Source organism: Pan troglodytes, chromosome 16 (assembly GCF_028858775.2).
Source record: "Pan troglodytes isolate AG18354 chromosome 16, NHGRI_mPanTro3-v2.0_pri, whole genome shotgun sequence".
In the NCBI taxonomy this organism is placed as follows: domain Eukaryota; kingdom Metazoa; phylum Chordata; class Mammalia; order Primates; family Hominidae; genus Pan; species Pan troglodytes.
The window spans coordinates 32,440,859-32,551,531 of record NC_072414.2 but is presented as its reverse complement, the minus strand read 5'-3'; the positions used below and the strand labels follow the sequence as shown (position 1 = coordinate 32,551,531).

Here is a 110,673-nt window from a genome sequence, read left to right as displayed (position 1 = left end):
GTAAACACACCAATCAGCACTCTGTAAAAATGCACCAATCAGCGCTCTGTGTCTAGCTAAAGGATTGTGAATGCACCAATCAGCACTCTGTAAAAATGCACCAATCAGCCCTCTGTGTCTAGCTCAAGGATTGTAAATGCACCAATCAGCACTCTGTAAAATGGACCAATCAGCACTCTGTAAAATGGACCAATCGGCAAGACATGGGCAGGGACAAATAAGGGAATAAAAGCTGGCCACTCCCCACCCCCTCCAAAAGCCAGCAGCGGCAATCCACTGGGGTCCCCTTCCACGCTGTGGAAGCTGTGTTCTTTTGCTCTTCACAATAAGTCTTGCTGCTGCTCACTCTTTGGGTCCGTGCCACCTTTGAGAGCTGTAACACTCACCCGAAGGTCTGTGGCTTCATTCTTGAAGTCAGGGAGACCAAGAACCCACCCGAAGGAACGGACACACTAGCACCTAGCACAGCATTTAATTAACACAGAGAGACCAATTGCTTGATTAGTATGTGCAAGATAGAAGAACACACACGCACACACACACACACACACTCTGCTTTTTAGGCATCTGCAGACTAGTGGAGTAATTGTAGTTAGGAACTCTTGTTTTGCATAGAGATCCTTTGAAGCAATGGCACCCAATAGAACTTTGCTAGGTGATGGAACTATTCTATATCTGTGCTGTCCAATATGGTGGTCACTAGACCAAGTGGATTTGAACACTGGGAATGGGGCAAATACAGCAGAAAAACTGCATTTTGTTTCATTTTTATTTTTATTTATTTTGAGACAGAGTCTCACTCTGTCCCCAGGCTGGAGTGCAGTGGCACGATCTTGGCTCACTGCAACCTCTGTCTCCTGGATTCAAACAATTCTCTGCCACAACCTCCCCAGTAGCTGGGATTACAGGCACCTGCCACCACGCCCGGCTAATTTTTGTATTTTTAGTAGAGACCAGATTTCATCCTCTTGCCCAGGCTGGTCTTGAACTCCTGACCTTGTGATCCACCCGCCTCGGCCTCCCAAAGTGCTGGGATTACAGGCGTGAGGCTCCGCACCTGGCTTATTTCTATTTTTATTTTTTTTTTTGAGACAGAGTCTTGCTCTGTAGCCCAGGCTGGAGTGCAGTGGCATGATCTCAGCTTATGGCAACCTCTGCCTCCCGGGTTCCAGAGATTTGCCTGCCTCAGCCTCCCAAGTAGTTGGGATTACAGGCACCTGCCACCATGCCCGGTGAATTTTTTGTATTTTTAGTAGAGACAGGGTTTCACCATGTTGCCTATGCTGGTTTCGAACTCCTGAGCTGAGGCATTCCACCTGCCTCAGTCTCCCAAAGTGCTGCGATTACAGGCATGTGCCACCATGCCCGGCCTGCATTTTATCTTATTTTATGAGACAGAGTCTCACTCTGTTGCCCAGACTGGAGTGCAGTGGCACGATCTCAGCTCACTGCAACCTCCACCTCCTGGCTTCAAGCGATTCTCCTGCCTCAGCCTCCTGAGTAGCTGGGATTACAAGCACATGCAACCATGGCTGGCTAATTTTTGTATTTTTCGTAGAGACGGGGTTTTACCATATTGGCCAGGCTGGTCTCGAACTCCGAGACTCAAGTGATCCACCCGCCTTGGCTTCCCATGCATTTTAAATTTTATTTAATTTTAATTAAATAGCCATATGTTGCTAGCATTGGACAATGCAGCTTTAAAAGATCTGTTGAGAAATTAATATATAGACTCTCAGAAAAGTATACACATATACCAAATTTTACATAAAATTTCAAGAGATCCAGGGATCCTCTCAAGCCCATCCATGTGTCTCTAGCTCAAGAACCTCTGAAATAATGAGAATAGGATAAACAGCACTAGAGAGGGTAAAATTCAGAACGGAAGAGGTGAGATGGAAAATGGGCAAATGCTAATGCTCCCATTCAGAACCCTGGGATCCTGGAAGGAATCACACTAGGTGTGCCTCCCTCCTTCTCCTGTCACACAGAACATTTACCACATTGTTTACTGTTTACTTTCCCACATTGTGCTGGACATTCAGACTGTATACTTCATAAGAGTGGAGACCTTATCTGTCTTACTCACCATTATATACCCAGAGCCTAGTGTGAATCCAGCACATAGTTGGCTCTCAAATATCTGCCATATGAATTCATTTTATTGGATATCTCATTCTTCCCAGTCCTAGGACCCCACAGCTCCTGAGTTATGGAGGGTCTCAGTGATAAGGAGAGTTGGCTGGCTCATGGAATGGAGATAGGGTTTTCTTGAAGCTGAGCAAATACTCAGATTCATGAGAATCCCCTATCACTGGTGTGATATACAAGCCACTGAAAGGCTTCAATAGGCCAGGTGCGGTGGCCCGCGCCTGTAATCCCAACACTTTGGGAGGCCGAGGTGGTCGGATCACCTGAGGTCGGGAGTTTGAGACCAGCCTGACCAACATGGTGAAACCCTGTCTCTACTAAAAATACAAAAATTAGCTGGGCGTGGTGTGCGCCTGTAGTCCCAGCTACTCGGGAGACTGAGGCAGGAGAATTGCTTGAACTCGGGAGGCGGAGGTTGCGGTGAGCTGAGATTGCGCCACTGCACTCCAGCCTGGTAACAGAGCAAGACTCCGTCTCAAATTAAAAAAAAAAAAAAAGGCTTCAATAGTAAGTGATAGGGAGACATATACTAGAGCCCCAGGGTTAAACGCTCCCCTTGGGTGTCTCCGCCTCTGTCTTTTCGAGTTCTAGAATATGACCACCTTCTCTCAAATTGTCCCTCTATCTGGAATCCTCTTATATCTCTAGTAGGCAAATTCTAACTCACTGTTAAATGCCTCTTTCTCTGGGAAATCTATGCTAATACTTCCAGACAGAATTATATCATATTTCCACCGGTTCCCTTTGTACTTGCACATTTCATCATGTGTGTTCTAACAGGGCAGGGGCCAGCCATTTATCTCTGTATCCCAGCAATAAATAATGTTTGGCATATAGTAGGTGGTTAACGACCAATATGAACCACTAAAAGAATATAAACACAATTGCTTTCCCCGCCTACACTACTTCTGCTCCATATGTTCTGGTCAAAGGCAATGGATTCGGTATGAATAAGCCTTTGTTATTCACCGTGAAGTTACCTGAAAACAAAAATCCATGGTTCTCTTTATGAGTACTCCAACGAAATAGGAAATACATGACAGGTGTACAACAGAAGGAACAGGAAAGAAAAGGTTTCTGCCTGAGCAGAAGTCAAAGGGCTGTCCAGGAAGAAATGCAGGGCAAGAAACAAGCAGAAACGCAGGGCAAGGGCCAGGCGCGGTGGCTCAGGCTTGTAATCCCAGCAATTTGGGAGGCCAAGGTGGGTGGATCAGCTGAGGTCAGGAGTTCAAGACCAGCCTGGCCAACATTGGGAAACCCCGTCTCTACTAAAAAACACAAAAATTAGCTGGATGTGGTGGTGGGCGCCTGTAATCCCAGCTACTCAGGAGGCTGAGGCAGGAGAATTGCTTGAATCCAGGAGACGGAGGTTGTAGTGAGCCGACACAGTGCCACTGCACTCCAGGCTTTGTGACAGAGCGAGACTCTGTCTCAAAAAGAGAAAAAAGGCCGGGCGCAGTGGCTCACGCCTGTAATCCCAGCACTTTGGAGGCCAAGGCAGGCGGATCACGAGGTCAGGAGATCGAGACCATCCTGGCTAACACGGTGAAACCCTGTCTCTACTAAAAATACAAAAAATTAGCTGGGCGCAGTGGCAGGCACCTGTAGTCCCAGCTACTCGGGAGGCTGAGGCAGGAGAATGGCATGAACCCAGGAGGCGGAGCTTGCAGTGAGCCAAGATCACGCCACTGCACTCTGGCCTGGGTGAAAGAGTGAGACTCTATCTCAAAAAAAAAGAAAAAGAAAAAGAAAAAAAAAATGCAGGGCAAGAACGTCCTCAGTATGGTAAAGGGCATTTATGAAAAGCCCAGAGGTAACATCACACACAATGGTGAAAGACTGAAAACTATCCGCCTAAGATAAGGAGCAAGAAAGGAGACCCACTTTCCCTATGCTATTTCTATTCAACATTGTACTGGAAGTTCTATCCATAGCAATTAGACAAGAAAAAGAAACAAAAGGTATCCAAATGGGGAAGGAAGAAGTAACATTATCTCTATTTGCAGATGACATGGATTATATATATATATAAATATAATATATAGTATAATTTATGTATTAGATAATATATATCCCTAAAGAATCCACAAAAAAAGCTAATAAATTCAGCAAAATTGCAGAGTACAAAATCAACATACATAAGTCAGTCATATTTTGTTTTTTTTTTTTTTTGGAGATGGTGTCTCACTCTGTCACCCAGGCTGGAGTGCAGTGGCACCATCTTGGCTCACTGCAACCTCCGCCTCCTGGGTTCAAATGATACTCCTGCCTCAGCCTCCCAAGTAGCTGGGACTACAGGCGCATGCCACCACACCTGGCTAATTTTTGTAGTTTTAGTAAAGGTGAAGTTTCACCATGTTGGCCAGGCTGGTCTCAAACTCCTGACTCAGGTGATCCATCTCCCCACTGGCCTCCCAGAGTGCTGGGATTACAGGCATGAGCCACTGCCCCCAGCCAAAAATCGGTCATATTTCTATAGACTACCAATGAATAAATAATTAAACATGAAATTAAGAAAACAATTCTGGCCGGGCATGGTGGCTCACGCCTGTAATCCCAGCACTTTGGGCGGCCAAGGTGGGTGGATCACTTGAGGTCCGGAGATCAAGACCAGCCTGGCCAACGTGGTGAAACCCCATCTCTATTAAAAATACAAAAATTAGCCAGGCGTGGTGGCATGTGCCTGTAGTCCCAGCTACTTGGGAGGCTGAGGAAGGAGAAATGCTTGAGCCCGGGAGGTGGAGGTTGCAGTGAGCCAAGATTGTGCCACTGCACTCCAGCCTGGGCGACAGAATGAGATTCTGTCTCAAAAAAATAAAATAAAATAAAATAAAATAAAATAAATAAAAACAAAAAACAGGCAAATGGGACTGTATTAAACTTTAAAACTTCTGTGCATCAAAGAACAAATCAAGAAAGTGAAAAGGCAACCTATGGAATAAGAGAAAATATGTGCTAAGCATATATCTGATGAGTTAATACCTAGAATACATAAAGGGCTCCTGCAGCTCAACAACAAAAAAATCAAATATGGTTGGCCCTCCATGTCCATAGATTCTGAATCTGTGGATTCAACAAATCCTAGATTGAAAACATTTGGAAAAAAAATTGGATGGTTGCATCTGTACTGAACATGTAGACTTTTTTTCCTTATTATTCCCTAAACAGCACAGTATAACAGCTATTTATGTAGCATTTACTATGTATAGTAAGTAAACTAGAGATGATTTAAAGTGTACAAGAGGACGTTTATATGCAAATAATATGTCATTTTATATGAGACTTAAGCATCTGTGAATTTTGGTATCTTGGGATGAAGGTGGAGGTATCCTAGAACCAATCATGCATGGATACTGAAAGACAATTGTAAATCAAAAAATGAGCAAAGAACTTGGATAGACATTTCTCCAAAGATGATATAAAAATTGCCAACAAGCATATGAAAAGATGTTCTCAGTAATCATCAGAGAAATGTACATTAAAACCACAATGAGATATAATCTCACATCCATTAGGATGGACACTATCAAAAAATGAAAAAAATGACAAGTGTTAGTGAGGATGTGAAGAAATCGGACCCTTGTGCACTGTTTGTAGGATTGTAAAATGCTGCAACCACTATGAAAAACAGTATGGAGGCCTTCCAAAAATATAAATTAGTATTACCATATACCCAACTATTCCTCTTCTGGAATTTCCTCCCATCCTGTAGGCTGTCTTTTCACTTTTTTGATAGTGTCTTTTGATTTGCAAAAGTTCTAATTTTGATAAAGTGCAATTTATTTATTTTGTATTTCATTGATTATTATTTTGGTGTTGTATCTAAGAACCCATTGCCAAATTTAAGGTCTTGAAGATTTACCCCAATATTTTCTTCTAAGACTTTTCCTGGGCTTAACTAATCCTTTTGCCTCAGCCTTCCGAGTACCTAGGGCTACAGGTGTACACCATCGCACGCAGCTGATTTATTTATTTATTGTAGAGATAAGGTCTTGCTATGTTGCCCAGGGTGTTCTCAAACTTCTGGCCTCAAGGGATCCTCCTGCCTCGGCCTCCCAAAGTGTTGGGATTGTAGGTGTAAGCCACTGTCCTTGGCCTATTTTCAGTTGACTTTTGTATATGAGGTGGGGGTCTAACTTTTTTCTTTTTTATGTGAATACCCAGTTTTCCCAGCACGAACTGTTTAAGAAAAAAGACATTTGTTTAAGACTATTCTCTCCCCACTGAACAGTCTTAGCACTTTTGTCAAAAACCAATTGACCTTAGATGGATGGGTTTATTTATTGACTCTTGATTTTATTCCATCACTCTATGTCTATTCTTATACTAATGCCACAGTTTTGATTTGCATTCCCTGATAAATAATAATGTTCAGCTTTTTTTTTTCATATGTTAGCTGGTCATTTGTATATCTTCTTTGGAAAAATGTCTATTCAAATCCTTTGCCCATTTTTAAGTTGGGCTGTTAGTCTTTTTGCTAAGACTCTCACATCCAGAATGTATAAAGAACACTTACACTCCACAACAAAAAGACTAACAACCCAGAATGAGATGCCACTTCACTCCTACTAGGATGACTATAATCAAAACAAAACAAATGTTGGTGAAGATGTAGAGAAATTGAAACCCTATGCTTGCTGGTGGCAATATAAAATGGTTCAGCTGCTGTGGAAAAGTTTGGTGGACTCTCAAAAATTTAAACAAAGAATTACCATATGACCCAGCAATTCCACTGTGAGGTATATACCCAAAAGAACTGAAAACATATTTAATGTTCACAGCAGCACTATTCACAATAATGAAAAGGTGGAAACAACCCAAATGTCCATCAACTGATGAACAGATAGACAAATCGTGGTATATCCATACAACAGCTTATTCTGCCATAAAAAAAGAATGAAGTACCGATACATGCTACAAGTTGAATAAACCTTGAAAACATTATGCCAAGGGAAACAGAGACATAGGTCACATGTTTTATCATTCCATTTATATAAAATGTCCAGAATAAACAGGCAAATCCAAACAGACAGAAAGTAGATTAGTGGTTGCCAGAGGCTGGTGGAAGGGGAGTGGAAAGTGACCACTTACTTAATGGGTACAGGTTTCCTTTTGGGGTGATGAAAATGTTTTGGAAATATATGAGGTTATGGTTGTACAACACTGTGAATGTACTAAATGTGACTACGCTGTACATCTTAAATTGGTTAATTTTTTTTTTTTTTTTTTTAAGAGACAGGGTCTCACTCTGTCCCCTAGGCTCTGGAGTACAGCAGCACAATCACAGTTCACTTTAACCTTGAACTCTTGGCCTCCAGTGATCCTTTCACTTCTACCTCCCAAAGTACTAGGATTATAGCCATGAGCCACTGTGCCTGGCTAGTTAAAGTGGTTAATTTTGTTATGTGAATTTTACATCAGTAATAAAAAAGAAGCCGGAAGAAAACCAGACACAAAAGATGTTAGAAAAAGGGATATATTTACAAACCAAAAAGTCTCCAAATTCCCACTGGAAGGAGGTAGCAAGTATGAGCAGGTCTCTTTAGAAGCCCGTCCTCATTCCTATACAAACCCCAAGTACTAGCCCATGGGGTCAGCCCTTGCCCTATAGCCCATCCTTGTCACAACCCAAGAAGCAATCCCTCCATTGGCCACACCCTCAGTCCTTTTGCCAGTCATCCTGTGCCCAGGCAGGCATTGGTGAAAAGTACTCAAAGCCTGGCCCTTTATAGCGTAGGGCATGTAGGAACATCACAAGGTCTTGGGGCAAGGGATCCTGTCGCACCAGCCGGCACTCTGCACAGAGTGGGTCTGTCTCTTGATTCATGACATCTGTTTCAACTGCCTTCTCTGATGCCAAGGCTATTGTGTCCAACTCCTGAGGGGCTGCCTCAGCTACTTCCTCCATCTTCTGGGCAGCTGCAGCCAACTCTTCCAGGTCGTCCTTGCCCAACTCTGAGGAGGGGGCCGTAGAGTCTGTGAGTCCTGGGGACAGGTCACCCTCACAGAGATCTAGCACATCCAGGCTCTGTTTGGCCTGGTGCTCTGCTACCAGGTCCCGTAGCAACTCCTCGTTTGTCTTGGGAATGTAGCCGCCCCGGCCTCGAGAAGGACCCCAGGCAACTGAGTTGTAGATGGGGTCGTTGAGAATGGGATGGCCCAAGAACTGAAGGTGGACTCGAATCTGGTGTGTGCGGCCTGTGAGTGGCCGGCACCGTACCACACTGGACTGGCCATTGTAGCTTAGCCTCTGGAACACTGTCTCACAGGGCTTGCCCCGGGGATCTACACGGCACACCCCTACTTTGTAAGACACCACTAAGATGGGTTCTTTACAGGTCACTTCCTCAGTGGGGAACTCCCCTTCCACCCGGCACACGTACTCCTTCTCCAGCTACATAGGAGGGAAGAGGGAGAAAGTCAGTACAAAGCCTAAATTCATGGAGTCCAAACTCTTTGTGGAGTGATAAAGACCAGTGTCAGAAAATTCAAACTCCAGCTCTACCATTTGCCAGTTTTGCGATCTTGGGTACATTACTTAACCTCTAAATCCTACTAACTCATCTAGAAAATGTGAAATTAGAAAAGCATTTACCAGTTGGGTGAGGTGGCTCACGCCTGTAATCCCAGCACTTTGGAAAGCTGAGGTGGGTGGATCACCTGAGGTCGAAAGTTCGAGACCAGCCTGACCAACATGAAGAAACCCCGTCTCTACTAAAAAATACAAGATTAGCCAGGCGTGGTGGTGCATGCCAGTCATCCCAGCTACCTGGGAGGCTGAGGCAGGATAATTGCTTGAACCCAGGAGGCGGAGGTTGCAGTGAGCCAGGATCACACCATTGCACTCCAGACTGGGCAACAAGAGCGAAACTCCATCTCAAAAAAAAAAAAAAAAAAAAAAAGAAAAGAAAAGAAAACCATTTACCTCATTGGGCTGTGATAAGCATTCAGTAAGTTAGGCTCTAATGTGCTTGATACTAAGCCTGGTATACAGCATGCACTCAATAAATGTATTATGATTCAGATCCAGAATTACAAGTCTCAGGACAACAATCATTACCATTAAACTCCTCTACCCAAGACTCTTCCAACTACATCTAGAATTTTTTCACCAAGCAGGCTCTCCCCATAATCTTAAAAGCCTTACTCAGCCTGTCAGCACTTTATTTTCTTATGTTAATTTATTTCTTTGAGACAGAGTCTTGCTCTATAGCTCAGGCTGGAACGCAGTGACATTCTCATGGCTCACTGCAGCCTCAACCTCCCATGGCCAAGTGATCCTCCTACCTCAGCCTCCCAAGTAGCTGGGACCACAGGCATGTGCCACCATGCCAGGGTAAGTTTTTTTTTTTTTTTTGAGAAGGAGTCTCACTCTGTCACCCAGGCTGGATTGCGGTGGCGCGATTCGGCTCACTGCAAGCTCCACCTCTTGGGTTCACACCATTCTCCTGCCTCAGCCTCCCGAGTAGCTGGGACTATAGGTGCCCGCCACCACGCCCAGCTAATTTTTTGTATTTTTTTTTAGTAGAGACGGCATTTCACCGTGTTAGCCAGGATGACCTCTATCTCCTGACCTCGTGATCTGCCCGCCTCGGCCTCCCAAAGTGCTGGGATTACAGGTGTGAGCCTGGCCTTGTCAGCATTTTAAAGCTTCAAAATAGCAAACTACTAAGAGAGGCAGTGTATGCCATCTCTAAAGATTTTTTTGGAAACATATGAGATATCCTGCATTTGGCACTTTAGGTGTTGACCTGCCGTAAGGTAGGAAGGTAGGAAGGATGGCCAGATAAATATGAACGACCACTTCGGAACTCCATGATGCCCTTTTGACACAGAGCATTCGTGAGCCCAAGAAGTGGCCTGTAGGAGACAAAAGCCTGACTCACCTGCCGGTCCCGAACCTGCTCGTGAATTCTCTCAGAGACTGCAGCTGTCTTGGCAAACATAAGCACCCCTGAGGTAAGGCGGTCAAGCCGATGCAAGGGGTGTAGCTCCTTGAGTTGGTGCTCCTTGCCTAGGATGAAGATAACTGTGTTGTGTCGGAAGCGGCCACAGGGGTGAACGGGAATGGAGGAAGGCTTGTCTACAACCACCACATCTTCGTTCTCAGCTAGCAGGCGAATGGGCTCTGCTGTGACTGGTGGCTCATGCCTATGCACTGTGTTCCGCAAGAAATCATTGTCCTGTCAAAGACATAGGTAATAAGTCAGCCTAGGGACCGCAGCCTGTAATCAGTCAACTTCATATCCAGCTTCCCCTGTTCCTCACTGACATGGAAAAATGGTGAAAGCACATCTTGGGCTGAAAAAGCAGTGTGCAGAGTGTGATCTCATTTTGTAAAAATACAGACAGACACAGGCAGATAGCTGGCACTGAAAAAGTACTGGAAGGACATATGCAAAAATGTTAACTGTGTTATCTCTGGGTGGTTAGATTATGAATGTTTTTTGGTTTTGCTAATTGTATTTTCTCTACAATAAAGGTATTTCAAAGGTAAAATTTTTTAGCTGGGAGCAGTGGCTCACGCCTGTAATCCCAGCACTTTGGGAGGCTGAGGTGGGTGGATCGCGAGGTCAAGAGATCAAGACCATCCTGGCTAACACGGTCAAACCCTGTCTCTACTAAAAATACAAAAATTAGCCAGGCCTGGTGGCACGTGCCTGTAATCCCAGCTACTTGGGAGACTAAGGCAGGAGAATCGCTTGAACCTGGGAGGCGGAGGTTGCAGTGAGCCGAGATCCCACCACTACACGCCAGCCTGGGCGACAGAGCAAGACTCTGTCTCAAAAAAATAAATAAATAAATAATCAAGGTAAAATTTTTTTAATGGAGGAAAAAACCTCCATAAATCATCACTTATTACGATCTTGAACAAACAAAACTAAGGCTTAAGTCCAGGGATATGGGCTCTAGACCAGGATTTGCCACAGGCTCGCTACATGCTCTTGGGCAAGTCATTTATCTTTTCTGGGTCTCTGTTTCCTGTGGAATGTGAGGGTTAGACCAGATCTGTGCTTTAGAAATTGGGATAGGAGAGGGAATTCGTCAATGTATGATATATTGACGCAAATCGATTGATCAATGGAACAAGTTACTCCAAAACCATCCATTCCCCAAATGCTGTAATCGCCTTTTCTCCACTCACAACCATGGTAAACTAGTGTTACTGAGAGGTAAACAGTGTTACTTCTGACAGGGGTGTCTGGTACCTCATAGATGTGATGGAATTTTAAAGGAGTCAAAGCACTGGGCTAAACAATTCTAGTCTGTATCCCTGACATCTCACAACTCTATGTTAAATACTTTAAGTAGTAGTTATAGGAACATAGGCTTTGGTAGTGGCACTGTTTATAGCCTTATCCCTGTGAGTTTCCTTAGTTTCCTCAGAGGTAAAATGGAGTGGCAATACCTACTTCACAAGGCTGTCATTAGAATTAGTGGACATACAATGTTTAACTTTGTGCCCAGCACACAGTAAAGAGACATAAATGATAGCCCCTATTATTACTATTTGCACAGAGATCTACAACACAGGGTAAAGTGATCAGTGCCCTTGCCACAAGACGGTGTTTAAAGGAATTATGAAAATTCCAACTTCTGTCCCTTGGAAACAAGGAAGCTGCCTTGAGGAAGAGGATAAACAGGCTGAGTCCTGAAGCACAGACACCCTGGCCACTTGCGGAGGTGGGAAACGGGCTAAAATAGTGTTCCAAATGAAGCGAGAACGCTTTAGAATTGCCATGATTTTAATCCAGTACCTATGCTTTACTAAGCCTAAAAAACAAAACAAAACAAAACAAAACCCGGCCCCTTTTCCTCGCCCGCTTCTGGCCAGCCCCATCAGGACTCCACCTTGAGCACGATGTTGAGGTCCTGCACCGGCTTCTCGTTGAGTTGCAGGCGGCCCGCCCGGACCGCGGCCTCATAGTAGGCCAGGGGCTGAGCTCGGAACTCGGTACTGAAGACGTGCAGCAAGCTGTGGCCCACCCAGCGACCTTTGCAGTAGGTCCGGAAGTCAAAGTAATAGGGCCGCACCTTACGCAGGCCGCCCTCGAAGTAATAACTGGTTTCTGCAAAGTGCTCATCTCCGAAGCTCACCCCGGTCCGCCGCTTCTTCGGGGGCGGCACGACACGCTCCCTGGTTGCGCCCCGCCGCTTCTTATGCTTGCCCGGGCCTGGGGCTGCAGCCGAGGGATGCTCCCCGCCTACTGGGGCCGGCTCCACTTCCCGGCCAGCCGGCTTCGGGGGCCCGGGGGACGGCTCAACCCTCGCGTCGCCACCAGCGTCACCGTTTTGCTGATGCGAAGCCCTCAGCCCGCCCTCTGTCCCAACCTGGGTAGACACTGTTTCTGCCATTGGGCCCTTATAGCCACTCCAAGTCCTGGTAAAGCTAGGGCGCCTAAGGTCGTAGCGCCAATGTCCGAGAACCCTGAGCCATCCGCGGCCGTCCAGCCACATAACCACGCTGCCCCCACCCCACTCCCAGGGTCGCGATCTGAGGACGTCACTCGGCCCCAGCGAATCAGGGAGGCCCAGTCCCGAGGCGGGGTCTGCGATGAGTGAGCGAATGAGTGAGCTGCTCGAATTAAATTAGGTGAATTGAGTGAGCGTAGAGATGAGAGACTGTAAATGTCTCACCAAAAGTGACCTTACTCAGACGTCTTCCTATTAGGGAGATACGACGTTATTTATAAAGGAAACCCTTGGAATTGCTCCGTGTAAAGGCCATGACAGGAGTAGGTCGTGTAAATTCCGAGTAGTCCCTTGGGTCTGAAGAAACGCTTGAAAGGAGCTTTATTTAAGACAAAACAAAAACTAACAACCAGAATAAAGATTGCTAAACTCTGCGAATATACTAAAACCCACTGTATTCTATATTTTAAAAGGGTCAATATTATAGTATGTGACTTGTATCTCAGTAAGATTGTTATATATGTATTTAAAACACACACAAGCACCCCAGAAGCAATGTGTTCACACCTTTGTTTCCCCCTAACAGCATGAGAAGGATTAGTGATCCCCATTCGCCTCCCACATGCTTCCATCCTGAGATTAAAACTGCAAATAGATCAGAGGATATATTGCGAGGGTTCTTAAGTGCAAAATAAACCAACTCTGGCTAATTTCATCAGAGATAGAATTATGGAAAGAATATTAGTGCCTCATAGAATTCACGAGACAACTGGAGACTAGGCTCAGAAAAAGGGCCAAATCAAGGGAAACCAAGCCTTTTGAGAGCCTGGCTTCAGGCATGTCAGGGAAGAAACCCAGTTGGGATGCAGTAGACACAAGACACTATGTTGTGCCAAAGGACTCTTTTTCCTGCAGCCCTGCCACCCCTTGGAGACCCCTAAATCTCCCTGTGTCTCTGTGTCCCTCTTCCAAGGTTGAGAGTCCTGCAGGGGAGGACTTCCATCAGCCAAACCTCATTGCTCTGAGCCCTCACTTCCAGGGTGCCTGGAGATGGAAGAATTTAACCCTCTTTTTTTTTTTTTTTTTTTTTTGAGACGGAGTCTTGCTCTGTCGCCCAGGCTGGAGTGCAGTGGAGCGATTTCACCTCACTGCAACCTCCGCCTCCTGAGTTCAAGCCATTCTTCTGCCTCAGCCTCCTGAGTGGCTGGGACTACAGGCACGCACCACCACGCCTGGCTAATTTTTATATTATGAGTGCTGGGATTACAGGCGTAAGCCACCGCGCCCGGCCAAGAATCTAACCCTCTTTGGTATCCAGAGTGGGATTCTTCCAAATAAGGAGGCATTTCAATGTTAGTTTGCCAAAAAAAAAAAAAAAAAAAAAAAGACAGTCTAATTCTTATCCTAGGCATTTGTATTCTGGAGAGGAGAAAGGGAAATCTTTTTTAGCTAAATTCCTTCTTCAAGTCATTAGTCTCACCAAACTAACTGAGGGACTGCAGCTGAGGTATCCACAGCTGCAGAACTCCATATGCTGAAAAGTCTGATTCCTGACTACCTCCAGAAATAAGAGGTAGAATTCTCCATTGATTGTAGGGTATGTTAGAACCAAACTACTTCACAGGAGGGACATCATCTCTCAAGTGCATCATTTCATTCAGATATTTACAGTGAGAGCAGAACCTTATCCAAAAGAAAAGTATGTATTCTTAGCTAGCCTCTTTGCTCCATAGGATTGGGGTGGGAGAATTAAATTAGTTAATTCAAGTAAAATACTTGGACTAGTGCCTGGCAAAACTGTGGAGACAGAAAACATAGCAGAATCTTGTTCCTCCTCCCCTTCTGACCTACTAAATGAGAATCTGCACTTTAACATGATCCTCAGGTGATTTTTCTGCATATTAAAGCTTGAGAAGCACTGGCATAGACCATGTAGAGTAGACATTTGTCATATTCTGTAAACATCCAGCATCTTCCGAACACCCTTCTTTTGGGTGGGGAATTTCTCACATTTCATTACTGCCCCCAAGAGGTAGAAGCCAGAGCCTTCCCACACTCTCTTGCAGCTTGGACATAGGCATTTGACCTGGGCTCTATCTCTTAGACAGAGGCTTTGGTTCAGAGGCACACAGCCGCGGAAGCAGGCTCAGTGTGAAATCCATGTCTAACAAGGTAGCATTGGAGGCATCTAATCTGGGAGGTCAACAGTCGGGGAGGTTCTTGTGTCAAGTACCCAATCGACGAATAATGCCAGCTATAGATGTTCAGTGGCTGTGGGGTGTTCCCTGAGCAGTCTCTCAGTGAGATTCAGATACTGTTCCTGGCTGTATAGACCTAAAGCCTGACTCTCCGCTCACCTTGAGGTTCTGTGAACTATGTAATATTCTCCAATCCTGTGCTATACAATAGGATCACCATTAGCCATGTGCTGTACAATAGCCACATGTGGCTAATTATATTTAAATTAATTAAAATTTTAACAAGTTTTGAGACAAGATCTCACTCCCATCACCCAGGCTGGAGTGCAGTGGCACGATTTTGGCTCACTGCAGCCTTGACTTCCCAAACTGAAGTGATCCTCCCACCTCAGCCTCCCTAGTAGCTGAGACGACAGACATGTGCCACCATGACTGGCTAATTTTTTGTATTTTTAGTAGAGACGAGGTTTTGCCACATTGCCTAGGGTGGTCTCAAACTGGGCTCAAACAATCCATCCACCTTGGCCTCCCAAAGTGTTAGGATTACAGGCCGGATGTGGTGGCGCAACCTCCGCCTCCTGGGTTCAAGTAGTTCTCCTGCCTCAGCCTCCTAAGTAGCTGGGATTACAGGCATGCGCCTCCACGCCCAGTTAATTTTTGTATTTTTAGTAGAAACAGGGTTTCACCATGTTGGCCAGGCTGGTCTCGAACTGCTGACCTCAGGTGATCCACACCCCCCTCAGCATCCCAAAATTCTGGGATTACAGGCATGAGCCACCAAGCCCGGCCAGGAACTGAATTTTAAATTGTATTTTAGCTGGGCGCAGTGGCTCACATCTGTAATCCTAAAACAAGTTGTTTTTGTTGTTGTTGTTTTCTTTTTCTTTTTTTTTTTTTTTTGAGACGGAGTCTTGCTCTGTCACCCAGGCTGGAGTGAAAACTATTTCCTCAGCCAAGTTACTTGGCTACTGATGGTTGGCTGATGTCTTTCATCACGTGTTTCTTGGGAGAGAGTAACTGGTGTTGATCCTGGAAGCTGGGGATGGGGAGGGGTTGATCTCAATGAACAAGCTGGTATCTATCCCCTGAAGGATATCAAAGGTCATCTCCTTTAACAACTACAACAACAAAGCATTCTGACATACGCTTCTTATGACCACTCTCTCCTTTATGTACTCTGGCCACACTTCCACCATATACTCTATAATCCTCAACCCCCCCCCCCCTTTTTTTTTTGAGACAGTCTTGCTCTGTTGCCCAGGTTGGAATGCAGTGGTGCGATCTTGGCTCACTGCAACCTCTGCCTTCCGGGTTCAAGCGATTCTCCTGCCTTAGCCTCCCGAATAGTTAGGATTCCAGGCATGTGCCACCACGCTCAGCTAATTTTTGTATTTTTAGTAGAGACAGAGTTTCACCATGTTTCACCCAGGCTGGTCTCGAACTCCTGACCTCAGGTGATCCACCTGCCTCGGCCTCCTAGAGTACTGGGATTACAGGCGTGAGTCACCGCGCCCGGCTGTCTATCACTGTTTACTGTTATTTGTAAACTTTTATGCCTCCATGGCGGACCCCCTTCCTACACTACTAAGCTGTAAGGATCTCCAGGACTTATATCAAGTCATATGTGTCTTAACTTCACGCTTAACACAATGCTTAGAACACAGCAGGAGCTTGGTATCTATTGACTAAATGAATGAAGGAAAGCTTCATAATTTGATGAATGAGACATGAGTCTCCTGGGAGAGTAAGGAAAGAAGCCGCGGAAGTGCTCTAATTTGGGTAACGAAGGGGTGAAATTTTTAGAAGACAAACACCGACAGAGAAAATTGTGGAGGAGGTGAACTGGCTCCGGCGACTAGGAAAAGTCAAAAGTCTTGGAAACGACTTCCCTATCCAAGCAGGGACTGGAACCCTGGATCTGCAAGGAATCAACCTGGCCCTCGGGAGGGGAGGGGCAATGCTTAGGGCACGTGACTCCACCGTTTCCCGGCAACCAGAGCCCCGTCCACCGCTCGCCTCTTGCTGCTCCTCACTTCTTCACCACGCTGAGCTCCTCTCGACCAATCGACGCACAGAACATCGTCGGGTGGGAAGGTAGTTGGAGGACTCCTGGGCTCCGTCACTAGGGGACTCCGCCCCTCCCGATTTCCTCCGGGCTACAGGCGACAGAGCTGAGCCAAGCGTTTACTGGGCAGCTGTTACGGTAAGTGAGGAGGGGCTGGGGTGCCCAGCGTTTTGGATCTCCCACTCTGGCCCGGCCCCGGAATACCACATAGAGGCCTTGGGACCTGATTCATCCCGTCCAGACAGCCCTAGAGACCTGAGCGACTGAGGCCTGGGATCTGGACGCCGGAATTTCCTGCGTGGTTCTGGACGCCCTGCCCCGGGGTAAGGGGCCATGCGGGGCTCTGGTGTGAGCAAAGTTTTGGTTTTGGGTGGCTTCAGACGAATTCGGGTTGGGGGTTCACTGTAGCGCTAGACATCAGTTCACCCAGGACCGCCGTGTCATAGCCGTCCCTTTTACTTCCGGCCTTTACGCTGGCTGGGCTCTGTCTCCTGGCATTATTCAGACCTTGCCTCAGGCAGCCTTCCTGATTTCTAAGTCTCCTCTTGAAAGAAGGTGTCAGCCTGTCTCATATGCCTAGATAGTTATAAAAGCCTCCAGGCTCTTTGCGTAGCTTTTCCTACCTGCCCGTGCTTGGGCTGCTTTCGTTATATTTTCCAAACAAGCAGGATGGTATTCGATAAAAACATGGATTCTGGAGCAGCACAGATCTGGTTTTCCTGTCAAGGATTCCCCACATATCAGTAATGTGCCCTAGAGCAAGTTACCCTTCTGAACTTGTTTTTTCATCTGTAAAATGGTGAAAATACCTACCTTTCAGTGATTGTATTAAAATAAGAGCATGAGACATATGGCTGAACTGCATGCGCTGAGCACACAGCCCTTGCATTGTGACAGTACTCTCTGACAGACGCTTTTTACCAAGCAGGATCTTCATGTATATGGAACTGTGGAAGATTTAGTCTGTGTTCTGTTGAAAACAGAATTTAGGGGCCGGGCGCGGTGGCTCACGCCTGTAATCCCAGCACTTTGGGAGGCCAAGGCGGGCGGATCACGAGGTCAGGAGATCGAGACCACCCTGGCTAAACGGTGAAACCCCGTCTTTACTAAAAAATGCAAAAAATTAGCCGGGCGTGGTGGCGAGCGCCTGTAGTCCCAGCTATTTGGGAGGCTGAGGCAGGAGAATGGCGTGAACCCGGGAGGCGGAGGTTGCAGTGAGCCAAGTTAGCGCCACTGCACTCCAGCCTGGGCGACAGAGCGAGACTCCGTCTCAAAAAAAAAAAAAAAAAAAAAAAGAAAGAAAGAAAGAAAGAAAAAAAAAAAAAAAACAGAATTTAATTGACTGGAGATAGAACTGTTGCATTTTGGAGATCTTTGGAGAAAAGTGCAGGCTGGTTGTCCAACCTGGAAATGCCCTACAGATTCGTGTGTGTGTGTGTGTGTGTGTGTGTTAAAATATATGTAGCATAAAATTGACCATTTTAACTATTTTTGTGTGTATGATTCAGTGGTGTTCACATTGTTGTGCAACCATAACTACCATCCACCTCCAGAACTTTTTCATTTTCCCAAACTGAAACTGTGTACCCATTAAACAGTAACTCCCCATTCTTTCTACCTCCCAGCTCCCAGCTCCCAGCATCCTATTTTCTGTATCTATGAATTTGACTACTCAGGTACCTTATATAAGTGGAATCACAGTATCTGCCTTTTGTGTATGGCTTGTAGGAATTCCATTTTTATTTTGATTTTGTTTATTTATTTGTGAGACAGGGCCTCGCAATGTCACCCAGGCTGGAGTGCAGTGGCGTGATCACCACTCACTGCAGCCTCTATCTCCTGGGCTAAGGTGATCCTCCTACCTCAGCCTCCGGAGTAGCTGGGACTACAGGCATGTGCCACCACACCTTTCTAATTTTTGTATTTTTAGTAGAGATGGGATTTTGCCATGTTTCCTAGGCTGGTCTCGAACTGCTGGCCTCAAATGATCTGACTGCCTCGGCTTCCCAAAGTGTTGGGATTACAGTCGTGAGCCACTGTGCCCAACCTTATGCTGTATTCTTAAAGCCAGTTCTTAACTCACTTGAGCTTCTGTTTTATAGCTCAGATTCCAAATGAAAATGTTTGAGAGCGCTGACTCTACAGCCACAAGATCTGGCCAGGATCTCTGGGCTGAAATTTGTTCCTGTCTGCCAAATCCTGAACAAGAAGATGGTGCCAACAATGCGTTCTCAGACTCCTTTGTGGATTCTTGCCCTGAAGGTGAAGGCCAGAGGGAGGTGGCTGACTTTGCTGTCCAGCCAGCTGTAAAGCCTTGGGCTCCCTTGCAGGATTCAGAAGTGTATTTAGCATCTCTAGGTAAGTTTGACGGCTCTAGGGAAGCATATTGAAGTTCTGTTACATCAAACTTGGTTTCCTATTCTTTTGTGTTGTTGTTATTCCTGTCACATGTATCTGTCAGATATAATTCCAAGGGATGTTTCAAGCCGGCTGTTGGGAAGCAGCCCCCTTTTCCTTGAACAGATCTTTTATTATTTTTATTTTTAATTTTTTGAGACTTTCACTCTTGTTGCCCAGGCTGGAGTGCAGTGGCGTGATCTTAGCTCATGGCAAACTCCACCTCCCAGGTTCAAGCGATTTTCCTGCCTCAGCCTACCGAGTAGCTGGGATTACAGGCGCCTGGCACAATGCCCGGCTAATTTTTTGTATTTTTAGTAGAGATGGGGTTTCATTTCACCATGTTGGCTAGGCTGGTCTCGAATGCCTGACCTCAGGTGATCCACCCGCCTCGGCATCCCAAAGTGCTGGGATTACAGGCATGAGCCGCCGTGACTACCTGAACAGCTCTTAAAACAGTTTTTGTCACTTCCTGCCTCTGCCCAGTTCATCTAAATTCTGTGTTTGATTTCTTGGCATTCTGTAGAACCCTCTTGCCTACTGTTGGTTGCCCATATATTCAAATAACTCAAAAGGGTTAAACCTTATGCCATCCTGCAAGAAAATGTGATGGCCCCAGGGCTACATGTGGATTTCTGATGCTGGAGTTTGAAAAACTTACATAAATAGATTGATTGTTGAGAATGGGAGCATATTGACATAAGATTCATTCTGCCTCATTAGCCATTTTATTTTAAAAATATTTCCTGAACACATTTTCAGTACCCTGTCCTGTGGCCATAGTATAAGTATCTAGAGAGATTCCAAACACAGGAAAGAGATTCAAATTGTCCCATGCTAGGGGAAAAAGAAATATCAGTCTAGGGCGATGATGGGCAGTCTTTAGAATTGTAATATCCTTTTATTGTGGAACAACCATGAGATTCATCCATGTTTCACAAAACCAAACCTGGGAATAAGGCTTACCTTGGCCTCCCAAAGTGCTGGGATTACAGGCGTGAGCCACCGTGCTTGGCCCTAATTTTTTTATTTCAATAGCTTTTGGTGTACAAGCGGTTTTTGGCTACATGGATTAATTGTATAGTGGTGAAGTCTGAGATTTTAGTGCACCCATCACCCAAGTAGTGGACATTGTACCCAATGTGTAGTTTTTTATCCCTCACCCCTCTCCAAACCTCCCCACTTCTGAATCCCCAAAGTCCAGTATACCACTTTGTGTTTTTTTTTTTTTTTTGGTTGTTGTTTTTTTTTTTTTTTTTGAGACGGAGTCTCATTCTGTTGCCCAGGCTGGAATGCAGTGGCACGATCTCGACTCACTGCAACCTCCGCCTCACAGGTTCAAGCAATTCTGCTGCCTCAGCCTCCTGAGTAGCTGGGATTACAGTCACCCACCACCACGCCTGGCTAATTTTTGTATTTTTAGTAGAGACAGAGTTTCACCATGTTGGTCAGAGTGGTCTCGAACTCCTGACCTCGTGATCCACCCACCTCGGCCTCCCAGAGTGCTGGGATTACAGGTGTGAGCCACCGTGCCCGGCCAATATACCACTTTGTATACCTTTGTGTACCCATAGCTTAGCTCCCACTTATAAGTGAGAACGTACGGCATTTTGTTTTCCATTCCTGAGTTACTTCACTTAGAGGATAATGGCCTCCAGCTCCATCTAAGTTGCTGCAGAAGACATTATTTTATTCTTTCTTATGGCTGAGTAGTGTTCTATGGTGTATATATTCCATATTTTCTTTATCCACTCATTGCTCGATGGGCACTTAGGTTGGTTCCATATCTTCGCAATTATGAATTATGAAACATGCGTGCAGGTATCTTTTTGATATAACGACTTCTTTTCCTTTGGGTAAACACCTCGTAGTGGGATTGCTGGATCAAATGGTAGATTTACTCTTAGTTCTTTGAGAAATCTCCATATGTTTTCCATAGAGGTTGTACTGATTTACATTCCCATCAGCAGTGTATACGGATTCTCTTTTTACCACATCCATGCCAACATCTATTGTCTTTTGACTGTTTAATAGTGGCCATTCTGGCTGGGGTGAGGTGGTAGCTCACCATTTTGACTTGCATTTCGCTGATGATTAGTGATTTTGAGCATTTTTTCATATGTTTGTTAGCCATTTGTATATCTTCTCAAATCCCATTGAGAAATGTCTATTCATGTCATTTGCCCACTTTTTGATGGGATTTTTTTTTCTTTTTGATTTGTTTGAGCACCTTGTAGATTCTGGATATTAGTCCTTTGTTAGATACATAGTTTGCAAATACTTTCTCCCATTCCATGGGTTGTCTGTTTACTCTGATTATTTCTTTTGCTGTACGGAAGTTTTTAGTTTAATTAGATCCCATTTATTTATTTTTGTTATTGTTGCATTTACTTTTGGGATCTTAGTCATAAATTCTTTGCCTAGGCCGGGCACGGTGGCTCACGCCTGTAATCCCAGCACTTTGGGAGACCGAGGCAGGCAGATCACAAGGTCAAGAGATCGAGACCATCCTGGCCAACATGGTGAAACCCCGTCTCTAATAAAAATACAAAAATTAGCTGGGCATGGTGGCGCACACCTATAGTCCCAGCTACTCGGGAGGCTGAGACAGGAGAATCGCTTGAACCCGGGAGGTGGAGGTTGCAGTGAGCTGAAATCGCACCACTGCACTCTAGCCTGGGCAACAGAGCGAGACTCCATCTCAAAATAAAAATTGCCTAGGCCAATGTCTGGAAGAGTTTTTCCTAGGTTTTCTTTTAGAATTTTGAAGATTTCAAGTCTTATATCCATCTTGAGTTGATTTTTGTATAAGGTGAGAGATAGGGATCTAGTTTTATTCTTCTACAGGTGGCTAGCCAGTTTTCCCAGAACCATTTGTTACATAGGATGTCCTTTCCCCAATTTGTGTTGTTGTATGCTTTGTCGAAGATCAGCTACAAACCTGGGAATAATTTTTTGAGGAAGGAAAGGCAATTCAGGTAGAAGGAGCTTCTGAGGAAAGACAGAAGAGTCAGAAGAGAGCTTGCATAATAGCTAAGAAATATCTTGCAAAAACAAAAGGGATTTTGTTAATGATGTACTGGAGGAAAAAGATATGAGAAAAACATAGGTGGAGTGATAGAAAGATAGGGAGTAATGTGAAATTTGCCAGGAAGCCACCAAAGATAGGATAGCAATGCTTGCAGCCATGGCCTAGGGGATGAAAATTCTGCATGTGGTAGCCAAAGCATCTGTTTAATGATGATAAGGAGAAGAGGCAACAATTGGATAAAGCTATAGAACAAGATCCCTTGGCTTGTTGGTGCTGTATGACAAGGGCTTCTAAGAAACTTTCGTGAAAGTCAGGCATGGTGGCTCACACCTATAATCCCAGCGCTCTGAGAGGCCGATGTGGGAGGGTCACGTGTAGGCCAAGAGTTTGAGACCAGCCTGGGCAACATAGTGAGACTGTCTTTACAAATACATTTTTAAAAATTAGCCTGAAGTGGTAGATGCCTGTAATCTCAGCTACCAGGGGGCTGAGGTGGGAGGATTGCTTGAGCCTAGCAGTTGTTTGAGGTTACAGTGAGCTGTGATCATGCCACTGCACTCCAGCCTGGGTGACAGAGCAAGACCTTGTTGAGAAAGAGAGAGAGGAAGGAAGAGAAAGAGAGAGAGCACTTTGGGAGGCCGAGGCGGGCAGATCACATGAGGTCAGGAGTTCAAGACCATCCTGGCCAACATGACAAAACCCTGTTTCTACTAAAAATACAAAAATTAGCCACATGTGATGGTGTGCGCCTGTAATCTCAGCTACTTGGGAGGCTGAGGCAGGAGAATCGCTTGAACCCAGGAGGCGGAGCTTGCAGTGAGCTGAGTGAGATCGTGCCACTACACCCCAGCCTGGGTGACAGAGCGAGACTCCATCTCAAAAAAAAAAAAAAGAAAGAAAGAAAAAGTGTAATGAAGACAGTGATGATTTTGATTAGTGAAGACTGGCTTGGAAAGTTAATGATCTTTTCTAAAGTCAGTTAAGAAGTTTTCATCTCTGAAGAAAATAAGAGTCATTTCTGTTGCCTATGGCACGGACTGGGAGACAGCGGCAGACAGGGACGTGTTAGTGCCTGTTTCTGCCTGCCCTATTGAAATCACACCTGACCAGGGACTCAGCATACTTAGAGAGAGGAAGACCTTTTCCGGCCCAAAAGAGTACCTTCCACTTTGACAACTGAGGCCAGACAATATGAAGATTGTTTTTATTGCTAAATAACCTATATCAAAGAGAATCCACTGATAACAGCAATAATTAAAAACTTAAATGTATGCTATGGCTAACCGTTTTTATATCCTCAAGGAGAAAACAAACCCTGCAAATATTTAACATTTATCAACTGCAGGTTTTTTTTACATGGGTGAGCTCATGGTGGTAATAACAGGAACAAAAGGTATTTGTTTTGATCAGTGGGTGTTAGCTGATGTGACTTTTTTAGAAATGAAAACAGAACTGCAAATCATAGTTTCTATTGGTTCTAAGCTTGATGTTCACCACCCCACCATGCCATCATTTACCTATGTACTTATAGTTGAAGGCAAACTAAATTAAGGCAGACGGTAAATGGTGATGTCCTTTCTTGTATTCTTCGAAAGGGGAAATCTGTTAAACAATTAGAGTTAAAATGCAAACAAGAGTAATTTAACCTCTATCATCAAGAAGCCATATGGAGCACTGTCACGGGATTAGAAGACGTTTGTTTTTATTAGACTCCAACATCCAGGCCACAAGTTGAGCAACTTTAAAAAATGTTGGGAGATTCTTTTTATTAAGAATTTAATCACACATAGAGATTTTAAAGGTCTCTTATTGAGTTCTCATCAAGTCAATTTTAATATCTAATGAACCGTTGGATCTTTCATCATTTTGTCTAATTCTTTCTCATGAGATTTGGAAACCACTTCATGTTACTGTAACAAAAAGAAAAAACCACTTACTCCTCAGAGAGATTATTTTCAAGGAGTTGAAAAAAGACAGTAGTATACACATGTCAAACCAGGGAAAACAAGCATTCCTTAGAGAGATACCTGCTGGGCTTACGTGATTTCAAAGAAAACATGCCATTGACTTATTTATGAGAACCTATGGCTTTTCCCTTTTCTCGGGTTAAACATTTATTTGATACAATGCAGGGTGAGGACTTTGTGAAGGAAAAAGGAAGAATGTTCAATTCTCTTTTATCTGTCCTTAAAAAATGACCTCTTTGGCAGGGAGTGTAGATGTCCTCATCAGTGAGAGATTTTTTTAAGTTAGTATTTTGAGTTTTAGATTTAGTTAAAATTTCATGTCATGCTCATTTTCCTTGTTAAGCTCTACTTCTCTCTCTAGAGAAGAAGCTAAGAAGAATCAAAGGTTTAAATCAGGAAGTGACTTCCAAGGACATGCTTCGAACTCTGGCCCAAGCCAAGAAGGAATGCTGGGATCGGTTCCTCCAGGAGAAGTTAGCTTCAGAGTTCTTTGTGGATGGACTTGATTCTGATGAGAGGTAATCGATTCCCCGTCTAGTTCCAGCTGAAATCATCCTTTATGTAGTTGTTCTATTTGTTTTTAGCCCAGCAGTAGATTTTTAAGAACAGACTTTTTTGCCAAAAGGCAAATACTGCAGCTACATGTTGGTCACAGATTGAATAGAGTTAAGGATAAACCATTGTGTTCATTTTTAAGTATGCAATGAACTTGAGAAAGTAGTAACTAATCAGTCTCTCTTATGTTCTTGAATTCTTTCTCATGAGGTTTGGAAACCATGTTACTGTAACAAAAGGAAAAACCATTTACTCCTCAGAGAGATTATTTTCTGGAACTATCTCTTCATCTCTTCTTACCTCTGAATTTCCACTGCTTTACAGATTTTTTTTTTTTTTTTTTTGAGATGGAATCTCGCTCTGTTGCCCAGGCTGGAGTGCAGTGGCACGATCTCGGCTCACTGCAATCTCTGCCTCCTGGGTTCAAGCAATTCTTGTGCCTCAGCTTCCTGAGTAGCTGGGACTACAGGCGTGTGCCACAACACCCGGCTAATTTTTGTATTTTTAGTAGAGATGGAGTTTCACCATGTTGGCCAGGCTGGTCTCAAACTTCTGACCTCAGGTGATCTGCCTGCCTCGGCCTCACAAAGTGCTGGGATTACAAGCGGGAGCCACTGCACCTGGCCTGCCTTACAGAATTTTTGTCAGATTGTAGCCACTCAATGAATTTACGTAGACTAAATTAATGAATTTATTAAGCATCCACTGTGTGATAGCACTGTGCTTGGTGTCATGGAGGGAATGGTGTAAGGAAGTTTTAAACCCATTTGTTTTTGTCCTCAAAACTACTTGAGGGCAGATGACAAATATATATAAAGACATACCTAACAATACCAGGCAGTAATAAGAGAAGGGCCAGTTGAGTAGAAGTGACAGAATGTGCTTTGGGAATTGAGAGGCTGCTGAGCTCCCTCCTGGCTTTGGTGTTTTGCCATAGAGGGAGGCAGGACTTGAACAGTACCTGCAAGTAGTTTAGATGCAGAGATAGAGAGGGCATGCTGCCCTGCCACAATGAGCAGGAATGGGGCTCGACACTCAGGAAATCGGCTCTGCCACTTACTGGTTGTATGTTCTTGGGTAAGTAACCTATGTGTGCCTCAGTTTCCTGATCTGTGAAATGGGAGCAATCAGCTCTTACCTCATAAGTTGTTATGAGGGTTAAATGAGTTACTATTTGTAAAGGGTATAGAACAATGCCTAGCACATGGTAAGCACTATAGAAGTGTTGGCTGTTACTAATATTATCCTTCCTACAGAATTTTAGAGTTTGGTAAGATATTATTCAAAGTAAAAATCAATGGGGGGAGTAAAAAATTGAATTTTAACAAAAGATCTTAGGGGAATGTGATTTAACTTGAGTTTCCAACATATGGACATTGGTGTTGAGAATCCCATCATGTCAGAAGAAGTACTGCTGCCGAAATCAGGACAGTATGTGAATAAAACTTCATAGGTACATTTACTTGCAAATGTGTAAAATACTTTCACTTACATTATCTCAAACGCTTAATCAGCATGCCTCTAGATGCTTCAGAAATCAGCGTAGCATCTAAGGTCAGGCCAACTCTCCTCTGAGGGTTCAGGAAATTATATACATTTTGCTCTTTTCTATCTCTAAAGGTCCAACCTAATTAAGTCTTAAATTGCTCCAAACGTAGGAGATTTGAAGATGCAGACTCCTGACCCACTGATAATTTGGTATTTACTTATATTCTGTCCCCCTGAATACCTCTCTTCTCTCCAGCTCTGAGAAGAAAAGACAAAACTTTCTCCTGTGTCATTTTCAAGTAGAAATCCTCTTTCTCTGAAATCAGATCAGCATGTTCCTATGTATTTATCAATATGTAAAATAATGTAGATTTCCCTTCTCTATGGAAATAATTTGAACAATTTGATGAAAAGTGTGGTAAATGAAGATTAAATGCTGTGTCACACCTGATTCCCCTGAGCTGTGAGCCCTAGAGTCAATCAGCTGCTCTCATTGCCCTCTGACATTTAGATTTTTCCCCAGAGCCTACATCTGTGGGAATGTTTCTTTCTATCATTATCCAGAACAAACACCAGGAAACACTAGTTCTTCAAAGTTTATCTTTTAAACAGAGGCCATTTTACAATGGGGTTGTATAGGTCTTCACGTATGTGAGGGCCAGGTAGGTGATCCTCCTTGTGGTATGCTTTTGGCAAGGGAGTAATGGGCTGAGAAATCCAACTATCCAAAACATAAATTCCCCCATATACCAAGAGATGCCTAAAATCTGCTGTTATGGTATTCTTTCTTAGGTTAAGACTTTGTGCTATTGAGGAGCATAGAATAAGGTTTACATTATTTCTAGTCATTTATATTTTACTGTGAACATCTAATAGCTTTAGGGTATAGGGTCCTGTAAGGAAGGCGGGTAGGGGACCTTGAACTTGACAATTACATCTCCCCTCTCCCTACAGATCCAGACAAAAAGACAGCCCTCTGGCATAGTGGTCATTCTCTTGTGGGGAATATTTGCTGCTCAGATGTTTTTATCTTAGGGACTTGCTATAGGATGAAATAAACAAACAAAAACCCCACACAAAAATAAAATCACTTAGTGCAAGTAAGTGCTGTAATTGAGTCCCAGACTGCCTCAGCTATAAGAGGCAAAAGATACTCAGATTTCTGCCTCAATAATAATTTGGTATTTATTTGAGTGCTTCTTCCCCTTGACAATTTCTCTCCTCTCCTGTTTTGAGTGAAAAAAGACCTATCTTTAGGTCTTTAGGACTGAGGCGTAAACTCTTCAGCGGTTCTCATCAAGCCTTCAGAGGCTCTGCATTTGAAGGGGGCCTGCTGCTGCCTGTAGTCAAAGTGCCCACTATGGGGTAAATTATGCGCAGAGCTGCCAGGATGCACAGCTGCCATTAGGAGTATCCTTGTACTCCCCAGTTTAGCAGTGAAAAACAATTGTAGGAAGAAATTGCTGGTGGGCGGGAAGGTAGTGTTTGAGTAACTGAGATAATCATTAAGTAATTAATCAGTGAGGTCTGACACAGCCACCCTTTTATTCTGCCCTTTCATAGCACCTTGGAACATTTCAAGAGGTGGCTCCAGCCAGATAAAGTAGCCGTCAGCACAGAGGAGGTCCAGTATCTGATTCCTCCAGAGTCACAGGTTGAGAAGCCAGTGGCCGAGGACGAGCCAGCAGCCGGGGACAAGCCAGCAGCAGCAGAACAGTAAATTACACACACACACACACACACACACACACACACACACACACACACGCCGAGCAGCTGTCTCGGGTCCAGAGCGAGCAGCGTGGAGCTCAGTGACAGCAGCAGGGAGAAATCCACTGAAGGAAAAAACCCAAATTTCCACTCCACAAAGAAAACAGCTGCAAGCCCCCAGGGACTTACTTGGGGCTGGCATGTGTGACTGACTGTCTCGGATGAAGTGACTGACCCAGTGCACACTGGATCAAAATGCTGCTTTCCTCTGTGTCTCACAGCTTGGCTGAGCTCTGTCACTGCAGGTTAGAAGTCTGCTAAAGATCAAATGTGAAAGTACTTGGAGAAACTGAGGCCTCTTATGTGTAATGTGTAAGTTAAGTGAGCCATATATTTTCTTGCCTCTTCTGGACATTCATGCTTGTGTCCCAAGCATTCCCTTGGTGAATTGTCACGTGAGTGGGGCCAGTAAGAGTGAAGTCTGCTCCTTGAATCCAAGCCCCATCTGGGGCTTCTCTAACAAATCTGTAGTAAGTATACGGACTCCAGGGAGAGAGGCTGGGCTTCTTTCTCTCATTTGTTCCTTGTGGAAAAAATGGGCAAAAGAAGTGTGAAAATGTGGGTGTTTATGTCTGTGTATATGTATTTTTTACTTCATGCATGGCTTCTCCTCCAACTTCCTCCTGCACTTAAAAAGGGCCAGGTTCCAAATTAGACTTGTAAATATGGTGTTAGTGTTTGACACTACTCCTGGATAGTTCCAAACGTCTTCCTTGTGGCAGGTTTCCTGGCTGAGCCCGAGCTTCCCTCCCTGTTTATCGTGTTCATGATCAGTATGTGTTTCCATATAAAACTTTTCTCAACGGAATAGCAGTGTCTGTGGTGCTGTTGACTCGATTGCTCCTGGAAGGATGTTCCCAGGCAGCAGGAGGTAAAGACAAATGCATGCAAAGGCATGGGAGCTGGCCACTTTGCCAGCCTCCTGTTATTAGCATGTGCCCTCAGACAGTCCAGACTTTGGTGTTCTGAGGCCTTAGCTCCATGGGCCTTCTTCCTGGGTAATAGTTTACAAATCCCTAAAGATCAGTAGGGTGGCTGTAAAAAATCTTCCGATCGAGAGAGGAGCTAAAAGAAAAAATAGAATAAATAAATCTTGAGAACATTTGCTCTTTTTTTTTTTTTTTGAGGTCTCACTTTGTTGCCCAGGCTGGAGTGCAATGGTACAATCATATAGTTCACTGTAACCTCAAACTCCTGAGCTCAGGTGATCCTCCCACCTCAGCCTCCTGAGTAGTTGGAATTACAGGTGCAAACCACGACACTCAGCTATTGTTTGCTCATTTCTAAATCAAGTATTTGTCTTGCCCAAAAGGATAGGAACCAATTAGGTGGTTCCATATACTTGCTTAGTGATACAAATATTTTTATTGTAATATTCAAATATACTTTCCTCTTTTTTTTTTTTTTTTGAGATGGAGTTTTGCCCTTGTTGCCCAGGCTCGAGTGCAATGGCGCGATCTTGGCTCCCCGCAACCTCTGCCTCCCGGGTTCAAGCAATTCTCCTGCCTCAGCCTCCTGAGTAGCTGGGATTACAGGCATGCACCATCACGCCTGGCTAATTTTGTATTTTTTTTAGTAGATTTGGGGTTTCTCCATGTTGAGGCTGGTCTCGAACTCCTGACCTCAGGTGATCTGCCCGCCTCAGCCTCCCAAAGGGCTGGGATTACAGGCATGAGCAACCGCGCCTGGCTGCTCCTCTTTTTTCCTTCTTTATTTTTTTTTTGTTTTTTTGAGACAAGGTCTCCTCACTCTATCACCCAAGCTGGAATGTAGTGACAATCATGGCTCATTACAGCCTCAACCTCCCAGGCTCAATCCATCCTTCTGCCTCAGCTTCCCCTGAGTAGCTGGGACTATAGGCATGTGCCACTATGCCTGGCTAATTTTTAAAAAAAATTTTTGTAGAGACAGGGTCGCATTATTTTGCCCAGGTTAGTCTCGAACCTCTGGGCTCAAGCTATCCTTCCACCTTGGCCTCTCAAAGTGCTGGGATTACAGGTGCAAGTCACCATGCCTGGCCCTTTCCTCTCTTTTCATTGACTAATGGTTAAGCTTTTTTTTTTTTTTTTTTTTTGAGACAGGGTCTCACTCTATCACCAGGAGGGCTGGAGGGCAGTGGCACGGTCTCAGCTCACTGCAGTCTTGACCTCCCGGGCTCAGGTGATCCTGCCTCAGGCTCCCGAGTATCTGGGACTACAGGTGCATACCACTATGCCCGGCTTATTTTTTATATTTTTTGTAGAGATGGGATTTCGCCATGTTGTCTGGGCTGGGTTAACACCTTTATTAGTAGATTTAGTCGCTTTATTCCTACTGCATTTTATTGGCAGGATACGTGTGACACAGAGAGTGACTCTCTGTGGCCCCTGGGTACATTGAGGAAGCCAGAATATTGACGGTCATCCAGGCTTGCAGGCTGCCATCTCCACCTGGAGTTCAGATGCCAGGCCTCACTCCTCTCCAGGGCCATCTGATGGCTTTCAGGATGGATTTTTTTGTTTTGAGATGGAGTCTCACTCTCTTGCCCAGGCTGGAGTGCAGTGGTGCCATCTCGGCTCACTGCAAGCTCTGCCTCCCGGGTTCACACCATTCTCCTGCCTCAGCCTCCAGAGTAGCTGGGACTACAGGCGCCCACCACCACGCCCGGCTAATTTTTTGTATTTTTAGTAGAGACGGGGTTTCACCGTGTTAGCCAGGATGGTCTGGATCTCCTGACCTTGTGATCCGCCCGCCTCGGCCTCCCAAAGTGCTGGGATTACAGGTGCGTCAGCCACCATGCCCTGCCAGGATGGATTTTTTAAAGAAAGAAAAACTAAAATTTTTATTCTCCCTGCATGGTAAACAAACAAAAATTATTCTTCCTCAGAAACAACAGTTTAAGAAAAAAAAAGCAATGAGGTCCCAAAACACTCTCCCAAAGTGCAGATCATGGGACGGTAAGAGAATGTTTCTGTACCCAAAAATAGTGTTTCTGTCATTCAGGCAAGATTCTAGCTTTGCCTTTTCCCTACTTCCCATTTTCTACCTCAGAAACAGAAATTGGAATATGAGAGGGTGGAGAATGGCTTTAGAGGAACTGAAACAGAGTTTGTAAGTTGAATGGTTTCTAGCCCATGTGTAAACCTGGGTGCGGTGTGAGAGGAGCTCTGCACGACTCCACGGAAGGGAACCCAGTGAGTTGTAGCTATAGTTTCTTAATTGATTTAGAGGTGACAGCGTAAACAATGGCTCTAAAAAAAGGGGAAACTCCATTTATCAAAACCAAATTTGACACTAGCTCCCAAAGCTAACTTGTTAATATAGATTTATCTTAGGCTAGTGAAGTGGCACTAAATTTGAAACTGAGAGTCTTGGGTGCTGTCTTTTATCTGTCTTGTGGCTTACTGAATGGTCACAAATAAGTCAAGTGACCTCTTCATGTTCCAGTTCCTTTTTAGTAATGGGACTAACCATAGGAAAAAATAGTATTGGCCTAAAATGCTGATCTCTTTCCTTTGACCCTGAAAACTCCAAGGAACTCCAGTTAGGGCTTCCTCAACCTAGTAAGATTTGTAAGTTGGTAGAATCTTACTTATCACCCCTGACTTTCTTCCTTCTTCCTCCTTAGTGAAACAGACAGCAAGTTAGAGCAAATGGAGCAATATTTAGTGCTAAGCCTTAGACCCAGGGGAGGGTAATCACCAACACGGGCCAAGCCGTAATGACTTGGTACACCCAGAGAAGGCTGGGCTGCAGCCAGGCAGATAACCTAAGGGACTGCTGCTGTTCTCTCCCGGCACACACACATGCTCATCACTCAGCGCCTGGCGAGATCAGGGCTGGAGTGACACAGGCATGCATCCAATACCTGATCCAGAAATAGGCCCTGGCTGCAGGCACAGCAAGTAAACAAACGTCCCGCCAGCTGTGGCCGAGGTGCACCCTTCCAAGCAGACCTGCCCACCAGGACCATTGCTGGAAGACGGAAGCCCTGGAGCCTCTCCCTGGCCCTGTTTTGGAAGGAGTCCTCCAAGGCTGAGAACAGCCCCAGCCACATGAAGCAGGCAAGGTTTTCTTGAAAATTGTAAATTATCCCAACCAGCTTTGGCCCTACATCAGTTATAAGACTCAAGATAGGATACTGCCATTGGGATGTTAGGTTTGTGCGAGGGCTGTTTACTTGAGCCCAGAAATAGGTTATTTAAGGCAGAGATTCATTCATCTAACCAATATTTGTTGAGCCCCTGCCATGTTCCAGGCACTGTGCATGGTGTTAAATAAAGCAGAACGGCATCTTCCCACATAGAATGATGGAGGGGGGAATAGAGCCTACCTCATTAATTCTGTGGAAGTTGTAAGCACAAGGTGCTTTGAGAGCACATGGGAAGGAGATATGAGAGCCCTAGACCAGTTGGGGTGGGGTAGGAGAGAGGCCGTGTTAGGGGAGCTGAGTCCATAGAAATGAATAGGAGTGAGAGGAAATAGAAGAGTAAGAGCATGGGGACCAAGAGGAGTCCTGGAAGAGGAAAACAGCATGTGCAAAGGCCTAAAAGCAAAAGGGAACTTGGAGGATGGAAGGTAGTTCAGTGTAGCTGGAGCACAAAGAACAAAGGAGGGATAGACGAGAGGTGAGGGTGGAAATTACTAAACAAGGCCAGGTGTGAAGGGTTTTATAAACCATGTTAAGGAGTTTGGAGTTTATTGTGGGAGAACAGGGAGCTAATGGCTGATTTTAAGAGGGGCAGTGACAAGATGAGATTTACATCTAGAAGGTTATGGCTGCCATGGGTTTGGCATAATTAAAGTGATTGAGGGTGGACAAGTTATTCACACTTGGCAGCGATACATGTCTATGTGAAATGGTTTTTCTTTGTTTTTATTTTCTACTTCAATTTTTCTTATTATTTTTTCACTATTACAGAACAAGTAGAATCATGTATGGCAGATCGTATTTTCCAAAGATGGCCAAATCAGTGTATCCCATCCCACTCATTCATGTTCCAGTGTGATGTGGACACTCCTCCCCTGAGATCTTCGGTCAATATTCCCTCCCTTTGAACCTGGGCAAACCTATGTAACTGCCTCGCTAATAGAGTACAGCATAAATAATGGGACTTCTGAGGCAAGGTCATAAAAGCACTCCACCTGGGGTCTCTCTCTCTCTCTCAGCATGCTCCTTGGTAGTTGTGAGCCGGCATGTAAGAAGTCGGCCACAGAGAGGTAGAGAAGCCCAGGGAGTCCCAGCTGTTTGAGTCTTCCCACCCCAGGCATCAGACATATAAGTAAGTAATTCAAATGATTTCATCCCCCAGTTTTTAAGCTGTCCCAGGTGACACCAAGTGGTACAAAGACAAGCTGTCCCTGCAAAGCCCTGCAGATTCAATAAATGTCATGGTTTAAACCACTAAGTTTTGGGTTGATTTGTTACTCAGCAATAGATAACCAATGCACCATAAGCTAAGCTTCAGGTTTTAAGTAGCTAATTTTTAAGTATTTTATTTTGCAGCCCCCTCTAGTCTGCAACGGTTGCAGAATTTAATACTTATGCTGGCTACAGTAGGGAGAGGGGCAAAATTGGACACAGGAGACCAGCTGTGAGGTGGTTGCAGTTGTCTAAGAAAGAGATGATAGTACTTGAGGACTTTTTCAACTTAGGATGTAGAATACTGCAAGAAAATGTCCCTTCCGTCCTAACAATGTGAAAAAGCAGGTACAAAATCATAACTTTTCTTGAGCCCATCAGAAAGCCAAGGCCACAAGGCAACCAAATAAAGGAGAGATAGTGTTAGGGGAGCTGAGTTCATAGAAATGAATAGGAGTGAGAGGAAATAGAAGGAGAGATAGTGACCCATCAACTGTTTCAACTTTGGCAAAGATGTGGCTGTCTTACAAGTGGGTAAGAAAAAGACAATAAAAATGTTAACAAATTTGTAAAGTCCACATGTGGCCTAGCATATCAGTTTAGAATAGCTGAATAGGATTCTAGACACGAGAGTGCATGCAAAGGCAACCTTTCTTCTACAGGCCTTCCCTGGGGTTCATGGAGAAAAGTGGGAACAGGTCAGGAAAGGGAGGGACTGTTCTTCTTTGGTGATGCATGCATGCAGAGGTTGATCAAGGTGGCTGCTGGTGGAAGGCAAAAAGCCTCAACTTCCACAATCCTCTCCTTTAAGCAAAAGCCTTAAGCCACGGCAGGAGGGGTAACAAACTTTTGCTTCAGTGGGAGGAATAAAAGCAAAACTTATCTGCTTCTGGTGAGGTGTCAAAACCTTCTTGCCCTTCTTGAACAGGCAAAGACCCATTGCTCCTGGGACTAGAAGCAGAAACCCTCTACCCAGGGGCAGAAGCAGGAAACTGTCCTGGGCTGAAGATTCAAGCGAAGGTCCACTCTGTTGTGGGGAGGGCAAGAACTTTGGCTAATCCCAGATGAACCACATATAAGGCAGAGTTTGGCTTCCATAGGGAAGAGGGACAGAAACACTGAGAAAGTCCCACTGCTGAAGCTCGGGTGCCTAGGACCTATTTAAGACTGAAGCTGGGCCAGGGTAACAGAATCAACCCTGCCCTGCCCTGCCTGAGCCTGGCACCAGATCACAAGCAACAGAAGTCTTCTGCCAGCTGAAAAGCTGAGTGTGGGACAGCAGCACTGAGGAAGCCCTGACACCCCAGTCCCCACTCTAAGCAGCCCACCACTAGAGGAATTTGAAACCTGGGGTGCACTGAAGGTAATGAGAGCACAACCAAACCCAAACCCTGTCCAATTCCTAACAAGACTGACTCAACCCCCCAGACCAACAGGCTGACAGAAGAGGCAGCCCCACTCCCAGATAAAGATACTATTTACCTCAGTCTCTGCTGTTTTATACACCATGGGCATTCAGTTAAAAAATTGCAAAACACAGGTCAGGCGCTATGGCTCACACTTGTAATTCTAGCACTTTGGGAGGCCGAGACAGGTGGATCACCTGAGGTCAGGAGTTTCAGACCAGCCTGGTCAACATGGCGAAACCCCATCTCTACTAAAAATACAAAAATTAGCCAGGTGTTGGTGGTGTGTGCCTGTAGTACCAGCTACTCCACAGGCTGAGGCAGGAGAATCACTTGAACCTGGGAGGGTGAGGTTGCAGTGAGCTGAGATGGCCCCACTACACTCCAGCCTTGGCAACAGAGCAAGACTGTCTCAAAAAAAAAAAAAAAAATTGCAAAACACACAAAAAGACAAGAAGAAAACAACCCAGTCCATTATCAGAAGATGAATCAACAGAACCAGACTCACAAATGACAAAGATGTTGGAACTATCACAGAGGGACTTAAAGTAATTATAATTACTATGGGGTCTGGTGGGGAAGGGTGGGCAACTTGCATGAACAGATAGGGAATTTTGGCAGAGACATGGAAACTAAGAGAAAGTGAAATGGGGCTGGACGTGGTGGCTCATGCCTGTAATACCAGCACTTTGGGAGGCCAAGGCAGGAGGAGCACATGAGCACAGGAGTTTGAGACCAGCCTGGGCAACATGAGACCTCATCTCACCAAAAAATACAGAAATTAGCCAGGCATGGTGGCTCGTGCCTGTGGTCCCAGCTACTTGGGAGGCTGAGGTAAGAGAATCACTTGAACCCAGAAGGCGGAGGTTGCAGTGAGCCAAGATCATGCCACTGCCCTCCAGCCTGGGTGACAGGGTGAGACCCTGTCTCAGAAAAAAAAAAAAGGAAAGAAAAAGAAAAAATAAAGTCAAATGGAAATGCTAGAAATAAACATGATATTAGAGATGAATTGCTTCCACAGGCTTTTCAGTAGGTAGGCATAGGTGAAGAACCAGTGAACTTGAACTGGTCAATAAAAATTCTCTGAACTAAAACACAAAGAGAAGCTGGGATGGGGGAAAAGCAAAACAAAGCAAAACCTATAAGAGCTGTGGGACAATAACAGTCTAATATACGTGTGATTCCAGTCTCAGAAGGTGAAGAGAGAGAGAATGAGGCAGAATAAATCTTTGAAGAGATGATAGTTACATGAATGAGGTGTGGCGGCAAGGCTAGAGAGAAGTGGATATGGGAGCATTTGCAAGGAGAACCACTGAGGCTTGGTCACTGAGTGGAGGGAAGTGTGGCACCTGAGTGTCTGTCTTGGGAGCTGCAGGCTCTCAGCAGGTAGTAGTGGGTGGTTAGCAGGTGGTGGTGCCAGGATGGAGAGCCAAGCCTAGCTCTCCAGCGCCTGTGCTCTCTGCTGGTACCCCACACCACCTCCTACAGGCCAAAGTGGAACAGTAGTGGGCCTCTGCTCCTGGATTCCCTAGCCTCCAGCCCCAGCCTTTCCTAAGCCCTCAATGTACTATTCCTATTAGTCAATGTGTGGCAGAGAGATGTTCATCTGCCCCAGTTCTCTCCACCTTCTCTGTCCCAAGCGTTGTGTCACACATTGCTCTAAAGTAAAGGTTTTCTTTTCCCAAACAAACTGACTCTCTCCTCCCTTCATTTTGACGTAATCCACTTTTAAAAATTACTTCTTTAGCAGATAAGTAGAAAGGGAGGAGGCAAAGGTGAGAGGGATTGTGTGTGTGTGTGTGTGTGTGTGTGTGTGTGTGTGTGCAGAAGAAAGCAGATAGGTTACTGAGAGTTTATGAGCATTTTAAAGAATAGATATCTCCAGGACCAGTTTTGGTTCTTTAATCTTACATCCTTTGGGGATGAGACCATCAAATATTGGCTTAGCAGAATGCCAAGGTGCAGTGTGGTCTTCAGCATGGTGCCTGATCAAGGCAGACAGGATGCGGAGTGTACGTTGGGTAAGAGTATGGTAGAGGAGACCCACAGTTGTTAGAACAATCATCCCAAAGGTAAACTCTTGGATTGATAAACAGACATGTTGTTGGTTTCTTTTTCCTCTGTTCAGCTCAACATCTTTATCAGTGATTTGGTTGAGTGAATAGAAGGTAACCTTATCAAAAGTGAGAGGAGTAGGTAATTGAATAAAAGAATAACAATTCTAAAATTTTTCTATAGACTAGAGTGATGGGACAAAGTATGAAACATGATACAGATAAATGTGAAATCTTTCATTTGGGATCAGAAATTAACTACACAACTAGAGGACAGAGAAGAACAGAGTATTTATTAGTTTGTTCTAGTGACAGAAGCCAAGAAGCCAGACTCTGGAAAGTTTTCTAAGGCTGTTGAAAAAAAAAAAATCCAAGCCGGACTCAATTCTAGCCTAAGACATATAGAGCTGGCTTCAGTTAGCTGGACCTCAGGACTCCAGCAGTATCTTTAGCCTCTCTTCCTCCCACTGTTGACTCTCTCTGTGTGTTGGTATAGCACAGGGAACTCTGGGCTGACATCATTCCAGTTTAGGAACTCCAGAGGAAAGATAACACTTTCCAACCCCATGTAATAGATGCCAGGGGGCTCCGCACAGTGGTTTAGGCTTAACAATCCCAGCACTTTGGGAGGCCAAGGTGGGAGGATCACTTGAGCCCAGGAGTTTGAGACCAGCCTGGGCAACAGAAAGAGACCCCGTCTCTACAAAAAAAAATTTAAAAATTAGCCTGGCGTGGTACTGCATGCCTGTGGTCCAGCTACTCGGGATGCTGAGGTGGGAGGATTGCTTGAGCCCAGGAGGTCGAGGCTGCAGTGAGCTATGATTGCCCTATTGCACCCTATCCTGGGCGACAGAGCAAGATCCTGTCTCAAATAAATAAATACATTCCAGGGGAGGGACTCAGATTGGCTTGGCCTGGGTCACATGCTCATCATTGGAGCACTGACTATGACAAGGGCAAGATCTATGGTTAGGGGTACAGGATACTGTGGTAAACAGTCCCACCAGAACCATATGAGAATGGGAGGTGAAAGAGGATTGCTGTTGGCTGAAGAAAGGGGAAAGTAGTATGGAAAACCCCAAACAGGTGTTCAGTGTCTTAACAGTTCAATGGAGTCAGCAGTGTTATGTGCTGCTAAAAAAAAGTTATAATTCTAGGAATCAATAGTGGAAATGTACCTGGGACATAGTAGTGTAAAAATATATTCTGCAGTGGTCATGCCTCTCTGAAAGCATCGTCTGGGCACCACATTGCAAGAGGATGTTCTGCAGTGAGCAGGTCTATGCAAACCTACCCCTAAAGGCCAAGAGAGCTGAGGGGCCAAAGAAACAGGCTGACAAGGCCGGGTGCAGTGGCTCATACCTGTAATCCCAGCCCTTTGGGAGGCTGAGGTGGGTGGATCACGAGGTTAGGAGTTCGAGACCAGCCTGGCCAATATGGTGAAACTCCATTTCTACTAAAAATACAAAAATTAGCTGGGCACGGTGGCGTGCGCCTGTACTCCCAGCTACTTAGGAGGCTGAGGCAGAAGAATCTCTTGAACCCGGGAGGCAGAGGTTGCAGTGAGCCAAGATCATGCCACTGCATTCCAGCCTGGGCGACAGAGTGGGACTCTGTCTCAAAACAACAACAACAACAACAACAACAAAAACAAAACAGAGAGAGAGGCTGACGAATCTAGTTTCTCAGAGAGAAATGCTTAATAGAAACTTATGCACAGAAGCCATACCTTGGATGGTCACGAGATGGTGGTTTCCATGCCTGCCCTCCAGAAAGTATCCTTTGTATAACAAGCTTTTAGGGAAAACGTGCAGCTGGTCACACCTCAGACTTTATTGCAAGTTTCATGACCACTGGGGAGGTTAGATAAGCATCTTTATGAGGGGTTATTTATGCTACAGGCATTCTTTCTTTTCTTTTTTCTCTTTCTTTTCCATTTTGTTTTTTTTTTTAGACAGAGTCTGGCTCTGTCACCCAGGCTAGAGTGTAGTGGCATTATCACAGCTTACTGCAGCCTCAACCTCCTGGGCTCAAGCTGTCCTCCCTCCTCAGCCTCCTGAGTTTGCTGTGACTATACCCCTGGCTAATTTTTTTTTTTTTTTTTTTTTAAGAAAAGTCTCAGTATGTTGCCCAGGCTGGTCTCATACTCCTGGGCTCAAACAATCCTCCTACCTTGGCCTTCCAAAGTGTTGGGATTACAGGCATGAGCCACCCCACCTGGCCAGGCATCTTTTTTTTTTCTTTTGAGACGAAGTCTCGCTCTGTCCCCCAGGCTGGAGTGCAGTGGCAACCTCCGCTCCCGGGTTCACACCATTCTCCTGCCTCAACCTCCCGAGTAGCTGGGACTACAGGTGCCTGCCACCATGCCCGGCTAATTTTTTGTATTTTTTAGTAGAGACGGGGTTTCACCGTGTTAGCCAGGATGGTCTCAATCTCCTGACCTCGTGATCCTCCCGCCTCAGCCTCCCAAAGTGCTGGGATTACAGGCATGAGCCACTGCGCCCGGCCCAGGCATTGTTTCTTGACCTTGCCACAGGAATGCCTTGGTATGCAGGAGTCAAACATCAGTCATTATGGCAGTTTTGCTTCAAGGTGGTGCCATTCTTGCAACAGGGTCTTTTCCTACAGAGGAACATCGACAAACTGCAATGCTCCCTAGAGGAGGGGTCCAGGGTGAGCAGGCTCAGAAGATCGAGTTATTTGAAGACAGGACAAGACAATAAGATTGTTTTCCATAGAAAAGAGATTTAAGAGAGACCCGGTTGGCTTTAAAATATTTGGAGGAGTATTGGGTAGAAAGCTGAGACACACTGAAGGACAAAGGACAAACTAGGACCAATGGCAGGGAGTTTCAGGAAGACCAATTACCATTCAGTGTTAAGAACTTTCTAATAGCTGTTCAACAATAGGGTGGCCTTGTAGAAGATAGTAATTCCCTGTCACTGGAGGTGTGTCAGCAGATGTCAGAGAGGTTGTAAAGGGGATTCCTGCATTGTGTAGAAAGTTGGATCAGGTCACCCCTAAGGTCCTTTCCAATTATGAAAATCTGTGGTTGGCTACTGGAGACCTATGAGGGCTTGCTGCTGGTAAGTCAGCCCTGGTCTCCCCAGCATTTGGGAGGGAGAGCTGGTGAGTTCTTCTTTCTCCTGTCTAGATAATAATGACAAACACCTGATCACTTACCAATCAGTGGTCAGAGGCAGAGCCCTCCAACAGTTCTTATCTTAGCTCAACCCTGAGGGACAGACTCTTGGGTTGGAAGATCACAAAAAGGTCACTCTTGTGCTGTTTTATGTTCTCTGAACGTGTACCATGAGACAAGGACCTGTATGTAGGTGGCTGATTTTAGGGGGTGAGCAGGAGTGAGGGAGGGAGGAGAATGAGACAGCTCCCTGTGTTGAGTAGGTCCACTGTGGGTAGTTAGGGCTGTCGCCCTGGGATCACTCTGAGGAGACATAAAGATTATGGCTTAGGCTGAGCGCGGTGGCCTGTAATCCCAACACTGTGGGAGGCTGAGGCAGGTGGATCACCTGAGGTCAGGAGTTCGAGACCAGCCTGGCCAACATGGCAAAACCATGTCTCTACTAAAAATACAAAAATTAGCCGGGTTGGTGGTGTGTGCCCATAGTCCCAGCTACTTGGGAGGATGAGACAGGAGAATTGCTTGAACCCGGGAGGCGGAGGTTGCAGTGAGCCGAGATGGAGCCACTGCACTCCAGCCTGGGTGACAGAGCGAGACTCCGTCTCAAAAAAAAAAAGAAAAGATTACAGCTCAGAATTTTGCCACTGACTGACGGGGCACATCTGGGCTGCAGTTCCACCAGTGCTCATCCTTCATTGGTTGAGGTTTGCTCTTCGGAGGTATTAAGCCCCTGCCACTTTCAGGCAGCCCTGCAGGGGCTAAGAAAAGCCTCATGCAGAGGAGAGAGGAGGGAAACTGAGCATGTACCAGAAGCATCCGCTGCAGCTGCGGCTGGTCACAGAAATGGGCTGGAGGGATGTGAGGCAGCGCGTGAGCATCTGGCACAGTCTCTTTCCCGCCCAGGCCAGGATCCGCCTTCCAGAGCTGTGCGGGACCCTTGGTTTTGACATTTCGGTCTCTGTGGCCCAGTGTGGGAAGTGGTTCTCCCCAGGGGCGAGTTCAGCCCAGCCTAGTCTGAATGTCCACCCACTGCTCTCTTGGGTTCAAGTCTTCCTTCTTGGCCCAGCTTCTCACTGGGCTCTCTGGACTGAGGGCACCAGGGCAATGGACGCTCCAGGCTGGCACCTGTTCAACACTCATATGTGAGCTTGGAACACGGTGACATTAGGGGCACTGACTCTACTGTCCTTTCACACTGTGGTCAAGGTTAGGATAGGTGAGAGACTGGCCCGGCCCCAGAGTTTCCTGTATTGACAGCCTAATCATTTTCTAAGAAGAAAATGCTGGGCTGGGTGCAGTGGCTCACACCTGTAATCCCAGCACTTTGGGAGGCCAAGGCAGGCAGATCACCTGAGGTCAGGAGTTGGAGACCAGCCTGGCCAGCATGGTGAAACTCTGTCTCTACTAAAAATACAAAAAATTAGCCAGGCATGGTGGCAGGCGCCTGTAATCCCAGCTACTCGGGAGGCTGAAGGAGGAGAATAGCTTGAACCCGGGAGGCGGAGGTTGCAGTGAGCCGATATCACGCCATTGCACTCCAGCCTGCACAACAGAGCGAGACGCCACCTCAAAAAAAAAAAAAAAGAAAAAGAAAAAAATGCTAAGAAGAATGACAAAGAATTCAAAGACCCTGAGAAGCCTCCCTCAAAGCCTTGGAGACACTTCAAAGATGGGAAATCATGGCACTGATGTTGGAGGCAGTGTTCCCTGCCAGGCCCTAAAGGCCAATCCAGTTGGCCCAGCCCTCCTGTTACCACTCCTCTGGATTGCCCTAGTCAGAGCTCTGAGCCTGTCTCTCTCTTCCCTGATCCCTTCTCCCACCCTCTGGGCCCCACACTCTTGTCTGGTACTCACTGTTCAGTCTGTCTTTTCCCTCCTCTTGCCCATTCATTACCTCCAGGGGCTTCATCATCTCTGAGGTTCACACTTATTCCCTAGATTTTGCCGCAACTTGAAAATCAACCCTTCACACTGTTCCAATGCCCATTTCACCACCTGGGCGAAGTGAGGCTGAGTAGGTATTTATGATGAGTTTGGGGTGACATGGAATCAAGGGCAAGGAGCGGGATGTGTGTGTGTGTGTGTGTGTGTGTCAGGGTGGCAACAGTTTGATCACTGTTATTAGGGGAGGGCCCCTCTTAAGGTGGCAAATGTTGTCCAGCCAGAGGAACAGCCTGGCCAGCAAATCAACTCAGACAGACCCTGCCTGACATCTCAGAGAGGAGGAGGCCAAGAGAGACCTATTGGGCAAGGAAATTTCCTGGGATGGGAGCAGGGGCAGCGGAGAGCTGACTGCCTTGGTCTCTGCTTTTCCTCTCTTCCTCTGCCTGGCCTCTTGCTGTGGTGCCACGGGCCCCCATGTCCCCTGTGCCTCCGTTTGTCTCTTGTCTCTGTCTCAGGCTCCGCTTTGCTTTATTTTTCCTGCAGTCCTGCGCGGCTGAGGCTGTGTCGCCACCTCACTTCCTCGCACCTTCGCACTCTCGTTGCTCCTACGTATGCCTGTCTCTCTTTGACCCTGTTAGTGTGTGCCTCTGACTGTATCTGTCTATCTTCCTCATCTCTGTCGGTCTGTCTTATTCCCAAAGGCCCTGTAACTCCAGAACCCCTGGCAGGAGCAGCTTTTCTGAGGATGGAGCGTGGGACAGCCACCAGTGTGCTGAGCAGAGGTGGCGAAGGACATTTCCAGCCCAGCAGTCGTCATGGTAACAGCCAGGGCGGGCCAGGCAGGGATGTGCAGAACCACGTGGGATTGACCTTTCTGTGGATGTCAGGTTTGAGCGAGAGCTGGGGAAAAACAGCAACAACTACTTCCCTCTGGCCCAGCCCTCAGGGCTTCTGGGCTGGGCTGAATGAAGAAAGGGAGAAGCTGAGAAGTGGGACAGTTGGCGAGAGAGCCAAGAGAGAGACAGGGCTTTAGTCAGAGCCAGCTAGAGAACCCATGGGAAGAGGGACAGGCTGGTCACCAGCAGGCTTCTGCGGTGAGCCCACCTGTGGCAAGCACTAGACCTCAGGCCCCCAGTTGGCAGCGCTCATGGGTGGGTATTAAAGGTCAGTTCCCTGTACTCAGAGCTCCCCCAGACTCCTTCAGATCAAATGTCATCTTTTCCATATTGCAAAAGCCTTTATTGCTCTAAGGAAAACATGCTAAATTAAAAAGAACCAAATTATTCTTTTAAAAATAGAAATATTATAAATGGAAAAGTTCAAAGAAAATAAAAGGCTTTCCAATCCTCCCTCTGCTTCTCCCAGCTCTAAAATTCCTCCACAGTTGCTTCCCATGCCTGCCAGGTTGGAGGAAAGGGACAGGCCTGGGCCCAGCGGCCTCTTCTCTGACAAGGGCACAGAAAGGGAAGCCGGATTGGTCGTTGCCTGAATTTGAGGGGGGCTTGGACTGACAGGCTTCCCGCTAATTCGAACCAGTGAAGGAGACTCATTTCCCTCTATGCCCCCTCTTTCTCCTATTGGGGCGGACATACAGGCAACAGAAAGAGGTGCCCACAGGTGCCCTGTGACCCTTTGAGGGAGAGGCGAGGGGTGCAGGGCAGCCTCAGGTGAGCTCCATGGAGAACATAGCTTACCAGTGGATCCCATTTCCAGACTTTCAAATCATGGCCATGCAAGAGATCTCGAGCTTTCTGGGACACACTGCTATGGAAAACAAGACCACAGCCTCAGAATAAAAAATGTGGTCTTCTTATTTACTGAAAATCCACCTTCAGGAAAGACATGAAGGGGGCACTCACCAGCCAATAGGTGGGTAACTAACACAGCAGCACCACAGGCTTTCTTTTATACAGGAGTACAATCCCCAAATCCCCTTGGAGAACTGCCTCTGGGCCACTTGTACAGGGGAAGGGGACACTTGGCAGGAGAGGGGACCGCAGACCTTGTAGTCATAAGTTAGCATGCTGCTAAAAGACTATTTGAAATGAGTGCTGATTACATATATTTAAAAGTGGTCAGCATTACTGAAGCTCCAGCTTTTTTTTTTGAGGCAGAGTCTTACTCTATCACCCAGGCTGGAATGCAGTGGCAGCATCTCGGCTCACTGCAACCTCCACCTCCCAGGTTCAAGCAATTCTCCTGCCTCAGCCTCCCCAGTAGCTGAGATTACAGGTGCCCACCGCCATGCCTGGCTAATTTTTCTATTTTTAGTAGAGACGGGGTTTCACCATGTTGGCCAGGTTGGTCTTGAACTCCTGACCTCAAGTGATCCGCCCACCTCAGCCTCCCAAAGTGCTGGGATTACAGGCATGAGCCACCGCGTCCGGCCAAGATCCAGCATTTTTGAGACTCGAACCTTTCTTTCTCTGACTGACATGTATTGTGGAGCTCAAAATAAACATTCTGTATTTTGGGAGTTGGTCATCACTCTCTAGTTATGCTCCTGTAGAGCTATTACTGAACCTCTGGCCTCTTCCCTGGGTTCTGGAAACCTTCAGGTACCCGTGGCCCCCAGAGCAACAGGTAGGAGACAGGAAGGCTGCTGGTGCCCCGATGGCCCCACACGAGGCTGGGACCTTGGGACACAGGCACTGCATCATTCACTGTTTGCCTGCATGGGCTTCAGGAGTGGATGAGAGCCCAGGGCCAAGCCCCTTCCTCTTTTGTTCTGCCCAAGCCCCTTCCCTCCAGCTGCCTTCCCTCCTTGAGTCCCTTGATTCCTCTGTGATCCCCCCTCCAGCTCAGCACCTGGGGCTGGCACCACTCCCCAGGGATACTGATAAAGTCACAGAGCATCTGCCCAGTGCCTGAGGTGGTATAAGTTGGGGAAGGTGGGTCATCCTGTTAGTTGCTCCTGCCAGGCCTGGAGCCCCTGGTGGTCCTTTAGAATTCTAGATTCTCTTGGTTCCTTTCTCCAGAATCCTTCCCTTCTCGCTCCACTCATGCTCTGGGCCAGGCCCACCACGTCTCCTGGCAGCTGACTATCTCATGCCACCTGCCTTTGTTCTCTATTCCCTTTGCCAAAACCATATTTTCTGGTGAATCCCTCTTCTACTTCAAGGTTCAGTTCAAGTGCCACCATGTAAGTGAAGCTGTCCTCAGTCTACCCTAGGTGACTCTGTGGCCCCATGGAACTTTTTCTCATCACCATCGTAGCAGTCATGACTCTGTTTTGACCTCCACTTCTCCACTGGAGAGTGTGTTCCGTGGAATGAACTGGCTTGTAGTGTGACCTGTGAACCTCCAGAGCTTGGCTCTGTGTTGCTCATTGAGTACTTGTTCTTGCAGTGGGCCCTTGCCAAGAGAGGCCCCTGTTCTGGGATATGAGCCAGAGAAGGTCCGAGACTCATAATTTCATGTGTCATACTCGTCCTCCACCCAGCTCCCCCTGGCCAGATCACAGCCCCCTCCTGCTGCAGGGCCTGTAGTGCCAGGCTGGTTGCAAGACAGGGGTCCTCACCTCTGAGAAAATCATGGCTTGGCCCATTGGCACCCCACCTGGGATGCAGAATGGAGCAGCAACAGCTGGCTGGTGTCTGAACGCTATTTCCCCAGCCCTGGGCAGCCATCTCCTGTAGCTGTTCCCTTATCCCATGGCTTTACCAACCCCTCCTTGCTGCACTGGAGAGCCTGAGAGCAAGTATGTTCAGAGTGGGAAGACAGGGCTAAAGGCATCTTCCCGGTCTTCTCTCCTTCCCCTTCCTCCCAGCAGTTGCAGCTGTGCTGCGTGATGATGTGGAACAGAGCACAGTCTTAATTACTGCTCAGCCCTGCTCATTAGTGCCTCTGGAAGCCCAAGAAGCCAGAGTTAAGAAGCCTCAATCACAGTGGAGACCCAGGCTGCAGGCCTCCTGGGTGATCGCTAGTCCTGTGTCTCCTGGTGACTTGGGACCCCTTTGGGGGACTCCAGCAAAAGACACTCCCTCCAACCCTGAGACTGGGGAAGGGCTGAAGCTGGAGGGAGTCACTGCTGGATTAAGGGAGTCGCTGCTGGATTAACCTTCCTCATGGGCAGCTCTGATCAAATACCTATGTTTCTCTTGCTGACAGCATAGAGCCTGGAGTCCTTGGCTTAGCAGTCAAGCTCCTCCACAATTTGGTCCCACAGGACTTTCCCAACCTGATTTTCTCCTTCAATCCTGGCAGACAAGGAGGGAAGGCAAAGGCTAGGCCCCCTCATGGGCTCTCACTAGTGTGTGCAGAGCATTTCAGGGACAGCATATGGTGGAACATGTGAAACTCCACTGCAATCAGAGAAAGATGAACGAATGATTAAATAAACCACATGTGCTCAAATCCCGCACACTGATGACTTCCCTGCTTTTGGAGGGACTTAGCAAGGAGCCTGGTGTGTTGTTCAGCATGCACTATTTTTTTTTTTTTTTTGGTTGTGAAAAGGAATAAAGAACCATGAAGTGCTTGAAGACTGAACGAAAGGAAGCTGAGTGGAGGAGGAGAGAAGGGGCGGGCCCTGAAAACTATAAATCTATAGGCCCAATTTCAATATCTGGAAAAACTCCTTCAAAATATAAATTTGTAAACACCCTAGATCAAATGAGAGAATGCTCATGAAAGCACTTTTTGAACTGCAAAGGGTTAGAAATATAAAGCATTATTCTGTAATATTTCTGTTCAGTGCAGACTTTAAAACAGATGCTATGGAGAGGCTGGAGATTTATGATAATGGCTCATCACCTACAAGGTGCTCATACAGTTTGGGCTGTTTCATTTAATTAGTCATTGCCTCTCATGTAGACTACTGCAGAAGTCTCCTAAGTGGCCTCCCCACCTCTGCATTCTCCCCCATTCCATTCATCTTATATGCCACCGTCACATTAATCTTCCTGATGCACAGCTCTGATCAAATACCTGTAATGATTCTCCTGCTGACTGCACAGAGCCTGGAGTCACTGGCTTAGCAGTCAAGACCCTCCACAGTCTGGTCCCCCAGGACTTTCCCAAACTGATTTCCTTCCTTCCGTCACGGCAGGCATGGGCTCGGGAAGATCAAGTCACTAAACCCAAGATCACACAGATACCAAGTGGCAGATCATACAGCCAAGCCTTCAGACCCCGACATCTGACTCCAAGACCATTCTGAGCCCATCACTTCCTCACTTTGATGGTGCAATGGACTGTGTGTTTGTGTCCCTGTAAAATATACATGTTGAAACACTAATCCTGATGTGATGGTATATGGAGATGGAACTTTGGGGAGGTAATTAGGTCATGAGAGTGGACCCTTTATCAATGGGATTAGTGCCCTTACAAAAAGGGGCCAGAGACCTAGCTAGTTCTCTTCTGCCATGTGAGGATACAATGAGAAGTGGACAGTTGGTGATATGGTTTGGCTGTGTCCCAACCCAAGTCTCATCTTGAACTGTAGTTCCCACAATCCCCACGTGTGGTGGGAAGGACCCAGCGGGAGGTAACTGAATCATGGGGGCGGTTTCCCTCATGCTATTCTTGTGACAGTAAGTTCTCACGAGATCTGATGGTTTTAGAAGGGGCTTCCCCCTTCAATCGGCTCTCATTCTCCTTCCTGCTGCCCTGTGAATTGCTTCCCCTTCTGCCATGAATGTAAGTTTCCTGAGGCCTCCCCAGCCATGCCAAACTGTGAGCCAATTAAACCTCTTTCCTTTACAAATTACCCAGTCTCCAGTATGTTCTTATAGCAGTGTGAGAATGGATTAATACAGCTGGAGACCCAGAAGAGGGCTTTCTCCCAGAACTGGACCCTGCTGGCCCCCAATTCTCAGACTCCAACCTCGGAACTGTGAGAAATAAACCTGACTAAGGTTAGACCTGACTAAGACAAATGGATACTGCTGCAGTGATCTTTCCACATAGAGCTTTTTCTCTTCTTTGCAAAAATTTCCTTAGGACAAATTCCCAGGAGTGGGATTACCAGGTCAAAAGTCATTAATATTTTAAATGGCTGTGTGAATTGACATAATGCTTCACAAAAGAACTGGGCTGATTTATATTTTAGCCAATGATGTAGATATATACAAGTTTCACCAGCCCCTCTTGGGATCTTAGCCCTTCTAATGCCTGCTTTCTAACGGTATAGCGAGAACGTATTGTAAAAATCATTTGATTTCTTCATGTGTTATTCAGGGATTGCTCTCATCTCCTCCAAGTCTTTGCTCAAATGTTCTCGGTGTGGTCTACCCCAATTACTCTATTTCAAATGAAAACACTCCCTCCTCCTAAACCCATTACTCTCCTTACTCTGCTATTTTTCCACATTATTTGGCATCTTATAATACATACTTTTCTTATTTATTATGTGTATCCTTTTTTAAAAAACGTGCTGAAAACTCTTTATAACAATGCAGGACAATGGCCAGGCACGGTGGCTCACGCCTGTAATCCCAGCACTTTGGGAGGCTGGGGTGGGTGGATTACAAGGTCAGCAGTTCGAGACCAGCCTGGCCAATATGGTGAAACTCCGTCTCTACTAAAAATACAAAAATTAGCCTGGTGTGGTGGTGCGCACTTGTAGTCCCAGCTACTCCTACTGAGGCAGGAGAATCGCTTGAACCCAGGAGGCAGAGGTTGCAGTGAGCTGAGATCACGCCACTGCACTCCAGCCTGGGCAACAGAGGGAAACTCCATCTCCAAATAAATAAATAATAATAATGCAGGACAATTATGTATAGCAAACACTTTCAAAATTTAAACTCCTTCAACATTTAATTCTTCAGCATTATGTATACTTTTAATTGCACATCTGCCCCCGACCCTGACACCAACTAGAATGTAAGTTCCATTTTGTCTATTTAATTTGCTGATGTGTTCCCAAGACTAGAACAGAGCCTGGGGCATAGCAGGATCATGAGGGTCAAACAAGATAATGCCTGTATGTAGCCTGCGGTGGGCAGCACCTGGTACAGAGCTCATGATGAACCATTATCCTCTTCCTCTTACATGTCCACCAACAGGAGAATAGAAATTATGATATATAATATTGTAAATTGGCCAGGTGCAATGGCTCATGCCTGTAATCCCAACACTTTGAGAGGCTGAGGCAGGAGGATTGCTTGAGCACAGGATTTTGAGACCAGCCTGGGCAACATGGTGAAACCCCCTACCTCTACAAAAAATACAAAAAAATTAGCCAGGTCTGGTGGCACGCGCCAGCCTGAAGTGAGAGGATCAACTGAACCCGGGAAGTTGAGGCTGCAGTGATCTGTGATCACGCCACTGCATTCCAGCCTGGGTGACAGAGTGAGATTCTCTCTCAAAAAAAAAAAAAAAGAAAAGAAAAAGAAAAAAAAAAAACAAATTCAAGTAAAACAATTAAATTATAAATCATTAAAATGATAATTACAAAGAATATGCAGCAGTATGGAAAACAGTTTATAACTAATGTTAAGTGAAAAAAAAGCAGACTACAAATTTGTCCATGATTACAACTGGGTAAAAATAATTTAAGATCTATGCAAAAATAAGGAGACAAGATGATGGGCTTATGGTGAGCAGCTGTGAAGCAGGGATGAAAATTAATGTGCCCAGAAGCAGATTCTCTTTGAAGCATCTTTTTTCATACTACCTGATAAGCGTCTTGCTACATGGCAGTAGCAGCAGTAAGACGGGTGATATCAAAGAGAACTATCTGGAAACATTTATCTTCAATCCAAAATGGAGCCTTATGTTTGTCATAAATCTACATACTCTTCTTTTCCAGGTGACTACAATTGCAAAGTAGAATTTGCTTTGACACCTGATGCCAGGACTATAGTATGTTACCATCCTTCTATAGACATTCCATAGGAACGCACAAAACCTATCCCTTGACCAGATCCTGTGTATAATAATGAAGAAACACATGGTCAAGTGCTGAAAACTAGAGAAGAAAAAAGTGAACACCTTGAGCGAGAACCCATAATAGAACAACTTAGCAAAATGTTCTTTATGCTAAGTACGGTTGGCATCTTCGTGGACATTAGCACAGATGTCAGAAGAAACCGGGTCCTCCAGAAGACAGATGATATTGAGGTTCTTGGGGAATTAAAGAGAAATATTACCCTCTGCCTCATTTGCCATTGGAGACAGTGCAATCTGGTGTATGCACTAATAATAATAATAACATGTCTTTTCATATTTTAAAAAAAAACACAAAATCTTTAGGAAGCCAAGGTGGGTAGATCGCTTGAGTCAGGAGTTTGAGAGCAGCCTGAGCAACATAGACCCCATCTCTAAAAAAAATTAGCCAAGTGTGGTGATGTGTGTCTGTGGTGCCAGCTACTTGGAAGGCTGAGGTAGGAGGATTGCTTGAGCTCAGGAGGTTGAGGCTGCAGAGAGTGGTGATCATGCCTCTGCATTCCAGCCTTGGTGACAGAGCAAGACCCTGTCTCAAACAACAACAACAAAAATCAAAATCTATGCAAAATTTAAACCCAATCTTGCGCTAGTCTTGTGGGAATGAAGATTAATTTACCTAAAAATGCTCCTCTGGTTTTTGTAATTCTTTTTGTTACTTTTTAAAAATATAAATTTGGCCAGGCACGGTGGCTCACACCTGTAATATCAGCTACTTGGGAAGCTGAGGCAGGAGAATCACTTGAACCTGGGAGGCGGAGGTTGCAGTGAGCCGAGGTCCCGCCACTGCACTCCAGCCTGGGTGACAGAGTGAGACTCTGTCTCAAAAAAAAAATAAAAAAAAGAAATATAAATTTAAGGGGTATAGGTGAAGTTTTGTTACATAGATATATTACACAGTGGTGAAGTCTGGGCTTTTAGTGTAACCATCATCTAAATAATGCACATTGTACCCCCTGATTTCCTATCCTTCACCCACCTCCCACCCTCCTACCCTCCCAAGTCTCTAGTGTCTACTATTCCACACTCTGTGTTCATGTGTACACATTTAGCTCCCACTTATAAATAAGAACATGCAGTAAAAAATATGGAACACTTCACAAATTTGCATGTCATCTGTATCAGTCCACTTTGCATTGCTCTAAAGGAATATCTGGCCAGGTGCGGTGGCCCATGCCTGTAAACCCAGCACTTTCGAAGGCTGAGATGGGTGGATTGCTTGAGCTCAGGAGTTCAAGACCAGCCTGGGCAACATGGCAAAACCCTGTTTCTACAAAAAATACAAAAATTAGCCGGGTGGTGGCGCACGCCTATAATCCCAGCTACCCAGGAAGCTAACTAAGGTGGGAGTATCACTTGAGCCCGGGAGTCAGTTCCAAGATTGTGCCACTGCACTCCAGCCTGGGTGACAGAGTGAGATCCTGTCTCGAAAAAAAAAAAAAAAAAAAAAGGAATACCTGAGACTGGGTAATTTATAAAGAAAAGTGGTTTATTTGGCTTACGGTTCTACAGGCTGTATGAGAAGCATGGCACCAGCATCTGCTGCTGGTGAGGCCTCAGGAAGCTTACAATCATGGTGGAAGGCAAAGCGGACCTAGTGTGTCAAATGGCAAGAGAGGGACCAAGCAAGAGAGAGAGAGAGAGAGAGGAGGTGCCAGGCTCTTTTAAACAACCAGAGAGAGAGAGAGAGAGAGAAAGAGAGAGAGGAGGTGCCAGGCTCTTTTAAACAACCAGATCTCACGTGAACTCAGAGTGAGAGCTCACTCACTACCATAAGGACAGCACCAAGCCATTCATGAGGCATCTGCTCCCATGACCCAAACATCTCCCATTAGGCCCACCTCCAACATTGGAGGTCACTTTTTTTTTTTTTTTTTTTGAGATGTAGTTTCGCTCTTGTTGCCCAGGCTGGAGTGCAATGGCACAATCTTGGCTCACTGTGACCTCTACCTCCCAGGTTCAAGTAGTTCTCCTGCCTCAGCCTCCCAAGTAGCTGGGATTACAGGCATGTGCTACCACACCTGGCTCACTTTTTGTATTTTTAGTAGAGATGGGGTTTCACCATGTTGGCCAGGCTGGTCTCGAACTCCTGACCTCAGGTGATCCACCCACCCTGGTCTCCCAAAATGCTGGGATTTCAGGCATGAGCCACCACGCCCGGCCTGAGGTCACATTTTAACATGAGATTTGGAAGGGACAAACCATCCCAACCGGCTGGGCGCAGTGGCTCACACCTGTAATCCCAGCACTTTGGGAGGCCGAGGCAGGCAGATCACGAGGTCAGGAGATCGAGACCATCCTGGCTAACACACTGAAACCCCGTCTCTACTAAAAACACAAAAAATTAGCCAGGCGCAGTGGCGGGTGCCTGTAGTCCCAGCTACTCAGGAGGCTGAGGCAGAAGAATGGTGTGAACCCGGGAGGCGGAGTTTGCAGTGAACCGAGATTGCGCCACTGCACTCCAGCCTGGGCGATGGAGCGAGACTCCGTCTCAAAAAAAAAAAAAAAAAAAACCATCCAAACCATCTGATCATCCTTGCGCAGGGGCCATGCTAATCTCTGTATGTTCCAATTTTAGTATATGCACTGCAGGAAGAGAGTACTCACTTTTTATTTTGATACAATTTCAAACTTACAGAAAAGTTGAATGTACAAGGAATTTCCAAATACCTTTTCCCCAGATTCACTGACGTTACCACATTATGTGCATGTGCTTGCTCTCTCTCCCTCTGCTTTTTCTCTCTGCATATAAATGCATTTCCTAAGAATAAACACATAACCAACCAAATAATAGAATTTCTATTATTTGTACTATTTTCACAAATAAAAAGACTGAGGAAAGGTGTGTTCTTTTCCTGTGATCCTGGGCCACAATTTCACCAGGTTCAGGATGCAAGGCCCTCTTCTGTATTCTTCGGACCTCTGTCATCTGAAAACACTGGCAAACCACCACTCCAGTGATGCTGCCATGTGTTAAGCTTCCCCTTAAGACCCCTGGCAGAGAGTAGCATATTGTGCACCAAGGTTGTGTGGGAAAAGGGGCTGAGATGAAGCCACCCCTGCAGAGTGGCTGCTTCTAGTGTACGTGTGGGTCCACAGAGGTTTCTGTGACCCTGAAAGCCTGTCCAGCTGAGCTGACCTTCACCAGGGAAGAGAATCTCCAGACAAAGGCACTTAGCTGCCTACTGGGTCCCCACCCAAAGACTGCTGAAAATATTTCTTCAGAATGCTGAGCGCTGAATACCACTCAGCACGTGCTGGAGCCAGAGGTGGTTAGACACGAGTCTGTCCTTGGAAATCCCAGGCTCAGAGCCATCATTATGCAAAGAGGACTGTTGAGGGGTTTTCTTTTACTTTTCTTTTCTTCTCTTTTTTTTTAATAGTTTTTTGAGAAATGGGATCTGTGCTAAGGGCTTTGGGCAGGCCAGCTAGGAGGACGGAAGAAGTTTCCCATTCGCTTGTGGACAAGGCCTGCACCCATATAATCAACTCCAACCCACCTCCGTCATCACCAGGGTAACATCCCTGCCCACTCTGTCCTCAGGCCTTCTGCATTACCAGACCTGGCGTCTTCCCCTCCCTGGATTTGAGGGCCCTGGACTCTTTGCAGCCTCTACCTCATGCCCAACCAGGACAAGCCTTGAGCACAGGCAAAACAGATTCCACAGTCTGCAGCCCATGGCAAAGAATTTCATGTCATTCCCTCCTCCACTCCTCCCTTGGTCTGGCCTTGCCTTGAGACCCAGCCCTGTCTCCACGCAAGCTCCAGGGTTAATGATGGCCTTGCCTCTGCTACTCTTCCCTTCACTCTCAGACTCCCCCACCCCCTGGGCTGTTACTTCTTAACTTTTTGATTTAGAGAAGTTAGTCTCTCTGGGCCTGTTTCCTCATCTGAAAAAATGAGATAATGACATTTACCTTAGAGGGTGGTAGTGAGGGAGAAAGAAGACCAAGTGTGTGAACGTACATGACTGACCGTGCAAGTGTTAGCCAAATCCGAATCTTCCCCATGAGAGCGGCCAGAGCTTCGCCTCTCTCAGTTTACACTTTAGAAGTGCCCTGTGCTGAAGGTTGTAAACTGCTCAGTCAGTATCGACCGCTGAGGCTGATTTCTGTTGAAAAGATTATTGCCCATTTTTATCTATCAAATTGACAAAATTACTGAAGATAGGCCACAGGGAGTAGGGGAAAGGGCCTTCTTGTACACTAGTGGTAACAGAATGAATGGGTACAATCTTGATACCTGGTATCTTAGTCTGTTTTCTGTTGCTTATAACAGAATATCTAAAACTGAGCAATTTATAAAGAAAAGAAGTGTATTTCTTACTCTTATGGAGGCTGAGAAGTCCAAGGTCAAGGGGCTGTATCTGGTGAGAGCCTTCTTGCTGGTGGGAACTCTCTTCAGCGTCCCAAGGCAGAGCACAGCACCACATGGTGAGGGGGCTGAACATGCTAATGTGCTAGCTCAGGTCTCTCTTCCTCTTCTTATAAAGCCACCAGCTCCCCTCCCACAGTAACCCATTAATCCACGAATTTATGAATGAAAGAACCCATCTGTGAGAGAGCAGAGCCCTCATTATCCAATCACCTCTTAAAGACCCCACTTCCCAATACTGCCACACTGGGGATTAAGTTTCAACAAGAGTTTTGGAGGGTACAAATATTCAAACCATAGCACCTATGTACAACAATTAAGAACATTCGGTGGGGTGCAGTGGCTCTCGCCTGTAATCCCAGCACCTTGGGAGGCCAAGGCGGGTGGATCGCTTGAGATCAGGAGTTCGAGATCAGCCTGGGCAACATGGTGAAACCCTGTCTCTACTAAAAATACAAAAATTAGATAGGCATGGTGGCCCACATCTGTAGTCCCAGCTACTCGGGAGGCTGAGGCAGGAGAAATGCTTGAACCCGGGAGGCGGAGGTTGCAGTGAGCTGAGATCGTGCCACTGCACTCTAGCCTAGGTGACAGAGTGAGACTATGTTACAAAAAAAAAAAAAGCAGTTCGAGACCAGCCTAGGCAACACAGTGAAAGCCTGTCTCTACTAAAAATACAAAAATTGGCCGAGCGTGGTGGCCTGCACCTATAATCCCAGCTACTTGGAAGGCTGAGACGGGAGGATCATTTGAACCTGGGAGGCAGAGGTTGCAGTGAGCTGAGATCACATAACTGTACTGCTGTCTCGGTGTACTGCTGCTCTGGCAAGACCCTGTCTCAAAAAAGAAAGTAAAATAAAAAATTCAGTATATTTACTTTATTATTATTATTTTTATGAGTCAGAGTCTCGCTTTATCACCCAGGCTGGAGTGCAGTGGCGCTCACTGCAACCTCCGCCTCCCAGGTTCAAGCGATTCTCCTGCCTCAGCATCCTGAGAAGCCAAGACTACAGGCACATGCCACCATGCCCAGCTAATTTTTGTATCTTTAGTAGAGATGGGTTTTTGCCATGTTAGCCAGGCTGGTCTTGAACTCCTGACCTTAGGTGATCCGCCCGCCTCGGCCTCCGAAAATGCTGGGATTACAGGTGTGAGCCACTGTGCCCAGCCAGCACATTTGTTCTAATTAAGCAGTTTCTCTTATAGGAGTCTATTAGAAATATTTACAAATGTGTACAAGGTCATATGACAAAGGCATTCACTGCAGCATTATTTGTAATGGAAAAGTATATGGAGACAATCTGAATGTCTAAAATTAGTTAAATTCTGGAGTTGTGAAACTGCCTTGCTATGGACTACCATGTGACTGTCAATAATAATGATGGAGATCATTATGTACTGATGTGGAAAGATCTAATGCTTTTAAGAAAAAACAGCAAGTTACAGTATTATTTTCAGTTATATAAAACAGTACCTGGCATACAGTAGCTAATCAATAAATATTTATTGAGCTGAAAGAGCATGAGCCCAGCCTGTTAAAAACAAATGACCCCCCAACACACACTTACAAACAAGCCCACATATTTTCATGAAAAAAATGTTCTGGAAGGACAGTAACCACTGTCAATTGTGTTTATCCCTAGTGCATGAGCAGCTTCAACTTTCTCTGGCTCTGGTCTACACAGCCCACATTGTGTGAGGTGAGGCCGCAGGGGGCCCACGCAAGCACCAGGCAGTTCACAGGTGTTGTTGCAGAGGTCTTTCGTCTGCACTCTCAGTGGGAAAGAACAGTAAAGCCCAACCACCCCAGCCACCATCCACGGTGACTTGCAGGTCATGGAGAGAAAAAAAAAAAAAAGGCCAAGGACAAAGATATGTAATTATTGACACTATTTTATTTATACCTAAGGAGAGACACCAAAGTATGAGCTTCCAAGGGCCAGGGCATTGGGTGGACCAGACATTGTGGGTGGGTGGCTTCTAAGGCTTGGAGAACCCAGACCAGAGGCCACCCAGTATTCCCTGAGCACCTGTGGCTGAATCCTGAATGTCCTGGGTCTCTGCACTCAAAGCTTAAGGGAGAAACAAGGGGTGTCAGGCAGGGTCAGCTCTGAGGAGCAGGCGAGGTCCCAGTGGCCTGCCAGGGTGAGGTCAAAGGAGCTGAGGTCTGGGTAAGAGGACACTTCAGGTCAGTTATAGTGGCCTGAGAAGGACTGGTAGGCCTCCCTGAGGTCTTGGAAATAAGTCTAAAAGAGTGTGGCTTTAGAATATTTAGAAGGACTTTTTCAAAATTTAGGAGACATAACATAGTTTGGGGAGACTTTAGAGGAAGAGGGCTCAGCCATACATGGTGGCTCATGCCTGTAATCCCACCACTTTGGGAGGCTGAGGCGGGCGGATTACCTAAGGTCAGGAGTTTGAGACTAGCCTAGCCAACATAGTGAAACCCCATCTCTACTAAAAATACAAAAATTGGCCGGGCGCAGTGGCTCACGCCTGTAATCCCACCAATTTGGGAGTCGAAGGTAAGTGGATCACGAGGTCAGGAGTTCGAGACCAGCCCGGCCAAGATGGTAAAACCCCATCTCAACTAAAAATACAACAAAATTAGCCAGGCACAGTGGCAGGCGCCTGTAATCCGAGCTACTCTGGAGGCTGAGGCAGAAGAATTGCTTGAATCCGGGCGGCAGATGTTGCAGTGAGTTGAGATCGTGCCACTGCACTCCAGCCTGGGCGATAGAGTGAGACTCCATCTCAAAATAAAAAAAAAAGAACAGCTTGGCTGGGCATGATGACTCATGCCGGTAATCCCAGCACTTTGGGAAGCTGAGTGAGGGGAATGCTTGAGCCCCAGGAGTTGGAGACCAGCCTGGGCAACATAGCGAGACTCTGCCTCTACAAAAAATTAAAAAATTAGCTGGGCATACTGGCATAGGCCTGTAATCATAGCTACACAGGAGGCTGAGGCAGGAGGATTGCTTGACCCCAGGAGGTCGAGGCTGTAGAAAACCTGAGCAACAGAACAAGACCCAGTCTCCAAAAAAAAAAAAAAAAAAAAGAAAGCAAAAGAACAGCTTGATGAATTTTTCCAAAGGTATACACACATGTAACCACCACCCCAATGAAGACAGCGCCTTTCCATCATTCCAGAAAGTTCTCTCATGCCTCTTTGCAGCCAATTACCCCAACCCCCATAAGCCCCAGGCAACCACTGATCTGCTGTCCCTATAGCTTAGTTTTGTCCATTCTAGAATTTTACATAAATCCAGTTATACAGTACATACTCTTTTGTGTCTGGCTTCTTTCACTCAACATAATATTTTTAAGATTATGCATGTTGTGGCCGGGCGTGGTGGCTCAGGCCTGTAATCCCAGCACTTTGGGGAGGCCGAGGTGGGCGGATCACGAGGTCAGGAGATCGAGATCATCCTGGCTAACATGGTGAAACCCCGTCTCTACTAAAAATACAAAAAATTAGCTGGGCGTGGTGGCGGGTGCCTATAGTCCCAGCTACTCGGGAGGCTGAGGCAGGAGAATGGCGTGAACCTGGGAGGCTGGAGCTTGCAGAGCCGAGATCGCGCCATCGCACTCCAGCCTAGGCAACAGAGCCAGACTCCCGTCTCAAAAAAAAAAAAAAAAGATTATGCATGTTGTGTGTATCAATAATTTGTTCTTCTTTTAAATTACTGACTTGTCTTTAATTGTTCTGGATATACCACAATTTACTTATCCATTCTCCCGTCAACTGATATTTGTGTCCAGTTTTTGGCTACTGTGAATAAAACAGCTATGAACATTCATGTACAGCTGTTCTGTGAATATACATTTTCTTTTATCTTGGGTAAATACCACAAAATGGAACTACTGTTATGTCTGTTAGTTTTATTTTTAAAAACTGCCAATATGTTTTCTAAAGTGGTTGTCCCATTTAACACTCCCACCAGCAATGAATGAGAGTTCTAATTGTTCCATGTGTTCATCAGGACTTGGTAGTATCAGTCTTTTTAATTTTAGCCATTCTGGTGGGTGTGTATTTCACTGTGGCTTTAATTTGCATTTCTCAGTTGGCTATTGATATTGAGCATATTTTCATTTGTTTATTGACCCTTTTTATATCCTATTTAATAAACTATCTTTTACCTATTTACTTTTATAATTCAAAAAATTTGTTCAACACAATTTTACTGAAGTAGTTGAGGTAATTATGGTTATTTCCTTTTTACAGGTAAGGAAAATAAATCCAGAGAGACTTATCCACCTTTTCCTTTTTTTTTTTTTTTTTTGAGATGGAGTTTCGCTCTTGTTGCCCAGACTAGAGTGCAATGGCGGGATTTTGGCTCACCACAACCTCCGCCTCCCAGGTTCAGGCAATTCTCCTGCCTCAGCCTCCTGAGTAGCTAGGATTACAGGCATGCGCCACTATGCCTGGCTAATTTTGTATTTTTAGTGGAGACGGGGTTTCTCCATGTTGGTCAGGCTGGTCTTGAATTTCTGACCTCAGGTGATCCGCCCACCTCAGCCTCCCAAAGTGCTGGGATTACAGGCATGAGCCACCGCGCCCAGCGCTTATCCACCTTTTCTTGTAACAGATAACCAGCAGCTGGCCAGGTACAGTGGCTCACTCTTGTAATCCCAGCACTTTGGGAGGCTGAGGTGGGTGGATCACTTAGTAGAGACGAGGTTTCACTATGTTGGCCAGGCTAGTCTCAAACTCCTGACCTTAGGTAAGTTCAGGAGTTGAAGACTAGCCTGACTAACATGGCGAAAACTCACTCTCTACTAAAAATACAAAAATTAGCCAGGTGTGGTGGCATACGCCTATAATCCCCACTACTCGGGAGGTTGAGGCGGGAGAATCGCTTGAACCCTGGAGACCGAAGTTGCAGTGAGTGAGACTGCGCCACTGCCCTTCAGTCTGGGCAACAAGAGCGAAATAGTTTCAAAAAAAAAAAAAAAAAAAGAAAGGAAAACCAGAAACCTGTGGCAGCACCTCTGAGTTATGCTGAGCAACTGTCTGTATTGCAAAGGTAGGGACTGTCCTCCTCAGGCTTTGCTGAGTGACATCTACATGCTTAACGGGCTTTACTCAAGGTACCCAAGTGTTTGAGAATAAACTAGAACCATCTGATATTTTAGCTCCCTGCCCAGTAACATTTAAAAAGCAGATGTACACCTAAATTAATGGAAAGACGTTCTATGTTCATTGATCAGAAGACTTAACATGGTTAAGATGCCAGTTTTCCCCAAAATGATCTACAGATTCATTGCAATCTACAGCAAAATCACAGCTGGATTTTTTGGTAGAAATTGACAAGCTGATTCTAAAATTCATATAGAAATTCCAGGAATCCAGAATAGCCAAAACAGTCTTGAAAAAGAAGAACAAAGTTGGAGGGCTCACACTTCCTAATTTCAAAACTTCCTATAAAACCGTGGTAATCAAGACAGTGTGGTACTGCCATAAGGATAGACATAAAGCAATAGAATAGAATTGTGAGTCCAGAAATATACCCTTTCATTTATGATTAATTGATTTTCAACGAGTGCCAAGACAATTGAATGGAGAAAAAAATAGTATTTTTAACAAATGGTGTCGGGACAACTGGATATCCAACTGCAAAGGAATGAAATTGGACCCCTATCTGACACCCTACATGCCATATATTTCTTTTTTTCTCTTTTTTAAAATAATCTGCATTACTTTGGAGAAACCATATATTTCTTAGAAGAAATATAGGAAGAAAATATAGGAATAATATTTGTGACCTTGGGATGGGCCAAAGCACAAGTGACAAAAGAAAAAAATAAACTGGACTTTATCACAATTATAAATTTTGGTGCTTCAAAGAACACCACTAGGAAGGTGAAAAGACAATTCACAGAATGGCATAAAATATCTGCAAATCAGATACCTGATAAGGGACTGCTGTCCAGAATTTATGAAGAACTTTAACAACTCAATCATAAAATGACAAATAACCCAATTAAACAATAGGCAAAGGATCTGAATAGACATAGCTCCAAAGAAGATACATAAATGGCCACTAGCCATCATGGAAAGGCAAATCAAAACTACAATGAGATACCACTTAACACTCATTAGGATGGCTATTATCAAAAAGATAGACAATAACAAGAGTCTGCGAGGATGTAGAGAAACTGGAACCCTCATACATTGTTAGTGGGAACGTACAATGGTGCATCCACTTTGGAAAACAGTCATATGATGCAGCAATTTCACTCCTAGGTATAGCCCACACAAAAACGTGTATATGAATATCCATAGCAGCATTATTCATAGTAGCCCAAAGTGGAAATAACCCAAATATCCATCCATTGATGGATGGATAAATAAAATTCCATACAATGGAATATTATTTGGCACTACAAAGGAATGAAGTACTGATACATGCTACAACATGGATGAACCTTGAAAACGTTATGCCAAGTGAGAAAAGTGTCACAAAAGACACGCGTTGTATAATCCCATCTATATGCAATGTCTAGAATAGGCAAATATATAGAGGAAATGAGGAGTGACTGCTAATGGATATAGGGTTTCTTTTTCGGGGGTGATGAAAATACAGTTGACTCTTGAACAACACAGGTTTGAACTGCACTGGTCCACTGATAGACAAAGTTTCTTCTGACTGTGCCACCCCAAGACAGCAAGACCAACCCGTTTTCCTCCTCCTCCTCCTCAGCCTACTCAACGCGAAGATGACAAGGATGAAGATCTTTATGATGATCCACTTCCACTTAATGAATAGTAAACATAGTTTTTTCTTTCTTATGAGTTTCCTGATAGCATTCCTTTTCTCTAGCTTACTTTATTGTAAGAGTATAATACATATAGCATACAAAATATGCGTTAATCAACTGTTTATGTTATCAGTAAGGCTTCAGGTAAACAGAAGGCTATTAGTAGTTAAGCTCTGGGGGAGTCAAAAGTTATACATGGATTTTTAGCTGCAGGGAGGCTGGTACCCCTAACCTCCACGTTGTTCAAGATTCAATTATATTCTAAAATTTATTGTGGTGATGTTGCAGAATTCTGTGAATATACTAAAAAATACTGAATTTTACACTTTAAACAATTTCATGAATTATGAAAAAGATTGTGCAAATGTCCACTTTTATAAACCATTGAAAATTTTCTTAATTGGAAAATGATTTTATAAATAAAGTTGCATTATTGCTTTGTAGACGAAGTACTTTTATTATAAGCCTACAGAGCAGAATGCAAAATGATGCCATTTATGAATTCATGTCAGTAGTTATTTGCTGAAATTATATCAGTATAGTGCATTGATCCTGCTTCAAAGCAGGTATAGAGAGGATTTCCAATATGATGAACAATGTGTGGACTGGAAAGCAGAAGAAAATATGCATAGAATTGGGTACAAAGTAAATGTATTTTCTTCAACATTGTGTTCTGTTCATATTGTCCTGAAATAAAAGAACAAGTTCTAAACATTAAAACAAATACACAACATCCAAGAAAAACGATACAATAAGCAAAACATGCAGAATACACACACACACACACACACACACACACGCACACAATCTGGCAGCTGGAGCCACATCTAGAGACAATGGTTGTTGGGGGAAGCCTCCCAGTTTCCTCCAAGGAAAGGACATTCTTGATTTGTCGTCTCCACTCCCCTGTCACCCTGGACTTAGGTGCAAAGATGGGCAGAGCAGCTGTGCACACCAAGTTGTCTCTTCTTTCAGGGGGTGCCCATGTGTGTTGGGGTAAAAGGGAAACAGGGAGGGGGCACTCTCAGGGGTGTGGCCCAAGAGTGCTCAGCCCGAGGGCAGCCTCAGCGAACAGCACTGCCACCTTGCGGCTTGGGTTGGTCTCAGCTCTGATTAAGGGTCCAGGGACCCACAAGGGGGCTCCTTCATGTTCTTCAGAAGAAAATATTTGGCAATTCAGTAGCCTTCCTTCAAATATCATTTTTATGTTTTTTTTTAATTTAAAAGTAATTCACGTTCACTTTATAACATTTTTAAAGTAGATATAAGGAAAAATAAAATAATAAAAATTATCTGTAAATCCAACCTCCAGAGATAACCAAGATTAGGCACTTGAGTGTATATTCTTCCAGTCTTTTTTCTGTTTTTTTTTCTTTTTTAACAAAAACAGGATTATACAGTACATACTGTTGTTTCATAAACTAAATATACTGTACGAGTATCTTTCCGCTTGTTAAATACATTGTATGAGTATCTTTCACTTGTTGTTCTGCAATACCTTTTATTTTATTTTATTATTTGGAGACATGGTCTTGCTTTATTACCTAGGCTGGAGTGCAGTGGTGCAGTCTCTGGTCACTGCAGCCTTAGCCTTCTGGGCTCAAGCAATCATCCCACCTCAGCCTCCTGAGTTAGCTGGGATTACAGACATGTACCACCACACCTGGTTAATTTTTGTATTTTTTGTAGAGATGGGGTTTCGCATGTTGCTCAGGCTGGTCTCAAACTCCTGGCCTCAAATGATCCACCCACCTCAGCCTCCCAAAATGCTGGGATTACAGGAATGAGCCACCACGCCCGGCCCACAACATAATTTTTGATGGCTGTATTGTATTCCTTTCTTTGGGTGACTGGGCCATAGTTTATTTAACCAACTATTGTTGGAACACTTAAATTATACCCATTTTTTTTTCACTGAAGTAAATAATGCTGGGATGAACTTCCTTGTTGCTGAATCTTTACAGAAATCCACGGTTATTTTCTTAGTTAAATTCCCAAGACAAAGTGGATATGAAGTTTGTAAGGTGTTTCATATAATACAGTATATTAGTTAAGACTTTCCAGAAAGGCTTAATTAGGAGGCTTTCTACCTTATTTATTTATTTTTAATTTTTTTGAGACAGGGTCTCACTTTGTGCAGTAGTGTGATCATAGCTCACTACAGCTTCAAATTCGTGGGCTCAAGTGATCCTCCTGCCTCAGCCTCCCAAAGTGCTGGGAGTTTGAGGCTACAGTGAGCTATGATCGTGGCACTGCACTCCAGCCTGGTTGACAGACTGAGACCCTGTCTCTAAAAAAATTAAGATAAAATAAAATAAAAATTAAGGGCTTTCTCCTCATATGTTAGTGGAGATTAAACCAACAGAGAAAATTATAACGATTTAAAAAATACTATAAGTTCAGAAACATTTTATTCTTTTTCAAAATAATTTTTCTTTTTCTCCTCATGTTACTTTGTTTAAGATAAATTCAGAAACGTTTTAAAGTGAGCTTTATTTATTTATTTATTTATTTTTTGAGACCAAGTCTCGCTCTGTTGCCCAGGCTGGAGTGCAATGGTGCAGTCTCGGCTCACTGCAACCTCCGCCTCCTGGGTTCAAGGGATTCTCCTGCCTCAGCCTCCTGAGTAGTGGGATTAATGGCGCCCACCACCATGACTGGCTAATTTTTCTGATTTTAATAGAGACGGGGTTTTACCATGTTGGTCAGGCTGGTATTAAACTCCTGACCTCGTGATCCACCCGCCTCAGACTCCCAAACTGCTGGGATTACAGGTGTGAGGCCACTGCACTCTGCTGCTTTATTTTTATTAATCATAACTACACCTATATACTTCTCCTATTTTTTTATTTTTACGAATTTTAAAAACAGCAAATTTGAAGGAATAGTATTAACACCCCTCCACTCTCCACCAAGCTTCAACATTTTAAGCATTATACAACTTTGCTCTCTCTCTTAATATATATATATGTGAATATATATATATATGAATATATATATGAATATATATATATGAATATATATATGAATATATATATATGAATATATATATATATATATATATTTCGAGATGGAGTTTCTCTCTTGTTGCCCAGGCTGGAGTGCAATGGCACAATCTCGGCTCACCACAATATCCGCCTCCTGGGTTCAAACGATTCTCCTGCCTCAGCCTCCCGAGGAGCTGGGATTTCAGGCATGCGCCACCACGCCCAGCTGATTTTGTATTTTTAGTGGAGACAGGGTTTCTCCATGTTGGTCAGACTGGTCTTGAATTCCCGACCTCAGGTGATCTGCCCACCTCGGCCTCTCAAAGTGCTGGGATTATAGGCATAAGCCACCATGCCCAGCCATGAATACTTTTTTGCTTAACCTTTTGAAAGTAAATTGCAAATGTTATGTCACTTCACCTCTGAATATATTTGCATGTATCTCCTAAAAGAGGGACATTCCCCTACATAACTACCAAATCATTATCATGCCTAAAAAGTTAACAATAATTCTCTAATATCATCTAATATTTAGTTTATATAACATTTTACCCAATTGTCCCTAATTATAGATTTTTAAAAATCAGATTCAATCCAAGCTTATGAATTGTTGTATCCTTTAAGCTGGAAGAGTCGCTTCTTTCTTTTTCTATAACATTGTCTTTTTGAAGACTCCAGGCCAGCTTTCTTACAGAATGTTCCACATTTTGGATTGAGTGAGTGTTTCTTCATGGTGTTGTTTAACTTGTTCCTCTGGCCCTCTCTGTTTTCTGTAAATTGGAAGGTTGGTGCAGAGAACCTGTATAAAATAATTCTACCGGCTGGGTGCGGTGGCTCACACCTGTTATCCCAGCACTTTGGGATGCCGAGGCGGGTGGATCACCCGAGGTCAGGAGTCCGAGACCAGTGTGGCCAACATGGTGAAACCCCGTCTCTACTAAAAATACAAAAAAGTAGCCAGGCGTGGTGGCAGGCGCCTGTAATCCTAGCTACTCAGAAGGGGCAGGGGAATTGCTTGAACCTGGGAGGCGGAGGTTGCAGTGAGCTGAGATCGCACCACTGCACTCCAGCCTGGACAACAAGAGTGAAACTCTGTTTCAATTAAAAAAAAAAAAGAATTCTACCATAGTTGGTTGCATTATTGGTTCTGATTTATTCTATCCTTTCCTGTGAGGTGATTATACGTCCTCTCCTTTTGCTATGTGACTTGTGGCACTCCTTTTTAGGAGGAATACACTTCACTGTCCCATTAATGGCGGGCATGGTCACACGACTTGAGGTGGCCAATAAATGTAAGTGGAAATGACTATGCTTTTTCCTGCAGAAGGTTTAAGAACTATGGCAGACTTCTATCACTTTCCTTTTCCCTCTGCCATGAGGATTACATATTTCAAATAGAGGCTACATCTTCTGCCCAGATCCCAGAATGGAGAGGACAACACAGAGCAGAACCACCAATGACCACAGCCGACATAAAATGTGCATAAGAAATAAACCCTTCTTACTGTAAGCCACTAAGAGTTTTGGGTTATTTGTTACTACATTGTAACTCAGAGAAAGCTAATTAAAATATAAACACATATGTCAGCAATATTATTTCTTTCATCACAGAAGAGCCTTGCTGTATCCATAGAGTTGAGAGCAGGTCTCCTTGTTACACTGTGGGTACCCTAGATTCCAGAACCACTACCTACTGTGTCTCTGTATCAGCTCCTGCCTTCAAGCGGCTCAAGAAATGACTTTGGGGACCCAAGCCTGGGGCCAGTCTGTCCAGGATGACTAAAGAGGGAGTTAGATGGAGAAGGCAGGGTCTGGAGCAGTACCTGGCACATGCAGTACTCAAGGATTTGATAGATAAATGAGTAATTTGCTTGCATTCTTGTGCCAGGGTTTTTAAGAGTCAGTCCAAAATAAGGATTATGTTATGAATTTTTCAAAAAGCCTTTTTTCCTTTAAAAGACTTATTGGCCGGGTGGGGTGGCTCACGCCTGTAATCCTAACACTTTGGGAGGCTGAGGCGGGCAGATCACAAGGTCAGGAGTTCGAGACCAGTTTCGCCAACACAGTGAAACCCCATCACTACTAAAAGTACAAAAAATTAGTCAGTTGTGGTGGGGTGCACCTGTAATCCCAGCTACTCAGGAGGCTGAGGCAGGAGAATCGCATGAACCCAGGAAGCAGAGGTTGCAATGAGCCAAGATCACGCCATCGCACTCTAGCCCGGGCAACAGTGCGAGACTCCAACTCAAAAAAAAAAAAAAAAAAAAAAAAAAAAGACTCATTTAGGAAGACGTAAAATGAAGATTTTATTTCCTTTAAAAGACTTATTAATCCACTTAACAAATTATTTACTAATTACAAAGGGGAAAATAGTAATTTGACAGTGGAGAAATCTGGTGGCCACCCTTTTAACTAAGAGAGCAAAGTTAACATCTCTTAAATAGGACAAACCAATGTCATATGCCTTCTGATGTCATGCAATGAGAAAGGACGTATCATTTCTGTGGTATTTTGGCAAAAATGCATTACTTGAGTGTAACTATGAGCAAACATCAGACAAACTCCAACTGAGGGATCTTCTACTCAATAACAGGCCTGTACTTTTCATACACACAAATGTCAATGTCATGAAAGACAAAAGAAAGCCTGAGGAAACTGTCAACAGATTGAAGGAAACTGAAGAGACATGACAACCAAAAGCAACGTGTGATCCCAGAATGGATCCTGGGCCAGAGAAAGCAATGCCTAGAAGAGGAAAAAGAAAAGAAAAAGAGGAGGAAGAGGGTGTAGAGAAGGAGGAAGAAAAGGAGGGTGGGGAGGAGGAGAAGGGGAGAAGAGAGAGAAGTAGCAGCAGGGGGAGGGAGAGGGGACATTATTAGGATAATTGGCAAAATTTTAATCAATTATGTAGATTATAATATTATATCAATGATGTTAAGTTTCCTGGTTTTGGTGATAGTACATAAGTATTTCAGGGTAAAGAGGTGCAATGTCTATAATTTACTCTCAAATAATTCAGTAAAGAAATTTATATAAACAGGGAGTATTCTGTCTTGTGCACGTGTTCTCTTTCTCTGTGTGTATGAATGTAGAGAGACAGAATCATAAACCAAGGCTGTGCACAGTAGCTCATGCCTGTAATCCCTGCACTTTTGGAGGCCGAGGTGGTGGATCATTTGAGGTCAGGAGTTCCAGAACAGCTTGGCCAACGTGGTGAAACCATGTTTCTACTCAAAATACAAAAATTAGCTGGGCATGGTGGTATACACCTGTAATCTCAGCTACTTGGGAGGCTGAAGCAGGAGAATTGCTTGAACTCAGGAGAGAGAGGTTGCAGTGAGCCGAGATTGAGCCACTGCACTCCAGCCTGGGTGACAGAGTGAGACTCTGTCTTAAAAATTTTTTTTTTTAAAAAGAAACTCATAAACCTAATATAGCAAAACATTAGCAACTGGTGAATCTGGGTGAAGAGTATATAGGAGTTCATTGTACTATTGTAGCAAATTTTATGTGTGAAATTATTCTAAAACAAAAAGTTAAACAAATGGATATTCATCTAAAATGATGTCATTTCCATATTTTGGGAATTAGAAAGTCTTTATTTATGAACTGATGGGATAGTAGATGGTGGTTTTTTGTTTTGTTGGGTTTTTTTTTTTTTTTTTGAGATGGAGTCTCGCTCTGTTGCCCAGGCTAGAGTGCAGTGGCAGGATCTCAGCTCACTGCAACCTCCGCCTCCCCAGTTCAAACGATTCTTGGTGCCTCAGCCTCCCAAGTAGCTGGGATTTCAGGCACACGCCACCACACCCACCTAATTTTTGTATTTTTCATAGAGACGGGGTTTCACCATGTTGCCCAGGCTGGTCTCGAACTCCTGACCTCAAGTGATCCGCCCACCTTGGCCTCCCAAACTGCTGGGATTATAGGCATGAGCCACTGCACCCAGCCAATAGTAATTATTTTGAATGCACTTGCTTGGCAAAGTAAAAAGTTAGCCATCTCCTGTTGGCCCCTCCCCACGAAGTCTTTCATGGTGCAAGAAATCCTCAAATGTGGGAAGTAGTATTTTAGTGTGAATCCCCAACAGGATGGACTCCTGCTCTCATCCAGAATCCAGAGGCAGGACACAGCATGTCCTCAGTGATGGGCCAAGAACAACTCCGCAGAGGCCTCCTGGGGCAGGAGAGACCCATGAACACACACACCTTCTTGGGCACACATCCACAGCACACACCCTGAGAGCCCCTGGAAGGGGGAGCCCAGCCTCCCTTGGCATGTGATTGGCTGTCCAGCCTAAGATGTGGCAGATGCTCCAGAGCTGACCAGAGGCACAGAGTTGACATCACTGTCTCTTTCTGGAAACAGCAATGACAGAGAAGACCACAGCGAGTGATAAAGGCAGGCTCTAATTAAGCCCTCAGCTGTGTAGGACTTGGGCCTTGATGGAAGGGGTAGGATTTAGTTAAGCCAGGGAAGAGGACGATGCTTTCTCCTTCTGGGAGTCCCTTACTATACTCAGCAGGTACTCAGAGAGTAACGATGTAGTCACTATCAATTTTAGGAAACAGGAGCAGCCAAGACTCTGAAAATCAAACCAGCCTTTGTTTCCTTTACCAATTCTTGGTGGTAATGTTTGGCTGACCCAATAGCATCCCTGGGTGTGCCGGGAGGAAGGATGAGGCTAAGCGCTGCTCCTCCTTCACCATGAAGGCTAGTATAACTTCTGTTCCAGGAGGACCCAGGAGGATGCAGGACCTTTAATGGCAGGTGAGATTAAGAAATGGGGTTCCAACTAGGCACGGTGGCTCACGCCTGTAATCCTAGCACTTTGGGGGACTGAGGTGGGCTGATTACTTGAGGCCAGGAGTTTGAGACCAGCCTATCCAACATGGTAAAACCTCGTCTCTACTAAAAATACAAAAAAATTTAGCTGGGCATGGTGGCACCCGCCTGTAATTCCAGCTACTTGGGAGGCTGAGGCATGAGAATTGCTTGAACCCAGCAGACAGAGGTTGCAGTGAGCCTAGATGGTACCACTGCACTCCAGCCTGGGTGTCAGAGCAAGACTGTCTCAACAACAACAACAACAACAACAACAACAAAAAACAAACACAGAAGAAAAAGAAAAAGAAATGGGATTCCAATTCCTTCAGCAGAAGCAGCAGGAACTGGAATTTGTTCTGTAGACTGTGGCAGGCCTGCTGGACAGAAGAGGGTCCTGCCAAGTCTCTGGACTCCACTGACAGGTTTGGGAGCACACATGAGGATGCAGGCTGGGACTGGGGCCTGGAGCAGGGCAGCAGCTGGAGTCTCAACATGCGGACACCAGCAGGACACACAAACTCCATCAGGCCAACATCAGGAGAAGATTCTGTGCTGGGCTGGGCCAGTGATCCCAGATTCAAGGGAGGTGGGGGCCCCACTCAGGAGGGAAGGTCTGAGTCAGGGACCATGGAGACAAAAAAGCTGGAGGGCAGCATGTGGGGGCATGTTAAGGATGGAGATTAGTGAGCATGGGGAATAGAGAGACAGAAATAACCACAGAATTGTGAAGTCTAAGAAATGAAGGCGAGGATAGCTATGAGAGTTGAATTCTAGGGTTACAGCTGAAGGAGCTGAGTGATCCTGGGCTGATGGTGGATGGTAGTTACTTTTAATGAAGTTGCTCAGGCATCAGGATTGGGGCTGCTGATGAAGGGACTGGGGTGTTGGAAGGAGATTGGGTCATAGGGAAAACAGGGTGATGGTGAGGCAGAGGAGAAAGCAGGACAAAGACCAAGGTCTATGGCTAAAGCCAGAGGCCCGAAAAAAAGAGGGCCCAAACACGTGTAGGGCAACCCCAGATCCTTGCAGAGGGACATTCATCAGGTGGGATGTCAGAGCCAGGAGAGTTAATACTTATCCCCAAAGTAGAGGTTTGGGGAGCAGAGAGGAGGGCAGAGGCGGGTGGGGTGCAGACATGGGGAGGGGTCGCGCTCCTCTGTGGGTTTGGAGGGCTGCCTGTCCGGCGTTGCCTGCCGGAGGGCTTGGCGCTCAGCCACAGTTGCATCATCACTGAATGCACTGAGCCTGTGAACCTGTTTTTACACACACCTGTACCCAGTTCAAGCGGCATCGGGAGAGTCGTCTTAAAACTTCAATCTAAAACGTTCTTTTCCATCTGATCGGGCAGAGCGCAGGCCCCACGGGCCATCGTGGGAGGCACATACAGTCCGCACCGCGCGGCCGCCCAGCCCGCGGCCTCCGCTCCGCCCCGCCGCCTAGTCCAAGCGGGCAGCCAGTCTCCGCCCTAGCGGCGGCGGCAGAACCGGCTGCGCGAGGTCGGCGCTGGGGCGGCCCGCACATTCCCGCAGGCTCTGCGCCAAGGGGCGGTGCTGCGTACGAGCAGAGCCGAGACCTTGACCCTGACCCGGGCCCTGGGGAGGGAGCGTCCGGCCAGGGAACCTGCCCCTGCGCGCTCCTCGGCTCTTACGCGGCTGCTAGAGGCGTGAGGCCAGAGCCATGATCAGAGGGCGCGCAGTGAGGACGCCCCCAGCCCGCCTCGGAGCTTGGGGCCGCGCTGGGGTCAAGCGGAGCGCACAGAGGCCTGTTATCTGCCAGGGTTAGGAGCCACCGTGGCCAGGTCCCCTGGAGCGGGCCCTGGACCTGCGCGATCGCTGCGGGACAGAAGAGCGGAGACGCGGTTCACTGCCTGGCGCCTACAACCAGCGTGAACTAAGTGGCGAGTGGAAGAGACTAATTTGCCAAAAGAGGGAGGATTTGCTGGTCTACTGGCGGAACTGGAACCCACTATACCCACATCCCCATTCACGAGCGCCCACCTTGAAGGCGTAGAGACGCCATGGTTGTCATAGAAACACTCGTGCTGGGCCCCTGACATGAGCCTGCGGCGTGGAGTGAGGCAAGTTTTTACCAGAATGTGTGCACACATGTAACACGACGTAAAATGTCTGTCACTTATTACGCACATACCCTGAACCTAGGACTGTGCAAGGCACATTACAGAAGTAACTCAGATGTAGGTGTTTTGCAACCTACCTTTCCTCCCTAAGGAATCCTCGAAGCAGGGTTTACCAATTCTCTCACTCCTCCCAAAAGAAGCCACCTACACAGGTGGATTTTATTGAAGGCTTATAGAGGAGACCAAGGAAAGAGGAGATTTTTCATACATACAACAATAGGGTGAAGCATTTCTTTCCATTTAAACATCTCTCCCTTGTTTTCCTTTTTGGCTGTTTCTCATGGACCCTTTCTCTGAGCAGTCTCTGAATCTTGCCCAGCCCCAAGTGCTCCCTCCAGGATCTTCCTCTGGACTCTTCATCTCTCCCCTTTCCCTAAGAAGATCACCCGGGTCCTGCCTCTCCAAGACTGCTCGTGGGAATACACACTGTCACCCACACAAGACAGCCTGCTCAACGAGTACTTGCATCGCCAGCATCCACAGTCTGCAGAGGTCAGCAACAGTTTTTATTTCTGAAACACATAGCTCTTCTCATCCAACTTGCCCAGAAATCCAGGAGGTAGATATCATTCCCATTTTACAGACAAGGAAACAGAAGCCTGGGGAGGTTAAGTAACTCCTCCAGTATCACACGTAATAAGTGACAGAACCAGCACTCAAACCCAGGCAGTCAAGCTCTTTCCCCTCCCCAAGGAGTCTCACAGAGCAGCAGTTTAAAGAACCATGTCTGGGTGATATCTTCTGGTGCTTCTATGAGCATTCATGGAATTGCTGCATATGTGATGTGCAGGTCATGAGAATGTGTGATGTTCTTGCATCATTTTATGCTGCTTTGGACTTGAAGCAGCATTTCTCAGATACAGAAATTATGTTGGCAAGTTAAGTTGGATGACAACTATCTACACCCGTATTTTCTTTTATTAATCAAATACAAATGTAGCTGAGGTATATGGCCTCATTCGATCCTCACAACCCCTTATGAGACTGAAACAGTGGTAAAGTGATTCCTTCTTCCACATTGTGAATTTCCTTCATGGAAAATTCTGAACATACAGTACTTCAAAACGTAAATCTTTTCCACAGTGTCACAGATTTCAGACTAATTATAAATACTATATATAAATGCTGTGTAAATATGATATATACACACACACACTATAAATGCTATATATTTATATGGTAACATCTAAATGCCAGGTACTGCTCTAAACACTTTCCATAGTAACTCATTTAATAATTACAACCACCCTATGAAGTAGAAACTTATTTTTTTCAAAGATATTTTTAAATTATTAATTTTTATGGCTGCATAGGTGTATCTATTTAGGGGTACATAAGATATTTTGATACAGGCATATAATGCATAATAATCACATCAGGGACTGGGCGCGGTGGCTCATGCCTGTAATCTCAGTACTTTGGGAGGCCGAGGCGGGCAGATCACGAGGTCAAGAGATCAAGACCATCCTGGCTAACATGATGAAACCCCATCTCTACTAAAAATACAAAAATTAGCTGGGCATGGTGGCGTGTGCCTGTAGTCCCAGCTACTCAGGAGGCTGAGGCAGGAGAATCCCTTGAACCTGGGAGGCAGAGGTTGCAGTGAGCCAAGATCGTGCCACTGCACTCCAGCCTGGTGACAGATCGAGACTGTGTCTCAAAAAAAAAAAAAAAAATAAAAATGACATCAGGGTAAGTGTGTTATCTACCACCTCGAGCATTTATCATTTCTTTGTGTTAAAAACATTCCAATTATACTCTTTTAGCTTTTTATTTTTTAAATGGAGTTTTGCTATGTTGCCCAGGCTGAAGTACAGTGGCACAATCTCGGCTCACTGCAACCTCTGTCTCCCAGGTTCAAGCAATTCTCCTGCCTCAGCCTCCCAAGTAGCTGGGATTATAGGCATGTGCCACCACACTGGGCTAATTTTTGTATTTTTGTATTTTTTTTTTTTTTGAGATGGAGTCTTGCTCTGTTGCCCAGGCTGGAGTGCAGTGGCACGACCTTGGCTCACTGCAACCTCCACCTCCCAGGTTCAAGCAATTCTCCTGCCTCAGCCTCCCGAGTAGCTGGGACTACAGGCGCACGCCACCACACCCAGCTAATTTTTTTTGTATTTTTAGTAGAGACGGGGTTTCACCATGTTAGCCAGGATAGTCTCGATCTCCTGACCTCCTGTTCCGCCCATCTCAGCCTCCCAAAGTGCTAGGATTACAGGCGTGAGCCATCGCGCCCGGCCTAATTTTTGTATTTTTTGTAGAGATGGGGTTTCACCATGTTGGCCAGGCTGGTCTCGAACTCCTGACCTCAGGTGATCCACCCGCCTCGGTCTCCCAAAGTGCCAGGATTACAGGCGTGAGCCACTGCGCCCGGCCTCTTTTAGCTGTTTTTAAATGTACAATAAATTATTGTTGACTGTAGTTACCCTGTTGTACTATCAAATGCTAGATCTTATCCATTCTATCCAAGTATATTGTTATACTCATTAACCCCACTACCCTCCCCACTATCCTTCCTAAGCTCTCATACCATGGTTCTACTCTCTAGCTCCATGAGTTGTTCAATTGTTTTAATTTTTAGCTCCCACAAATGAGAACATGCAAAGTATGTGTTTTTGTGCCTGGCTTATAAAGGTATTTTAAGCAAGACCTTATCTCTACAACAAAATGAAAAAATTAGCTGGGTGTGGTGACACATACCTGTAGTCCCAGCTACTCTCAGGAGGCTGAGGATTGCTTGAGCCTAGGAGGTAGAGGCTGCAGTGAGCCGTGATTGCACCACTGCATTCCTGCCTGGGCAACACAGCAAGATTCTGCAATAAACAAACAAACAAACAAACAAACAAATAAATAAAGGTACTTAAAATTTGAGGCTTAATTTACATACAGTAAAATGTACAAATTTTAAAGTACAATTCTGAGTTTTGACAAATGTATGTACTCATGTAACCATCACCTCAGTCAAGATATAGAACATTTCCATCACTCCAGAAAGTTCCCTGTGCCCTTCTCAGTTTGTACTATGCAAAGAAGCCACTGTTCTGATTTCTAATACGACAGATTAGCTTAGTGTTTTCAGACCTTCATACAGAATTGTAGAGCGGTTTATTTAATCCAGTGCTTTTGAGATTCGTTTATGCTGTAGTATGTATCAGTAGTTTGTTCCTCTTATGCTTAGTATTCCATCATATGAATACATCACAATGTATTATGACTTTACTTGTTTATAGACGTTTGGTTGTTTGTAGTCTTTGGCTATTATGAATAAACCTGCTATGAACATTTGTGGGCAAGTGTTTCGGTGGACACAGATTTTAATTTCTTTCTCTTTTTCTCTCTCTCTCTCTGGTCTCAAACTCCTGGGCTCAAGCGATTCTCCTGCCTCGGCCTCCCAAAGTGTTGGGATCACAGGCGTGAGCCACCGCACCCAGCCTAACTTTATAAGAAACTACCAAATAGTTTTCTAAAGGGATTGTCAATTTGGTATTATTACACAAAAAAAAGGAAACTGAGACCCAGCCACGTTAATTGCCTCAGAATAATTAGCCCAAGCATATGTGTTCTGGAGTCTCTCTAGCTGGGGCTGGGAAAAGAAAAGGTTGTGAGGTGGGAGTGAAGAGATGCTAACCCAGGAGAGCCAGCCTCGAACCGTCCCGTCCTGTGTGCTGGGGGAAGAGCCCCGGCTACAGGCAGGAGACACGGCTGTCCCGGCTGAGCTCTGGGGTCCTGCCCGGGGGTTGGCCGGCAACATCACCCCTCGCCAGCTTCTCGGGCCCCCTGGCTTGCCATTGCTCACCCAAACTCCCCCACTGGGAAGCAGCAGGCGGGCGGGCACAGCACTAAGCTGCTTTCACACCGAGGCGCCCGGGAAACGCGAGGCCCGAACAGAAAGCCCAGGAGGCGTCTCTGCAGATCCTGCAGGGGGAGCCGCTCCCACCGCCAGTCTGGCGTAGGGCGGGTTTCCACCGCTTGGAGGGGAGGCGGGAGCCCTCTTGGCCTTGGCGGGAGTGTTCCAGAGCCTGCTCCCCTGACACAGCCCCCGCGGTCTACACAGCGCGCTGGACTGTTAGGTCTTTTCTCTTTTCTCCAGTAAGTGATTTTGTTGGAAGCTGCTTACATGGAGAAGTGAGATCACATCGAATAGTAAAATCAAACATCTCAGCTGAATATTCTTTGGTTCCAAAGACACCAACTCACAGATTCTAACAATAGAGTTGTCGACATTGAAACAGGAGTGGAGGAAATAGATTTTAAATGTTAGCATTTTGTACAGACAGCCATTTGAACCACGAAATACCATCTAACATACAATGGGTAATTGAATAGAAAGCAAACACATTTTCATCAATAAGATGGAAACTGCCTTTTGTTAAAAACCTGAAGATACACTCTGAGGAGGCCCAATTTACCTGGCAACTATGTGCCTTTTTCTGTCCGACTTGTCCTTGTACGTTAATATTTTGATTTACTTGAAAGGAAAATTTGTAAATATATGAGAAGTGTTCATGATGAAATGGAATGAAAGTCTGAGAGGCCTAATCAACCAGTTGTCTGTTCTCAGATATTCACTGGGTTCCCAGGTTAAACACTGCAGAGGTTCCAAAAGAGGTGAGGAGGGCCAGCGATTGATTTCACTGGGAAGACAAGACTTAGGCACAAGAAGCAATTCGCTATACAGGATGGTCTGTACCATGTAGTTATGTCACTAGTCATGAAGATTCAAATTTTCCTAAGACCACCATCATCCTACCAAAGTAGAATTAAAAGTTCACTGAGCCAGGCACAGTGGCTCATGCCTGTAATCCCAGCATTTTGGGAGGCCAAGGTGGGCGGATCACGAGGTCAAGAGATTGAGACCACGCTGGCCAACATGGTAAAACCCCATCTCTACTAAAAATACAAAAATTAGCTGGACGCGGTGGCGCATGCCTGTAATCCCAGCTACTCAGGAGGCTGAGGCAGGAGAATGGCTTGAACCCAGGAGGCAGAGGTTGCAGTGAGCCAAGATTGCACCACTGCACTCCAGCCTGGTGACAAGAGTGAGACTCCGTCTCAAAAAAAGTTCACTGAAATCATGTGAATTTTTTTACATTTAACTTTTTGCATAGGCAATATGTTAACAAGATTCAACCGTCAGGAGATATTTAAAACATTTTCACAAAGTCTCCTTCCTATGGCATCTCTTAGCCACCCTTCCCATCTGTTTTCCTTCTACTTTATTAATCTGATCCCAGAGTTGCTTTATGCACCAACACACACAGAGGAATAAGCTCCCCTCCTTTTTACACAAAATATAGCATACTCTTCACACTGCTCTATATCTTGCTTTTTCCCCTTAATATATTTTAAAGATCTTTTCATTTATTTATTTTTAAAATTTATTTATTTAGAGACAAGGTCTCACTCTGTTGCCCAGGCTGGAGTGCAGTGGCGCAATCATAGCTCACCTAAACCTTAAACTCCTGGACTCCAGAGATCCTCTCACCTCATCCTCCTGAGTAGCTGAGACTACAGGAATGTGCCACCACGTCCAGCTATTTTTATTTTTTCGTAGAGATGGGGCTCACTTTGTTGCCCAGGCTGGTCTCAAACTCCTGGCTTCAAGCAGTCTTCTCACCTCGGCCTCCCAAAGTGCTGAGATTATAGGTGTTAGCCACCTTGCCCAGCTGAAAATCTTTACATATCAGCTTATAGAGAGCTTTCTCATTAAAAAATATTTTTCAAATAATACGATATTATCTCACTGTATGAATGTACCATAAATTAATTTTCCAGTCCTTTTATCTGTGGGCATTTAGGTTGTTTCCAATGTTTTGCCATTACAAACAATAATGCAGTGAATAACCTATTATACTGTCATTTTACACATACGTTTATCTTTAAGGTAAATTTCTAAAGTGGAGTCTGCTGGATGGAAGGAAGTGCATTTGCAGTTTTCAGAGATATTGTCAAATTGCTCTCTGCAGAGGCTGTCCCACATCACCCTCCTATGCCCTCACCTATAGAGTGTGTTATCAAAGGTTTGGATGCTTGCCAAACTTTTCGTGAAGAAGGTTTTCAGTGTAGTTTTAATTTACATATATCTTACGAATGAGGTTGAACATCTTTTCATATATTTAAAGCTCATTGTGTTTTTTTCCTGTGTATAAACTCTTATACCCTTTGCTCATTTTTTATTGGGTTATTAGTTTCGGGTTTTTATTTCTAAGAATTCCCATGTAACAGAGAAATTAAGTTTTTTGTTTGTTTTGAGACAGAGTCTCACTCTGTCGCCCAGGTTGGAGTGCAGTGGCGTGATCTTGGCTCACTGCAACCTCTGCCTCCCAGGTTCAAGTGATTCTCCTGCCTCAGCCTCCCAAGCAGCTGGGACTGCAGGCATGCACCACCACACCTGGCTAATTTTTGTATTTTTAGTGGGGATGGGGTCTCACCATATTAGCCAGGCTGGTCTCGAACTCCTCACCTTGCGCCTGCCTCAGCCTCCCAAAGTGCTGGGATTACAGGCGTGAGCCACCGTGCCCGGTCGAGAAATCAAATTTTTGTGATGCAAGTTGCAAATATTTCCCCAAATTTTACATTGTCTTTTGACTTTGCTTACAGCATTTTTTCCATGCAGGAGAGTTTTTCTTTTTAGTGTGTTAAAATATGTCCATCTTTTCTTTTTGTGGCTGCTGGAGTTTATTCATAGACGGAAAGGTCTCCCCATTTTAAGGGAGGAGTTAAAAGAGCAGAACGTATTTTTTATATATATATGTGTGTATGTATATATATTATATATATGTATATATACACACATATACATACACATATACACATATACATATATACACACGTATATATACATATACATATATACCCACACACATATATATGTGTGTATATTTTTTTGAGATGGAGTCTTGCTCTGTCGCCCAGGCTGGAGTGCAGTGGCATCATCTCGGCTCACTGCAACCTCTGCCTTCCGGGTTCAAGCAATTCTCCTGCCTCAGCCTCCCAAGTAGCTGGGATTACAGGTACCTGCCACCACACCTGGCTAATTTTTGTATTTTTAGTAGAGACAGGGTTTCACCATGTTGGCCAGGCTGGTTTTGAACTCCTGACCTCAGGTGATCCGCTGGCCTCAGCCTCCCAAAGTGCTGGGATTACAGGCATGACCCACCACCCGGACAACATATTGTATTTGTATAAGACTATTTGAAACAAAGCATCTATTGCATAATGTTGATCCCTACTCCTGCCCTACATTAGTACATATAATAAATAAGCATATGATATGATAATATGATCCAAGGTGACTTTTTTTTGAGATAGGGTCTTATTCCATCACTCAGGCTGCAGTGCAGTGGCATGATCATGGCTTACTGCGGCCTTGACCTTCCCAGGCTCAGGTGATCCTCCTGCCTCAGCCTCCCAAGTAGGTGGAGTAGCTGGGACTATAGGCACATGCCACCACGCCTGGCTAATTTTTTTGTTTTTTGTAGAGATGGGGTTTTGCCATGTTGCCCAGGTTGGTCTCAAACTCCTGTGCCCAAAGCAATCCGCCCACCTCAGCCTCCCAAAGTGTTGAGATTACGGGCGTGAGCCGGCTGTTACTGCCTTTTTAAACAAATGTCCATCTTCAGATTTTTAAAAGATACTTTTCTTTATTATGTTCTAATTAACATAAAAAACAAATTTAATTCCTTAGCCAATCACCAGATTCAGAGCTGGATAGCAGATTCAGAACTAAAGACATGGGGACACCTCAATTTAGAGGACATTTTTATCAAATGCACTCATTTCACATCAAAGAAAGAAGTATCCATGAAGAGGATTGATGCCCATAACATATGCAAAACTTAAATATTTTAGAACAGAAGACTCAAAGCACAATCATAACAAACTGGATCCACTTAAATCCATCAAAAATCAATACATATCTAGTAGGTGCCTGCTGTGGTAAGGCACTGCTAGGCACTGTGGGGAATATAAAGAAATGAGAGGTCATTGTTCATGTTTACCCTTTCACATTTTACATAAATTTGCACATAATCATATGACATATGACAATGTGGGTGGTAAGCCATCTTTCCAAGGTTTTCAGCTAGCAAGTCATCTAGAAACTTTGGCCAGGAGAGAGCAAATACGAATAACCATATGATTTTTGTTAATAAAATTGAGAGGAAAACAGTTGATACTTCTTTACTAATTTTAAGAGCAATAAGGAGACCAGACTACAGCCTCCTTCATATGGAATCTTCTTGCCCTGTCTTTGCATCTGCCCTCCAATTCAGTGAATGGATGTGGAGATTGGTCATCTTGCCACTCCTTCATCCTCCTATGCCTCCTCATTCCATCTGGGGGGTACACTTTTATGACCACTGCCTTTGGTGCAATAAATGATTACACACTCTTTTATTATCCCTATTTTATGCAATGCGTTTTAAGTGTTATTTAATGTGTTTAGGGGCAGTAATGGTAGGTAAGTTGGATGGTGAAGTCTGGAATACATCTCAACATTTTGCATTCATCCTTATAGAAATAATTTCCACGTATAAGTTGTAGCAGAGGACAGATGCGGTGGCTCACACCTGTAAAGCCAGCACTTTGGGAGGCCGAGGCGGGCAGATCACCTGAGGTCAGGAGTTCAAGACCAGCCTGGCCAACATGGTGAAACCCCATCTCTACTAAAAATACAAAAAATTAGCCAGACGCAGTGGCACGTGTCTGTGGTCCCAGCTGCTCAGAAGGCTGAGGCAGGAGAATTGCTTGAACCCGGGAGACGGAGGCTGCGGTGAGCCGAGATTGTGCCCACTGCACTCCAGCGTGGGCAACAGAGTGAGACTTCAACTCAAAAAAAAAAAAAAAAGTTGTAGCAGGGATGGACAGCTGTTTACCAGACTTCATGCTTTTCTTTGTAGTGTAGTGTATTGCTAGGAAAAAGCTTCCCATCCAGGAACTGTCTTTCCAGCTCCCTTTGTGTCTAGGTGGGACCAAGTGATAAATTCACATGATGGAATATGAACAGAAGTAATTGTGTACCACTTGCAGGCCAGTTTAAAGAAATATGGGCCAGGCGTGGTGGCTCACACCTGTAAACCCAGCATTTTGGGAGGCCGAGGCGGGCGGATCACAAGGTCAGGAGTTCGAGACCAGCCTAGCCAATATGGTGAAACCCCGTCTTTACTAAAAATACGAAAATTAGCCTGGTGTGCTGGCGGGCGCCTGTAGTCCCAGCTACTCGGGAAGCTGAGGCAGGAGAATCACTTGAACCCAGAAGGCAGAGGTTGCAGTGAGCCGAGATCACGCCACTGCACTCCAGCCTGGGCAACAGAGCGAAACTCCATCTCAAAAAAAAAAAAAAAAAAAGGAATACGTGTACCTTCTCCAAGTTCTCTCTTTGCTGATTGGCTGCATGGATGACAAAGCCAAGGGGATAATGAAGCTGTGTGATGAGGAATCACCTAGGCATGAATCACCAGAGGAGGAAAGGCACAAGGCACCCAACTGACCAGTAATATTAGCACTGGATTGTTACGGGTAGTAGAAATAAGCTTGTTATATTAAACCTGTTATATGTTGGGATTATGTGTTACAACAGCTAGTGTTACCCACGAAAGAAAACAAAAAATCCTTTCATTGTAAATTGCATTTTCTTGGAATTTAACTTCAATATGGAATGTAGACCAGTCCTCTATTTCAGGTATGTAAATTTGGGCCTTCTGTCCTTATGGAGATTATAATTTAGTTAACTATCTTTAGCCATGTCGTCTTTTATCATTTAGTGACCTGAAGGAATTACAGAAAGTCTAAAATGAAATTTGCATAAAAACATAAGGTAGAAAGGGATAGTATTATGTTCATTGAGAAAATCAGGATCCAAAAGTATCCAGGCTGGAATGATGGGTCAAATAAGAACACAAACTTTACGCATGCCTTAAAATGATATGCTTTCACAGATAGTAGTTTGAAACAGTAATGATTCAGGCATTATTTTGAATTGGAAGATACAACATTTGATGAGTAATGTGGGGGGAGGGAGGGAATTATTTCCACCATGTGCAAGGGAAAAGTGATTCTGTGCTCCACAAGATGAAGGTTATTCTCCAGTTACCTGAATAAAGTATGTGGGTCAGAATGTTTTAAATTGTCATTTATATATTTGAACAGGTTAATTTCTCCAGACATAGGGACTTCTGTCTCCTTAGAAGACTCTGTGTATTTGAAAAACGACAATAAAATACATACGAGAAAGACTGGATTCAAAAGATGAATACTTATAATCTTTTTATATACTAAAACTCACATTTATAGAAAAATGGGGACTCATTCTATGGCAGACTCAGTCTAGGTGATGACCTCAGTGATGAAATAGAATATTGTTCTGAGTGAAATTACCATAACAATAATAAATCATATTTATAGGGCTCCAGAGCAGTGCTGTACAATAGAAATGTAATGTGAGTCATATATATAATTTTAAATTTCTAGTAATCACATTTAAAAAGTAAAAAGGAACAGGTGAAATTAATTTTAGTAATGTATTTTATTTAACCCAGTATATCCAAAATATTATCGTTTCAACATGTATTCAATACAGAAAAACTGAGAAATTTTACATTTTTTCCCACTAAGTATTCAAAATCCAGTGTATTTTTTACACTTATAAAACATCTCAATTCAGACTAGCCATATTCCAAGTTCAATAGCTACATGTGGCTAATGGCTGCTGTATCAGACAGTATAGTTCTAAAGTATTCATCCACAGTTTCATTTAATCTTTGCAGAAATATTTTGCCATAGGTATTATTATTCACATTTTGCACATAATGTTTTCACAGAAATAAGGTAAAGACACAGCCATAATGGAAGAGCAAGGGCTTGAAAGCAACTTACCTGATAACCAGTGTATCCCAAGGTTACGTGGATTGATGTCGAGTCCAACAGAACTAGCTTCAAATCCTGGCTCTGACATTTATTAGCTGTGTTACCTCAGGCACATTTTTTCACTCTGACACATGGTTTCATTATGGAAAATGTTGATAATAAGAACCCTAATTGGCCAGGTGAGTGGTTCTCATCTGTAATCCCAGGGACTCAGAAGGCTGAAGCAGGAGAATCACTTGTGCCCAGGAGTTTGAGACCGGCCTGGGCAACATAGCAAGACCTGTCTCTACAAGAATTTTTTAAAAAAAGCCGGGCGCGGTGGCTCACGCCTGTAATCCCAGCACTTTGGGAGGCCGAGGTGGGCGGATCACCTGAGGTCAGGAGTTGGAGACCAGCCTGGCCAACATGGTGAAACCCCGTCTCTACTAAAAATTTAAAAATTAGCCAGGTGTGATGGTGCACGCCTGTAATTCCAGCTTTTTGTGAGGCTGAGACAGGAGAATTGCTTGAACCCAGGAGGTGGAGGTTGCAGTGGGCCGAGATCACACCACTTCACTCCAGCCTGGGTGACAGAGTAAGACTCTGTCTCAGAAAAAAAACCCAAAAAACAAAAAACTTAGCTGGACATGATGACATACACGTGTAGTCCCAGTTACTTGGGAGGCTGAGGTGGGAGGATGATTTGAGCCCAGGAGTTTGAGACCACATGAGCTATCATCACACCACTGCATTCCAGCTTGGGTGACAAAGACCCTGTCTCTAAAAAAGAAAAAAGAGAAAGAGAAAAAAAAACCTCATAGATTACTGTGGGGTTAAATGAGATCATGCATGCAAAGTGCTCAGCACAGCACCTGCCCCTGGCCAGTGCTCCATGGAAGTGAATGGTTATTGCCTTGGCAACAAGACCCTTTCCACCTTCACACGCTGCTTCCCAGGAGCTTCTCCTTCCATTCCACAAGGGTTCTTTCTCACTATGTGCCAAGAACCAATGTACTGGATGATGGTTCTGACTCCAAGTCTAGCCTCATCCTTCGCATCACAACTGCTTTGTTGTCGTTTTTGGTTAACATATTATCATCTGCCAGTAGCATACAGTATGATGACTTGACAAACTACAAAGCAAACCCAGAAATATGTGAAGTCAAACCATACAGTCCAATTCTGAGACCCCCTCCAAAGAGCCCCCTCATGACTTTGGGGATTGCAGGAATATGTGCCACTCAGTGCTCAAACTGCCTGCATCCCTTCTTCCAGCCCTCTGCAATCTGCAAAAGTGAAGGGGGGGGAAGCAGTATCCCTAAGCAGGGGCTGGGCATCCTCACAGCCTCCTCCCTGCCTGGCACTGGTATCCTCACCTATCTGCAGTGTGGTAACACGACCCTTTTCCCCCAGAGCCAGGTTGCCCGCAAGCCAGTAATGAAGTGTTTTTTACAACCCTGAAAGAAATACTTTAATAAAGCATGTGGTTGGATTATCAAACCCACAAGTATAAAAATATTGTGGTGCTCACACATGCAATGCATGCTGGTTAGTGACTGCCTCCAAAAATGTTTTACTTGCCATCACAGAGAAACGGGTTTATTGAAGATAAATGTTTTTAAAAGACCGACACATAATGAAGTGAATCATAGTTCATTCACTCCTTCAACAAATACTGAGCCCTACCACGGACCAGATGAGCAGCATGCTGGAGATGCAGTGGTAGGCAAGAAAGACAGAACTGCTGCCTTTGATGACCTCACCTTATAGAGGGGGATATAGACATGCATCAAATACAGAATTACAAGCTGTGGTAAGAGCTACAGAGGAGAGGGACACAGTGATCAGGGAGCAAACCACAGAGATCTGATCTGGTCTGCAGGTCAAAGGAGGCTGCCCAGAAAAGTAATGACTGAGCTGAGGGGGCACAGACTATGTAATAGAATAGGAGTCTAGGGGAGAAGCCTCAGCATAGGGGAGTGTCCAGGGATTATGCTAGGGTCACCTCGGGGTCTGGGATAACAGAACTCTCTATTAAAAACGTCTTTTATCCAGAGGCCCACTGGGTGTCTTGGGAAATGGCAGAGAGGATGCTGGGATTCAAGGTTGGGCTCTGGGGGCCAGGCGCAGTGGCTCACGCCTGTAATCCCAGCATTTTGGGAGGCCAAGGCAGGTGGATCACCTGAGGTCAGGAGTTCGAGACCAGCCTGGCCAACATGGTGAAACCCCGTCTCTACTGGAAATACAAAAATTAGCCAGGTGTGGTAGCACACCCCTGGAGTCCCAGCTACTTGTGAGGCTGAGGCAGGAGAATCACTTCAACCTGGGATGTGGAGGTTCCAGTGAGCCGAGATCACACCACTGCACTCCAGCCTGGGTGACAGAGCGAGACTCCGTCTCAAAAAAAAGGTTGGGATCCTAAATAAGAAAGGTAGAAAAATGCTGCCCCAAACTTCTGAGAGAAGCAAGCTGGGTGGGCAGGAACTCGTCCTAAGGTAGGAGAGCGCTGGGCCACATGAACACCATCTGGAAGAACTAGCTGGTGTCTCGTTCACAAGCCAGACTATTCAAGGTCTGGCCCAGACTCAAGAGAGCTGGGCTTGATGTCAGTGGAGAAACCATCCCTCCTCTTGCATTAGCAGAGATGGCAGCTGCAGTTGAATGTCATGAGGGCCAGGGTAGTGGCCCTGTCTCTTTTTGGCAGCCAGAGGCCACAGCAGTAAGAAAAGGGCAGCTATACAGAGTGGTAGAAATGGCAGAGGCAGGAGCAGCAAGGGCAGTTTCAGCTGAGAGTGAGTTGGCAGAGTCAGCCCAGTGGAGAGGAGGGGCCCATGGTGCTGAGGTCTCATCCAGTGACTTCAATGTGCTGGGGGCTTGTCTTAGAGATCATGGAATTGTTTTATGTCATTAACTGAGCTGCAGGTTGTCAGATTACGAAAACATGATGTTACAGCTTAGAAAATGTCCAGAATTGGGAGGTAACATGGCTCATAGTCCCTTGAAACAAGTGGCAGTCTCCTGGGGGACATTTTCAACAGCACTGAGTCAGAAGTGCAATAACACCTGTGACATTCAGGATTTTTTTTTTTTTTGAGACGGAGTCTCGCTTTGTCGCCCAGGCTGGAGTGCAGTGGCACGATCTCAGCTCACTGCAAGCTCTGCCTCCCGGGTTCACGCCATTCTCCTGCCTCAGCCTCCCAAGTAGCTGGGACTACAGGCACCCGCCACCACACCTGGCTAATTTTTTGTATTTTTAGTAGAGACAGGGTTTCACTGTGTTAGCCAGGATGGTCTCAATCTCCTGACCTCGTGATCCGTCCGCCTTGGCCTCCCAAAGTGCTGGGATTACAGGTATGAGCCACGGCGCCCGGCCGACATTCAGGATTTAAATAAGACCAGGGACATCAAAAACCTCATTTACTGCAGGTTCTGGCTCTTTGGGTGCCTACCACTTCCTCCCTTTTTGTAGATCCATTCATGATTGAGAAATATATCAAAAGAGGCAAGTAGAAAACCTTTATATTTATAGTTATTTAAGGAAATGCAAATACAAACCCACTAAAACATTTTTTATTTTTATCTTTTTAGAGACAAGGTCTTGCTCTGTCATCCAGGCTGGAGTGCAGTGGTGCAATCATAGCTCACTGCAGCCTCTAACTGCTGGGTTCAAGCCATCCTCCCTTCTCAGCCTTCTGAGTAGCCAGGACTACAGGTACATGCCATCATCACACCTGGCTAATTTTTTAATTTCTTTTTGTAGAGAGAAGGGCTCACTATGTTGCCCAGGCTGGTCTTGAACTCCTGGACTCAAGCGATCCTCTTACCTTGCCTCCCAAAGTGCTGAGATTACAGGCATGAGCCACCTTGCACAGCCACTAAAATACTTTAAAACAAAATTGAAAAACCGCTTTTATTGTTCAACAGTTTAACATTCTTAGTATTTGCAATAGCTAAGCTGAAGGCACAAAGGTAAGCACAAGTAGATATATGGTGTCTATCTGCTTGAAATTCATTGGCTAATTGGGAGCCAGCCATTAATTAAATAATTGCCCTAGGAGATATATAATCACACATAGACAGGAGGGCCATAAAGATGAGGTGCATCTCACTGTGAAAGCTTATAGCAGGCCAACTTATCTACTGGAGGGGGTCAAGGAGGCTCCCCTGAGGAAGTGACAACTGGGAAGGTCTGAAGGATGACAGACAATGCAAGGTAGAAGCAGAGGAGGGAAAGCATTTAAGAGGGAACAGCATGTGCAGAGGCTCTGTGGTAGGCAGGGAAGCAGGTGTAACTGACACCTGAAAGGCCTATGTGGCTAGAAAAAGTGTTCTAGGAAGTGGAGGTGAGAAAGGAAGACAGGGTGGACCATGCAGGGTCTATGGCTGTGCTGAGTATGTAGGTCTTTATTCTATGGCTGTGCTGAGTATATGGGTCCTTATCCTAAGAGTGGAGGGAAGTTACTGAAGGATGTAAGCGGACTGGGCTGGAATGGGACAATGGAGATTTGGGAAGCTAGAAAGGAGGCTATTGCAATAGTTCAGACACAAGACAGTATTAGTCATCACCTTAATTGTGGCACTAGAGAAGGAGTAGAGATACAGAGAAGTGGAGGCATCTTGAAGATAAAACAAGATTGACGACTGACTGGAACATGGGGAGAAAAAGGGGTTAAGCAAGATTCTCAGGTGTGTGGCCTGTGAAACTGCATGAATAGAGGTCTTGTTCATCATGACAGGAATAGAGTACAAAAGCAAGGCTTAGGCTGTGTGCAGTGGCTTATGCCTATAATCCCAGCACTTTGGGAGGCCAAGGCGGGTGGATCATGAGGTCAGGAGGTCGAGACCATCCTGGCCAACATGGTGAAACCCCGTCTCTACTAAAATACAAAAATTAGCCAGGTGTGGTGGCGCATGCCTGTAGTCCCAGCTACTCGGGAGGCTGAAGCAGGGGAATTGCTTGAACCCAGGAGGTGGAGGATGCAGTGAGCCGAGATCGCGAGCTACTGTACTCCAGCCTGGTGACAGAGCAAGACTCCATCTCAAAAAAAAAAAAAAAAAAAAAAAAAAAAAGAATCTGGCACCTTCTCCTCTCTCCCTTGCTCCCTCTCACCATGTGACATGCATGTTCCCCCTCCACCTTCTACTCTGAGTAAAACCTTCCTGAGACCTCGCCAGAAGCTGAGCAGATTCTGGTGCCACGCTTGTAGAGCCTGCAGAACTGTGACCCAAATAAACCTCCTTTCTTTGTAAATTACCCAGTCTCGGGTATTCCTTTATAAGCAATGCAAAACAGACGAACACACTTCTTCTTCTCCTTTTTCTTGAGGAGAAAAGCATGAATTTTGAACATGTCTAATTGTAAGTACCTTTGAGATGCCTAAATGGTGGTGCTAATTAGCATCTGGATACATGACTCTGTAACACAGAGGGTGAGCCCTGGGCTAGGGATCTGTATTTGAGATCACTGGCATGTATGGTACTTGAAACATCAGGCATTTGGCCAGGCATGGTGGCTCACACTTGTAATTCCAACACTTTGTGGGAAGCTGAGGCAGGAGGATTGGTTGAAGCCAGGAGTTTGACACCAGCCTGGGAAACCAAGCAAGACCCCATTTCTTAAAAAAAAAAAAAAGAATGAAAGAAAAAGAAAATTAGCCAGGTGTGGTGATGCACACCTGTGGTCCCAATACTCAGGAGGCCGAGGAAGGACTGCTTGAGGCCAGGAGGTGGAGACTCCAGTGAGCTATTATTGTACCTCTGCACTCCAGCCTGGGTGGCAAAGTGAGACCCCATCTCTAAAAAAGAGAAGAAAAAGGAAACATTGGGCAAGAATGAGAGAGTTGGGAGAAAACATACCGTAAGAGAAAGAGGACTGGGGAAGACCTTGACAAGCCTCAACATTCAGTGACTGAATTTAGGAAATAACCCACAAAAGAGCCAGAAGAGTAGGCAGGGGTCAGAGAGTGAAGAGTAACACTAGCAGAGAGGGCTGTCCAGAAAGGTAAGGGAGGAGGGTGTTTCAGCAGAGAGAGTGTGATTCTCAGGACTGAATCCTGCTGGGAGGTCAAGAAAGAAGCCTGAGGATGCCCACTGAATCCAGTGAGACAGAGGTCACTGGTGACTGTGGGGAAAATGATTCTATGGAGTGATGGGGGCTGGAGTGGAGGAATGAATAGGAAGTTCAGAAATGGAGACAATGCATATAAATAACTCTTTCTAGAAGCTTGGGTATTCTATTAGCACACGCAATTGTGACGTTGAAACCACTGTATTAGGATTCACTGAGGCGAATAACATATTTCAATGGAAAAAGAGCCACTGTTTGTCAATAGGAAACCCACATACTAAAATAGAATTGGTGCCCCTCTTGATGAATATGTGGAGCACTGATTCTGGTAGGACTGCTACATATATCCTGACACCAACAAGACAAATGTTCTTCATTTTGGGTACGTACCTGTAAACCTAAACAGCATGATCTATATGTACAGATGGTTTGGTAGACAATTACTGATACAGGGGCATTTTTAGCCCTTTGATCTACTAGGAACAGGAAGTGGCAGAAAAAGAGACTAATCACAGTGATGGATGTTTCATCAGAACTACTGACTCACAGTATGTATCAGCACCCAGTTCTTGCCACCATTGCCTGTGGCACTTCAAACAGCACGGAGACCACTTCAAAACCACAAGGCAAGGTCTGCTATGGAAACACAAGCATGCGGCATTCATTCAATCCACAAATGAGAACTACGAGGGAATGGGAGATTTGGGGACTGAAACACACTAAAACCCACACTTTGATACCTGATCATGTTAGAAGCAGGAGATTATTTCATTCTGGATCTCAATACTTGAGACATTTTGACCCATTTGAAGACACTGACAACATTCACTTGGTACTGAATAGTCATCAGCACACTTTTCTGATCTGTGTGCATATACCAAAAATCTCCTAACCCTAATTGCTGATATCTGAAGTTTCGGTTTCGGCGGCAGGCACCCCTCCTTTTATTTTATCCTTTTTACCTAGAAAGCAGATCCTGAAAAGTTGAAATACATGTCAGCAGAATAGAGAGTGTTTGAAACTTTCAAATTGGTGTTCCTTAAGGCAAGTATCTCACTGGTACATCATATTGACAGCAGCAATGCCTTGCATTAAGAGCGTTGGTACTTAAAAACGGCTTTGGGCATGCCTGAAACATATTTACTCATAGGCTGAGCATATATTAAAGGGAAGGGTTTTCAGAGACAGTTATTTGACAGTGACAGCTATCTATATTCATACATCAGGTATTTGCTTCTCCCTATCTGTAAGCTCCTCTTTGGGTTTAAGAAACACACCAGGGGTGGCTCACACATGTGATCTCAACTTTGGGAGGCCGAGGTGGGAGGATACTTGAACCCAGGAGTTCGAGACCCACCCAAGCAACATAGCAAGACCTTTTCTCTACAAAAAAATTTTTTTTTTTGAGCAAAGGCCTTCTCACTGTCGCCCAGGCTGGAGTACAATGGTGATCTTGGCTCACTGGAACCTCCATTTCCCAGGTTCAAACAATCCTCCCACCTGAGTCTCCTGAGTAGCTAGCTGGGACCACATATTCCAGCCAACACGTCTGAATATATATATATACATATACATATATATATATATATATATATATATATTTTTTTTTTTTTTTTTTTGGTAGAGACCAGGTTTTGCCATATTTCCTAGGCCGGTCTCGAACTCCTGGACTCAAGTGATCCACCTGCCTCAGCCTCCCGAAGTGCTGGGATTACAGGCATGAGCCACCGTGCCTGGCCCAAAATTAAACAATAATAATAATAATAATAATAATAATAATAATAAGCCAGCCATGGTGGCATGTACCTGTGATCCCAGCTACTTGGGAGGATGAGGTGGGAGGACTGCTTGAGCCTAAGAGGTCAGGGATACAGTCAGTCGAGACTGTGTCACTGCACTCCAGCCTGGGTGACAGAGTGGGACCCAGTTTGTTTTAGTCAGGGTTCTCCAGAGAAACAGGACAAATGGGATATATACATAACATAGAAAGATTTATCCTAAAGAGAAGTCCCAAGATCTGTAGTTGGCAAGCTGGGGACCCAGGAGTATCAAAGGTATAGCTCCAGTTGGAGTCCAAAAGCCTGAGAAGCAGGAGAGGCAACAGTGTAAATTCTAGTCTGAAAGCTGGCAGGCTTTAGACCTATAAGAGCTTATGTTTCAGTTCAAGTCTGAGGCAGGAAAAGACCAGGATCCCACTCAAGGCAGTCGGGCTGAAGGAGTTATCCCTTTACTTTGGAAGGAAGGTTAGCATTTTGGTTTTATTGAGGCTCTAAACTGATTCAATGAGATTCACTCACGTTAGGAAAGGCAATCTGCTTTACTCAGTCTACTCATTCAAATGTTAGTCTCTTCCCAAAGCATTCTCACAGACACACCCAGAATAATGTTTGGCCAAATATTTGGGCATCTCGTGGCCCAGCCAAGTGGACATGCAAAATTAACCATTACAAAAGTAGAGCACAGGAAGACCTGCTGCTGCACCTAAAACCAACAGTCACTCATTCTACCTGCTAGTTCACAAGATTACATCCAACAATAGTGCTAGTAAGTACTTTATACAAATGGCTGCAATTTATAGAGTATGACATGCATTATCCCAATCTAAGTCTCCAAACCCCGTTCTACACATCCAGAAACCAAGGCTGCAAGAAGTGAAGCAATTTACCCAGTGTCATACAGACAAGTCATGAACTGTGAATCTGAACACAAGTCTGCCTGATTTCCCACTCTGTGCTGTTAACCACTATGCCAAGCACCCCGAGGAGATTATGTCTTTACAAGGATAGAGGAGGAGGTGTTCTATTATGCGGTACACAGCTAAACTGAATAATATTTACAGGCATTCCAAGCATCAAAATCTTCTTATGCATAGTTTGAAAAAAATTTAAAATAGTAGATAAGTGAGAAAGGATTTTTTTTTAGCGCAAACCAAAAATGGTCAATGTTTATTATAATTTAAAACTTGAGGCTGGGTGCAGTGGCTCACGCCTGTAATCCCAGCACTTTGGGAAGCCAAGGAAGGCAGATCACCTGAGGTCGGGAATTCGAGACCAGCTTGACAAACATGGAGAAACACGTCTTTACTAAAAACACAAAATTAGCCAGGAGTGGTGGCACATGCCTCTAATCCCAGCTACTCGGGAGGCTGAGGCAGGAGAATCGCTTGAACCCGGGAGGTGGAGGTTGCGGTGAGCGGAGATCACGCCATTGCACTCCAGCCTGGGCAACAAGAGTGAAACTCCGTCTCAAAACAACAACAAAAACAAACTTCAGGAAGTTGATTCTCCATTTCTATTTATTTATTTATTATTATTATTTTTTGAGATACGGTCATGCTCTGTCACCCAGGCTGGAGTGCAGTGGCACGATCATGGCTCCCTGCAGCCTCGACCTCCCGGGCTGAAGAAATCCTCCCGCCTCAGCCTCCTGAGTTGCTAGGACTACAGATGTCCGCCACCACTCCCTGCTAATTTTTGTATTTTTTGCAGAGATGGGGCTTTGCCGTGTCTCTACAAAAAAATGAGACTTCTGGGGCCCAAGAAATCCACCCGCCTCGGCCTCTCAAAGTGCTGGGATTACAGGCGTTAGCCACCGTGCCCTCCTGGTTCTACATTTCTGAAGTCAACAAATAATAGCATGTGGATTGTAAAAGCTGCGGTGCTTAATATTAAAGCAAGAGAAAAACAAAACTTTTTTTTTTTTTTAATTAAGATAATGTCTTGCTTTGTCGCCCAGGCTGGGGTGCGGTGGTGCGATCTCGGCTCACTGCAACCTCCGCCTCCCGGGTTCAAGCGATTCTCCTGCCGCAGGCTCCTAAGTAGCTGGGATTACAGGCGCCCACCACCAGGCCCGGCTAATTTTTGTATTTTTGGTAGAGATGGGTTTTCACCATTTTGGCCAGGCTAGTCTCGAACTCCTGACCTCAGGTGATCGCCCGCCTCAGCCTCCCAAAGCGCTAGGATTACAGGCGTGAGGCACCGCGCCCGGCCAAAAACCGTAACTTTTGGAAAAAAGAAAAAATACATTCAAAGGAGTACACATAAAATATATGCACAGTTCGAAGAGTAGTACAATAAAGGTATTGTATTACTTTAGGTAGAGGTAAAGGTACCCCCTCTACCTGGGCGGGAAGGCTGCCTAGGGGTTGGCGCCCAAGCACCTGGGGACCGGCTTCCTCCAGCGAGGCGCTGCTCAGTACCCGCTCTGATTGAGCCTCTCCGCAGACTGGTCTCGAACTCCTGCCCTCAGGCGATCCTCCCTGGAGCCTCTACTGGAAACAAGCAGTTTCCAACGCCGGCGATGGCGGTCCGCCCACCGTCCCCTTTGTCTCTGCCAGTCCTGGGGATGTGGCTCCCCTCAGCAGGCACCACGTTTTCCATGGCTGAGGCAAGGACAGGCCTCCTGCCAGGAAACCCAACATGGTGAGAAACCTGGTTGACTCTTGGGCCTCACTTTTCCCACCACGGAACCCGAGCGCCCGGGGAAGAGTTTCCCTGTGCCTGGTTCCTGGTGTAGGGCTCAGTGGCGGAGAGGGGCGTGGCTGATGTGGAAGCCCGATTTTCCTACTGTCTGCTCGGAAGATTTTTTCACTTCTCCGTGCCCCCGGCATCTGTCTCATCCTCAAATCTGAGCTCTAGGTTGTCGCTGGGGAAAATCTCGGGTCCGCATATTTGTTTTTGGCTTTCTGGGAGGCGGGGAAGTCAAGCCGCCATTTTAAAACAGGAAGTTCCCTTTCTCCCTGAATCATCTCGGCTCAGCCAGAAGTTAGAAGATGGAGGCGGCACTGGCTCACGACGAATCCCAGCGATGTGGGATGCCCAGGCGGGAGGATCGCCTGAGGGCAGGAGTTCGAGACCAGCCTCGGCAAGATGGAAAGACCCCCCGCCCCCGCCCCCTCCTTTCTCCCCCGTCTCTACAAAAAATACAAAAATTAGTCGGATGGTGTCGCGCGTCTGTAATCCCAGCTACTCAGGAGGCTGAGGTGGGAGGATTGCTTGAGCCCAGAAGTTCGAGACTAGCCCGAACAACATAGCGAGACCTCACCTCTACAAAAACAATTTTGTTTTTGGAGACAAGGTCTCACTCTGTCACCCAGGCTTTCGCCTAGGCTGGAGTGCACTGGCATGATCTTGGCTCACTGCTCCCTCCGCCTTGAGGGCTCAAATAATCTTCCCTCCTCCTGAGTGGCTGGGACCACAGGTGTGGGCAGCCACGCCTGGCTAATTTTTTGGTTTTGGGTTGTTGTTGTTGGGATTTTTTTCTTTTTTCTTTTTTTTTTGAGTAGAGACGAAGTTTCACCGGGTTGTCCAGGCTGGTCTTTGTAGTCCTGGACTCAAGCGATCCGCTAGCTTTGGCCTCCCAGAGTGCAAGGATTACAGGTGTGAACCACGGTGCTCAGCAAATTTTTGTATTTTTAGTAGAGACGGGGTTGCACCATGTTGGCCAGGCTGGTCTCGAACTCCTGACCTCAGGCGATCCGCCCACCTCAGCCTCCGAAAGTGCTGGGATTATAGGCGTGAGTCACCGAGCCCGGCCGAAAAACATAACGTTTGGGGAAAGAAAAACATTCAAAGGAGTACACATAAAATATACCCACAGTTAGAAGAGTAATACAATAAACGCTCCAGTACCCACCCCCTCCGTCTACCTTGGGGGAAGGCTGCCTAGGGGTTGGCGCCCAAGCACCTGGGGACTGGCCTCCTCCAGTTCGGTGCTGCTGAGTACCCGCTCTGATTGGCTACAGAGCAGTTTCCAGGGCTGGGGATGGTGGTCCGCCCACCGTCCCCTTTGTCTCTGCCAGTCCTGGGGATGTGCCTCCCCTCAGCAGGCACCACGTTTTCCATGGCTGAGGCAAGGACAGGCCTCCTACCAGGAAACCCAATATGGTGGGAAAGCTGGCTGACACTTGGGCCTCACTTTTCCCACTACAGAACCCGCGCGCCGAGGGAAGTTTCCCCGCGCCTGCTGCACAGCTCAGTGGTGGGGAGGGGCTTGGCGGATGTGAAAGCCCAATTTTCCTACCGCCTGCTCGGAAGATTTTCACTTCTCCGTCGTCCCGGGATCTGTCTCATCCTCAAATCTGAGCTCCGGATTCTCGCTGAGGAAAATCTCGGGGCTGCATATTTGTTTTTGGCTTTCTAGGGGGCGGGGAAGTCAAGCCGCCATTTTAAAACCGGAAGTCCTCCTTCTCCCTCAATCATCTTCTGGCTCAGCCAGAAGTTAGAAGACGGAGGCGCCCACTGAGTTCATGCCTGGAATCCCAGCGATGTGGGATGCCCAGGCGGGAGGATCGCCTAAGGGCAGGAGTTCGAGACCAGCCTCCACCCCCCGACCTCACACCCCATCTCTACAAAAAATACAAAAATTAGTCAGACGGTGGCGCGCGTCTGTAATCCCAGCTACTCGGGAGGCTGAGATGGGAGTATAGCTTGAGCCCAGGAGTTCGAGACCAGCCCGAACAACATAGCGAGAACTCACCTCTACAAAAACAAAATTTTTTTTTTTTTTTTTTGAGACGGAGTCTCGCTCTGTCGCCCAGGCTGGAGCGCAGTGGTGCGATCTCGGCTCACTTCAAGCTCTGCCTGCCGGGTTCACGCCATTCTCCTGCCTCAGTCTCCCGAGTAGCTGGGAGTACGGGTGCCCGCCACCGCGCCCGGCTAATTTTTTATATTTTTAGTAGAGACGAGTTTTCACCGTGTTAGCCAGGATGGTCTCGATCTCCTGACCTTGTGATCTGCCCGCCTCGGCCTCCCAAAGTGCTGGGATTGCACGCGTGAGCCACCGCGCTCGGCCAACAATTTTTTTTTGTAGACGAGGTCACACTGTCACCCAGGCTGGAATGCAGTGACATGATCTCAGCTCACTGCACCCTCCGCCTTGCGGGCCCAAATAATCCTCCCTCCTCCCGAGTAGCTGGGACCACAGGTGTGGGCAGCCACGCCTGGCTAATTTTTAGTTTTGGGTTGTTGTTGTTGGGATTTTTTTTTTTATTTAATTTTTTTTTTTTTTTTTGGTAGAGACTGGGTTTCGCCATGTTGCCCAAGCTGGTCTTTGTAGTCCTGGACTCAAACAATCCGCTAGCCTTGGCTTCCCAAAGTAAAAGTGCAAGGATTACAGGCGTGAGCCATGGTGCCCAGCGAATTTTTGTATTTTTAGTAGAGACGGGGTTGCACCATGTTGGCCAGACTGGTCTCCAACTCCTGACCTCAGGTGATCTGCCCGCCTCAGCCTCCCAAAGTGCTGGGATTATAGGCGTGAGTCACCGTGCCCGGCCGAAAACCTAACTTTTGGGGAAAAAAAAAAAAATCAAAGGAGTACACATAAAATAAATGCACAGTTCGAACAGTAATACAATAAATGCTCCAGTACCCACCCCCTCCGTCTACCTGGGGGGAAGGCCGCCTAGGGCTTGGCGCCCAAGCACCTCCTCCAGTTCGGTGCTGCTGAGTACCTGCTCTGATTGGCTACAGAGCAGTTTCCAGGGCTGGGGATGGTGGTCCGCCCACCGTCCCCTTTGTCTCTGCTAGTCCTGGGGATGTGGCTCCCCTCAGCAGGCACCACGTTTTCCATGGCTGAGGCAAGGACGCGCCTCCTGCCAGGAAACCCAACATGGTGGGAAACTTGGTTGGCACTTGGGCCTCACTTTTCTCACCACGGAATCCGCGCGCGGAGGGAAAGTTTCCCCGCGCCTGGTGTGGGGCTCAGTGATGGGGAGGGGCGTGGCGGATGTGAAAACCCGATTTTCTTATCGCCTGCTCGGAAGATTTTCACTTCTCCGTGCCCCCGGGATCTGTCTCATCCTCAAATTTGAGCTCCAGATTGTTGCTGGGGAAAATCTCGGGGCTGCATATTTGTTTTTGGCTTTCTGGGGGGGCGGGGAAGTCAAGCCGCCATTTTAAAACCGGAAGTCCCTTTTTTCCCTGAATCATCATCTGGCTCAGCCACAAATTAGAAGATGGAGGCGCCCACGGGGTTCGTACCTGGAATCCCAGCGATGTGGGAGGCCTAGGCGGGAGGATCACCTGAGGACAGGAGTTCGAGACCAGCGTGGTCAACGTGGAGAGACCCCTGTCTCCACAAAAATTAACCAGATGGTGGCGTGCGTCTGTAATCCCAACTACTCGGGTGGCTTAGATGGGAGTATCGCTTAAGCCCAGGAGGTCGAGGCTGCAGTGAGCCGTGATTGCGCCACTGCACTCTAGTCTGGGTGGCAGATAGGGACCCTGTCTCACCAGAAAAAGAAAAAGTATGTGAGAACATTTAGTACATGTGTTTATCTACAGGAAACAATAAAAATGGCAAAGCTGGTTTAAGAGCTGATGTGAGTCTTCTAGAAACTTGTCTTTCCCAAAGCGGATTCAGAGGAACTCCACACTTGTGAAAAAGAGATTACCTGGTCAAACAAGTTGGGAAGAAGAACAGTGTATGTTCTGTTGTCTACACCTCTGACGCAAATATAGGAGACACATTAACGTATTAGGAAAAAGAAACATTCTGCAGTCATCTTTTAAATTTTGTGTAACTCTGGATTTCCCTAACATATTTGACCACCAAAAGTTTTCACGAGACCTGTCACCAGAATGCAACTTGTATTGTTCCTCTGGGGAAATGCTAGCACCTGCCTGGCTCAAGGTAGGCACTCACTAATGACCCTGGCAATGCATGAATGGTTTTCTGACCAGTGATGCTCGTGACAGCACACTCTGAATGGTAAAGTATCTCTACACCCCTGAGAAAAGTTGTGGCTCCAGAGGGAAAAGGAATGAGGACAAAGCCATAGCACTGTAGTCAAAGAGAGGGGCAGAGGGGGAAAACCAACACAAGATTGGCAAATTTGCTTTGTGGGTACAAGGAGGCATCGTCCTAATGTTTGCAACATTATCCTAATGTTTCAGGTGGTGCTTTCCAGGAGGAAAGGAATGGCTTCAATTATGAAAAGTAAAGCATAAGATCTTGTTATTTCACTTGTGTTTTAACCAGCAAGAGTCTCATTAACAATTATTAAATTAACAATTATTTTAAAAATGTTACTGTTCCAATAGCAGTTTAAGAATACAAGCTACTGAGCAAAATGTGTAAACACATTGTGAAGCTGCTTCCTAACCTGCTGGACATGGCCAGGGAACATAGACACAAGTAACATTTTCATCACAAACACCTACACTTAACAAGATTAGAGCAAGGACAAAAATGATACTGTCAGGCCAGGTGCGGTGGCTCACGCCTGTAATCCCAGCACTTTGGGAGGCTGAGGTGGGCGGCTCATGAGATCAGGAGACCAAGACCATCCTGGCTAACACGGTGAAACCCCGTCTCTACTAAAAAATACAAAACATTAGCTGGGCATGGTGGCAAACACCTGTAGTCCCAGCTACTCAGGAGGCTGAGGCAGGAGCATCGCTTGAACCCGGGAGGTGGAGGTTGCACCACTGAACTCCAGCCTGGGCGACAGAGCAAGACTCCATCTCAAAAAAAAAAAAAAAAGATACTGTCAGGGCTAGGCGCAGTGGCTTATGTCTGTAATCCCAGCACTTTAGGAGGCCAAGGCAGGCAGATCCACTTGAGGCCAGGGGTTCAAGACCAGCCTGGCCAACATGGTGAAACCCTATCTCTACTAAAAATACAAAAATTAGCTGGACGTGGTGATGCACGCCTGTAATCCCAACCACTTGGGAGGCTGAGGCACAAGAATCTCTTGAACCTGGGAGGCAGAGGTTGCAGTGAGCTGAGATCGTGCCACCACACTCCAGCTTGAGCAACAGAGCAAGGCCCTGTCTCAAAAAAAAAAAAAAAAAAAGATACTAGCAGATACTAGCGGTCCAGAGAGGTGGCTCACCTATAATCCCAGTGCTCTGGGAGGCCGAGGCATGTGGATTGTTTCAGTCCAGGAGTTCGAGACCAGCTTGGGTAACATAGCAGACTATACCTCTACAAAAAATACAAAAATTAGCCTGGTGTGGTGGTGCATGCCTGTGGTCCCAGCTACTTGGGAGGCTGTGGGAGGATTGCTTGAGCCTGGGAGATTGAGGCTGCAGTGAGTGGTGATTGTGCCACTGCACTCCAGCCTGGGCTGTTAACAGAGCAAGATCCTATCTCAAAAACAAACACAAAAAAATAAAAATGATACTGTCCAGTTCCTGTGAGACTTACAGCCTAAGATGATACACCACCAGAGAGCCAAACAGAAAAGGTCAAGTTTTGAGAAAAGTGGACATCCATTTTAGGACAAAATACTATCCATTGCAATAATCAGTTAATGTTCTCTAGGTAATAAAGTCTTATATGAGTGTATAGATTAAGACAGCAGTATTTTCCCCAGAGTGTCACAATGCTAACTGAAGAATCCAACAGCAACAATAGTAAGTAATAATAAAGTCAGATTGGCTGGGCATAGTGGCTCACGCCAGTAATCCCAACACTTTGTGTCTGAGGTGGGAGGAATGCTTGAGGCCAGGAGTTCAAGACCAGCCTGGGTAACACAGTGAGACACCCCCACTTCTACAAAACAATTTTAAAAAATTAGCCAAGTGTGAGCCAGGCACGATGGCTCACGCCTGTAATCGCAGCACTTTGGGAGGCCGAGGGGGGTGGATCATGAGGTCAGGAGATGGAGAACATCCTGGCCAACATGGTGAAACCCTGTCTCTACTAAACATACAAAAATTAGCTGGGCGTGGTAGCGTGTGCCTGTAATCCCAGCTACTTGGGAGGCTCAAGCAGGAGAATTGCTTGAATCAGGGAGTCAGAGGTTGCAGTGAGCCAAGATCACACCACTGCACTCCAGCCTGGTGACAGAGCAAGACTCCGTCTCAAAAAAAAAAGAAAGAAAGAAAAGAAAAAAAAATAGCTATGATCATATCACTGTACTCCAGCCCAGGTGACAAAGAGACCCTGTCTCAAAAAAAAAAAAAAAAAAAAAAAGCTAGATATGTATTCCATGAGCTCCTTTGAATTTGATACTTATTTGTGATTTCCCCTTGCATCATGATAAATCCACTGCCCATGGCCATTACTCTTGACTTTTTGAAGGGTGGAATTAGGAGCCTAGACTGTAGGCTCCCGTGAACCCTCATATGTCTCAGCAGAGACCAGATAAAAATGCTTAGCAGCAGAAACACAAAGTGTCAGGGGCCCTCAGCACCCTGAATGCCATCCAGGGGTTCTGAGACCACAGGTTAAGGAATCCTGGTCTACCAATGGCATGTTCTGCAGAAATAGAAAAGATCATCTTAAAATTCATATGGAATCTAAGAGGACTCCAAATAGTAAAAAAAACAATCTGAGAGAGAACAAAGCTAGAGGCCTCACGCTTCTGGATTTCAAAACATGACAAAGCTATAGTAAACAAAATAGTACGGTGCTGGCATAAAGATAGTCATATAGACCAATGGAACAAAATAGGGAGCCCACACATATATGGTCAAATGGTCTTCAGCAAAGATTCCAAGACTACACAATGGGGAAAGGGCAGTCTTTTCAACAAATGGTGCTGAGAAACAACATTCACATGTAAAAGAATGTAGATGGACTCTTACCTTATGTCATATACAAAAATTAACTCAAAATGGATTAAAGACCTAAACATAAGGATTTAAACTATAAAACTACAAGAAGAAAACATAGGAGGAAGGCTTCATGACATTGGAAAGGGCACTGGTTTCTTACATGTAACACCAAAAGCACAGGCCACAAAAGTAAAAATGAGACTACATCAAACTTAAAAACCTCTGCACAGCAAAAGAAACAGTAGTGTGAAGCGGCAACCTATGGAATGGGAGAAAATACTTGCAAAGCATATATCTGATAATGGGTTAATACCCAGAATATATGAAGAATTTCTACAATTCAGTAGCAAACAAACAAACAAAAAACCCTGATTAAAAAGTGGGCAAAGGTCTTGAATGGACATTTCTCCAAAGAAAATATACAAATGGTCTACAAGCCTATAAAAGGCTAATTAGGGAAATGCAAATCATAAACCACAGTGAATTATCATCTCACATCCATTAGGATGGCCACTATAAAAAACAAAACAAAACCGAAAAACAGTGTTAGTCAGGGACTGTGGCACATGCCTGTAGTTCCAGCTACTCAGGAGGCTGAGGCAGGAGGATTGCTTGAGCCCAGGAATGTGAGTCAAGCCTGGGCAACCTAGGGAAACCCCGTCACAAACAAGTATTGATGAGGATGTAGAGAAATTGAAAACCTTGCACACTGTTGGTAGGATTGTAAATAGCGCATCTACTATGGAAAACACTATGGAGGTTCCTCAAAAACTTAAAAATAGAGCTACCATATGATCCAATAATCCCACTTCTGGGAATATAGCCAAAAGACTTGAAATAAAGATCTCAAAGAAATATTTGCATGCCCACATTCATTGCCGCATTATTCACAATAACCAAGATGTGAAAACAACCTAATGTCCATTGTTGGATGAAAGAAAGAAAATGTGGTGTAATAAAGAAATATTATTCAGCCTTAGAAAGAAGGAAATTCAGGTACATATTACAACATGGATGAACCTTAAGGACATTATGCTAAGCAAAATAAGCCAGTCAAAAAGGACAAATACTGTATGATTCCACTTATATGAGGTATCTAAAGTAATCATACTCATAGAAACAGAAAGCAGAGTGGTAGTTGCCAGGGGATGGTGGGGAGGGAGGGGAGATGGGGAATTGTTCAATGGGAATAGAGTTTCAGTCATGCAAAATGAAAAGGTTATGGAGCTTTACTGTACAGCAGTGTGTGTGTAGTTAATACTGTGCTGTACATTTTAAAATTGTTAAGAGGGTAAATTGATGTTACATGTTTTTTATCACAATTAAAACAAAAACAAAACTATGGTCTAGAAACATCCTTTCTTTCTTTGCCGCATCTACTGTGTGAATGAAGACCATTTTCAGCAATCAGACTATCGACATTCCAGAAAATGTCGACATTACTCTGAAAGGACACACAGTTATCGTGAAAGGCCCCAGAGGAACCCTGTGGAGGAACTTCAAGCACATCAACGTAGAACTCAATCTTCTCGGAAAGAAAAAGAAAGAGGCTCCTGGTTAACAAATGGTGCAGTAACAGAAAGGAACTGGTTACCATTCGGACTATTTGTAGTCACGTACAGAACATGATCAAGGGTGTGACACTGGGCTTCTGTTACAAGATGAGGTCTGTGTATGTTCACTTCCCCATCAACATCATTATCCAGGAGAATGGTTCTCTTGTTGAAATCCGAAATTTCTTGGGTGAAAAATACATCCGCAGGGTTCAGATGAGACCAGGTGTTGCTTGTTCAGTATCTCAAGCCCAGAAAGATGAATTAATCCTTGAAGGAAATGACATTGAGCTTGTTTCAAATTCAGCAAGCCACAACAGTTAAAAACAAGGATATCAGGAAATTTTTGGATGGCATATATGTCTCTGAAAAATGAACTGTTCAGCAGGCTGATGACTAAGATCTAAGAGTTGTCCAGCTACAGAAGCAAGATGTCAGATGACTCCTAAAACCTACTTGTGATATTTAAATGATGCAATAAAAGACCTATTGATTTGGGGGAAAAAAAAAGAAACATCCTTTAATGCTGCTCTGGGTGATGTTCCTCAAGCTGTATCCTCCAGCCAGGTCCTGGAAGACTTATTTTCCAGGTTTCTTCTAGAAAAGGAATGTAAAACTGAGCTTTCTAGACACTTCGGGAGCTGGAATGACAGAAGAGAAACCACCCGATATCAAGGAGTCAGGTGTGGTGATACACGGACTTGTATTTTTGAGTAAGGACACGACACCACAGAGGAAGATGGCAGAGAAGAGAGTGTCTCCTGAGGGCAGGGAGGAGGCAATGCCAAGAGGAAGCTGCCCCCAAAGAAGAGCACAGCCATGGGGCTAGAGCACTGTCCAAGGCTGGCCGCCATTCCACAGGCTGTTGAGTAGCACGGAAACATACAGTGAGGTCACCAGAACAATTGGAAAAGCTATTGTGTTGTGGAGGGACAATGTGAGCAGCTGGGATGTTCAAAAGATTAGTTGGGGAGCAGGACAGAGAGGAGTCTGCAGTTCTGGGAACGACAATGCCATCTTGAATGGAACTTAAAGTCCAATAAGGGCTACACACCATTTAAAAACACTAACTGGTAAATTGCTTGATATTTGATCTTTGAGGGGGGTCAAAGTGAATCACTACTTTGTGAGTCCTTTGAGACAGACTTTAAAGTTTAATCCTGTGACATTTTGTAGGTTTTCTAATTTTCATTACAACAATTATAGGCCTGGCCACAGATTTAAGAAAGAATATATTGGCTGGGCGTAGTAGCTCATGCCTGTAATCCCAGCACTTTGGGAGGCTGAGGTGGGTGGATCATGAGGTCAGGAGATTGAGACCATCCTGGCTAACACAGTGAAACCCCATCTCTACTAAAAATTCAAAAAATTAGCCAGGCGTGGTGGCGGGCGCCTGTAGTCCCAGCTACTCGGGAGGCTGAAGCAGGAGAATAGTGGCCTGAACCCAGGAGGTGGAGCTTGCAGTGAGCTGAGATTGTGCCACTGCACTCCCAACCTGGGCGACAGAGTGAGACTCTGTCTCAAAAAAAAATATATATATATATATACACACACACATATATATGTGTGTATATATGTATATATATACATATATGTGTATATATGTATATATGTATATATACATATATGTGTATATATGTATATATGTATATATACATATGTGTGTATATGTGTGTATATATCTACATGTGTGTGTATATGTATATATACCTACATGTGTGTATATGTGTGTATATATACATATGTGTGTATATGTGTGTATATATGTGTACATATATACACACATATATGTGTATATGTGTGTACATATATACACACATATATGTGTATATGTGTGTGTATATACACACATATATGTGTATATGTGTGTGTATATACACATATATATGTGTATATGTGTGTATATACACACACATATATGAGTATATATGTGTGTATATACACACACATATGTATATATGTGTATATATATGTGTGTATATATACACACATATATGTATATATGTGTATATATACACACATATATGTGTATATGTATATATACACACATATGTGTATATACGTATATACGTATATATACATATGTGTATATACGTATATATGTATATATGTATATATACATATATTTATATATGTATATATGTATATATACATATATATGTATATGTGTATATATGTATATATACATATATATGTATATGTGTATATATGTATATATACATATATATGTATATGTGTATATATGTATATATACATATATATGTATATGTGTATATGTGTATATATACATATATATGTATATGTGTATATGTGTATATATACATATATATGTATATGTGTATATGTGTATATACATATATATGTATATGTGTATATGTGTATATACATATATATGTATATGTGTATATGTGTATATACATATATGTATATGTGTATATGTGTATATACATATATGTATATGTGTATATGTGTATATACATATATGTATATGTGTATATGTGTATATACATATATATGTATATGTGTATATGTGTATATACATATATATGTATATGTGTATATATGTGTATATACGTATATATGTATATGTGTATATACGTATATATGTATATGTGTATATATGTATATATGTGTGTATATGTGTATATATGTATATATGTGTATATATGTGTGTATATATGTATATGTGTGTATATATGTATATATGTGTGTATATGTGTGTATATATGTATATGTGTGTGTATATATGTGTATGTGTGTATATATGTGTATATATGTATATATGTGTATATACGTATATATACACACATTTATATATTATATATATATTTTATATATTATATATATATAATATATATGAATATAATTATAGAAAACATAAATGCTTTCCCAGAAGTAGACTAGGAAAGGGAAATATTTATGTACAACATGTTCAGTCCAACTTGTCCCCTTGGCAGCATGACGTTGTGGTCCCTTCACCTCATGCTTGGTGCTTACAGGACAAAGAAGCCATACCTTGAGAAATTCAAACAGCAGTCCAACAAGGCTTACTGTAATAAAACCACCAATAAGCTTCTGTTCTCATAATGTGGAAAAGTGACTTGGGACAAACCCAGGAATCACACACTTGACATCTCCAGAAATTACTAGGTAATTTGCTACTTAATCCTGTGTCTGGGAAGACTTGAAAATCAAGTCACTCTAATGTCTGAGACCTGAACTCAGTCATTCAAAAGAAACGGGTGAACTAAAGAGGGAAACATGGGCCGGGCACGGTGGCTCACGCCTGTAATCCCAGCACTTTGGGGCGGGTGGATCACGAGGTCAGGAGATCGAGACCATCCTGGCTAACACGGTGAAACCCCGTCTCTACTAAAAATACAAAAAAATTAGCCGGGCGTGGTGGCAGGCGCCTGCAGTCCCAGCTACTCGGGAGGCTGAGGCAGGAGAACGGAGTGAACCTGGGAGGCGGAGCTTGCAGTGAGCCGAGATCGCACCACTGCACTCCAGCCTGGGCGACAGAGCGAGACTCCGTCTCAAAAAAATTATAATAATAAAAATAAATAAAGAGGAAAACATAAAGAGCTATCAGTAAGTAACAGAGCACAACATTTCTCGTGCGTGAGTAAAGTACCCCCAATTAAATAATAAGAAAAAATGCCTAGATCTCTGGGCATGTACTCAAGCAAGCACAAACATGAAGCTAAGGACACATATGCTAAGTAAAAAAACCCAAAACTTACAAATTCAAACAAAATTACAACAGAAACAATTCAAATTAACATCATTAACTTTATATGGCAAATGCTACTGTGTTTTCTGCAACTGAATTCTACCCACCTGACTATGGTGCCGAGTGCTAGAGTACAGGTTTTTTGAGTTTAGCAACTTCATTTTAGTAAGGGCTCAACTTCTCCACCATTTTTTAAAAAATATCATCACCATTACTTATTAGGTCAGCCTGTTTTTTTCCTAATCAGAAAGGAACAATTTGGGTGGAGCTGCTTGGCACCACCTCTGTTGTCAATGTAAACTCAGAAGCTGCAATGGAGTGGCGGTGCTCTGTATAAGGCAGTCATTCCAGCCACTAGGAATTTTATATAATAATTTGTTTAATTACCATCAATATTTAAAGTTCAAAATTAGAAGACTCCAAAAATACTTCCTTGAGTCCTCGTTTGACAAAAACTTCCATAGCCTAAACCCAAGGCTCTTAATCTTTTTTTATACCACAGCCCCCTTTGGTGGTTTGAAGCGTCAGAAAAATGCTTTGCATAAAAAATACATCAGATTGCAAATGAAACTAATTATATTGAAATGAAACTAATTATACTGAAATTGAGTTATCAAAATATTAAAAATATTTTATATAATACAATATTGATATGTATAGCATTCTCCGTCCCCTTATCTGTGGTTTTGCTTTCTGCAATTTCAGTTACTTGCAGTCAACCATGGTCCAAAAATATTAAGTGGGAAATGCCAGAAATAAACAATTCATAAATTTTAAATTGCACACCATTCTGAGTAGCATGATGGAACCTGGCACCATCCCGCACTGTCCCTTTCTCTTCACAAGAAGAAAAGTACACAAGAATACAGTACAATAAGATATTCTGAGAATAAGAGAGATATCACATTCATATAGCTTTTATTACAATATAATTTCTCTGGGGCCAGGCACAGTGGCTCACGCCTGTAATCCCAGCACTTTGGGAGGCCAAGGTGGGTGGATCACGAGGTCAGGAGATTGAGACCATCCTGGCTAACATGGTGAAACCCAATCTCTACTAAAAATACAAAAAATTAGCCAGGTGTGGTGGCGGGCACCTGTAGTCCCAGCTACTTGGGAGGCTGAGGCAGGAGAATGGTGTGAACCTGGGAGGCGGAGCTCACAGTGGGCCAAGATCACACCACTGCACTCCAGCCTGGGCAACAGAGTGAGACTCCGTCTCAAAAAAAATATATATATATATATAAAATACATAATACATATATTATATATGTATTATATATGTATTATATAATATATTATATATGTATTATATATAATATATATGTATTATATATAATATATGTATTATATATATAAAATATATGTATTATATATAATATATATTATATGTATTATATATAATATATATGTATTATATATGTATTATATATATTATTATATATGTATTACATATATTATATATTATATGTATTATGTATGTATTATATATTATATATTGTAATATATATGTATTATATATTATATATTATATGTATTATATATTATATATGTTATATATATTATATATAATACATATATAATATGTATGTATTATACTATATATTATATATAATACATATATTATATATGTATTATATAATATATATGTATTATATATGTATTATATATGTATGATATGTATTATATATGTATTATATAATATATGTATTATATATGTATTATATAATACATATGTATTATATAATATATGTATTATATATGTATTATATAATACATATGTATTATATATGTATTATATAATACATATGTATTATATATGTATTATATAATACATATGTATTATATATGTATTATATAATACATATGTATTATATAATATATGTATTATATGTATTATATATGTATGATATGTATTATATAATATATGTATTATATGTATTATATAATATATGTATTATATATGTATTATATAATACATGTATTATATGTATTATATAATACATATGTATTATATATGTATTATATGTATTATATAATATATGTATTATATGTATTATATAATATATGTTTGATATATGTATTATATAATATATGTATGAAATATGTATTATATATAATATATAATATATGTATTATATATAATATATAATATATGTATTACATATTATATATAATATATGTATTATATATATAATTTCTCTATTTTATTGTTGGTTATAGATGTCAGTCTCTTACCATGTCTCATATATAAATTAAACTTTATCATAGTTACGTATGTATGTATAGAAAAAAACATAGCATATGTAGGGTTTGGTACTAGTCACAGTTCCACTGGGGCTGTTGCAACCATTTCCCTTGTGGGCAGAGGGGGACTACTATACCTATGAAGGCGTTAAGGATCTAGCAACAGATTTAATAATTTCCATACTTTCTAAGTGGTGGTGAGTATAATTGACATTTCAACAACTGTAAAGTGATATAAAAGTATCTATGATTTCTATAAATGACAAAGTCACAGATTTTACTATTTCATAAAATATTTTATATATTTCAGAAGAGGTTAGTGAAAATAGGTAACTTTTCCCCCAACTTTACCAATGCCCTGAATTCTGTCCACAGACCCCTAAGGGGTCCTGAACACCCCAGGTAATGATGCTTGGCCTAAACCTTACCCAAATAAGATGGTTAAACTAATACACATGTATTCAAGAGTAACTGCAGGCTTGGATAATTAGGATCTGCCCAGGCATATGGACCGTCCATCTCTCTCCTTTCACGGAGAAGCATGGCCAGGCCCCAAACCCAGCACTCCTGGCCAGCAGGTCTCTGAACGTCTGTGGAACCATTCTATGAGAAGCTTAACTCTCCTGGCATGATCAGGTTCTTACCTGGATTTTCTCCTTTTACCCTTTTCTCTTAAAGAGTCACTGCAGGGGGAGGTGTCATCCTCCCCTTAGCTCTCAGGCACTCTGCCCAGGGAGGAGCTCCACATTCCATGGCACACTTGTGTGGCTCCCAGCCCAGGAGGAAAGACCTTAAAGAGATTGCTCATCCCCTGGGAGTAGGAGGGTAACTCCCCAGAGTGCAAGGACCACCGTGGCTGTTATGCAACTGATCATGAGGAGACCCCCCAGAGTAAGAAGTACCAGCCAGCCATGTGGTTGCCCCCTCCACCCACTCTCTGGCTGGAAAGGGCGGAAATGTCCTAGGGTTGCTAGGCAACGGGACAGAATTAAGTGATGACTCTACCCAGAGGATTGTTACATCCTAAGTTGTGTGTGTGTGTGTGTGTGTGTGTGTGTGTGTGTGTGTGTGTGATGTGATGCATCACTTTCCCTGGAGGTCTAGAAGGGGCAGAAAAAGTTGTATTTCTAAGGTAGCCTAAAAGGACCACTTGGGGTGGAGGGGTTCCAGACAGGGCTGACTATGAAGGCCACGGCTCACTGCAGATAGTATGTTGCAGGTGTCCTCTCCCCTGGATTACCCTTCTTTCTCCCAAGCCAGACCCTGTCAAGCTCTGCTGCTCATTTGTGGCTAAAGGGGGCTGTTGAAGGTGCTAAAGGGGGCTGATAAATGAAGCCATCATAAAAAGAACCCATCTGCTAAGACATTACAGTTGCATGAGATATGAGTGCACAAAGCAAACTACCAGCATCCAGTCCCAGGGCAGCCTCTTAATAGCTATGGGGCAGCCCTCTCTGAGCCTCAGCCCCCATTTCCATAAAATGAAGTCAAAAAACCTATCAGAGTTACTATGAGGATGAAATGTGCAGGTCCACCGGAATCTGACATGAGGAAGCCACCAGAAAATCTAAATTAAGGGATATTCTGCAAAACAGCAGATTTGAATGCTTCAAAATGGCAATGGTATGAAAGACCAAAAAAAAAATAATAATAATAAAATGAAGGCTTGTTTTAGATTAGAAGAGGCTGAGAAGCCATGACAACAAAATGTAGTGCAATCAAGGGAGGACCCTTGATTGAAAGCTGAATTTTTTTTTTCTTTAAGAGATAAGGTGTCGCTAAGTTGCCCAGGCTGGTCTCTATCTCCTGGCCTTAAGCGATCTGCCCTCCTTGGCCTCCCCAAGTGTTGGGATTACAGGTATGAGCCACTGCGCCCTGCCTAATTCCTGGATTTTTTAAAAAGTCATAACACACATTATTCAGGCAATTGGGAAAATCTGAATGTGGACTTATATAATACTATTGTATTAATGTGAAATGCCGTAGTTTTGAGTACGGTATTCAGTTAGATAGCAGAGTGTTCTTTTCCTTAGGAGACACATGCAGAAGTTTTTTGGGATGAAGCATCATGATGTCTATAATGGAGTCTCAAATGGTTTAGCCTACCATACATATAGAGAGAGACAAAACAAATATGGCAAATGTTCAACGGTGAATCTAGGTCATGGATGTTCACTGTCATAAAATAGTTATAAAAGTAGTTCAGTGGGCATCTTCAAAATAAAGAAAAGGAAAAAGGTGTACTGACCCCTCTTAGCACAGGGTCTGGCACAAAGAAGTAATCGGCAAGTGATGGCTCCTTACTATGATGAGTTGACTTTTGCATCTACATGGGGATGATTTCCTAAACCAAGAGAACAATGCCATAGAACAGTGGAATGACAGGCTTCTGGCATGGGATGGTGGCAGGATTTTGGGTGCTGGAGCCTTCCCACTCTGCCTGGCTCTTTAAGGAGTGTGAACAGTACTCCCAGATACAGAGGGCTCCCCTGCCTCAGATGGCGGCATCATGATCTTCACACTGTGGGAGGAAGATGTCTGAGCCCAACAAGATTAGGTCATCAGCCAAGTTCAGAGTCTGGCCTTCAGACTTCTCCGTGGAAGGTAAGGAATTAGAGCTGAAGATGATGCTTTGCATCCTAGCCCTGTTGGAGGCAGCCCCCTAGGTGCAGAATTCAGAGAGCAGATAGTACCTTTGTGAGAATGAGGAGGTGCTCCTTCCTTCCTCTGGAGACCCAGCCTGTGTCCTGGTATCAGCTGCACAGACACACACAGCAGCCCTGATCAATCCATTGTATGTAATATTGGCTTCCATTTATTGAATGTCAGGCACTTTCTGTGACTTATTTTGAAACCTCACAACAATTCGTCAAGATAGATATTATTTTGCTCATTTCACCTGTGAGGAAACAGAAGGTTTAAAGGCTTGCTCAGCCGGCACAGCCAATAAGTGCCGGAGCAACAGAGCAAGAATCTGAATCTAGGACTTCCTGAGTCCTAAGCTCTCATGCCAGTGCTGCACTCCATTCTTCTGTGTGTGGAGTTTTATGCTGTGCAAAACTCCCTTCCTCGTGTGGTCTGCAAGATCACATAAGGTGGTGAAGGTGACAAGTGAGGAGACTGAGACTCAGAGAAGGGACTTGCTCAAGATCATCAGAAGCTTGTGGCAGAGCCTGGACTAGAATGCCAGAATCTGCTTGCTCTGTCTCCTTTATAACCAAGAGACTCTAACAACCATCAGAGGCCAAGCCCAGGACCCAGCCCTGCCTTGACCACTTCTTCCATCCTGGACCCCAAGCCCCTGCTATTGCTTCTTTAGTGGAACATCTCTCCTTCCTTCCAGCTGTCTCATTTTAAGAGGCAATGTGCCAACCGCCAGATGTCCATTGAGATTTGTGATTTCTCTTCCTGCAGAAGTTCCTCTTCCCATCCATCATTCCATTCATTCATTTATCCTTCCAACTACTTATCTACCTGGTCATCTGTCCTTCCATTCACACGTGTTACACACATACCTCTCCCTCCATCCGATCAATCATCAGGCCCTCCACTGATTCAACATTTATCAAGCACCTGCTACTACTATGTACCAAGTACAAAGAGGAACAAGACCTGGCTCTTGCCTTTGGAAAGCCTCAGTTTGTAGGATAGACATGTAACAGCATGGGTTGAAAGCTCTCCTAGAAGTATGCACTAGGAACCATGGGACTTCAGAGGAAGAAAGGGCTAACTAGTTAGTAGCTGAGAAAGGTCTCAGGGAGGGCCAGCATCTGAGCTGCAATTATGAGTCTCCTTCCTTTTCTCTTCCTCCTCTGTGGCCACTGTTCCCCCAGTCCTCCATCTAGTCATTTTTTTATCTGTTGGTACCTGGGCTGAGGATAGTCTCAGTG

At 44.6% G+C, this 110,673-nt stretch overlaps 2 protein-coding genes, 1 long non-coding RNA gene, 1 other non-coding gene and 2 pseudogenes across 20 annotated transcripts; 3 read left to right on the top strand and 3 right to left on the bottom strand.

Moving 5' to 3' along the window:
- Window positions 1–7,611: 7,611 nt before the first annotated feature.
- RPUSD2 (RNA pseudouridine synthase domain containing 2) lies at window positions 7,612–12,648 on the bottom strand. The gene is made up of 3 exons (XM_510311.6): window positions 12,004–12,648; window positions 10,038–10,334; window positions 7,612–8,545 (listed from the first exon to the last, which is right to left on the bottom strand). The coding sequence occupies exons 1-3, from the start codon at window positions 12,607–12,609 to the stop codon at window positions 7,811–7,813; spliced, it is 1,638 nt and encodes a 545-aa protein (XP_510311.3). The 5' UTR covers window positions 12,610–12,648; the 3' UTR covers window positions 7,612–7,810.
- A 3,519-nt stretch (window positions 12,649–16,167) lies between these two features.
- CCDC32 (coiled-coil domain containing 32) lies at window positions 16,168–62,364 on the top strand. Of its 17 annotated transcripts, XR_010151607.1 has the most exons (6): window positions 16,881–17,150; window positions 18,930–19,185; window positions 24,584–24,740; window positions 42,564–42,749; window positions 43,576–43,731; window positions 46,913–47,101. XR_010151607.1 is itself a non-coding variant. In XM_009428820.5 (5 exons), exons 2-5 carry the CDS (start codon window positions 18,942–18,944, stop codon window positions 47,004–47,006), a joined length of 612 nt encoding a protein of 203 aa, XP_009427095.1. In that variant the 5' UTR covers window positions 16,836–16,965; window positions 18,930–18,941; the 3' UTR covers window positions 47,007–47,569. The 17 variants fall into 17 exon arrangements, 13 of the variants coding, with proteins under 13 accessions (XP_003314667.1, XP_009427097.1, XP_009427095.1 ...); XR_010151604.1 differs by lacking the exon at window positions 46,913–47,101 and adding an exon at window positions 27,829–28,505 and having other exon boundaries at window positions 16,774–16,965; window positions 42,564–44,338; XR_010151606.1 differs by lacking the exon at window positions 43,576–43,731 and having other exon boundaries at window positions 16,836–16,965; window positions 46,913–47,569.
- Window positions 26,851–107,755, bottom strand: LOC129137206 (uncharacterized). Its single transcript, XR_008539540.2, has 3 exons — window positions 107,428–107,755; window positions 73,535–73,647; window positions 26,851–29,100 (listed from the first exon to the last, which is right to left on the bottom strand). It is a non-coding gene; the product is annotated as an uncharacterized LOC129137206 (long non-coding RNA).
- LOC134808517 (large ribosomal subunit protein mL42-like) lies at window positions 49,398–50,018 on the top strand (annotated as a pseudogene).
- On the bottom strand, window positions 52,249–52,352 carry LOC112205637 (U6 spliceosomal RNA). Its single transcript, XR_002939740.1, has one exon. It is a non-coding gene; the product is annotated as a U6 spliceosomal RNA (small nuclear RNA).
- On the top strand, window positions 100,623–101,203 carry LOC100610076 (large ribosomal subunit protein uL6-like; annotated as a pseudogene).
- Window positions 107,756–110,673: the final 2,918 nt, after the last annotated feature.

Bases quoted from the DNA above. Each gene is read 5' to 3' on its own strand.
- CCDC32 (XM_054667374.2), top strand. From the start codon at position 18,942: ATGAAAATGTTTGAGAGCGCTGACTCTACAGCCACAAGATCTGGCCAG. The intron at 19,186-24,565 runs GTAAGTTTGACG...TTCCTTGTTAAG, and splicing joins AGTGTATTTAGCATCTCTAG to CTCTACTTCTCTCTCTAGAG. The intron at 24,741-42,563 runs GTAATCGATTCC...TTATTCCCAAAG, and splicing joins GGACTTGATTCTGATGAGAG to GCCCTGTAACTCCAGAACCC.
- RPUSD2 (XM_510311.6), bottom strand. From the start codon at position 12,609: ATGTGGCTGGACGGCCGCGGATGGCTCAGGGTTCTCGGACATTGGCGC. The intron at 10,335-12,003 runs GTGGAGTCCTGA...TGTCTTTGACAG, and splicing joins ACCTCAACATCGTGCTCAAG to GACAATGATTTCTTGCGGAA. The intron at 8,546-10,037 runs GTGAGTCAGGCT...CCTCCTATGTAG, and splicing joins AGCAGGTTCGGGACCGGCAG to CTGGAGAAGGAGTACGTGTG.